We start from the raw sequence: 128,622 nt of genomic DNA on the forward strand, positions 1-128,622 counted from the left end.
ATTCTAGGAAAAGTGGTAAAATTTCAAAAAAAAATTAAAACAATGATTAAAAAAGTGAAATAATTCTAGTAAAAAGTGGAAAAATTTCAATAAAAAGTTGTGGACCCCCTTGAACCCTGTCAACCCTCCCACTTTGAGAACCATTGACATTTACTTTAGTTAGATAGTTTTGTTGTACTGGCTGTACTGAAGTATTTATGTATTTTCAGTGGGTATACTGAGTAAACCTGAGTATCACATAGTAGTAGTAGTAGTAGTTTATACATAGACTACACCACTGGTCATGCAGATTCACCGAGACGTCTCTGGAGACAGTTCCTGTCTCACCTTCAAAGTCCCGCTCATCGTAGACTCGGTGTTTCTCCGGCGGACTGCGAGCTGCAGGACAGAGGATCTGCTGGAAACACGGGACGTCGAAGACTTTGTTCAGGTCCTCCTCCTCTTCGTCGCCGGGGCAACGAGGGGTCGAAGAAGACAGGGACTGCAGGAGAGCAGCGACGACACAGTTCAAATGAAGTCAGTGTTACACAGCTGCAGTTCCTCTCCTGGCCACTAGAGGGAGTCTCCATGGACTCAACAGGTTCACAGCTGCTGGTCACTTCCTGTTTACACTATGGAGGACTGAGGGGGCGGGGCCGGTTTACTGGTAATCCCTCTATAGTGAACATTAATAACCACTAACACCAATACAAAATGGCGTCGTCGCTGTCTAGTGAGTAGCCATAGATATATATACTGACTAGGCGTTTCCATCAGCTCTATTAAGTGGAATACGTCAACGCGGCGGCCATCTTGGTCAGGGGGAAGCCGTGTCTACTTCTACATCAGTCAACAGAGGCAGACGTCTATCAACCATTAACATCACCACAACTCACTGAATATTCAACCCATTTTCAAGCCGTTTGGTTTATTAGAAATGTCAGACACATATTTATGATACAACAACAAAAAATGTTTTTTTGAAAAATCTTTATATATTTTTGTTTTTATGTATTAAACATACACTTAGATACTCAGACACACACACACATGCATAAATACAGTGAAATGTGTTCTACAGGGTCTGACTGGTCTGACTGCTGGTCAGACGTTTATATGTCTATGGTCAGTAACTCTGTACCAAGATGGCCGCCGTGTTGACGTACGCTGAGGAGCAGAAGGCATCTAGTCACTATGTATATCTATGGTGAGTAGCGAGTGGGTCACATGAGGTCAAACATCAGCTGACCAGTCTGAGCTCAGAGCATCTGTCTGTTACCATGGTAACAACATCATCTCACCTGACAGAAAAATAATGAGGCTCAGACTGATACAACCATGATTGATTGATTGATTGATTGATTGATTGATTGATCGACAGATAGATCGACCGACCGGTTGGTTGAGTGATTGATTGATTGATTGATTGATTGATCGATCGATCGACAGATAGATCGACCGACCGACCGACCGACCAACCAACCGACCGGTCGATTGATTGATTGATTGATTGATTGATTGATTGATTGATTGATTGATTAATTGATTGATCGACAGATAGATCGACCGACCGGTTGGTTGATCGGTCGGTCGGTAGGTTGGTTGGTTGGTTGGTTGGTTGGTTGGTTGATTGATTGATTGATTGATTGATTGATCGATCAATCGGTCGGTCGGTCGGTCGGTCGGTCGGTCGGTCGGTCGGTCGGTAGGTCGGTAGGTTGGCTGGTTGGTTGGTTGGTTGGTTGGTTGGTTGATTGATTGATCGACAGATAGATCGACAGATAGATCGACCGACTGGTTGGTTGGTTGGTTGGTTGGTTGATTGATTGATCGATCGATTGATTGATTGATCGATCGGTGGAGACTCACCACAGAGAGGCCCAGGCCCTCACCAGGTTCCACTGAGTCCGGGTGAGTTTGGCTCATGGTTCCTTCAGGGGTCAGAGGTCACAGGTCAGAGGGAACCAGAGGGAACCAGCCGGTTTCACTACAGAGAGAAGAGAACACATTCATAATGATGATACGTATGATGTCATCTGGCGCCAAGAGAGGGAACAGTGAGGGAACAGAGATAGGGAACAGTGAGGGAACAGAGATAGGGAACAGTTTGAGAATAGTGAGAGAACACAGAGAGCCGAGAGGAGAAACAGAGAACAGTGAGAGAACAGTGAGGGAACAGAGGAGGAAGAACAGGGAAGAGAGGAGGAACAGGGAACAGAGAGGGAACAGTGAGGGAACAGAGGAGGAAGAACAGGGAAGAGAGGAGGAACAGGGAACAGAGAGGGAACAGTGAGGGAACAGGGAACGGAGGAGGAATCCTCCCTGTGACGTGAGTGTGTGTCCTGCTGCAGGTGGAGACAAACATCACGTTGATGAGTCAGAGTCTGAAGAAACAAACACTGAACTGAGAGAGAGAGAGTACATTGTGTGTGTGTGTGTGTGTGTGTGTGTGTGTGTGTGTGTGTGTGTGTGTGTGTGTGTGTGTGTGTGTGTGTGTGTGTGTGTGTGTGAAACAGGAAGAGAGTTGGAGCCTACCTCAGCGTCCTCGCAGCACTGAAAGAGAGAAATTATAATGCAAAGACTGAAACCAACAGGGAGAACAGAGGGGGGGAAGAAGGAGGAGGGGGGGGTTAGAGGGGGAGAAAAGGAGGGAAGGGGGGAGGGGGGGGGCTTGAAGAAAGAAAGGATGAAAAGAGGAGAGGGGGAGAAAGAGGAAACAGGAGGTAGAGAAAGAAAAGGTCCAACAGGCTGAAGGTCACCACGGCAACCGAGGTTAGGGTTAGGTTAGGCCTGCTTCCTGCCTATCCATATATTGATCTATTGGGGCAACACTTTACTGGAATAGGTGTTCATCAGATTGACATAACACTGTCATAACCATCAATGAATACTTCTGACAGCTGTTGTTAAGTGTCATTCGGTAAGTTATGTCACTTTTGATGCAAAGTTGAAATTGTTTGTTCTGACAACTTGACATAATTTTTTAAAGTTTGGCAATTAGGTCTGCTATGACAGTTTAAAGTAATGGTGTCAAACATGCGGCCCGTGGGGAAAAACCGGCCCGCCAGAGGGTCCAATCTGGCCCGCGGGATGAATTTGCCAAGTATGAAAATCATATTAAAGACAGAAGAGGTATAATATCACTGAAACTGCACATGTTTTTCTCAGGAAATTTTTTTGTTCATAATATTTTTTATCAAAGGAATAAATAATATACTGTAAATATCTTAATAATGTACTTGTTTGCACTAGAACAAAAAGAAAAGTTTAGAGTTCTTGTTATTTATAGGTTATTATGCTCTTATTTTACCTGGTCTGGCCCACTTGAGATCAAATTGTGCTGAATGTGGCCCCTGAACTAAAATTAGTTTGACACCCCTGGTTTAAAAGGACAACGAGGAGTTTTGTAAAAGTGAAGTGTTTCCACACTACATTTATGAGCCTCCGCACCGTGAAATTCTTTGACCGGAGCAAGACAGACTCATGTTTTCATTCATCAAGAATTAAAGTCAGAGGTTGGAAGACGATCACATACCGTCGTAGTTCCCACCATAAACGGAGATTCGGCGGCGTTATTCTCATGACTCGCCACAAAACCGAAAGTAAAGAAACACTGGTCGGCTCGCCCAGCATTTCCACCACCACTAATAATAACAAAATAACCATAGAGACAAAACCATAGATTTATCTAAAATGGACCATTAACAAGTGGTAACGGAGATTCATCCACATTAATATCAGACTTTTTTATAACCAGATAGAAACTCCTCGTTGTCCCTTTAAATTGTCTTTTATGCAAAGTTGACATCTCAAACAATGTCAACTTTGCATCAAAAGTGACATAACTTACCGAATGACACTTAACCACAGCTGTCAGAAGTATTCATTGATGTTTATGACAGCTGTTATGTCAATCTGATGAATACCTATTCAAGTAAAGTGTTACGTGTCTATTGATACTAATCGATGATGTCACTGATGATGTCACTGATCCTCCAGCATCAGCACTGACACCTGACCCTGATTCATTACTGATTACTTATATTAATTCTTTCCTGTAAAATCTTTATACACAAACACAGATTTCTCAAAACTAAACCGAAGTTTAAGGTGTTTCTACTTGAATTCAACTTTCATCTTAAAGCAGAAGTAAGTGATATTTTTGTGTTAATCTAAGTCTTAAATAGTTGTATCTTCCGACAGCAATCACTTCTATAGAGTGTTTGGTCTGAAACACGGGTCTGTCAGTCACTCTGCTCTGCTCTGAGCCCAGGAGAAAACTTTCCTTGTATCCTACAACCTTTATCCAATGAGGAGAGAGAACGGCATAAAGGGGCAGTCCTCTCTGTGTGTGCAGCCAAGGGATGCGCCTGAATGTGGTGACGTAGGGACGAGGACCAATAGATCCATGACGAGGGCGGGGGCTGCTAACTCCATCTGCTGACAAGACGTTATGGTGCGTTCAAGGCAACTCGTAACTCGTGTTTTTCCGACCTGTGAAGTCGTACCAGTTCGATCTGGTACGAGTTCACGGGTCAGAAGTTACGAGTGGCCGTTATAGTGACTTTCACAGGTAAAACAGGTCGGAGAAACACGAGTGGGTTGCCTGGAACGCTACAAAGTCGTAAGTTGTGACTTGAAGCTGTAATTTACGGTTTCAAAAGCCTGCCTGGAACGCAGCATTAGCCAAAACCACCGGATCGCTTATTTCTGCTTTAAGTCTCTCAGAATTAAGGACCAAAAAAAAGATGTATTTCTGCAGTATTATTTACGACAGCCTGATGAATGTCTAATCTTAATGTTATTTCTAATGACTTTATGGATTTTTGTTAAATCAATGATTATAGTCTTTGTGTACTCTGTATTCTATGCGTGACCAATGTATGTACCCTTTTTCTTTTTTCTTTCTTTGTTTCTCTCCTATTTCAGATTTCAACCATTCAACTGTTAAACTATAAATATGCAGGATTTCTACATTTTCCTCAAACTTTTTATTAAGATGTTTTACTTTTACCCTTCAGATATGTTGTAGTTATTTTTAGTTATTCTGCCCTTTAACGGATTGTAACTACTTCTATATTATTCTACTTTTACACTTCAGATATTGTTTCATCTATATTAGTAATGGTTCAAAAAATGTTTTCAAACTGTTTTAAATAAATCTGGGTGCACTTTAACCTTTCAATTCATTCATACTATTCTTCACTAATTCAAGTAATTACCACCCATTTCATACATCCTCCATCTTTCATCTTCTACTTTTACTCTTCAGATATTGTTTAATCTACATTAGTAATGGTTCAAAAATGTTTTCAAACTGTCAGTTTTAAGTAAATCTGAGTAGACTTCAGACTTTAAATTTCTTCATACTGATCTTCAACAATTCAAGTCATTTCAAACCATTTCGTATTCTTCATATATTATTTCATCTCTTCAAGATTATTTCTTCAGTTTTCTTAACTTAATTCAGCATTGTTTCAACATTGTAATCAGCTCATTCAGCTTTTACAGCTTTCAGCATTCACCCGTATTTCCTTCAGGAAATGCATTTTCTAGTTGTTATTGGGGTTTTTTTTATTACCGTCTCGCCTGATTATTACCTTGTTTCATATCTATTTTTTGTCTAAAAACATTATTGTACACTACTTGCTTGTCAATACTGAAAAAAACAGAAAAAAAACAGAAAAAAAAACAGACAGAGAACAGACAGAACAGACAGAGAACAGACACCTGACCCTGATTCATTACTAATTACTTAATTATTTCCTGTAAATTCTTTATACACAAACACAGATTTCTACTTGAATTCAACTTTCATCTTAAGTCTCTCAGAATTATACAGTAAATGACAAAAAAAAAAGATCTATTTCTGCAGTATTATTTACGACAGCCTGATGAATGTCTAATCTTAATGTTATTTCTAATGACTTTATGGATTTTTGTTAAATCAGTGATTATAGTCTTTGTGTACTCTGTATTCTATGACCAATGTATGTACCCTTTTTCTTTTTTCTTTTTTTTTGTTAGTTTCTCTCCTCTTCTAACTGTTATTGGGTTTTTTTTATTACCGTCTCGTCTGATTATTACCTTGTTTCATACCTATTTTTTGTCTAAAAAACATTATTGTACTCTACTTGCTTGTCAATAAAGAAAAAAAAAAAGAACAAAAACAGACAGAGAACAGACAGAACAGACAGAGAGCTTCTGATTGGTCGCTGCCTCGTCAGCTGATCAGACCTGATATGACAACAGGAAGTGATCGGGTCAATCAGCCAATCAGATGCATCGATTCTTCCTACCTGGTCAGTTGTGTGGAGACGTCGTCCAGCACAGACACACACACACTGAGGCTGCTTTTATAACCACGGCAACCAGGGCTCTGTGTGTGTGTGTGTGTGTGTGTGTGTGTGTGTGTGAGATTGATTAACCTTCAGCACAACAATAATTACACTTAACCTGTGTGTGTGTGTTTACAAGTAAATATCACACATTCAGGTGTGTGTGTGTGTGTGTGTGTGTGTGTGTGTGTGTGTGTGTGTGTGTGTTGAACATGTTCTCCGTCGTCATGGAGTTTAGCTCCTGAAGCTCCTGCTGCTCATTATGGGATGGCTCGGTGTGTATCCAGCTGTTTCAGTTAAAAACATCATTACAGTTTTTCTCAATTGCTAAAACACTAAACCCAGTTGTCTGAACCCACTGATTGAACCAGTCTCTTTTCACCTGTTTAGACTTTAACAACTCACCAACACATTTTCATTGTGATGCACCTGTGTTGCATAATGCTGAGCACAGGAGGCAAAAGTCAAACACAAGTAAAGCACAAGTTTCACCGGTTGAACACAACAACTCAATCTGATCACACTTGTGGCCAATGATGTGAGGGCATACGTAAGTCAGTTCAGGATGAGAAATGATGCTGTGGCTGAGTTACTGTATATACTGTCTGTATATTTTTGTACTTTTTTCTATTTTTACGTAGGCTTACTGTATACAAGTGCTAAATGCACATAATTTCTGTTTTTTTACTTTTTTTTTTTTTACACAGTACTATGTACAAGTGCTAAATGCACAGGTTTTTTGTTTTGCAACATGCATTTATGGAGGAAGAGGAGGAGAGGAGGAGGAGGAGAAGATGAGAGACGACAGGGTGAAGGAAGAGAGGATGAGGGAAGGAGGGATGAACGGGGAAGAAAAAAGAAGGAAGGAAAAGAGATGTGGGGAGGGAGGGAGGAGGGTGAAAGAAAGGGAAGGAGAGAAGTGCTACAGTGTAAATGCACAGGTTTTTTGTTTTGCAACATGCATTTAGCTACAGTGAACGATAAACATTTATTTCTACAGCTTCATGTGCTGAGCGTTGTGTTTCTTATTTGTCTATGTAGTGGCTGCTCAGTAGTGGTTTTAATTTTGATTTGACAACAGAGTTCAGTTTTGAGAACAGATTGAACTGTTTTGAGGTGAAAGTTTGGTTTTGCTAGAAGAGTCTGAGGTTTTGTGAATGTAGCTTGAACAGTGGGGTTTGTGTTCACAGTTTAGAGAAAAGGTGAGAAGCTTTACAGAAATGTGTCTTAGCAATCGAGAAAAACTGTAACAGTAAAACACTGAATGAAGTCCAGATGTGTGTTTGACTTGGTGTGTCTGTGTGTGCGCGCTGTTTCCCAGGGTGTGTGTGTGTGTGTGGTTAATCTGCTGATTTGTGTTTGTGGTGTCTGGTCTTTGTTTACTGTCATCACTGGGCTTTTATTCTGACATGTTCAGTAAACAGGAAGTTCAACTGTGTCAGTCTGTGGGAACCTGCAGAGGAAAAACATGTGTGACATCACCAGAAGGCGTCTCTATGACGACAGCACCTCGTCTGTGTGTGTGTGTGTGTGTGGTTCTTCATGTTGTGTTTTAGAACAACAATTAGATCAATTTTTACAACTTTTATTTTGAAGTAGAACAGCAGTAACTTCTCACCATAGTTTACAGAGTGACAGAATTATTGCATTACTTAAACTGAGATGATGTGGGATGAAGTCAGATTTAACACGCATGTCCCAAATGAATGAATGAATGAATGAATGAATGAATGAATGACCTCATCATGAATATTCATGAGAGTGGGGGTCGGGGGGGGTAGAGGATAGATCTGAGGACCTGATTGAGGACAGTAGGGGGGTGGGGGGGGGGGGCAGTCACAGTCACAGTCAACATGAGCAGGTCCATCATATCTCAGTCCTGAGGGACAACGTGGACGTCCTGAAGGACAACGTGGACGTCCTGAAGGACAACGTGGACGTCCTGAAGGACAACGTGGACGTCCTGAGGGCAGGGCCGTTGTATAGGGGAGAAAGGTGATGATAATTCTAGGGGCCCAGCGCCCAGTGGGGCCCATAAATCATAGTACACTGTAAAAACTCAACATCTTTCCAAGAATATTTGTCTTATTTCTTGTCCAAATGTCTCATTTCTAGTCAAAACTTGTTTTTAGATCATTTTCACTTAAATTCACAATAAATGAAATAAATAAAATCCAGTGAAAGTAAGTTTTTTGTGCTTGTAATAAGGAAGAAAAACTTGCTCCACTATCAGATTTTTTCTACTTATTCCAAGTGAAAATATGCTTGAAAGAAGTAAAAAAGTGTCTAAAAACAAGCTGCTTTTAATATGATGTGTCTTATTTTAAGTAGAATGAGATTTGTTTTGACTAGAAATGACATTTTGACTAGAAATAAGACAAATATTCTTGCTAAGATACTTGAGTTTTTGCAGTGTATTGCTGCATTAGCATCAAAACAAAGAAGGCTAAATAAAAAACCATAATACATACGTAGTCTAAGAAAAAAAAAAGGAAAAGTTAGGGGGAGGGGCCCACTTTAGTATTCGTTAAGGGGGCCCAGAATTCCTAATAGCAACGGCCCTGCCTGAGGGACAACATGGACGTCCTGACACCCGTCACTCCTCTGAAGCTGCCTCCTCCTCCTTCCTCTCCTGGCTCCGCCTCCTCTTCAACTCCTTCAGTCCCTCCTGGATCTTGTCCACAGCCTCCTCGTCTCCGGCCTCCCGGGCCAGACTCAGAGCCTCGTGGTAGAACCGGACCGAGTCCTCCAGACGTCCTGATGGGGACAGAGTCAGAGGACAGAGTCAGAGGACAAGTTCAGAGGACAGAGACAAAGGACACAGTCAGAGTCTCACCTGTGTGCAGCAGGATGCCGGCCATGTTTCCCAGCAGGACGTGCTGGTCCGGGTGTCCCGCGGCTCGGCTCAGGTCCACGGCCTGTTGGACCAGTACCAGGGCGTCGTCATGGCGACCCTGAAGATCCAGGACGGTGGCGAGGTCGCTCATCAGCACCAGAGTCTGACAGGAGACGACACCACGACCTCATTCATACTCGGTGCCACAAATCAAACCAGTCTCTGATGAATTCATTGTGCAAGTAGTAGGTGTCAGTCTGTTGTGTGCATTGCTTCCATTCATATCCTTCACCAGTGTTGAAGTGATGAACGCATGACTTATTGTTATACGTTTTATACCTGAGCTACACAACTATCAACCTCTGAGGCACCAGAGCTGTGAGCTCAAAGAGTTACAGCAGAAGTAAGCAGAATGTTTGTGTGTTAATATAAGTCTTAAATAGTTGTATCTTCCGACAGCAATCACTTCTATAGAGTGTTTGGTCTGAAACACGGGTCTGTCAGTCACTCTGCTCTGCTGTAAGCCGAGGAGAAAACTTTCCTTGTCCCTACCTGTTGGTGTGTCCCTACTTGTTGGTGTGTCCCTACCTGTAGGTGTGTCCCTACCTGTAGGTGTGTCCCTACTTGTTGGTGTGTCCCTACCTGTTGGTGTGTCCCTACCTGTTGGTGTGTCCCTACCTGTTGGTGTGTCCCTACCTGTAGGTGTGTCCCTACCTGTTGGTGTGTCCCTACCTGTTGGTGTGTCCCTACTTGTTGGTGTGTCCCTACCTGTTGGTGTGTCCCTACCTGTTGGTGTGTCCCTACCTGTTGGTGTGTCCCTACTTGTTGGTGTGTCCCTACCTGTAGGTGTGTCCCTACCTGTTGGTGTGTCCCTACTTGTTGGTGTGTCCCTACCTGTTGGTGTGTCCCTACTTGTTGGTGTGTCCCTACTTGTTGGTGTGTCCCTACTTGTTGGTGTGTCCCTACTTGTTGGTGTGTCCCTACTTGTAGGTGTGTCCCTACCTGTTGGTGTGTCCCTACTTGTTGGTGTGTCCCTACCTGTAGGTGTGTCCCTACCTGTTGGTGTGTCCCTACCTGTTGGTGTGTCCCTACCTGTTGGTGTGTCCCTACTTGTTGGTGTGTCCCTACTTGTTGGTGTGTCCCTACCTGTTGGTGTGTCCCTACCTGTTGGTGTGTCCCTACCTGTTGGTGTGTCCCTACCTGTTGGTGTGTCCCTACCTGTGGGTGTGTCCCTACCTGTTGGTGTGTCCCTACTTGTTGGTGTGTCCCTACCTGTGGGTGTGTCCCTACTTGTTGGTGTGTCCCTACCTGTTGGTGTGTCCCTACCTGTGGGTGTGTCCCTACCTGTAGGTGTGTCTTACCTGTGGGTGTGTCTTATCTGTGGGTGTGTCTTATCTGTGAGTGTGTCTTACCTGTGGGTATGTCCCTACCTGTAGGTGTGTCTTACCTGTGGGTGTGTCACTACCTGTATGTGTGTCCTTACTTGTTGGTGTGTCCCTACCTGTGGGTATGTCCCTACCTGTGGGTGTGTCCCTACCCGTGGGTATGTCCCTACCTGTGGGTATGTCCCTACCCGTAGGTGTGTCTTACCTGTAGGTGTGTCCCTACCTGTTGGTGTGTCCCTATCTGTGGGTGTGTCCCTACCTGTTGGTGTGTCCCTACCTGTGGGTGTGTCCCTACTTGTAGGTGTGTCCCTACCTGTAGGTGTGTCCCTACTTGTTGGTGTGTCCCTACCTGTTGGTGTGTCCCTACTTGTTGGTGTGTCCCTACCTGTGGGTGTGTCCCTACCTGTAGGTGTGTCCCTTCTTATAGGTGTGTCCCTACCTGTAGGTGTGTCCCTACCCGTGGGTATGTCCCTACCTGTGGGTGTGTCTTACCTGTGGGTGTGTCCCTACCTGTAGGTGTGTCCCTACTTGTTGGTGTGTCCCTACTTGTTGGTGTGTCCCTACCTGTGGGTGTGTCCCTACCTGTAGGTGTGTCCCTACCTGTGGGTGTGTCCCTACCTGTGGGTATGTCTTACCTGTGGGTGTGTCTCCCCCTGCTCCTGGCGGCAGATGCTCAGGGCGCTCTGGTAGTCCTGTGTGGCCTGCTTGAGGCGGCGTGTTGATGCTCGGTATCGAGCCCGTGAGTCCAGACAGAGACCCAGGAGGAGGCGCGTCTCCTTCCTCAGAGCCTCCTGCTCCTTCCTCAGAGCCTCCTGCTCCTCTGAGGACGACAACAACCACAGAGCTCTGAGCCTGACCCGGGTCTGGACACGTGGAGGCTCACCTGGTCTGAGTCAGACCGCCTTGGTCTCTACCTGGGTCACAGCTGTGTTCTGCTGTAGAACCGGTGAGAGCTGCCTCACCCGTCGCCTCCTCTGACGACTCGTCCTGATGCTTCTGCAGCTTGGCCTCCAACGACTCGGTGCAGAACCTGAACCCATGTTCAGCCAGCTCCGCCCTGAGGAACAATCAATCAATCAAACAAACAAACAAACAAACAACCAAACAAACAAACAAACAGACAAACTGCTGTATGAACTTTACTTAAAGGGGAACTAAACCCCTCAGTTTTGGATGACGTGCTCTAAGCTTGAAATTCAAAAAATGCCTTGATTATGGGCGGGACTCCAGGATACTCTCCGACCCCCCCTCCCCCCTCCCCCCTGCGCCCCATTCACACCCGCGAAATCACACAAAAGAGAAAAAAAAGTAATAAACACACATCAACACTTCTGCTAGCGCTAACGAGCTACTAACGAGCTACTCTAACAGCACTAGTAGCGTGGACACTACTAGGAGAGGACGCCAGAGCCGTGACACAGCATCTACAGCCGATCCGCCGGCTCGTTAGCTTAGCTCGTTAACGGCTCGTTAGCGCCGGCCGCACTAACGATTCCCGTTCAGGCAGCTGTTAGCAGCCGTTAGCCGCAGCAGAGCAGCTAGAGCGCCTAGCAACCGTTAGCCGCAGCAGAGCAGCTAGAGTGCCTAGCAACCGTTAGCGGCAGGCAGCAGCCGGTGCTGATTGGTCGGGGAGCTAGTGGCCGGTGACGAAAGCTGCCTCCAAAACGTCATCTGCCTCCATCTCAGCCAATAGAAAAATTCGATTGTAATAGCCGTGTTTCAACCCATAGAGGGCAGTCACTCTACATTTTTACTACAAAATACACCAAATTGAAATATTTTGACTAAAATGTCAAAAGTTGGACCAGAATCAACTGACAACACTACCTTATACCCAAATACATTTGTTTTCAGCAGAAAAAAGTGGTTTAGGGGTTTAGTTCCTCTTTAACTAACCCTAACCCCCTAACCCTAACCCTAGATTTGTGCAATGAATCAACTTCCACTGCTCATCATTAAAGCAGAAGTAAGTGATCTGGTGGTTTTGGCTAACTTCCTGTCAGCCGATGGAGTTAGCAGTCCCCGCCCTCGTCATGGATCTATTGGTCCGTTCTCTCTCCTCATTGGATAAAGGTTGTAGGATACAAGGAAAGTTTTCTCCTCGGCTTACAGCAGAGCAGAGTGACTGACAGACCCGTGTTTCAGACCAAACACTCTATAGAAGTGATTGCTGTCGGAAGATATAACTATTTAAGACTTATAATATTAACACAAACATTCCGCTTACTTCTGCTTTAAGGCAAAGTGCACAACTGTTAATTTGTGAAAGGAACATGAGTTGTGATGATAGTTTTGGATTATCCAGTCAGTCTGCAGTTGCCTCATCGGTGAATCTGTGATCAGTCTCTGTGGTCTACTGACGAGAGCTCTCCTCAGCCCGGCTCGGCGTTCCAACAACCAGTTCAACCAGGACGGATTTATGGGACTTTGTCACTCACTTGTTCTGTTCAGCGTAGATGGTGGCGAGCTTCAGAGACATCTCAATGACAGCGTTGTCGTCCTGGAAACAGACAGGAAGTTAGTGAAGATGGACACACACACACACACACACACACTCACACACACTCACACACTCATACACTCACCTGTGGTGTTCCTCCTGACAACATGAAGCTCATCGCAGCTTTGAAGAGTTTCTCAGCCTGAGGAAGATGAGGAGGAAGATGATGAGTTCAAAGTTCAGCGGTCTCTACAGGCCCTTCAGGTTACGGGGTGTGCGGTCTCACTGCTGTTGCCATAGCAACGGCGCATGAGCTGACGGAAGAAGACCATAGCTGTGTTGTAAATTGCCCCCTATCACGGATGTAGTGCACTAACTATATAGTGTGTTCGCCATTTTGTAGTGTTGTTCGAATTCTCCGCGATTAATTTCATCCACTATGTAGTGGACGACAAAACACCCACAATGCACCACAACATTGAGTGAACAAGCGATGTACACTACTTTCTACTCCTGTATGTATCCCACAATGCAATGCGGTCGTGTTTTGCCAGAGAAGAAGAGCAAGCTAACTAGCATGTTAGCTACGATTTATTTAGGTTATTTAGCAGTAAACTCCTCAGACGTATTTGCCTTCGCTCCGTTTGCCTGAGGAGCAGGAGTTGGGCAGCAGCATCCCAACAATAACAGGCAGCATTAAATCAATCTAATAAAGAAACTGTAGTAGAATATGGAGGAAATACCAGCTAACCAGCTAAGCTAATATCCACAGCTAACGAGCTAAGCTAATAGCCACATAGCTGTTACACGGTCGGGACACACAACAGTAGTTTACCAAACCAAACTTCAAGAATCACATCCTCAATGTTCCCATAAGTGTCTGGTTTTTATTATTTTATTGTTATGTGTCTGGTTTGTTTACATGACTCTTGGTGCGTCTGCTTCCGTCACAGCAGTAGGCTAACACGCTAACACCTGGAGCATCTGCTACGCAACCACGTTCAGAAAATGACCGTCTAGTGTCCGAATTCTCCTCCCGTCGTTCCCTACATCGTCTACATGATGTAGTCACTATATCATATACATGATGTAGGGGATAGGGAGAGAGTGAATGAGTGGATGATTTACAACACAGCTCATGATGGAAAGAGGTGCACTATGAAGACAGGTATCTGTGCTGTGATTGGACGGTACTCACCTGGTCGAGGTGACCTTGGACATAGGCCAGGTTCGCCATCTGAGGGACAGAGAGGTGAGAGGACAGGTGAGTTCAGAGAAGGTACAGGTACACAGAGACATCAGACTGTCAGGTGGTGCTGCAGGTGGTCAGAGGACAGGTGTGTCCAGGTGTTTTTTTTTTTGATTGATTGAAAACTTTATTGAACAACATTAGACACGTGTTCAAAAGGCTTGTTTCCATGGTGGTCCTATTTACCAGGCTGTAGGTGTAGATGATGGCCTGGTTGTTGTGGGTCTGATGAGCCAGAACCACGGCCTGGTGGAGGAAACCTGAGGCTTCATGGAGCTGAGACCGGGACAGACTGAGCTGTAGAGAGACAGAGGGTTACTGACAGAGCTACTGACACAGCTACAGACTGAGCTGTAGAGAGACAGACCGGTTACTGACACAACTACTGACAGAACTACAGACTGAGCTGTAGAGAGACAGACCGGTTACTGACACAGCTACAGACAGAGCTACTGACTGAGCTGTAGAGAGACAGACCGGTTACTGACACAACTACTGACAGAACTACAGACTGAGCTGTAGAGAGACAGACCAGTTACTGACACAACTACTGACACAGCTACAGACTGAGCTGTAGAGAGACAGACCAGTTACTGACACAACTACTGACACAGCTACAGACTGAGCTGTAGAGAGACAGACCAGTTACTGACAGAGCTACTGACAGAACTACTGACTGAGCTGTAGAGAGACAGACCAGTTACTGACAGAGCTACTGACACAGCTACAGACTGAGCTGTAGAGAGACAGACCAGTTACTGACAGAGCTACTGACAGAACTACTGACTGAGCTGTAGAGAGACAGACCAGTTACTGACAGAGCTACTGACACAGCTACAGACTGAGCTGTAGAGAGACAGACCAGTTACTGACAGAGCTACTGACACAGCTACAGACTGAGCTGTAGAGAGACAGACCAGTTACTGACAGAGCTACTGACAGAACTACTGACTGAGCTGTAGAGAGACAGACCAGTTACTGACAGAGCTACTGACACAGCTACAGACTGAGCTGTAGAGAGACAGAGGGTTACTGACACAGCTACAGACAGAGCTACTGACTGAGCTGTAGAGAGACAGACCAGTTACTGACAGAACTACAGACTTAGCTGTAGAGAGACAGACCAGTTACTGACAGAGCTACTGACAGAACTACAGACTGAGCTGGTGGAGGAAACCTGAGGCTTCATGGAGCTGAGACCGGGACAGACTGAGCTGTAGAGAGACAGACCAGTTACTGACAGAGCTACTGACAGAACTACTGACTGAGCTGTAGAGAGACAGACCAGTTACTGACAGAGCTACTGACACAGCTACAGACTGAGCTGTAGAGAGACAGACCAGTTACTGACAGAGCTACTGACACAGCTACAGACTGAGCTGTAGAGAGACAGACCAGTTACTGACAGAGCTACTGACACAGCTACAGACTGAGCTGTAGAGAGACAGACCAGTTACTGACAGAGCTACTGACACAGCTACAGACTGAGCTGTAGAGAGACAGACCAGTTACTGACAGAGCTACTGACACAGCTACAGACTGAGCTGTAGAGAGACAGAGGGTTACTGACACAGCTACAGACAGAGCTACTGACTGAGCTGTAGAGAGACAGACCAGTTACTGACACAACTACTGACAGAACTACAGACTGAGCTGTAGAGAGACAGACCAGTTACTGACAGAGCTACTGACACAGCTACAGACTGAGCTGTAGAGAGACAGACCAGTTACTGACAGAGCTACTGACACAGCTACAGACTGAGCTGTAGAGAGACAGACCAGTTACTGACACAACTACTGACAGAACTACAGACTGAGCTGTAGAGAGACAGACCAGTTACTGACACAGCTCGAATCTCAACGTGGACATGGAGACGCATGTTAAATGATGGTCAAAAGTAGTAGTAGTAAACCTTTATTTTACCAGGCAAGAATTGCTAAGAATACATTCTTATTAAGGCAGTGGCCTGGTAGGAGGTGAAGACCTCCTAAGGGGAAGGGAGAGGGGGAGTAACATTAAAATATAGACAATAAAAGCACATACAACAACAGTGACACAAAAGAAGAAAGAATAGGGACAATAAACCAACATAACGCAATGACATACCACAAAATGACAGTTAGTTTGACGAACAGTGACATACAACAAGTTATGTAAGGACAGAGATATTAAATGTAAAAAGGAGACTACTTGTGACCACAGAACAATTTGAAAACTAGAAAAAGATAGCATTTCCTGCAGAAAATGCGTGTGAATGCTGAAAGCAGCTGAACTCTGTTGCTGAATGAGCTGAAGAAACTGTTGAAACAATGCTGAGTTAAGGTCTTTGCACACTGAGTCCGTCTTTTTCTCATGCGTTTTTCGTATCCGTCATCCGACAAAAAACATTACGCGCAGGCTCCTTGCACACTGAGTCTGTTGCGTTTTATTTTGTGTTCCAAATTTCGGAGGGAGAGAAAAATCGCCACGCAGTGATGCACAAGAAAGAAAGAAAGAAAGAAAGAAAGAAAGAAAAAGACACTGTGTCAGTAGATGTCAGTAGATGTCAGTAGTACCTTGGCCTTCTTCAGCAGCAGGATCATCTCGTCCTGTTTCCTCTCAGCTTCGTCTCGTTTGTCTTCAGGCCTGAACAGAGAGAAAGAGAAGGCTGCACACACACACACACACACACACACACACACACACACACACACACACACACACACACACACACGTATACATTCTGTGTATTGATTTTCGTATTTTATGTCTCAGTGTAAAGCTCTTTGGCCCCTGTGGTTTATCTAATGAGCTGCTGTATGAATAAAGTTGATTGATATTCCTGAATGAAGGATGAACTCACCGACTGCAGCCCACAGCACCGTTCTTCCTCCTCCTCCTCCTCCTCCTGCTCCTCCTCCTCCTCCTCCTCCTCCTCCTCCTCCTGCTCCTCCTCCTCCTCCTCCTCCTCTTCCTCCTCCTCCTCCTGCTCCTCCTGCTCCTCCTCCTGCTCCTCCTCCTCCTCCTCCTCCTCCTCCCTCACCGCTCCTCCAGACAGACTCAGGCCGACTCTCCTTTACCCAGCATGCCGAGCGAGTTCCCTTCACAGCCTGTCTGCTGCTTTAATCACATCAACAGAGGAGAGAAGCTTCAGTGGTGGACAGTAACGGAGTAAATCTACTTGAGTACTGTACTTAAGTACATATCCAGAGGATGTGTACTTTACTTGAGTATTAGATGTCTTTGGTACTTATTACTCTTAATGAATGAATGAATGAATGAATACATTTCCAAGACAAATATTAGTACTTTTACTGGAGTTAATTAGTAGGAAGGCTGAAAAGTACTGGTTACTTTCAGGTCTTTTTCTAAAATCCTATTGGACACAAGCTGTGTTTGTCTGTGAAGGAAACCCTAACCCCTAAAAGCAGCACATCAGTGCAGCTGAGCAGCAAAGAGTTCATTCTCACTAACAAGAGTTAAAAGCTCCTTACATTCATTTACAAACTATTAGAGTCATTCATTGATGTGGAAAATAAGACATTTACTCTGACTCTGACTTTGACTTAAAGTACATTTAAAAGCAAGTACTTTTTTACTCTTACTGGAGTAACATGTCGACTGAGCTACTTTTACTTGTAACGGAGTACATGTTGACCAGTAGTATTTGTACTCAAGTACTGGGGTCAAGTACTCTGTCCATCTCTGCAGGTCATCAACACCTGTATGAGTGTGTGTGTGTGTGTGTGTGTGTGTGTGTGTGTGTGTGTGTGTGTGTGTGTGTGTGTGTGTTGGATGTGGATGACGTCACTGAGTCAGTCTGTGTGTGAAGGACTCATCACTAACATCTGGATCTCCACACACTGATCCACAGCTGATACACACACACACACACACACACACACACACACACACACACACACACACACACACACACACACACACACACACACACACACACACACACACACACACACACACACACACACTCTATTTCCCGCTGTTAAATTAATGTGACGTCTTCATGACGCGGAGGTGTCGGTCCAGATGACGTCACACCGACCTGTTCCCGGCGCAGCTCCGGACCAGGTTCAGGGTCTGGCAGAGGACGGCAGCGCGGCGCACACTGGAGGCCGCCATCTTCTCTGTTTACATGGGGCCGGAAGTGACGCGTTGCTGCCTGCGCGCCTTCACAATAAAAGCACCAGTAATAAACTAACATACACCCATCTAAAATGTATATTTCAAGATTCCTTGACATCGATAACAAATGTACTTTTTGTTAAATTGACCTTGTAAATGTAACCCATCTGTTTTATGGTTGTTCATATAGCAGAACATTTTGGAAAGAAGTTGAGAATTAGGCTATATATTATGTAAAATAAAACACAAAATCAACATTGAGGGGAAGAACGTTATCACTTATTTTGATTTCAAAGAAAAGAAACTGTGTACTATAGTAAACCTTTATATTTTATTGGGGAAGTTTCATATTCATAAATGCAAATTTCAGAATTCTTCACCATCATTTAAGTTGTTTTAATTGAAGTTGATTATTATTTTAAGTCTCTTAATTTAATTACAAACAAGAAATGTATAACAATAATGAACATACATTCAGAGATGTTTAACGAATAATCTGTCACAATAACTATAATTGTAATTTTCATGGGATAGAAGGTCTGTCACCAAATGTATTTTCCTTTATTGTTAACTTGATTGTTTTATTTAACTTTTGTTATAGGCTACTGTCATAAAATTTGTGACTTTACTGTTGTAACGAATGTGAGCTGGAAAAACTGAAATGTTGTTATTGTTACAACTTTAAATAAAGTTGAAAGAAAAAAGAAAAGAAAAAAAGCACCAGTAATAAACAGGACGTTGTAAAAGCATTTTTGAGATTGAAAACAGGATGTAGAGTTGAACACAGACTCTGTTGTCATTTAAAGATTTGATTTCTGCAGATGAAATGAGACGTGAAGTGTTTTAACATCCCCTCAAGCTTTATTGATTTCTTATTGTTTTATTTATGTGTAGCCTATTACAGTTTTTCTCAGTTGCTAAAACACTAAACCCTGTTGTCTGAACTAGATGCTCAGTTGTCTGAACCCACTGATTGAACCAGTCACTTTTCACCTGTTTAGACTTTAACATCTTACCAACACATTTTCATTGTGATGCACCTGTGTTGCATAATGCTGAGCACAGGTGGCAAAAGTCAAACACAAGTAAAGCACAAGTTTCACCGGTTGAACACAACAACTCAATCTGATCACACTTGTGTCCAATGATGTGAGGGCACATCTACTGTAGCTAGTTCAGGATGAAGTCCTGTGGCCTGATCCAGTAGAGAAATGATGCTGCTGCTGAGTTACTGTATGCACTTCTCATTTCTATATTTTTGTACTTTAATTTTACGTAGGCTTACTGTATACAAGTACTAAATGCAGAGGTTTTTTGTTTTGCAACATGCATTTAGCTACAGTGAACAATAAACATTTATTTCTACAGCTTCATGTGCTGAGCGTTTGTTTCTATTTGTCTATGTAGTGTTTAGTGGCTGCTCAGTAGTGTTTTTAATTTTGATTTGACAACATAGTTCAGTTTTGAGCACCAGATTGAACTGTTTTGATGTGAAAGTTTGGTTTTGCAAGAAGAGTCTGAGGTTTTGTGAATGTAGCTTGAAAATTGGGGTTTGTGTTCACAGTTTAGAGAAAAGGAGAGAAGCTTTACAGAAATGTGTCTTAGCAATCGAGAAAAACTGTAAAGGAACTGGAATCCAAAGAGAACCTGAGTCCAACGTGTCATCAGGGTCTAACTCACCTGTAAAATATGTTAATAAAGTTTTGTCATTGAACTCCACCCTGTGGTTTTCTAGGCTGATCAATAAGCTCTGGTAAAGAGAGTAAGGACAGCATCGGTCCAATGGCAGCGCCTCCTGGTGGAGGAATATGGGTTTTACAAAAGAACTGACATCTCTGCATTGTTGGTGAATGAGCAGTGTGGTGTTTTCAATAATTTAAGGACATTTATAGATCACCCACGTTAATAGCATCATTGAGGATCCTTTACAGATAAACATTAACACATAGGCCAGTAAAAAAAAAAAACAGTTTTCTACATGAATGTTTCAATCTACATTTTGTAATAAACTAATTCTAAGTATAATCTGATATGACCAAGACACCTAAAAACAAAAACACGGCCGTTTTCATCAATTTACCAGCAAGTGGACAACACACATACATTGGAGTGAATGGGTTTTCTGGGCTCTAGTCAATATGAAGTCTAAACAGCCAATCAGAGAAGAAGGAAACACACACTAACAACATCTGTTCCTTTAAACACCTTTATTGTGTTGAAAAGTAAAATGTCACATGATTAGTGAAAATGTCACATGATTAGTGTGTCTGTGTGTGTGTGTGTTAGTGTGTGTGTTAGTGTTGCTGCAGGACGACACCTGTCACAGCATCTTTCAACAGTTCTTCATCATGACACAAAGAAAAAGTGAATGTCAGTGATTAAAAAGTGACCAGCTGTGTCCCACGACCGTCCAATCAGCTGTGTCCCACGACCGTCCAATCAGCTGTGTCCCACGACCGTCCAATCAGCTGTGTCCCACGACCGTCCAATCAGCTGTGTCCCACGACCGTCCAATCAGCTGTGTCCCACGACCGTCCAATCAGCTGGTCCATATGTTGACCCAAAAGAAAAACAGCAGCTTTGTCTCCAAACGAGTCTCTGAGTTTCAGTTTGTCTGGAGCTTTCTTTTATTTTGGAGGGACACAGAGTCAGGGAAGTTTCTTAGTGTTTTAAAGTGTCTTAATCCCTGACCTGTGTCTCCATAGTAACAACCCCCCCCCCCCCCATCATCCTGGGCCGGCCATAGATATATACACGTAGATGCCGGTGAATGGGATTTTGTTATGTTTTGTTTTACCTCGTACTGCATGACGTCATCTATCTATGGTTTTTAACATAGGAAGTTAGGAACTCCCCCCCAAGATGGCGGCCGCAACGACATGTATGTATATGCTGCGTTCAAGACAACTCGGAAGTCGGAAAAAAAACAAGCTCTGAGTTGTAAAAAGTTTTAATTGAACGGCATCGAACTCGGAAATTAAAGGTGTGAAACTCGGGGTATCATATCAGAGCTCCGACTTTCTGACTTGACGTCACGACAACATCAAAACATGGCGTCATGCCCTCGTCTTTAACGGTTAGAATTTAGACATTTTAAGTTATTTGTTGAGGTTTTACTGCATATTTTTGTGTATTATTGCAGTAGCCTATATGAAATACGTTTATATTAAGCTGTGATTGTTGTATGGTGTGAAACTGTGTTTCTTCGTATGTGATGAAATAAGGTTTAACTGTTATCAAGGCTGTAACATTATATGTTCACTCATCTGCAGCGTCTCCTCTCCTCCAGAATAAACATCATTTACTGCTGCATTGATTTTTCCTATTCAGCGATGAGGCACAATACAACAAACTTCCTTCAGGTATCCATGGTTTTTTCTCTTCAGAGTTCCTGCAGCGTGAACGCAATGATGTCAGAAGTCGGAGATTTCCGAGTTGGGAATTCTGACCTCCGAGTTGTTATGAACGCAACATGCATGATGTCATCTATGGTTTTTACTAGGGCTGGGACGATTAATATGCTTTTCTCCCGATTCGATTCTTCTACGATTCTTTTGGATGGCGATTAGATTTAAATTGCAATTCTACGATATTGCCGATTCTCTCTATGATTTTTTGGCACACAAATACTGTAGGAGCCTATAAATGAACATACTCCATTATAAAGTGAACTTAAACCCTTTTCAAAACCTGGACTCTCTGGATGTAAAAAAGGCTAAAAAATGCACATTGCACAATATTTTAAAAAATTTCAAAAAATTTTTTTTCAAAAAATATATATATAGGCTATATCGATTTTTGAAAGAAAAAAAAAATCGATTCGCAATATTTAATTAGGGCTGGGAGAAAAAAAATCGATTCACATATATATCGCGATATCTTTTTTTTGACGATTTTTAAATCGATTTTTTTTTCTTTCAAAAATCGATTTTTTTTTTTAATTTTTAATTTTTTTTTAAAAATATTGTGCAATGTGCATTTGTTGGCCTTTTTTTACATGCAGAGAGTCCAGGTTTTGAAAAGGGTTTAAGTTCACTTTATAATGGAGTATGTTAATTTCTAGGCTCCTACAGTATTTGTGTGCAGATAAATGTTAAAAATGCTAAAGACTAAAAATCATAGAGAGAATCAGCAATATCGTAGAATCACAATTTAAATCGAATCGCCATCCAAAAAAAATCGTAGAAGAATCGAATCGGGAGAAAAGCGTATCGTCCCAGCCCTAGTTTTATGTGAATCGATTTCTTCTTCCCACCCCTGGTTTTTACCATAGGAACCCCCCCCCCAAGATGGCGGCCGTGACGACGGTCCTGACCAGCCTGAATGCAGCATCCATCTAGGTGTATACAGTCTCTCTAGGGCTACGGTCACCATGGTGACATCAGGGCTGGGCCGGCTGGTGCTGCGTGAACCTCTTGAGGTGGTAGCGCAGCACTCCTTTGGTCTTGAAGGTCTTGCCGCAGCTGCAGGCGTGCGGCCGCTCCCCGGTGTGGTCCAGCTGGTGCACGCGCAGCAGCGAGCTGGTGAAGAAGAACTCCCCGCAGGTGATGCAGTAGTGGCTCTTCTCTCCCGTGTGTTTGGAGCGCTGGTGGCTCAGCAGGGAGCCCGACGTGATGAAGCTCTGGCCGCAGTCCCGGCAGCCGAAGGGCCGCTCGCCGGTGTGGATCCTCTCGTGGGCCCTCCAGGAGTTGTGGTAGGAGAAGGACTTCTCGCAGTACGAGCACTGGTACAGCTTCTCCTTTTGATTTAAAGGGATAGGAGCATTTTGTTTTTAAAGTGGGGTTGTATGATCTACAAATAGCCCCTAAGTAGTTCTTAGACTACGTATGTATTATGGTTTTTTATTTAGCCTTCTTTGTTTTGATGCTAATGCAGCATTACACTGTACACTGCAAAAACTCAAGTATCTTAGCTTTTACTTTTTATTTATCTACATGAACAAAGAACATGAGATCATCATGGGTGGTACAGTTAAAATCTAAATATTCTATTACACATACATCATAGTCAAATGTCACACTATTCAAGGTGCATATTCGATCCATTTTTCCCAGCGATCCATACACTTCTCCAACTGAAGTCTTAAAACTAAAGTAAGTCTCTCCATATAGTAAACTTCGTGAATGATCCCGTTGCTATGAATTCTGGGCCCCCTTAAAGAATACTAAAGTGGGCCCCTCCCCCTAACTTTTCCTTTTTTTTTCTTAGACTACGTATGTATTATCGTTTTTTATTTAACCTTCTTTGTTTTTTTTGTTGTTTTTTTAAAGTATATTTTTTCGGCTTTTTTTTTGCCTTTATTTGATAGTGATGACAGTAGAGATAGACAGGAAATGGGGAGGCAGAGAGAGGGGGAATGACATGCAGGAAAGGGCTGGAACCGGGGCCGCCTGCGGTGAGGACTGTAGCCTCTACATGGGGCGGCCGCTCTACCCACTGCGCCACGCACCGCCCCTAGCCTTCTTTGTTTTGATGCTAATGCAGCATTACACTGCAAAAACTCAAGTATCTTAGCAAGAATATTTGTCTTATTTCTAGTCAAAATGTCATTTCTAGTCAAAACAAATCTCATTCTACTTAAAATAAGACACATCATATTAAAAGTAGCTTGTTTTTAGACACTTTTTACTTCTTTCAAGCAGATTTTCACTTGGAATAAGTAGAAAAATCTGATAGTGGAGCAAGTTTTTCTTCCTTATTACAAGCACAAAAAACTTACTTTCACTGGCAGATTTTTCTATTTATTGTGAATTTAAGTGAAAATGATCTAAAAACAAGTTAATTTTTAGGTAATGAGTCTTATTTTAAGTGGAAAGAGATTAGTTTTGTAGACTAAAGACTTCAGTAAACTAACAACGGGCTCCACTGTGGGGTCATAATATATTTTATGTACAAGTTTATACACCTCTATCATGTCGCCTCTAACCCTCCTATAGACGAGAGTTGGCAGTTTGAAGTGCCTTAATCTTTCTTCATATGACATCACATTTGGTTACTCGTCTCTGAACTGCTTCATGTTTCCAGTATATTTGCCTTTACCTTGGTGTGGCTGAGCCGGTGCATCTTCAGGTAGTGGGCGATGGTGAAGCTCTTCCCGCAGTCGGCGCAGCTGAACGGCTTCTCGCCCACGTGGAACAGCGTGATGTGAGACCTCAGGTGGGACGACTGGGTGAACCTGAGAGGAGAAAGGAGGAGAGATATACAGGTGGACGGGGGAAATAACAAAAGAGTTAGTGAGAACTATACAATTATACAATTCAGATCACCTGCAACAGGTGGTACTAGAGGGGCGGCTAGAGGAGATTGCGAGATCCCATTTAGAAAAACTGTATCTGGTCAGTCAGTGTTTTCCTGTAGGGCAGGCAAAGAGTGGAATACAATACCACAATACATAAGAGAGTCCATTTCATACGGTGCATTTAAAGCCCATCTAAAGAAATGGTTAATAGAAAACCACATTTGTGAACATTAGTCCCTGAATCCCCTGTAGTACATGGCTTAATTAACTAAGTGTAATTTGACATGTACTTGTTGTTCTTGTTGTTGATATGAATATTCCCCTGTCTGAATGGAGGATGTATATATTACTCTGTGGTTGAGGGGTAAAGGGAGTAGGCTACTGGTTGTGGATTGGAGGGTGTTTGTGCATGTGTGCGTATGGGTGGGAGGGGTGGGGGTTAAAGTGTAATGTTGCTGTTGTAGATATTGTGCTATTTGTCTTAAAGGACAATTCCAGGCGAATTCAACTCAGGGGTGTATTTTCATATCATTTTAGGTCTAACAGAATGAATCTGAAGATTTTCAGTTTAATGTCTCCTGTTTTGCGGTAGTTGTGTCTGTCCCCGCGTCGCCACGGCAGCAATGAATGGGAGTGGATGTAAGTTCTGCTGTTTAGGCTGTTTCCATCCCTCAAAGCCACAGACAGCGTCAGATGGAGACTCAAACATGCAGCCAGAAGTTTATTTACTTCAACAAGCCGACATGTTTGTAAAACTAGATCTAATTCAAAGTCTCCCAGAGTCTCGCGCGAGACCCAGTTGCCGTGCTGGTGTGTTCAGGTGCAGTGGGAAAAGCTACCGTTTGTGTCATAAACACAGGAATATCAACTCTTTACTTGCTTGAAGTGTACATTTTTTTCCACAGACAGCGTCAGGTGGCTACTCAAACATGCGCCGAGAAGTTTTTTTTTACTTCATATGGTTTCTACTGCCCCTTTCTGTTGCCTCTTTCTGGAGTTCTAGCAGCCACAGGTCATTTGGCCAATCAGAAGAGAGAATGAGAACCTCTCCTCTGATTGGCTCACTGTTTTTGAGTGGCGTGTGGTCGGGCCAATCACAGGCAAGTAACTGAGACCTAAGCTGCATTCATAAAAACTGAAAAAAAAAAAAACAACTGGTCACGGTGGGCGGAGTTACCTTGTGTGTGACATCACAGAAAGGAGGAAGTGCTATCTGCTCGTCTTAAAGAGACAGTTCCTACAAATGGGCGGTGTGTGTTTCTCCGTTTATGACCAGTTTGATGCATGGGGCAGTATAAACAGATATATAGAGAATAGTAAACTTCGCCTCAAAAATCATAGGGACAAGACAGAAACAATGAAGTTGCATGTACGAGGAAGTGCTGAGGAAAAAAGCTGTCAACATAGCAAACGATCCGTCTCATCCACTCAATAGGGAGTTTGAACTTCTTCCCTCTGGTCGACGTTACAAAGAGCCACGGGCAAATCCTAATATTTTTTTAAAATTCCTTTATTCCTAACGCAATTGGGGCATTGAACACCATGTTGATGTGTTGTAATGTAACTGCCACTGCTGTCCTGCTTTTTGCCCTGAAGATGTCTGTGTGAAAGTGTTGTTATTGTCCTGCCTGTTGTTTTTATGGGACCAAAAACAAATTTCCACATCGTGGACAATAAATGAAACTAACTAACTAACTAACTAACTAACTAACTAACTAACATACGTGGCCCAGAGACCTCCCCAAGCACCAAAAAATAACCAAAATCACATTTTTCATGCCATGGGGCCTTTAAATAAACTAATAAAGTAAAGTGACCAACCTCTTGCCGCAGGTGATAGTGGAGCAAGTTTTTCTTTCTTATTACAAACACAGAGAACTTGCTTTCACTGGCAGATTGTTCTACTTATTTCAAGTGAAAATTAGTTTGAAACAAGTGAAAATGATCTAGAAATAAGTTCATTTTTAGGTGATGAGTCTTATTTAAAGTGGAAAGAGATTAGTTTTGACTAGAAATGAGACATTTTGACAAGAAATAAGACAAATATTCTTGGAAAGATGTGGAGTTTTTGCAGCGTCCCTGTTAAAGGGACAATGAGGAGTTTTGGAAAAGCGAAGTGTACCATAAACGGAGATTCGGCGGCGTTATTCTCATGACTCGCCACGAAACCGAAAGTAAAGAAACGCTGGTCGGCTCGCCCAGCATTTCCACCACCACTAATAATAACAAAATAACCATAGAGACAAAACCATAGATTTATCTAAAATGGACCATTAACAAGTGGTAACGGAGATTCATCCACATTAATATCAGACTTTTTTATTGTCGCGGAATTTTTCGTTCTGCCGACGAAGAAACTCCTGGTTGTCCCTTTAAATAAACTAATTAAATAAATAACCAACCTCTTGCCGCAGGTGGTGCAGAGGAATATTTATTGAGGATTTAAGTGAAAATGATCTAAAAACAAGTTAATTTTTAGGTGATGAGTCTTATTTTAAGTGGAGAGAGATTAGTTTTGACTAGAAATGAGACAAATATTCTTGAAAGATGTAGAGTTTTTGCAGCGTCCCTGTTAGATAAACTAAATAAAGTAAAGTGACCAACCTCTTGCCGCAGGTGGTGCAGAGGAAGGGGCGCTCCCCGGTGTGTGTGACCATGTGGGACTTGAGGTGGGGCGACTGCGTGAACCTCTTGCCACACTCGGTGCAGCGGTAGGGCTTGAGGCCGGTGTGCGTGCGGTTGTGCAGCTTGAGGCCCTGCAGGCTGGAGAAACACTTGCCGCACTCGGTGCAGTGGTAGTCCTTGACGTCGTCGTGCGTGCGCTGGTGGCAGTGCAGGCCGCTCTGCAGCTTGAAGCCCTTGCCGCAGGTGGGGCACTTGTGCGGCTTCCTGTTGGAGTGGGTGACCTGGTGCAGCTTCAGGCTCTGGGGGTTGCTGAAGGTCTTGGGGCACTTGGAGCACGGCAGCAGCTTCTGGTTCTTGTGAGACTTGCGGTGGAAGTTGAAGCCCTGGTACGACACGAACATCTTGTTGCAGACCTGGACAAAGAAAAAGTGTCACAGGGTTCCTTCCTACACATTTGAAATGTCCAAATTCCAGACTTCTTCCAGACCCTAATTAAAAAAAAATTCAAATAATTTGTGATATTTGAGTAAATAGTTGTGCAAAGGATGGTGATTCCATTTAAATTGCGATTCTACAATATTGCAGATTCTCTCTATGATTTTTAGTCTGTATCATTTTTAACATTTATCTGCACACAAATACTGTAGGAGCCTAGAAATGAACATACTCCATTATAAAGTGAACTTCAACCCTTTTCAAAACCTGGACTCTCTGGATGTAAAAAAGGCGAACAAATGCACATTGCACAATATTGAAATTTTTTTTTTTTAATAATTTTTTTCCAAAAAATATCGATTTTTGAAAATAAAAAAACGATTTAAAAATCGTCAAAAAAGATATCGCGATATTTATGTGAATCGATTTTTTTCTCCCACCCCTAGTACAGATATAAATACATACACATAGGCCCACATACTCACAGATGTTGATGATTTAGATTGTTGTTACTGTCTCATTTTATTTATTTTTTCAGGTTGATGAATTAGATTATTATTTCTGTTTCATTTTATTTCCACCTGATTTCACTTTATTGTTATCATATCTCTGATTATTGCTGCAACGGTTGTTATTATCATTAGTGTAAGCTCTTTTCTATTATTACTATTTGTATTTTTATTTTAACTTTTTTTTTTCTCATTTTATGTGATTTTATGGGTGAACCCAGGAAGATCAGTGGCTGCTGTGGAGCTGCTAATGGGGATCCAATTAAAACAGTGGTTCTCAACTGGTGGGTTGGGACCCAACAGTGGGTCTAGACCCGTTCTGGATGGGTCGTGGACAGCTGGTCAAAAAAGTAAATAATATTTAATGCACATCTGATGTTGGACAGGTCTTTTATTTTGAAAAATAACTTATTTTGAAAGGCAGGAGACACGTGAACACATGCAGTTGTAATGCTCCTCCTCACTTTCTGATTATTTGCTCCATTTGCTCTGAATGCAAAGATATCAGTTTCTGATTAATGTGGCCTGATGCAGAGATGCATTAGGCCGCGTTCAGACTGCAGGCATATCTGATTCAAATCTGATTCCTTCTCATATCCGATTTTTAGGGCTGACTGTCCACACTGTTTTTAGCAAGTGTCCAAATCGCATTTGGCTCTGTTCAGACTGGGCCACATTATTGACCCATCTGACAGGTTGCTGTAGCAACGACGTCGGAGCGGAGGCTCCGCCGTATGTGACAGGCGATGCCTCGCGGACGCAGCGGCTGCAGCACCGGGCAGATCAGCTGCTGCACAGTGATCTGCACGGTGCTGCAGCCGCACTACCCCGCTAGTTTCAACCTCAGCCCGCCTGGTGTGTGTGTACGTGTACCAGAGACTGGTGTGTGTGTGTGTGTGTGTGTGTGTGTGCGTGTGTGCGTGTGCGTGTGCAGCCACAGAGACGGGAAACTCCAGCACCCCGGAGCTGGGAGCGCGACGTCACCGTCACTCCTGTCGCCGACAACACAGTAGTTTGCATAAAATAAAAGTAATAAGAAGGAAATTGATATTTAACTGGAGCTCACGGGACCGTACGGGACCTGTAACACAGTGACGGCGCCGCGGAGAGTGACGTCACGGACAGTCAGAACCGATCTGAGTGTTTGGAGCTGTTCAGACTGAGACGCATCTGTCCAAATGCGATCTGAAACTACCTCCTGGAGGTGGTTTCCATCCGTTTTGCAAAAATCGGATTTCATGTGATTTGGGACTGTTCAGACTTAAAAAGAGCCATCCAGTTCCAATCTGGATGGGATAAAAATCGGATTTTGGCTGGCAGTCTGAACGCGGCCTTAGAAGTCAAATATATCGTTTTGTTGGTCTCCATTTTGTGCAGTTTGATATTATTTTATTCACTTCCGTACATGCAGTTGTCATGGTAACTCCTCAGTTTCATTCATGTGCTCTGAAATGCACTTTGCTCAATAAAGAGCTAAATGAGTTTTTAAAGGCTTAAAAACAAAAAAATTCTTGGTTTGAATTCTATAAAAGTGGGTCGTGACTTAATGACCCAGAGTGAGACTAGTTGAGAACCGCTGAGTTAAAATAAAGAAATAAAGAAATGAACCTTGCAGTGGTAGCACTTCTCCCCCTGGTGCTCCTCCAGATGCGTGGTGAGCTGGTCCTGCCGGTCGAAGCCGTCTCCACAGAACCAGCACTTGCAGGGCTTGGTGCCGGAGTGGGTCCGGTGGTGGGTCTTCCAGTCCCGCTTCAGGGCGAAGGTCTTGTGGCAGTAGGAGCAGCGGTAGGGCCGCTGCCGCTCGTGGATCTGCTGGTGCAGCACCAGGCTCATCAGGGTGGGGTAGGTCTTCCCGCAGGTCCAGCACTCGTTGGGCTTCAGGTCCTGGTTCTGGTGGGTCTTCAGGTGGGCCTCCAGGTGGGACCGCTTGTAGAAGCCCCGCTTGCACTCGCAGCAGTAGACCATCTTCCTGCCCGTGTTGGTGCAGCGGGGCCGAGCCGGGGGCTGGGCACACAGCTGGGGGTGCTCACCTGGGGGGGGGGGTCACAGGTAGGGAGGTCACAATTACTTGTTTTCACAATTAATCATGGTATTAAACACCACAATTAATTGATCGTAAAGATTCCTAAATACCGTCACTTCCCAAATAAGATGATGTTGGGGTATCGGCTGATGTGGCGCCAAAATAAAGGTGAATGCTCAGATACTGGTCCATTTAACTAACGTAACATTTAATTGGTAGGAATTTAAATGTTAGCGTGTCATTTGTATTAAAAAAAAACACAAAATAAAACAAAAAATGATTAAAATAAATGTAAACATTTGGTCTAGATGACAGTTTATGAGCTGAATATTTCAAACATTTCCCCTGGGGATTAATAATTAGTCATATATTAATAGATACTTGAAATATTTTGTGTAAACAATGAGTAATGTAATTATATTTTGACTATATTTGATTTTACACATTCATAGTGTTGTGAAATTAATTAATGCAGAATAATCGTGATAATCGTAACACTGTGGTTATTTCTCTGACAATAATCGTACCAAGAAAATGTATAATCGTGACATCCCTAGTCACAGGTCAGAGGTCAGAGGCAGTTTTATCTGTATAGTCCATTTTTACCAACACTTTGTCTCAAAGGGCTTTACATCCCATCATAAAAACGTCCTCTGCCCTTAGACCCTCACATGGAGATGGTTAAAGGGATAGTAGCATTTTTTTTAAAGTGTGGTTGTATGATCTCCAAATAGCCCCTAAGTACCGTATTGATCCGAATATAAGACGACCCTGAATATAAGACGACCCCCCTTTTTCAAGACCTGTCTTTGGAAAAATACCTTTTTCAGACAAAATCAAAGAAAAAATTAATCTTTTTAAAATCATGTTTTCAGTATGTGTGAAATAACGTTCTGGTAGATTGTAGCCCACTGATCTCTCTGAATGTGTGTAGGTGTGTGTCCATCTCTCTTGCGCTCTGTTTACACAAAAAGGCACACGCATCAATTGCGGTGTTTTATTTTGAAAATTGTTTTGATTTTGAAAGTTGAGCGGATTCTCTCGTGTTTCTTTGTTTGACCTGCCCGGCTTGACGCAATCGCTCGCAGCTCGCGCACAAAATAGACCAGACACCGAAACGATCGCTGCAGGACGTCTGGTGTGAACAACACAATCGTTTAACATGAGCCCCGAAAGGAAACTGGCTCAGCTTCTCGGCGCTTCGCAGCTATTCGGCGCCTCCGTGTCCGGTGTGTCCGGTGTGTCCCTGTCCCCAGCGACAACGCGGCCGTAGCCGCTGTGATATGACGACCCCGCCCCCGGAGGAACTGTGAAGGAGTCAGCTGTGATTAAAAGGACCTAAACCGAGTCGAGTTGAGCTGTAACTGTGTGGCAGCGCTCTGCTGTGTGGCGAAGGGGCAACACACACACACACACACACACACACACACACACACGCGCGATCGTCCTCTCAGATGCAGCTGCATCTCTGCAGGTCACTGGTGTGTGAGTGAGGAAGAAAAGTCCTGACTTGCTTGGACAGACGTTGTTTGATGTCACCCGCTGATTTGCATATAAATATCTAGACCCCGAATATAAGACGACCCGTCTTTTTCAGACTTTTTTTGACGGAAAAAATATCGTCTTATATTCGGGTCAATACGGTACTTTGATTGCAGTAGAAGACTCTCTGCACTCCTCCCGTTAGCAACGCCAGCCCATAATAGCCCTGCCTAGAGATTTACAACATACATTGTTGTGAACAGACCCAAAGAAACGGCCTATTTTCACGGCCTCAAAGAGGTTTTACCTGAAAAAAAAAAATACACAGTTCCATTGTTCACTATAATATAATTTTTTCCAGCCCTTCAAAGTGCAGGAAAAACACAGTTTTTATTTGGACCTAACCACCTCACGTATCCCTCCGCCCAGGGTTAGCGCCCGCCGATCAGCAGTTGGTTAGGTCCAAATAAAAAGTACTTAGGGGCTATTTGTAGATCATACAACCCCACAACAAAATGATACTATCCCTTTAAGGACTTTAAGAGACTTCACTCAGCTCAACAACAACATAGATCCAGACCAGGAATCTGATGAACAGAAGGACAACCAACCGGTGATGAGTTGTTGACATTATGGGATGTAAAGGTGGTGGTGTACCTAGAGACAGGAAGTCCCGCCCCTCCAGCCAGCCCCTGCAGTCGGTCAGTGTGACAGACAGCTTCCTGAGGACCGGATAGGACCGGATCTCCACCTCTCCATCTGGCTCCTCCTTCACCTGGACCGCTGCATCCTGAAGCACAACCACACCATCACATCACAGGTTGCCCCGGCAACAAGCCATCACATCACAGGTTGCCCCGGCAACGCAGGTGTAACCAACCACCAGACCAGGTGAACCTAGAGCACTGGAAAAGAGAGTAGCGACACCACCATAGACTCCCGTGGTCACTTTATTCTTCCCCTAGTGGCAGGATGTGGGTATTGCAAATCTGCCCAAGAAACCCATTCACTCCAATGTATGTGTGTTGCCAACTTGCTTGTAAATTGATGAAAACTGCTGTGTTTTTGCTTTTAGGTGCCTTGGTCATATTAAGTTATGCTTATAATTTATTTATTTCAAAATTTAAATTGTAACATTAATGTGAACAACTGTTTTTTTTAATAAACATAGATATAACACACAAAATAAAAGATGACAACACTTAAAAACCATTACAAAATGTGACAAAATCAAACCCAAAACGTATTATGTGAAGTTTTTCCTCCAATTTTGATTAAAAAAATGATAATTAATAAAAACACACGGAGCTGTTTACAGTACTACCGGTCACACAGCGGACAAACACAGAAGGGGACGAGCGAACGCTTTACCGTTGCTAAGCAACCACCAGCTGTCAAAATAAATAACATAAAAAACCTGGCATGGAAATAAAATAAAAGCCAGCAGCACAATAACTTGCTTGACCAAACAAACAAACTAAAGAAAACACAGGCTTAAGTGGCGAAAAGTTAGCTAACACAGTTGAATTTAGCGCGCAAACTTACAGTATGACCCTTTAGTGGACTTATCTTTATCATTTAAAACAGCAAGCATTCGTGACACAACAATTAATGGCCACTATATGTTAATATTTATCTGTAAAAGGGTCCACGATGATGCTATTAACGTGGGTGATCTAGAAATGTCCTTAAATTATTGAAAATACCACACTTACTCATTCACCAACACTGCAGAGATGCCAGCTCTTGGGCGCATTTGCAAAACCCATATCCACCACCAGGGGGCGTTTCCACTTGACCAATGCTGTCGCTACTCTCTTTTACAGGGGTCTAGGTGAACCCAGAGCGATAGATATAACTCTATATTTACTCTTTATATCTATCGCTCTGGTTGAACCCAGCTAGAGTACTACAGGCCCAGAGGAAGACTCCTCTTCACCTTCATCATCTCCTCACCTGTCTGTCTGTCTGTCTGTCTGTCTGTCTGTCTGTCTGTCTCCACCTGTCTGTCTCCACCTGTCTGTCTCCACCTGTCTGTCTCCACCTGTCTGTCTCCACCTGTCTGTCTCCACCTGTCTGTCTGTCTGTCTGTCTGTCTGTCTCTCTACCTGTCTGTCTGTCTGTCTGTCTGTCTGTCTGTCTCTCTACCTGTCTGTCTGTCTGTCTGTCTGTCTGTCTGTCTGTCTCTCTACCTGTCTGTCTGTCTGTCTGTCTGTCTGTCTGTCTGTCTGTCTCTCTACCTGTCTGTCTGTCTGTCTCTCTACCTGTCTGTCTGTCTGTCTGTCTGTCTGTCTCCACCTGTCTGTCTCCACCTGTCTGTCTGTCTGTCTGTCTGTCTACCTGTCTGTCTGTCTGTCTCTCTACCTGTCTGTCTGTCTGTCTGTCTCTCTACCTGTCTGTCTGTCTGTCTGTCTGTCTGTCTGTCTGTCTGTCTGTCTGTCTGTCTGTCTGTCTACCTGTCTGTCTGTCTCTCTACCTGTCTGTCTGTCTGTCTCTCTACCTGTCTGTCTGTCTCTCTACCTGTCTGTCTGTCTGTCTGTCTGTCTCTACCTGTCTGTCTGTCCTCACCTGTCTGTCTCTCTACCTGTCTGTCTGTCTGTCTCTCTACCTGTCTGTCTGTCCTCACCTGTCTGTCTCTCTACCTGTCTGTCTCTCTACCTGTCTGTCTGTCTGTCTCTCTACCTGTCTGTCTGTCTGTCTCTCTACCTGTCTGTCTGTCTCTCTACCTGTCTGTCTGTCTCTCTACCTGTCTGTCTCTCTACCTGTCTGTCTGTCTGTCTCTCTACCTGTCTGTCTCTCTACCTGTCTGTCTGTCTGTCTCTCTACCTGTCTGTCTGTCTGTCTGTCTCTCTCTCTACCTGTCTGTCTGTCTCTCTCTACCTGTCTGTCTGTCTCTCTCTACCTGTCTGTCTGTCTGTCTGTCTCTCTCTCTACCTGTCTGTCTGTCTGTCTCTACCTGTCTGTCTCTCTCTCTCTCTACCTGTCTGTCTGTCTGTCTGTCTCTCTACCTGTCTGTCTGTCTGTCTCTCTACCTGTCTGTCTGTCTGTCTGTACCTGTCTCTACCTGTCTGTCTGTCTGTCTCACCTGTCTGTCTGTCTCTCTACCTGTCTGTCTGTCTGTCTCTCTACCTGTCTGCCTGCCTGTCTGTCTACCTGTCTGTCTGTCTCTACCTGTCTGTCTGTCTCTCTACCTGTCTGTCTGTCTGTCTCTCTACCTGTCTGTCTGTCTCTCTACCTGTCTGTCTCTACCTGTCTGTCTGTCTCTCTACCTGTCTGTCTGTCTGTCTGTCTCTACCTGTCTGTCTGTCTCTCTGTCTGTCTCTCTGTCTGTCCTCACCTGTCTGTCTCTCTACCTGTCTGTCTGTCTGTCTCTCTACCTGTCTGTCTGTCCTCACCTGTCTGTCTCTCTACCTGTCTGTCTCTCTACCTGTCTGTCTGTCTGTCTCTCTACCTGTCTGCCTGTCTGTCTCTCTACCTGTCTGTCTCTCTACCTGTCTGTCTGTCTGTCTCTCTACCTGTCTGTCTCTCTACCTGTCTGTCTGTCTGTCTCTCTACCTGTCTGTCTGTCTGTCTGTCTCTCTCTCTACCTGTCTGTCTGTCTCTCTCTACCTGTCTGTCTGTCTCTCTCTACCTGTCTGTCTGTCTGTCTGTCTCTCTCTCTACCTGTCTGTCTGTCTGTCTCTACCTGTCTGTCTCTCTCTCTCTCTACCTGTCTGTCTGTCTGTCTGTCTCTCTACCTGTCTGTCTGTCTGTCTCTCTACCTGTCTGTCTGTCTGTCTGTACCTGTCTCTACCTGTCTGTCTGTCTGTCTCACCTGTCTGTCTGTCTCTCTACCTGTCTGTCTGTCTGTCTCTCTACCTGTCTGCCTGTCTGTCTCTCTACCTGTCTGTCTGTCTCTCTACCTGTCTGTCTGTCTGTCTGTACCTGTCTCTACCTGTCTGTCTGTCTGTCTCTACCTGTCTGTCTGTCTCTCTACCTGTCTGTCTGTCTGTCTCTCTACCTACCTGTCTGTCTGTCTCTCTACCTGTCTGTCTCTCTACCTGTCTGTCTGTCTGTCTCTCTACCTGTCTGTCTGTCTGTCTGTACCTGTCTCTACCTGTCTGTCTGTCTGTCTCACCTGTCTGTCTGTCTCTCTACCTGTCTGTCTGTCTGTCTCTCTACCTGTCTGCCTGTCTGTCTCTCTACCTGTCTGTCTGTCTGTCTCTCTACCTGTCTGTCTGTCTGTCTGTACCTGTCTCTACCTGTCTGTCTGTCTGTCTCTACCTGTCTGTCTGTCTCTCTACCTGTCTGTCTGTCTGTCTCTCTACCTACCTGTCTGTCTGTCTCTCTACCTGTCTGTCTCTACCTGTCTGTCTGTCTCTCTCTACCTGTCTGTCTGTCTGACTGTAGCGGTGACGTCACGGGTCTCGGGCCGTGACGTCACCGCCGCTGTTTGAATGGAGAGTTTCCTCCGCTAGCTGCTGTTAGCTCCGCGGTGCTAACAGCAGCTAGCAGCTCTCCGGTGTGTGTCTAACCCTACCAGCAGCCTTACCGGGGCCGGGGTGTCGCTGTCCATCCTCCCGGAGGCTCCGCCGCTGCAGCAAGGGGCCAGGTTCGAGTCCCCGTGTCCCGGTCCCGGTCCGGTTAAAGTTGAGACAGAACAGACAGAAGAGTCCGAGAGGAGGAGAGGAGAGGAGAGCAGCAACTAGTTCAGCTGCTAGGTGGACTTCCGGGGGAGAGGTCACACAACTATACACACACACACACAGAACTCACAACCACACACACACACACACACACACACACACACACACACACACACACACACACACACACACACACACACACACACACACACACACACACACACACACACACACACACACACACACACACACACCTCCTCCTCCTGCTGCAGTTTATAACAAGGAGAGCGGGAAGAACGGGAAACACACACTCTCTCTCACACATCTACATACACACACACACAACTACACAACCTCACACTCAGACTAGAGGCAGTGAGACACGTGGACATGTTATTGTCACTGCTCCTTTTCTTTCATACTGACTAATAAATCAGATCAAAGATTTAAAGCCCCGCCCCCCTCCTGCTCCCTGATTGGCTCCTCCACACCTCAGCTACCTGAGTCCAGAGGACAGGTGTGTGTGTGTGTGTGTCCCTCTAGACTCTAGAGGGACACACACACACACACACCTGTCCTCTGGAGGGACACACACACCTGTCCTCTAGAGGACAGGTGTGTGTGTTCTTCTAGAGGACAGGTGTGTGTGTTCTTCTAGAGGACAGGTGTGTGTGTCCCTCTAGAGGACAGGTGTGTGTGTCCCTCTAGAGGACAGGTGTGTGTGTCCCTCTCAGGCTCCCGTAGTTTCCTCACATCTTCATTCTCCTCAATGACATTTACATTTTAAACTGTATCTGTCATGTGTCTCGTGTGTCAGTGTGAAGCTCTTTGGCCCCTGTGGTGTTGTAAATGTGCTGCTGTATAAATAAAGTTGATTGATTGATTGATGTTGTAATCAGTCTGATTAAACGTTTTTTTTTGGTTTGTTTTTTAACAACTTTAAGTGTATACAACATGAATACACAACCAAACCATCATAAATACACCAGGGGATGACAGTCACAGCAAGACAGAAAAAACAAAGTTAAATCAATATGTAGTAAAGCTGACAGAGATCATAGCTACGTTTTAACAGCTTTTTTATTCTCACAATCACAGAGGGAGGAGATATATTATATTGACCAACATATGCAGACAGTTCACAGAAGTTTGGCTTCTTACCAGAACATTTAGACTCATGTGTATATAATATTTGGATAAAATAATTAACAAGTTAATCATATAAAACTGAGAATTTAGTTTTTTATCATATTCAGTGAAGCCAAACAAAACATTTTTCCAGCATAAATGAAACTGGGGATAAATATGATCAGTGATGAAGCTGCAGAGTGTCTGGTGTGTGGGCCAGACCATAATAAACAGAGACACAGTGGGTACAGCTCACATCAATGTCCTTCTGAAGCCTTTAACAGTATATAATAATTAGTCGTCTGATTAAACGTCATGTGACTTCAGGTCAGTTTGTCTCCTCGGCTGCAACAGCTTCTCATTCAGACTGAGGACAGACACAGTGATTGAACATGAACCTTTATTAGTCACATGACCGTTGACATGGATGGACACACCTGTGGCACCAGTGACAGCATCATAAAGGGCAGTTCCAGCTAAATCCAACCTGGGCTCTAGTTTCTAACTAGAAATTTTCCTCTGGGAAATGTTGATAGGACCACGGGGGGGGGGGGGGGGGGGGGGGGGGGGCTACTGCCGGGCATACCATCTGTCAACATGGGAATCAAACCCACGATCTTCAGGTCAAGACAGAGCTGATCAGACAGACACATGATCATCTTTCACTGAGCTCTGACATGAAGCTGTAACCACATTAGGTTACCTGTGTGTGTGTGTGTGTGTGTGTGTGTGTGTGTGTGTGTAGCCACATGAAGCTAGCTGTGTGCTTCGCTTCACAGACGTCAGACGTCTTCAGACAGACACGAGGGGTTTGTCAGTCTGTCCCTCAGGTGTCTACAGGTGAAGCTCAGGGACAGAAACATCAGTTCATTCTGTAAACACTAGAAACTAGAGCCCAGGTGGATTTACCTGCAACTGTCCTTTAACACCCCCCTCAACCCCCCCAATAACACATCTGGAAACATCTGGAATACGTTTGTTACGCCCCGGTCTAGGGGAACAGGGGCACAACATAAATGATACAGAGAACGACGTTTCTCCATCAGAAAAGCTGAAATGTATTGTCCACAGCTTTAACTGAACAGAGAGTATTGTACAACAGGGTGGACAGAAAACACAAGACAGAGAAAATGTCTTCTCAACCAGACCAACTTGCCCTGGGAGGAAAAAGGAAATAACAGATAAAATGTCACATAAAACTGTGTGAGATCTTTGTCCTCCAGCCTCGGTCCTGGTGGTCTTGCTGGTCCTGGTGGTCCTGGTGGTCCCAGACAGACCAGTTCAGGGGACGGGGACGTCCTCCAGCGTCTCACCTGAGGACAGAACAGGTGAGTTCAGGGTCAACGACATGAAACTGAATCAGACTAAACATCACCAACACTCTGAACCTGAGCTGGACTGGTTCTACTGGTCTCTACTGGTCCCTACTGGTCCCCATTGGTCTCTTACTGGTCCCTACTGGTCCCCACTGCTCTCTACTGGTCTCTACTGGTCCCTACTGGTCTCTACTGGTCCCCACTGGTCCCCTACTGGTCCCCACTGCTCTCTACTGGTCCCCACTGGTCTCTACTGGTCCCCTACTGGTCTCTACTGGTCTCTACTGGTCCCTACTGGTCCCAACTGGTCTCTACTGGTCTCTACTGGTCCCTTACTGGTCCCCACTGGTCTCTACTGGTCCCTACTGGTCCCTACTGGTCCCTACTGGTCCCCACTGGTCTCTACTGGTCTCTACTGGTCCCTACTGGTCCCCATTGGTCTCTTACTGGTCCCTACTGGTCCCCACTGCTCTCTACTGGTCCCTACTGGTCCCAACTGGTCTCTACTGGTCTCTACTGGTCCCCATTGGTCTCTACTGGTCCCTTACTGGTCCCAACTGGTCTCTACTGGTCCCTACTGGTCCCTACTGGTCTCTACTGGTCTCTAACTGGTCCCTACTGGTCTCTACTGGTCCCTACTGGTCTCTACTGGTCCCCATTGGTCTCTACTGGTCCCTTACTGGTCCCTACTGGTCCCTATCGGTCCCTACTGGTCCCTATCGGTCTCTATTGGTGCCTACTGGTCCCTACTGGTCTCTACTGGTCCCTACTGGTCTCTAACTGGTCTCTACTGGTCTCTACTGGTCTCTACTGGTCTCTTACTGGTCTCTACTGGTCTCTAACTGGTCTCTAACTGGTCTCTTACTGGTCTCTACTGGTCTCTAACTGGTCTCTACTGGTCCCTACTGGTCCCTACTGGTCCCTACTGGTCCCTACTGGTCTCTACTGGTCCCTACTGGTCCCTACTGGTCTCTACTGGTCCCTACTGGTCTCTACTGGTCCCTTACTGGTCTCTACTGGTCTCTACTGGTCCCTACTGGTCTCTACTGGTCCCTCCTGGTCTCTACTGGTCCCTTACTGGTCTCTACTGGTCTCTACTGGTCTCTAACTGGTCCCTACTGGTCTCTACTGGTCCAGTCAGGTGAGCTGGGCTGCTGTGGGATCAGATCAACGCTTCGGTCGGTCTTTGTCACGGCGCCCCCGCTCTGAGAACTCACTGCCTGAGGGGGGCGCTACAATTCGGCCTTTTGTTTACATCATGTCCCAGCAGACACTAGCCCCGCCCACTCTGTGACATCACCTAGCAGACACTAGCCCCGCCCACTCTGTGACATCATCACCCAGCAGACACTAGCCCCGCCCACTCTGTGACATCATCACCCAGCAGACACTAGCCCCGCCCACTCTGTGACATCATCATATAACTGGTCACTCACCGTCACCGTGACGCTCCCTCTGGTCTGGTCTCCTGTAGGTCACCGGGGGGGGGGGGGGGAGGGGTCGTTCTGTAGGAGCCAATCAGAGAGCAGCGTTAGTTAGTGAGGAGCAGGTGCAGCCTCACCTGGCGACAGGTGGACCGGTCCTGACTCAGAATACGCTTCGGTCCAGTTACGTCACGGCCCCGCCCCTCTGTGAACAGACTGCTGGGGGCGGGGCTTCAGTCGGCCTTTCATGTCATCACCTTCAGGCAGAAACAGCAGGGGAACGCAGCTACAGCAACAAGCCATTTAACATTTAAAAGCTAAGTTTGACTCTCCAGAATTAACATTGTAGATATCAACAACGTCTTTCTGACTGGTCCTAACTACATTTTGAATAGTTGGAGTTTTTATTCCAGATATCTGTAATTCAGTTTTGCCTCTTGTCAAAAAGAACATTTCAGATCCACAACTACGTTCTTCCTTCACTGTAACCATTCATGTGTATGGGGTTTGTCATTACAGATATCTACAGTTCAGTTGCAGATATCCACTATGTGAATTACAGATATCTGTAACTGAATTACCACTAGTACTAATTCCAGTTTGAGATATCTACAACGTCATTTTGACTAGTCAAAACTTAATTTCAGATATCTGAACAGGGACATGTAGATATCTGTAATTGAGGTGAATTAAAGATATCTAGAACTGGAATTATGACTAGTCAGAATGAAGTTGTAGATATCTCAAACTGGAATTAGTACTAGTGGTAATTCAGTTCCAGATATCTGTAATTCACATAGTGGATATCTGCAACTGAACTGTAGATATCTGTAATGACAAACCCCATACACATGAATGGTTACAGTGAAGGAAGAACGTAGTTGTGGATCTGAAATGTTCTTTTTGACAAGAGGTAAAACTGAATTACAGAGATCTACAACACACATCCAGTCTGGCTGTTAAATGTTAAAATGGCTTGTTGCCATACACAGCTGGAGGCGTTCAGCGGCTCTCACCTGTCGGTCCGGGGTCTGGGGGCGGGGCCACAGGTAGACCAGGTCCTGGGGGCGGGGCCACAGGTAGACCAGGTCCTGGTTTGGTCACATGACAGGAAGTTCAACTCTCCCTCCATCCCTCCAACCTGTTGGTCACAAACATCAACTGATCAATCCTTCAGCGGCTCTTTGGGCTGAAACTTCACAAGTTTATCACTCACATTAAGACAAATATTTTTTGTATTACAGGTTTTGTCAAATTTTATGTTTAAATATGTAAATGAGGCTGTCTAATTAAATATGCACTAATTTGCATATATTTCCAGAACAGAAATCTGAACAATGGATAAAGCTATTGGTCTCTACTGGTCTCTACTGGTCTCTACTGGTCCCTACTGGTCCCTACTGGTCCCTACTGGTCTCTATTGGTCTCTACTGGTCCCCACTGATCTCTACTGGTCCCCATTGGTCTCTACTGGTCTCTACTGGTCTCCACTGGTCCCCATTGGTCCCTACTGGTCCCTATCTGGTCCCTAACTGGTCCCTACTGGTCCCTAACTGGTCCCTATTGGTCTCTACTGGTCCCCATTGGTCTCTACTGGTCCCCACTGATCTCTATTGGTCCCTACTGGTCCCTACTGGTCTCTACTGGTCTCTACTGGTCCCTATTGGTCTCTACTGGTCTCTATTGGTCTCTACTGGTCCCCACTGATCTCTACTGGTCCCTACTGGTCCCTACTGGTCCCTACTGGTCCCCATTGGTCTCTACTGGTCCCCATTGGTCTCTACTGGTCCCCACTGATCTCTATTGGTCCCTAACTGGTCTCTACTGGTCCCTCCTGGTCTCTACTGGTCCCTTACTGGTCTCTATTGGTCCCTCCTGGTCTCTACTGGTCCCTACTGGTCCCTAACTGGTCCCTACTGGTCTCTACTGGTCCCTCCTGGTCTCTACTGGTCCCTTACTGGTCTCTATTGGTCCCTACTGGTCCCTACTGGTCTCTACTGGTCCCTCCTGGTCTCTTACTGGTCTCTACTGGTCTCTACTGGTCCCTACTGGTCCAGTCAGGTGAGCTGGGCTGCTGTGGGATCAGATCAACGCTTCGGTCGGTCTTTGTCACGGCGCCCCCGCTCTGAGAACTCACTGCCTGAGGGGGGCGCTACAATTCGGCCTTTTGTTTACATCATGTCCCAGCAGACACTAGCCCCGCCCACTCTGTGACATCATCACCCAGCAGACACTAGCCCCGCCCACTCTGTGACATCACCACCCAGCAGACACTAGCCCCGCCCACTCTGTGACATCATATAACTGGTCACTCACCGTCACCGTGACGCTCCCTCTGGTCTGGTCTCCTGCAGGTCACCGGGGGGGGGGGTCGTTCTGTAGGAGCCAATCAGAGAGCAGCGTTAGTTAGTGAGGAGCAGGTGCAGCCTCACCTGGCGACAGGTGGACCGGTCCTGACTCAGAATACGCTTCGGTCCAGTTACGTCACGGCCCCGCCCCTCTGTGAACAGACTGCTGGGGGCGGGGCTTCAGTCGGCCTTTCATGTCATCACCTTCAGGCAGAAACCATAGATATACACTGGCTAGATGCTGGTTCCCATGCAGCTCTATTGAGTGGAATGCGTCAACGCGGCGGCCATCTTGGTCAGGGGGAAGCCGTGTCTACTTCCTGCGTTAGACGTCTATCAACCATTAAAATCGCCATAACTCACCGAATATTCAACCGATTTTCAAGCAAAAAATAATTTCTAAATGTTTTTATAATTTTTGTTTTTATGTATTAAACATACACTTAGATACTCAGACACCCACCCACATGCATAAATACAGTGAAATGTGTTCTACAGGGTCTGACTGGTCTGACTGCTGGTCAGACTATATTATGTCTATGGTCAGAACCCCGGACCAAGATGGCGGCGCTATTGACGTACGCTGAGAAGCAGAACGCGGCATCTAGTCAGTATATACAGTATATCTATGGGCAGAAACAGCAGGGGAACACAGCTGGAGGCGTCAGCGGCTCTCACCTGTCGGTCCGGGGTCTGGGGGCGGGGCCACAGGTAGACCAGGTCCTGGTTTGGTCACATGACAGGAAGTTCAACTCGTCTTCCTCCGACCTGTGTGTCACAAACATCAACTGATCAATCCTTCCTCTTTGGGCTGAAACTTCACAAGTTTATCACTCACATTAAGACAAATAATTTTTGTATTACAGGTTTTGTCAAATTTTATGTTTAAATATGTAAATGAGGCTATAGCCTATCTAATTAAATATGCACTAATTTGCATATATTTCCAGAACAGAAATCTGAACAATGGATAAAGCTACTGGTCCCTACTGGTCCCCACTGGTCTCTACTGGTCTCTACTGGTCTCTACTGGTCTCTACTGGTCTCTAACTGGTCTCTACTGGTCTCTAACTGGTCCCTACTGGTCTCTACTGGTCCAGTCAGGTGAGCTGGGCTGCTGTGGGATCAGATCAACGCTTCGGTCGGTCTTTGTCACGGCGCCCCGCTCTGAGAACTCACTGCCTGAGGGGGGCGCTACAATTCGGCCTTTTGTTTACATCATGTCCCAGCAGACACTAGCCCCGCCCACTCTGTGACATCACCTAGCAGACACTAGCCCCGCCCACTCGGTGACATCATGTTTAAATATGTAAATGAAGCATTGTCTAATTAAATATGCACTAATAAGCATATATTTCCAGAACAGAAATCTGAACAATGGATAATTTGTTTTAAGTTACTTAGTTTATAGATTCAGATTCAGCTTTATTTGTCCTTTACAAGGAAACTTGTTTTCACCCCCGTACGCAACACACAACCTCAAGATACATGAATACACACATTACATCACCCACCCACCCACCCACATTAAACAGGAACACACATTAACGACCCAATCTATTTAGATTAGAGAGGAGGATGTCTTTTTTATCACTCTGTAAATGAGAAAATACTGCCCTAAAAAAGTCTGAACGTCTAATGTCTCATGTTTTTAGTAATAAAATGTTGTATAAATGAGGCTGTGAATGATATATCAACAATCCCCTCTGTAAAAACCTTCAGAATGTAGAAAGGGAACAAACTGGAAGGTTTGGTGTCTGGAAGTGCTGCTGAAGTGGAATAAAAACCTTAAAAAGTGGGACTCACCTGAGGCTGCAGCGCGGGAAACAGGAGCTCCCACTGTTAGCCTGTTAGCCTGTTAGCTCGGTGCTAACGCTCCGGAGGAGGAGAGACCCAGCGGCTCCGGCCTGGACTCACAGCCCGTCGGCCTGCAGCCACAGCCCGGCCGAGTCCGACACCTCTCCCCGGTACCGGTCCCGGTCCTTCTCCTCCTCTGAGCTGCAGCTGCTCCATGCTCGGGCTCCATCGTCAAACAGGACCGACTGGCCGCCGCCATGATGGCTACATACAGGACTGCTGGCCAATCACAGCGCGTCTTTACACAGTCTGCTGACCAATCACAGCGTGTCATCCTCTTCACAGCCCCTGGACCAATCACCGAGCGTCTTCTTTTTCTTTGTTGGTGTGGTTTAGAAAAGGCCGAAAAGGCCCTTGATGCTCTTGATTCAAACTGTCGAGACCATTGGTCGAGACTCCACCGAGTTTTGCGAAACATCGATAAATAAAACAAAATAAAATAAATGAACTGTGTGACTCGTTTCTAAGACTGTGCCCATGAAACATCGTAGGACTGATTTTATATCTGAATGACGAAGATGAAGTGTGAGACACTGGGAAAATGGAGACACACACAGGAAAAAACAACTCATTGTAACTCATATTGAGTTAAAACAAAATCTATACAACAAACTAATATTCTTGTTTTGTTTTGTTTGTATTAAATGATGGATATAAACACAAAAGAGGGAAAATATGTTTTACTAAACGTTAGACTGAAATTCAACACCTTAATTTATAAGTTTATTCAATCTAATTTATTTAAGTGAATACTAGACCAGTATCTGTAAACTGCACATTGTTCATGTATGAGTCTACACAATGAAACAGTATGAAACAAGAGAGACTTTCCACGTCACTACTAAACAAACAGGGGCCGTTAAAAACTCAAACTGAACAGTTAAAATTCAAACCCCCCCCCCCCCCCCCCCCCCCCCCCCCCCCCCCCCCCCCCCCCCCCCCCCTTAAATTAAATTAAATCAAATTAAATTTTTGGTATTTATTTATTTTTCACATTTATTTGTACTTTTTTATAATTATTTGTATTTCACCCTTTATTTGTTTTCTCATTTATTTATTCTATTTCTTTCTAAGCATGGTCGTTAGTCTTTTTATTTCTATTAGGCTACATCTATTTTCAAGTTTACTGTATGTCAGTGGCTGTATACCATAGTGTGTCCATGTTCGGATGTTTGGACAGGGGGTTGTGTTGTGTCATGGGTGGATGTTGTACAAACATTTTAAATGTTTTTTACCTGTACAATGATTGTCTTATACATACTCTGTCATCAATAAAAAGACCATTGAAAGAAAAATTCAAACTGAACCATTAAAAACTCAAACTGAACCGTTAAAAATTCAAACTGAACTGTTAAAAATTTAAACTGAACCTTTAAAAACTCAAACTGAACCGTTAAAATTCAAACTGGGCCGTTAGCAGAGCCGAGCCGTTGGATGTTTCGAGTGTAAACCGTTTTTATTGCGACAGTTTGTGGTCGTTATTATCGCTGAGGTTGTTGTTTATTCATTTATTTATTACAGAGGTAACATTAACTTTTAAAGATGGAGGCTAGAGACGAGCGGCTCGATCCTGTCGGCAGATTCACGACCCAAAGCCTGAGACTGAACCAGGACCAGGACCAGGAGGACCAGGGCCGGTGGCGGGAGTTCGCGGCGCAGGAAGACAACATGGCGGTGTTCAGCCGGTTCTTCTCCGGCCTGGAGGACAGCCAGCTGTTCCTGAGCCGGGACCGGGACGCGGAGCTCGGGCTGTCCGTCAGCCTGGACTTCCCCCACGGCTGCAGACACAAGGTGGTCTGCGTGTCCAAGGCCGGCGGCAGCAGAGAGGCCGTGACCAAGGAGAACTGCAGGGACTCGCTGGTGCTGCAGGAGGTCCGGGGACTGGACGTCCTGGACTCGGTGGTGCACGTCACCGAGCAGGTGAGCAGATACCTGTTACCTGTCCGCCCAGCATGACGTAGAAGAGGAGATGACGTTACTGTAATGTAACTTTTAATCACCAGTGTTGGGCACGTTACTTTTAAGAAGTGAGTAGTTATAGTTACTTCCCCCAAAAGTAACTGAGCTAGTAACTGATTTACTGCATTATAAAAGTAACAAATCACAAGGAAAAGTAATGGTGCGTTCCAGGCAGGCTTTTTAACCCGTAAGTCACGACTTCAAGTCACCAGTTACGAGTTTGTAGCGTTCCAGGCAAGTTACGAGTTACTAACTGGGAACTGGGAGTAGATCGATCTAGTACGAGTTCACAGGTGGGAAGTTACGAGTTTGACTGTACGTTCTAACGGGTAACCATAGGAACAGGTCGGAAAAATACGAGTTACGGGTTGCCTGGAACGCACCATAACTTTTGCGTTACTTAAAAAAAAAAAAAAAGTTCAAATATGTCCAATTATACTTGGACCCCACCCCCAACCTCCCATTTATCATGAACTAACCAACTCACTCTTGCTCCTTGTGCACATTAGGCTCTATGGAGACCAACCACAGCAGTTTATTTTATTTTATTTATTCATTTGATTAGGACATAATTGCATATTAAAGGTTGAATATGTAGAATATTTATTAAAAGCTATATTTTTTCAAAAATAATACATCCATGGGGCCTTTAGAGGGGTACAGAATGAAAGTATTGCTTTTCCATAAAAACATTTTTTTTAGTCTGAATTATTATTTTTAATTTTTTTGACGGGCTCGACAATGACTTTCTCTCAACGTTCTGTTTACATTCGTACCTGCCTGTAGCCGACACGTGGCTCAGTTCTCCGCTGTTTTCCTGCCTCCTCCCGGTCATGTTTTCAACCAAGCCTTTTTAATAATCAATCGGTGGATCAATGGATTATCATATACTTGTTAGGATGGGTGTATTTGTGTAGTCTTCTCTGTCATAAACACGTTTATCGTCGCGGACTTTCGGTGCCACGGAGCTCCGTTTTTTTTTTTTTTTCCAACTTGAGGAGAGCAGTGACAGCGGAGGCTCTGAGGCTCTGAGCAGCAGCGGTGTGGAAGCAGAGAGCCTCCACTGTCCCTGTAACAAGCTACAAGTCATTTATTATGCTGTTAATGACGGTAAAAATGAAACATAAGGTAAATATCCATTAGTTCTCCTCCTCTGCTGTCCTCTGATCAGAGCGGAGTCCCTAGCAACGGCCCGTTTTACCTAGCAACGGTCTGGCAATCGACTGCTGGAATTCTTTTTCTGTTGTTGTTCTTGTATTTCTACATAGTCAACCTTTAATCAACATGTCAGCCAGAGCATCAATGTAAATATGCTTTACAAACAATTGACCAGTATACAAATAGATAAAACACAGTTTTACACAAAAAATAGGTCCCAATTCACATTAAAGCAGAAGTAAGTGATATATTTGTGTTAAAGGACAATTCCAGGCGAATTCAACTCGGGGCTGTATTTTCATATCATTTTAGGTCTAAAAGAAGGAATCTGAAGATTTTCAGTTTAATCGCTCCTGTTTTGCGGTAGTTGCGTCTGTCCCCGCGTCGTCACGGCAGCAATTAATGGGAGCAGATGTAAGTTCTGCTGTTTAGGCTGTTTCCAGCCCTCAAAGCCGCAATTTTTTTCCACAGACAGCATCAGATGGAGACTCAAACATGCACCGAGAAGTTTATTTACTTCAAGCAAGCCGACATGTTTGTAAAACTAGATCTAATTCAAAGTCTCCCGGAGTCTCGCGCGAGACCCAGTTGCCGTGCTCGGTGTGTTCAGGTGCAGTGGGAAAAGCTACCGTTTGTGTCATAAACACAGGAATATCAACTCTTTACTTGCTTCAAGGAAAAAAAACTTCTCGGCGCATCTTTGAGTAGCCACCTGACGCTGTCTGTGGAAAAAAATGTACACTTGAAGCAAGTAAAGAGTTGATATAAGCAAGTAAAGAGTTGTGTTTATGACACAAGCGGTAGCTCCGACTGCGCCTGAACACACCAGCACTGCAACTTCGGGCTCGCGCGAGACTCTGGGAGACTTTGAATTAGATCTAGTTTTACAAACATGTCTGCTTGCTTGAAGTAAATAAACTTCTCGGTGCATGTTTGAGTGGCCATCTGATGCTGTCTGTGGAAAAAAATTGCGGCTTTGAGGGCTGTAAACAGCCTAAACAGCGGAACTTACATCCACTCCCATTCATTGCTGCCGTAGCGATGCGGGGACAGACGCAGCTACCGCAAAACAGGAGCGATTAAACTGAAAATCTTCAGATTCCTTCTTTTAGACCTAAAATGATATGAAAATACAGCCCTGAGTTGAATTCGCCTGGAGTGTTTGGACCGAAACACGGGTCTGTCAGTCCCTCTGCTCTGCTCTGAGCCGAGGAGAAAACATTTATCGTATCCTACAGTTTTTATCCAATGAGGAGAGAGAACGGCATGCAGGGCTGTGTGTGCAGACAAGGAACGCCGTGAATGTGGCGACGTAGGGACGAGGACTGTTATGGTGCGTTCAAGGAAACTCGTAACTGGTGTTTTTCCGACCTGTGAAGTGGTACCAGTTCGATCTGGTACGAGTTCACCGGTCAGAAGTTACGAGTGGCCGTTATAGTGACTTTCACAGGTAAAACAGGTCGGAGAAACACGAGTGGGTTGTCTGAAACGCTACAAAGTCGTAAGTTGTGACTTGAAGCTGTAATTTACGATTTCAAAAGCCTGCCTGGAACGCAGCATTAGCCAAAACCACCGGATCGCTTACTTCTGCTTTAATTCACATTAAGAGTCCATATAGAAAAATAGACAGAGAAAAAGTTACGTATGAGAGCAGGTCTGCCTTGAAGTTCTCTGGTTTAGAGCACGTAGCAGGTCCCATAAGGGGAGGAGACAGGTTCTTACACAGAGAGTCATCCTGAAAGCTACATAACACCCAGGCTTAAATGGTGAACTTGATTTCTCCCCTTTTCCTTGACCTACCTGTGATCCAGTTCCCTTGGCCCATATGTGTCTCCCTTCAGCTCTTGAATGTGTAGGGGAGGAAATATCTATCTAGAGACATTATAACAATATCTCTCCAAGACGTATCTTGTCTCTCGGACCGGTGTTGAGATGAGGTTTTCAAAATAAAGTAAAGTAAATATTAATTTAATCTGACTTAATCTGACATTTAAAAATAACTTTACTCTTAAATGTTGGTGGGAATTAAAAGTTAATCAATCATTTAAAATGTAAAATGTAAACCTCCTGCGTACTTAATCAAACGAACACGCAAGTTCAAGGACTGGAACTCTTCACCTTTAAGAATTAAATTCTATTGTTAAGAAATCTGGAATCAGACTTAGTTCAGGGATGGTATAGATTATTAAAACCACTCAGTGACCTTCTTAACATGGAAGAGTAGCCCTGACACCTGGGTTGAGATATTCAGAGGTCATAATGTATAACTCAGTGGTTAAAGGACATGATACTCAATCTTTTCTATTCAACTCAGAGGTTAAGGGTATGAATGTTACCAAATTAAACTTACCATATAGGCTAACCAAAGACCAAAATATCCAAATATCCAACATTCCAGTTTATTGTGATGCACAAAGTGAACAAACTATTATAGCCAATAGTACCAATACTCTGGTAAGCAGATCAACTCAAAGTGAGGTTCATGCTCTTTCCTTTAAGTATCCAACCAGAACAGAGACACTTCTAATTCACATATCAATGTCCCTGTCTGGGACCTTTTCACCATCAGGGGGTCTTTTCACATGACAATGAGCCATCTAGACCTTTTCACGTGTCGCCCTGAGGCCATCAGACCTACTACATTTCAGTCAGGTAGACAGAAGGTGTTACACTTTAGTCCCCTAATGGTGAGGTTCATTCATTGATTCATTTACAGATAATCAAAAGGCAGAATATACATAGAGTGGAGACATTCAGTCTGGGGAAAACCTCCTATTGTTTCAGAAATACAGGCTTTTTATCATTCTTCAACTCTGAGTGCCTCAGTTCCTGCAGCAAACAACTGAGTGACTCGGTTAGTTCCAGATAAACGGCCTTTCAGGGCTCTGCAACATTTTAAAGGCCAAGGACCCAAATCATGGCCTCCTACTGTATTGATAAAACTGTGTATTATATTAAACTGGGCCTAGTACCGTGTAAACAGGGTTTGAAATTAACTTTTTTGACCTACTAGCCAAGTGGCTAGTAGGTCAAAAAAGTTACTCGCCAGACAGATTTTTTACTAGCCAAAACCAACAAGTTGCTTCACTATTGTATTTCGATGTCAAGTTATATAGCAGTCATAGTTGTACCATATAACAGTCATCCTGTTCTTCTCAATCAATTGTGCTCTGTAGACGATGACCTTTCAACTTTTCTGGAATAACAGTAGTTTGTGTGGCGGCCTGCCACAGGCTCTCACAGAAGAAAAAAAAAAAAAATATATATATATATCTACAGTAGATATATATATATATATATATTTTTTTTTTTTTTGATGACTTTCTTTAATGGAAGCAATTTCACAGGTACAACGTGACAGAGACTTCCATTCTTTCCCCAGTTTTTTATCCCTCCCACAATCCCACCCCACTCAAAGAAGAACAGTATAATAATAATTTTTAAACAGCGCTTCACCAACTCTCATCTCTGCCAGTCAGTCCACCTGCCGTCTCTCTCACGCGCACGCACACACACACACACAGACACACGGGCGCGCGCACGCACATACACACACAGACACGGGGGCATGGACAGTTGGCACTTTGCCGCTCGTAAATGCGCTATATCGCGCTGATTGTACAGTGTTCAAATACCACCCCCCACCCCCCCGTCCGTCCGTCGGATAGTCCGACCACCGACTCCGGCGTGCTAACAGCTACCAGCTAACAGCTACCAGCTAACAGCTAACAGCCAACAGCTACCAGCTAACAGCTACCAGCTAACAGCTAACAGCCAACAGCTACCAGCTAACAGCTAACAGCTGTGCTACAGCAGCTGACTGAGCCTTTTGGAGCCGCGGCTCGGCTCACGTTAACCGGGCTCGGTGCGTTCCTCTCGGTCAGCTGTGAAGCAGCGGTCTGATAAGCATGATGTCCGTCACGTGTCCCGTTATGCGCGACTAAGTTGTGACGTTGTCAGGTGACTATAAGCTTATAATACACTGGGGGAAACCCTGGAAACAGATTGGGAGTCTCTTTTTTTCCAGCTCGCCAAGTGGCGAGACAGTTAAAAATCTGTCTCGCCACAGAGAAATCTGGGTCGCAAATGGCGAGTGGCGACCGCTAATTTCAAGCCCTGCATGTAAACATACCCTGAATTCAATACTAAGCTATTCAGACAATACACATGTTTTTATTTTAAAGGTACAGTGCGTAGGGCGGCCATGACACTGTCAGGTATAAACATACCTTGTTACCCCAACAACCAACAGATTCAACGTGACGTTTTTATTTTGAGCATAAATGAAAAGATCATCCAGCTGACTTCTCACCTGTAAAGGTGTGTCCTGTCTCCTCAGGTGACCTGCCCGTTGCTTAGCAACCTGGACAGCAGCAGCCAGTGGGTGGCCGGCGTGGCGGACAAAGCTCTGAGGGCCATGGAGCAGCAGAGGAACGAGGTGCTGGTGATGAAGGCTCAGATCGAAGGCCACACCTTCCTGCCCCAACCGGACCAGGCCGACGAAGGGTAAGGGATGAAGGCTGGGGAAGGCTGGGGAAGGCTGGTTCAACAGGTGAAGGCTGGTCCAACAGGTGAAGGCTGGTGAAGGCTGGTTCAACTGGTGAAGGCTGGTGAAGGCTGGTCCAACAGGTGAAGGCTGGTGAAGGCTGGTTCAACTGGTGAAGGCTGGTGAAGGCTGGTCCAACAGGTGAAGGCTGGTGAAGGCTGGTTCAACTGGTGAAGGCTGGTCCAACAGGTGAAGGCTGGTCACAGGTGAAGGCTGGTGAAGGCTGGTCACAGCCAGATGAAGGCTGGTCACAGGTGAAGGCTGGTGAAGGCTGGTCACAGCCAGGTGAACAGGTGACTGTGATTGGCTGACAGCAGGTGAACAGGTGACTGTGATTGGCTGACAGCAGGTAAACAGGTGAACAGGTGAAGACAGCTCCTCTCCTCCTCCAGGTCACCTGAGCCGGACCTGAAGCTGCTCCACGCCTGTGATTGGATGATCATCGAGTGGGCGGAGCTGGTGTCAGAGTTCCTGCAGCAGGACTCGTCTCAGGCGCTGGTGGACGGACTGAAGCCGCTTCCCGCCGAGGAGTTCCACTTCTGGAGGAACCGGCTGAAGAACCTGCTCTTCATCCAGAACCAGGTGGGTCGGCAGAACCAGGCACAACCAGACACCTGCACCATACGTGTTGCTATGGAGACACCAATGACAACATCAATGAGCTGATGAAACCTGTGTGTTGTTGTTGTGTCAGCTGATGAGCAGCAGGGGGCAGCAGGTGGCGTCCATCGTCCAGACGACGGAGAGCGTCTACTGGTCCACGCTGAGGGACATCTACCGGGACGTCCAGGAAGGTACAGCTCACTCTCACCTCTCACCTGTGAGCTGATTGTTAAAAAAAAAAAAAAAAAACAAGTGAGCGATATGCTTCACCTAACAAAACAAAAACAGAGTGAGTGTTTACATTTCTTAACTGTGCTTCATTCATTCTTCCTTATATTAATTGTTCACATACTAATCCTATTACCCACATTTCTACATATCATATATGTATAGAGAGCCTAAGCGGAAGCAGGAAGTAACGGCACCATGGGAACTCAACCCTGAAAAACTCGCCATTCAAATGAACGGGACTGAAAATTTTATTTCGTGATCCGATTGAATTGCGCCATGAGAAAAAACTCAGTCCTCTACCTGTTTAAAACATCACGTTTCATGAAGAGAAATCAGCCGTTTATCATAAAACGGCAACAGAAGAATGTATTTAGTGTAAAGACCGCTCTACGGATACAGATCTGTGTCCCACAAGAAATACGTCACCAACTGACACGGGAAAGGGCGGCATCTGGTCGCCATGGTGACGTCACCTACGTGACTTGTAGTCTTTCTGCTTACAGATTCTTCTGAATTTTATTCTACAATAGTTTTACAACAAACAGCTGATTTCTCTTCATGAAACGTGATGTTTTAAACAGGTAGAGGACAGAGTTTTTTCTCATGGCACAATTCAAACGGATCACGAAATAAAATTTTCCGTCCCGTTCATTTGAATGGCGAGTTCTTCAGAGTTGAGGTCCCATGGTGACCGTTACTTCCTGCTTCCGCTTAGGCTCTCTATACTGTACATCATTACACATCACACATCATACTTGTATATACATTCATTCTACAGAATATACATTATAATAACACATATCCTATATCCATCGAAATATACTCCATATATAAATATACCATGTTGTCTTACTTTGATAAATGCTGTTATATTAATATTTTGAATTTCTCTGTGTTCGTGGTGAGATATTTTTCGGCAGTGAATTCCATTCTTTCATACCTCTATACAACACAGTGCGCTTGATGGCGTTAGATCTGGCTTTAGGTGATGTAAAGTTTCCTACAGCTGCATGTCTGCTGATATATTTATGACTCTCTGCACTAAAAGTGAGGTTTTTAAACAAGATAACAGATGCTTTTAGGACAGACATATTTCTAATAACAACAAACACTGATGAGCTGCCGTGTGTGTGTGTGTGTGTGTGTGTGTGTGTGTGTGTGTGTGTGTGTGTGTGTGTGTGTGTGTGTGTGTGTGTGTTGCCAGGCGTGGAGGAGGCACGGGACGTGACTGAGAAGCTGAGCGGTCTGGAGCAGCAGCTGGAGGAGGTGCAGCAGCTGCAGTATGACCAGGTGCAGCTGTTCACTATGGGATGCACCGATAACCGACGCTCGTTAACCCATTATTAACCGTTAACTGATAAGATCAAGACGCTGGCGGCGCATAGAGCAGTGGAGAAGAGAGTAAGGACAGCATCGGTCCAATGTCAGCGCCTCCTGGTGGAGGAATATGGGTTTTACAAAAGAACTGACATCTCTGCATTGTTGGTGATGGTCTTTTTTTTTTCTTCAGCGCCGTTGTTACAGGTGATGCACATGTCTGTCTACACATGTCTGTGTAGCTACATTTATTGTCTGACCTTCCTTCACGGCGGCTGCTGCTCATACTATCAGTCCTCCCGTGTAACTTTCTGCTGTGAAATATGACTGAAGCAGTGTTAATTTCGTTGACGAAGACTATGACGAAATATATTCGTCAACGAACCTTTTTCACGGACGAAAACTAAATAAAAACTAAATAAAAAGTCAGCTGTGATGACGAAGACGATGATGAAATTAATAAACAATTTAGTCAACGAATAAAAACGAGACGAAAATGTTAGGGAGGGACGAATGGAGAAGAGGTCCAATCATGTTGATTTCTCCGGAAGCAGAGCCACAGCCGCGGCACATGAAAAGTTTCAAAATAAAACTGGCCTCGCTCTTTAGCGTCCTGCGGTGCACGCGCTCCGAGCGCGACAGCATGAGTTATGAACACAACACCACGGAAATATCAGCGCTGAGTTTAGGACGGAAACGAAGAAATGACATCTGGTCACACACTTCACATATGACAACAAGGACAATGCCCAGGACCCCCTGTAAACCGGAGCAGAAATCGCGGGGACCCACATCGATCCACACACCAGCAACGTGAAGCATCATCTACACAGAGCTCATCCAGAACACGCGACGGTAAGCACACACGCTAAAGTTATATTATCAGACAAACCACCGTGTTTATAGGACTAAACATGAAATGCAATAGAAGCTAAAGGAAACCACCTCTGAATTGTATTGATTAGAAGATTGATTCGTTGCGCGTGTGTGTGCGTGTGCAAGCGCGTGCATGTGTGCCTGCGTGTGTGTGTGTATAGTGTGACAGAGAGATCTGGGAGGACTGAGCGACAAAGATCACAACTTGATTCCCCCCTTATTCACCCTCACAGATACAGAAGACTCTGATGATGACACAGATGACCATGGACCAAGTGGAGATAGAAAAGCTAGTGCTGCAGCCCAGCAGCAGTTCATCTCTACAGCTTCCCTCAGTTCTTCTAGAACAACAGACCAAGGAGCAGGCCAGATGGACTGGACACACACATTTACCACTCACAACTGCAGCTGAGGACTTTGTGCTAATGATGGAGATAGTAGATGGGAGACTGACTAAACTGTTCCAAAGAAAACCAAAGCAATTTGATTGAAACTCAGTATTAACATGAAAGTTAAAAGAACATGAATAAAACAAAGTGCACCATATTACAACTGTTTCTGTGCTTGTATTGTAGACTCAAACCTTAATACCATTCCATAACAGATTGATGGATAATTCCAATGACTGGATATTCTGGAGAAACATTTTGTCGACTAAATCCACTGTAATTTTAGCTGACTAAAATTCTAAAGATATTTTGTCGACTAAAACTAGACTAAAACTAAAATATTTCAGATGACTAAAATATGACTACAACTAAATTGTATTTTAGTCAAAAGACTAAGACTAAAACTAAATTAGAATTTGTTGTCAAAATTAACACTGGACTGAAGGCAGTGAACTCTGCACGTGTCGACACGCCCCCATGAGTTGACCACATAAGGAGCTAAGTATGGGATAATGCCCTTCGAGGTGTCCGATTATCAGAAATTAATGGACGACGCAACCGTCCTCCTTGCTTCCGCGAAGTCCATTAATCTCTGATAATCGGACACATTATCCCGCTTATACCATGGTCACTTACGAGAAAAATACATATTAAATAATTCAGTCATGATTTAATGTTGTTTTTACGGTTAAAATCATACGTCGTCTCGTCTGTAACAATAAGCGGCTGAGCGGACTATTTAATAACTCTCGTCGGAGATAAAAGAGAAAAAAAGAGGGACCCGCTGTGACGGCAGCGTGTTGCCATGGTGACTCTGCCACAGCCTGGTAGTTGATGAGTGAAGGGAGGTGAGGTGACGGCTTAAATGTTACGGTGACACAAAGTATTATTTCAGACGTCCAGTGCTTCTTACCGCTGGTGTGTTTACAGACTCCAGTGCCGTGATGCGCTGAAAAAAAGTTGTTTTGGTCCGAGTGTCCGTTGCCGTGGTTACTAACAAGCGTTTGAGCCAGCGCAGTAATATTTAGAACGTAATCAGGCTATTTTACCGGAACATCTTTATGGGTGTCCATTATCACTTTTTAATGGACACCCAGCAGCCAATCAGAATCGAGGATTCACCAAGACCATGGTATAATAATAAATAAATAAAAAACCGACAGTGTTGGGCAAGCTACTTGGAAAATGTAGTGAGCTAAGCTACAAGTTCCTCTACATGAAATGAAGCTTCACTACACTGAAGCTTCCCACCAGAGAAATGTAGCAAGCTACGCTACAATAACATGACTAAAGTAGCTACATCAAAGCTTTTTTTTTATTTTTATTTTTTTACATCAAACCAACTTCATTCCAAGTCACTGATCTCTAGTGATCAAAAAAACTTTAAGACAAACCGATCGGCAAAAAATGTTCATTTTAATAGTTTAAAAAAACAGCAAAAATAATATTTGAGTAACAGCTTCTCTTGTCATTTGTCCTGCCTCTTCCTGCCTAAATGCCCTTCTACACACACACACATACGCACACACACACGTTTGATGTTTTCTGACTGAATTGTGAGCTTAGCTGGCGATTGTTGTGTTGTGTGCTTCGGGAAAATACCTTAAAGGACAATTCCAGGCGAATTCAACTCAAGGGTGTATTTTCATATCATTTTAGGTCTAAAAGAATGAATCTGAAGATTTTCAGTTTAATTCTCCTGTTTTGTGGTAGTTGTGTCTGTCCCCGCGTCGCCACGGCAGCAATGAATGGGAGTGGATGTAAGTTCTGCTGTTTAGGCTGTTTCCATCCCTCAAAGCCACAGACAGCGTCAGATGGAGACTCAAACATGCAGCCAGAAGTTTATCTACTTCAACAAGCCGACATGTTTGTAAAACTAGATCTAATTCAAAGTCTCCCGGAGTCTCGCGCGAGACCCAGTTGCCGTGCTGGTGTGTTCAGGTGCAGTGGGAAAAGCTCCCGTTTGTGTCATAAACACAGGAATATCAACTCTTGACTTGCTTCAAGGAAAAAAAACTTCTCGGCGCATGTTTGAGTCGCCATCTGACGCTGTCTGTGGAAAAAAATGTACACTTGAAGCAAGTAAAGAGTTGATATTCCTGTGTTTATGACACAAGCGGTAGCTCCTACTGCGCCTGAACACACCAGCACTGCAACTTGGGTCTCGCGCGAGACTCCGGGAGACTTTGAATTAGATCGACTTTTACAAACATGTCGGCTTGCTTGAAGTAAATAAACTTCTCGGTGCATGTTTGAGTCTCCATCTGACGCTGTCTGTGGCTTTGAGGGAGGAAACAGCCTAAACAGCAGAACTTACATCCACTCCCATTCATTGCTGCCGTGACGACGCGGGGACAGACGCAACTACCGCAAAACAGGAGCAATTAAACTGAAAATCTTCAGATTCATTCTTTTAGACCTAAAATGATAGGAAAATACACCCCCGAGTTGAATTCGCCTGGAATTGTCCTTTAATGTGAATGTGTCCTCAAACCGCTATCTGACGTGTTGGACGTTGAGCACAGCTTCATGTTTGTGTTGCAGAGGAAGCTGAGAACGTGTAACGTTAGGTTGTTCTCTGAGGACTCGACTAGAAACATAAAGTTGTCACCTGCTTCGTGCTGCCCCGCTGCAGCAGACGGGCGTCAGCAGGAGGATACGTAGCTACATGACGTCACATGGAAGCGGTGCGTTTAAGGTCTAGAGATGCCTGGGGAAATGTAGCTTCTGTGGACGCTACCGCGCTACTGATCAGTAAAATAGCTTAACTACTGAAAAGCTGTTTGATGTAGAAAACAGCGACGCTACGACCACGCTACTGAGAAATGTAGTTAAGTTACTAACAACGCTACTGCCCAACACTGAAAACCGATAGTATTAATGGGTCAAAGTTCTTGTTATGGGTTAACGGTTAAACGGTTAAACGGTTAATCATGTGCATCACTACTACTCACCTGTCTGGACCAGGTGCTGCTGTGACATCATCAGGCTGTAACTGACCTGTGTGTGTGTGTGTGTGTGTGTGTGTGTGTGTGTGCCAGCTGGGGGAGCAGATGGAGTGTGTGCTGGAGGAGGTCCGTCAGGTCTGGACCCGGTCTCAGTTCTACTGTAAACCCTCCAGGATGGTGGTTCTGCTGCAGGAGCTCTGCAACCTGCTCATACACCTGGTACTAGGGCTGTCTGTCTCTGTGTGTGTGTGTGTGTCAGTGTGTGTGTGTGTCTGTCCCTGTCTGTCTGTCTCTGTGTGTGTGTGTGTCAGTGTGTGTGTGTGTGTGTGTGTGTGTCTGTGTCTGTGTGTGATGACCAGAGTCTCCTCCTCCTCCTCCTCAGAGCCGTGAGTTCCTGCGGGGCCCGGCGGTCCTGTCCGGTCTGGGCTCAGACCCCGGTCCGGTGCTGGACGACGTGGGCCTGGTGCTGTGGAACCTGCAGAGCTTCAGGGAGGTTTACAGACGGACCCGGGCCGAGCTGGACCTCCAGAACCAGGTACCACAGCTGCTGCTACGCTGCTGCTACGCTGCCTCAAAACAACTACGAAGTGTCCAACCTCCGACATCGTTGCGTTCACGCTGCAGGAGCTGGGAAGAAGAGACACACCGATACCAGAGGGAAGTTTGGTGTAATGTGGCTCGTCACTAGTTGCGTTTCCATCCACCTTTTTTTATTCGCATTTTCAAAATATGCGAATAAATACTTGGATGGAAACGCCAGAAATTCGAAAAAAGGCAGTAAAAGTTTATACGCTTGGAGGGGGGGGATTTGTCAGCGTATCGATTAAAGGAAAATGCAACTTTTTGTGATGGAAACAGATGATGTGAATTGAGGCAGAGTTTGTGGGTGAAGCTGCTGGACTTCACCCAGCGACGCCCCGGTGTCCCAGCTCTCCTCTCTGCACCCCGCGACACAAACACAACGCGCTCCGTAACCCGTAATCTTTTGATGACGGTTAAGACGACACAAACACACGCCGTAACATCGTATATGTTATGTAACGTTATCCACCGCTCCATTTATTGATTTTTCACCGGCTTCATTGTCAACACATGCACATGGAGGAGAGGAGCGTAACCAGAACAGACTGTCACAGTTCTACTGTCTTTCTGTCACAACATGAAAACCTGACGCTTATATTCAAGTGCGGCCTATATGTACAGTATTTTCTTTAAAAATGTAGCTGGTGCGGCTTATACAGGTACGTCTATAGTCTGGAAAGTACGTAAACTGTCCATGATGTTGAGTGTCAGTTATGACATAATCTCACGGTGCACTCCTCCTAATCGCAAAACAATAATGAATGGAAACGGTCATAAATTCGCATTTGCTTTCTGCGCATTTTCACAAAATCCGCTCTTAAATTTGATACATTTGGATGGAAACCCAGCTGTTGAATACAAAGATATAAAGATGCAGCAGCAGCAGAAGGTTTGTTTAGGAGGCAGGAGAGAGTTACAGAGTTACAGCCTAGAGAAAACCCTCACACACCTGGACCATTACATTACACTAGTAAACAATGTTACACATGTAGTTGTGGTCTTCAGGTCAATCTATTTGTGTTTTAAAATCTGATCAATCAATCAATCAATCAATCAATCAATCAATCAGTCAATGCATAGGGAAAAATATGCATTAAAACCTCAACAAACAACTTAAATGTTTAAATTGTAACCGTTGAAGACGAAGGCATGGCGCCGTGTGTTGATGTTGTCGTGACGTCATGTCATAAAATCGGAGCTATGAAATGATTTCTGAGTTCTTCTTTGACAACTCGGAGTTTGTGTTTTTCCGACTTCGGAGCGGTTTTGAACGCAGCGTTGGTGTGGACACACACACACACACACACAGGAAGTCAGGGAGTCTTTTCAAAGTAAAACAGGAAGTGACGGAGCTTCGCTGTGTGTCTGCAGAGCTGGAACTTCCCGTCACACCTGGTCTTCATCCACCTGGACAAGTTCCAGCTGCGTCTGCAGGGTCTGCAGGTACACACACACACACACAGGGCTCAGTGTGAGGTGAGACTGAGGTGTTAAAGGGGTAGTTCACTCAAAATTTCGACGGGGCTCCATATGTCCGTATGACGGTTGAGAACGGAGCTCACTTTTAACAAAAAGACACACCAAAAAACATCCAGATACCTCCATGCTGCTCGTATGTAATGTCCGTCTTGTATTGAAGCCCCGACATGAGAAATTGTTCCAAAAAAAATTAAATAAGTCTATATTTTAAGGTTGTTTGTAGCGGAAGCTCAATCGCAATGACGCCGGTGCAAATCTTGCGAGATTTGGACAGATTTGGACGCTGCAAACAAGCTTGAAATATAGACTTATTAAATTTTTTTCGGGACAATTTTTCATTTCGGGGCTTCAATACCAGACGGACATTACATATGAGCAGCATGGAGGTATCTGGATGTTTTTTGGTGTGTCTTTTTGTTATGAAGACAGTTGGTATCCATTTGCAACCGTCATATGGACATGCACTGCTACGCCGAGACCCCCTGTAACTCAGAGAAGCCACGGAGGACTCTGAAACTTCTCCCAGCCCTTAGTCCACATGAGGGGGAGGAGATCATGAGTTTTGGGTGAACTATCCTTTTAAGCCCCCCCCCCCCCCCCCCCTGCAGGAGGCGCTGTCCGTCAGCCTGCAGCTGCGGCGGCTGGACGAGGCCGTGGTGTCCGGCGTCGGCAGCAGCAAGTGGACCGGTCTGGTCCAGGACCTGCACCAGGACTTCCTGCGCCACGTCGCCGTGCTGTCGGAGTGGAGCCGCGACCCCACCGACCCCGACGACCAGGTGAGCTCAGCTGACCGACCCCGGCAACCAGGTGAGCTCAGCTGACCGACCCCGACGACCAGGTGAGCTCAGCTGCTTCCTGTCTGACTGATGCCGGGTTCACACCGGACGGCGAAGCGCCACGGAGCTCGTCCCTCCTGTTCACACCAGACGCTGATTTCTCCGCGGCGGTCGCAAGCGCTTCAGCTGTTGTTTACTCACATTCAGAGCTGTGTGTTTTACATCATGGATAAGTAAATAACCTCATATAATTATAACACCGTGCTGTGGGTCAAACAACTCCCTGTACTTCACTTCCAAGATTCATTTCACGTCGTCCTTCACTTGACAACTCGTCTCCTCCTCTCTCGCTCTTTCCCTGCAGCCAGCCCACCCCGTGTCTCCCTATCCTGTGTGTGTGTGTGTTTTCATCTCTCTTGTTCTCTGTTGAGAGTCTGTTAAATATAAATATGGTCGCATTTGTCAATCGCTGTATTTTATTTTGAAAAGTGCTTTACTTTGAAAATTGACCGGATTCTCTCGTTGTTTCAAGTGTGACTTCCTGCCAAGATTGACGCGATCGCTCGCGGCTCACGCACAAAATAGAACAGACACTGATCTGGTCTGAACTACACCATCGGTTAACTTGGGCGCCGAAAGGAAGCGGTCTCCGTTCCGCAGCTATTCGCAGCGCTTCTGTGTCTGGTGTGAACCCGGTGTGACTGTCTGACCCCCCCCCCGTCCTCCCCCAGGACTTCCAGCTGCAGCTGGACCAGTTCCAGCTGCAGGTGCTGGACCTGGAGCGACGCCTGGTCTCCGTCCTGACGGCCGCCCTGGAGACCTGCAGCTCCTCGCTGTCTGCAGCCAAGGTACTGCACCTTTAACACACGATACCACAGCTCAAAGCTGCTTCAGTCTGTTGACTGCAGAGTTAAACACCTGGTGACCCCCCCTGTCCAAAACCAGGACGCTGTTTATTAAACTAATATCACTGATTACTGATTGTAATTTCTATTTAATTTGTGAACATTTTAGTCGTTAACATTAAAACTCTCTTTCTTTCTGGTGGTAAAATAAGAGGAAAAGGTTAAAGAAAAAGGAATTCCCTAAAAAGAAAACAGAGTGGGAGAAAATCAGATGTATGTATTGAGTGTGGAGTGTGCTGTGCTGTGTGTTTCAGCTGGTCAGCATGTTCATGTCGGTGCTGGAGCGGCCCCTGATCCAGGAGCAGCTGCGGCCCCAGCTGGCCCGGCTGGTGGACACGGTGCTGGCCGAGCTGGACCAGACGGAGCAGCTGTTCTGCAGCCACAGACACGGTCCAGAGTCGCTGAGCCGCTTCGGGCCGGCCGCCGCCGCCGGCCTCAGCTGGGCCCAGCAGCTGCAGCTCCGAGCCCAGGACTCCATGAGGAACTACCAGACCTTCCATCACCTGTGAGGACCGGACTCACCAATATGTTCTTAAAGGGATAGTAGCATTTTTTTAAAGTGGGGTTGTATGATCTACAAATAGCCCCTAAGTACTTTAATTGCAGTAAAAGACTCTCTGCACTCCTCCCGTTAGCAACGCCAGCCCATAATAGCCCTGCCCAGAGATTTACAACATACATTGTTGTGAACAGACCCAAAGAAACGGCCTATTTTCACGGCCTAAAAGAGGTTTTACCTGAAAAAAAAATACACAGTTCCATTGTCCACTATAATATAATTTTTTCCAGCCCTTCAAAGTGCAGGAAAAACACAGTTTTTATTTGGACCGAACCAACTGCTGATCGGGGGGCGCTAACCCTGGGCGGAGGGATACGTGAGTTGGTTAGGTCCAAATAAAAACTGTGAAAAAATTATATTATAGTGAACAATGGAACTGTATTTTTTTTCAGGTAAAACCTCTTTTAGGCCGTGAAAATAGGCCGTTTCTTTGGGTCTGTTCACAACACTGTGACTAAAAAAAATGATACTATCCCTTTAAAGAGCAACTAAATCCCTAAACCACTTTTTTCCGCTGAAAACAAATGTATTTGGGTATGAAGTAGTGTTGTCGATTGATTCTGGTCCAACTCTTGACATTTTAGTCAAAATATTTCAATTTGGTGTATTTTGTAGTAAAAATGTAGAGTTACTGCCCTCTATGGGTTGAAACACGGCTACTACAATCTAATGTTTCTATTGGCTGAGATGGAGGCAGATGACGGTTTGGAGGCAGCTTTCGTCACCGGCCACCAGCTCCCCGACCAATCAGCACGGGTTTAGTTGCTCTTTAAGAAAGATCTTAAGAAATGTCGGGGCCAGTCGGGTCCGGGTCCAATTTTCTCGGGTCCATTTGGGTTCAGGTCCGTCAAATTGGCCCCGTGAAGACCTCTAGTCCATCTACAGAACTGTGTCTGTGTCTGTGTCTGTGTGTCTGTGTGCAGCTGCCGGTCCGAGCTGGTCCGGTCCCGGTTCACGTCGGTGTCGGAGCGGCTGCAGGACTTCAGGGACTCGCTGAGGTCGGACTGGAGCTCCCAGCTGGACTCGGACTGTAGACTGATCCTGGACCAGCCGCTCATACACATCCAGCAGCAAGGCATGCTGGGAGTCGGCAGCTGCTCCCAGGTCAGTGAGGAGGAGGAGCCTCCTGCTCTCGGCCAATCAGCACGCAGCTTCACCCCGACTCACTCACTCAAGTTTTATCCAATCTGTTTTAACATTTTGCACTATTGCCTGGTTTGGAAACTTGACTGTAGCCAACAGAAACAGGCTGGTAGCCTCATCATTTTATGTGTATTTATTGGTATTGTATGTTTTTATGTATTTTGGACATCCTGGCTGCAAATCAATTTCCCAACTGGGACAATAAAGAGAACTTTGAACTTAACTTTGAACTTTGAACTGTGTGTGTGTGTGCAGCTGGAGGCCGTGCTGCAGCAGCTCAGGTGTGTGAGCAGGAACACACACATTCAGCTCCTCCCCCACGCAGACAGACTCTTCACCTGTCGAGACGACGTCACACACTCCTACCTGAGCCTCACACAGCTGGTGTCCCGCTACAACCAGGTGTGTGTGTGTGTGTGTGTGTGCAGTGACAGTGACAGAAAACAAAGGGAACATGAGCTATAATTTATTTGACCATTATGGTTTTGTTTGCACCATAAAGTGCTGGTTTTAATTTAGTGTTTTGAGATCTGCTTTCTGCACAATAAATACATTTTTAATCAATTTATCTTTGCTAAGGGACTTCAAAAAGCAATTCAGAAACACATTATCATCATCATATATCATTATCATTTTTACACTTAAATTTATACAGCGATATAAACCGTTACCGTGAAGGGATTGGATTTATACCGTGATATGAATTTCAGGTCATACGGCCCAGCCCTAGCGTGTTGTATAGTGTATATAGCGTTTTTTGATTCAATATATGTCGTGTTTTACCTAGTATGCCTATACTCCTTTGCCAGTTTCAACCTCACGTTATTTATTTGGGGTTTCCAACTTAGATTTTGGTCAATTATCACCCCATAAAGGTATTTTGATAGAGCCGATGCTCAGGGCCGTTGTATAGGGGAGAAAGGTGGTGATAACTCTAGGGGCCCAGCGCCCAGTGGGGCCCATAAAAAACCCCAGTAGTCTAATCTTTGTATGACTGATTTATTCTGCGTAAGACCCTGACTAATACTCATAGTACACTGTAAAAACTCTACATCTTTCCAAGAATATTTGTCTTATTTCTTGTCCAAATGTCTCATTTCTAGTCAAAACTAATCTCTTTCCACTTAAAATAAGACTCATCACCTAAAAATTAACTTGTTTTTAGATCATTTTCACTTAAATTCACAATAAATAGAAAAATCTGCCAGTGAAAGTAAGTTTTTTGTACTTGTAATAAGGAAGAAAAACTTGCTCCACTATCAGATTTTTTCTACTTATTCCAAGTGAAAATCAGCTTGAAAGAAGTAAAAAGTGTCTAAAAACAAGCTACTTTTAATATGATGAGTCTTATTTTAAGTAGAATGAGATTTGTTTTGACTAGAAATGACATTTTGACTAGAAATAAGACAAATATTCTTGCTAAGATACTTGAGTTTTTGCACTGTAATGCTGCATTAGCATCAAAACAAAGAAGGCTAAATAAAAAACCATAATACATATGTAGTCTAAGAAAAAAAAAGGAAAAGTTAGGGGGAGGGGCCCACTTTAGTATTCTTTAAGGGGGCCCAGAATTCATAGCAACGGCCCTGCTTCCACCTGTGTTCCAGGAGGAATGGCTCTCTGACCAAACAACATGAAATGACTTTTTTCCTAATAATCAAAGAACTGTGACGGACGACGTTCCTCCCTCAGGTGCTGAGCGAGGTCCAGCAGGTGGAGCTTCCTCTGATCCAGGACCAGCTGCAGCAGCTGAACCAGGACCTGTCTCAACTACAGAGGACCACCTGGGGCTCTGAGGGTCAGACACACACACACACACACACACACACACACACACTGTGTAGACCTGAGCTCGGCGTTCCACTGGATCCCTCTCCGCTCCGTTCCGACTCCGTTGTGAACACCGGAGCAATTTGGACTCATTAAAGTCAATTAAAGTTATTCCACCACGTGCGTTGCAGTAACTGCATTGCTGAGTGTGTGTTAGGGTTGTACGGTATACCGGTACTAGAGTGGTACCGGGGTACTGACGCATTTAAAACGGTACTATACTGCGCTTAGATGGGACCGGTACTTTCATTTTGCGCCGCCGGCAGCGGTGACGTCGCCGCATTGTAATTTGAGCCGAGGTGAGAGAGCGAGTCACAAACGAAGCAAGGTGCTTTTTTTTATTACCGTTACAGCGCCACCTGTCCATGTGCCTGTGTTTGTGTGTGTGTGTGTGTGTCTGTGTGTGTGTGCCAGCGTGAGAGAGAGACGGCCGCCACAGACTCATTAATTAAAGCAAACACTGGTTGATAAGTCTCGTTTTCACCGCGGATCACCACTAGCATGCATGGTCTCTCTCTCTCTCTCTCTCTCTCTCTCTGTGTGAGTGAACACAGCGAAGGAGCGCAATAAAATAAAAACAATAGTTGTGTGTTTGAATAAAATGAATGTTTGTGTTTCATTCTATAAACTAGTGATAACAATTTCTCCCAAAAATTACAACTGGTCAAAATAACAAAAAAAGATGCAGTGTTTTCAGACCTCAAATAATGAAAAGAAAACAAGTTGATATTCATTTTTAAACAGACCATAATGTTTTAATTTAGGAAGAGTTCAGATTAATATAGATGGAAATTTAATCCTGCAGCAGCAGTGACTGTTTACTGATTTACTGATTATTTACTGATGCATATGTTATAGTTCTAAGATTTTCTATTAAAATAAAGCCAATAATGACATTTTTTGTGTTCTCTTTTTATTTGAAAAAGTACCGAAAAGTATCGAAAAACATGTTGGTACCGTGACAACACTAGTGTGTGTGTGTGTGTGTGTGTGTGTGTGTGTGTGCAGGTGTGCAGCAGCTGGTGGAGCAGCACAGACACTCGGTGCAGATGTTTCACTCCTCGGTGCAGGAGGCCAGAGCCAACATGGAGGCCATGACACACATCATCCAGGTGAGTCAGCTGACCTCTGACCTCTGACCTCAGACCAGTGTTTCTGACTGCTCAGTGTGTCCCTGTGTGTGTGTGTGTGTGTGTGTGCAGGGCTGGGCGGAGCTCCAGCTGCTGCAGCGTTCAGCTGAGAGTCTGCTGCAGCCGGGAGCAGCTCAGAGCAGCGCCGCTCGCCTGAGGGAGGAGGGAGAGGAGCTGCTGCGCCTCACACAGGTAGTAACACCAGAGATATTTATACTGACTAGATGTATACCGCCTTCTGCTTCTCAGCGTACGTCAACACGGCGGCCATCTTGGTCCGGGGTTTCTGACCATAGACATATAAACGTCTGACCAGCAGTCAGACCAGTCAGACCCTGTACAACACATTTCACTGTATTTATTAGGCTGCCCCCAAATAGTCGACCAAGCACTGGTCGACCAAAAAATCATTAGCCGACCAAGATTTCATTGGTCGATTGGTCGCAGGAAAAAAAAAACATTTGGAGCCGTGTCTTGTCAAAATTAAGTCAAAATCAATGACTGAACTGTATATGAAAGGCTATAGGGCTTTTAATTTGAAGGGCCAGATACAGGAAGTCGTGACACTCACAATTAGTCGACTAATCGCTATAAATGACAACCACTGCTCGACCAAGAAAATCTTTGGTCGCCCTAGTATGTATGCATATGGGTGTGTGTCTGAGTATCTAAGTGTGTGTTTAATATTAAAAAAAAACATTATTAAATTAATTATAATTTTTGTTGTTGTTGTTGAACCATAAATATATATCTGTCTGACATTTATAATAAACCAAACGGCTTGAAAATAGTTTGAATATTCAGTGAGTTTCTGCCTCTGTTGACTAAAGCTTAGGACTTCGCCCTCACCAAGATGGCGGCCGCAGCGGCATCTATGTGTATATATATCTGGGTAACACAGGTAGATGGAGGGGGGGCCGGGGGGCCTGGGGGGCCAGGTGAGCTGACCCTCCTCCTCCTCCTCCTCTTCCTCCTCCTCCTCCTCCTCCTCCTCCTCCTCCTCCTCCTCCTCAGGTGAACAGGAACCTGTACGGAGCCGCTGAGTCCTCCGAGTCCTGGACGAGATACCTGGACCACATCGATGACCGAGTCCAGGACGGACTGAGACAGATGCTGCTCACGGCGCTGCACTTCCTGTCTGACAACACACACAAACAGGTACACACACACACACACACACACACACACACACACACACACCAGGGTATCTGCAGGGTCTTGAAAAGTATTAAAAGGTGATAAATCAATTTTGGGAAAATGAAGACCCTTAAAAAGTATTAAAAAGTCTTTTCACAACTTTATAAAGTCTTAAATTTTAAAGGTATTTTTCTGAATTGGCTGTCCAAGAGTTTGAGTCCTAAAACATTGTGTAAGTGTGTGAATTTATTCATTTCATTAAAGAACAAAAGAAATGAAGATTGTTGTTTTTGTTTTTTGAGAGTGGAGCAATGTTTTTGTTTGTTTTTTTATAAACTTTGCCTTTGATTTATTATCCCAGCCTATTGTGAATTCTGTTGTATCATAGTGGTCTAGAGTCTTTATCACAAACTAGAACTGTTCAGTTAAAAGTGTCACTGATGTAAATGGTTACAGCTTGAAGTGGCCGTGAGGTGTTGAAAAATATTGAAAAAGTCTTAAAAAGGTTTTAGAATTAACTTCAAGATTCCTGTTTAACCCTGCACACACACACACACACACTGCTGACAGAGCCCCTCAGTGTAACGCTGTGTGTGTGTGTGTGTGTGTGTGTGTGTGTGTGTGTGTGTGTGTGTGTGTGTGTGTGTGTGTGTACCTGTGTGTGTGTGTGTGTGTGTCTGTGTGTGTGTGTGTGTGTGTGTGTGTGTGTGCAGCGTTGCCGTGCTGCTCTCTTGTCCGTCTCTCTGCAGCTGCAGGAAACAGGAAGTGTGTTTGATCCGTCGGTGGGCGGCGGCCTCTCTGTTGTCATGACAACCATCATCGGCGACATTTACACGGCCGCCAGTTTGGTGCCGAGGATCTCGGAGGGTCGTCACGACAACTACCAGGTAACCTTACCGTGACGTCACGCCGACACCACAGAGTCAGCCACGTCTCTACCTGTCTGTCTCTGTCTCATTCTCTCTCTCTCTGTCTGTCAGTACGTTCACATGCAGCTTCATCCAGCTCGGCTCAAAATTAGATTTTGGTGTCAAGTCGGACTTCTGTCCTTGTCTCAATATACATGTAACTGAGAATATCTAATAACTGACGGGGTCCATCGCCCCCTCATGGTGTCACCTGTTGCTTCAGCGGGTTAATACGCCGCCTGTCCTGTTGACTTCTCTGTCACCTCCTAAAAAACTGAATATAAACAACTTAGTAGCTTAATAATAAATTCTCAACTGCAGTTCCTGACCAGACGCACCAGTCTGGGGCCTCATTTATCAAAGAGGGTGTAAAACTGCTACTAAAGTTTTACGTACGGCGAAAAGACGAAAATGGCGTACACCCGTAATATTTACACCTTTTTCAGATCAATCAAACTGTGCGTACGCACAACTCTCCGCATTTCCCTTTGATAAATCACACCGGACCCAAGAATGGTGCACACGTGAACACACCTCTTACTCCGCCCCCGGAACGCCTATATACAACTATATATGGTCAGCACGTGCATATTTAATTAGCCATGTGCTCTGTGGAGCAGCTACAAAGTGACAACAAAGTGACAATGGAGACAACATGCGGAGGGCGGGGGAAAGAAGCGGAACTTCTCCGCTTCTCCGAAAGCAGATACACGGGCAACAATAATGATCTTGCATTTTAATAAGCTACAATAAAAACAAAAACCTCCCAAATCTCAACAAACAGGAGCAGAAAGAAGAATAATCTTATGTAATCTGCCCCTTTATCCCAGAAAATCTTTTTTTTTTTTTTACACCTAGATGTTAAAACAATAAGCAGGATTTCCACGATAGTTACCATTACTTTGAACTGTTACGTTGTCTCAGTCTTTATTCTCTCGTCAGCTCCAAACACACGTGCACCTCGTTAACTCAGGTGACAGAATAATAACAGTCTCAGTAGCTGCAGATCAGTGTGCGCTGCTGCCGGTGTGTTTTTAAACTTGGATGGTTTGATCCTTGTCAGACGTCACATTAGTGTGTAAAAGCAAAAAAGCAAAATCCTCAATCCGCTCTGTTTATCAATTAACATAGAGCCTAGTGTTATTATAGAGCGGGTTGGATTGCCAGCATCAACGGTCCACCACTACCACAATTACTTCAAAAAATCCTACTGTGCTCTTCTAAATGTACTCCGCTCCTCTCTCCCTCTCACACTGCAGTTCTCTGACTCAGCAACGGTGTCGCCAATTCCTCCTGTTCCTCAAGTAAGGGATAATGCCCTTCGAGGTGTCCATTATCAGAAATTAATGGACGACGCGGAGGCGTGAACCGGTTGCTTCCGCGAAGTCTATTAATCTCTGATAATCTGACACCTCGAAGGGCATTATCCCGCTTATACCATGGTCACTTACGAGATAAATACATATTAAATAATTCAGTCATGATTTCATGTTGTTTTTACGGTTAAAATCATACGTCGTCTCGTCTGTAACAATAAGTGGCTGAGCGGACTATTTAATAACTCTCGTCGGCGATAAAAGAAAAAAAAGAGGGACCGGCTGTGACGGCAGCGTGTTGCCATGGTGACTCTGCCACAGCCTGGTAGTTGATCAGTGAAGGGAGGTGAGGTGACGGCTCAAATGTTACGTGACACAAAGTTTTCAGAGGTCCAGTGCTTCTTACCGCTGGTGTGTTTACAGACTCCAGTGCCGTGATGCGCTGAAAAAAAGTTGTTTTGGTCCGAGTGTCCGTTGCCGTGGTTACTAACAAGCGTTTGAGCCAGCGCAGTAATATTTAGAACGTAATCAGGCTATTTTACCGGAACATCTTTATGGGTGTCCATTATCACTTTTTAATGGACACCCAGCAGCCAATCAGAATCGAGGATTCACCCAGACCATGGTATAAAAAAGGTGTAAATCACGGTACGCCAGGGTCAAAATGGGTGTAAATGTCCGCACTTTTCCCCGTCAGGTTTTGGCTTGATAGATCCCAAATTTGGCGGAGAAAAAGTGCGTACGCACAAAACGGGGGAAAAAGGGTGTAAAAAAAGGTGTATCCACAATGATAAATGAGGCCCCAGGGCTGGATTCACGCTGAGAACAGGATACGGGTTTCCTTTCTCTCTCTCTCTCTCTCTCTCTCTTTAATAAACCCTCTTGCTGGTGGCGCTGTGTGAAATGCATTGAAACGGCGCTGACGTTGGGTTTTTTTCTTTACTTTTTTTTTTTTTTTTTCTCCAAGTCTTTTTATTTATATTTGTACATACAAAGATAATGTACAGAGTACATAAATTCAAAAGTATAAATAATCAGGAGTAATACAAATATAAACAACAACCCCCACCCCCCCACCCCCACCCGCTCCAACAGAGCCCCATCCCTGCAACAATATTACTGCACCATTTGACAATGTTGAGTTGGTATGCAATTACTTGTATTACATGCATCACATACATATCTATATTTATATAAATAAAAAAGTGAAGGGTTATTTTCTTTACTTTGCCGGGTTCAGGCGGCTTCTCTGCTCCACTTGGTGCCGTCTCTACTGTTGTGGAGCAGCGCACATGCGTTGTCCAGTTCTACTCCGACTAAGATGTTTACATGACGGAGAAAACCGAATTCCAATCCCATTATCTGGGTGTCTTAATCGGAGTTCTCAACTCCGATTTCAGTCGGACTAAGGTGTTTACCTGCACTTCAGTTGTCCAGTTCTAGTCGGATTAAGGCAATAATTCGGTTTTTTCAAGTGTCATGTAAACGTACTGAGTGTGTGTCAGGTGCTGCTGCAGCAGAACGTGGAGCTGTCTGTCTCTACCTGTCTCATTCTCTGTGTGTGTGTGTGTCTGTGTGTGTCTGTGTGTGTGTGTCAGGTGCTGCTGCAGCAGAACGTGGAGCTGTCTGTCTCTACCTGTCTCATTCTCTGTCTGTCTCATTCTCTGTGTGTGTGTGTGTGTCAGGTGTTGCTGCAGCAGAACGTGGAGCTGTCTGCGGTGGAGCAGGAAGTGAAGCAGCACCTGCAGCAGGTGGGGGAGGAGGCGGAGCTTCTGAGGACCGGTCTGGACCGGTTCTCTCACCTGTGGCAGAGCGACAGACCGTCTGTGATGCAGGAGTTCCTGACCTACAGCCGCCAGCTGGGAGCGGAGGAGCTGGAGGCCGAGGAGACCCCGCCCACCCTGAAGGACTTCCAGAGAGAGGTCAGACACACCGGAGTTTAGGTTAATAGGTTAAAGGGACAACCAGGAGTTCTGCTCTGAGCCCAGGAGAAAACTTTCCTTGTATCCTACAACCTTTATCCAATGAGGAGAGAGAACGGCATAAAGGGGCAGTCCTCTCTGTGTGTGCAGCCAAGGGATGCGCCTGAATGTGGTGACGTAGGGACGAGGGCGGGGACTGCTAACTCCATCTGCTGACAGGAAGTTAGACAAAACCACCAGATTACTTACTGCTGCTTTAATCATGAGCCTAAATTATCTTTAACCTTGGCAAAGTGTGAAGTATTTTAATAACTGTATGTTTCTTTCTGATATGAAATATGTCTGGAGTGTTTGTGATGAGTGAGGGGGTGAATTATGCACATCATGTGTATGGATGTTTACAGCAGAGCAGAGGGACTGACAGACCAAACACTCTATAGACCTTTTCAGAGAGTATAAACAAAGACAGGTGTGGCTCATTAGAAAACGCTCTGGTACACTAAATGGAATGGAGCCTTAATTAGTATCCTTGGTAACACCTGTATTTGTTTATACTCTCTGAAAAGGTCTATAAAAGTGATTGCTGTCGGAAGATACAACTATTTAAGACTTATATTAACACAAACATTCAGCTTACTTCTGCTTTAATGCTGACATGACTGGGTTTCTTCTTATCCATTTTTTGACTTCCCGGGAAAAAACATTGAAGTCTGTACAAAGTTTCAGATGAGTTGGAAGATTGTTCCATGATTTGACAGATGTAAAAGAAAAGGCAGATGGAGCTGCAGGTGGACAGCTGGTGCTGCTGCTGGTCCAGTATCAGCTGAGTCGTGGTCTGTGTTTCAGATCGAGCTGCTGGGCTCTCTGGGCCGCGAGGTGTCTCAGCTGGAGGAGGTGACGGTGCTGCACGGCTGGCTGCAGGTGGAGCTGCAGCCCTTCAGAGACTCACTGCTGTCCCTCATCAGCAGCTGGAAGGACATGTACACAGACTACCTGCTGAGCTCCGTCTGCCTCAGGTAAATCACATTTCATTATCATCATCTCCTCCCCCTCATGTGGACTAAGGGCTGGGAGAAGTTTCAGAGTCCTCCGTGGCTTCTCTGAGTTACAGGGGGTCTCCGTGCAGCACTGCATGTCCATATGTCGCTTGAGAACGGAGCTCACTTTTCATAACAAAAAGACACACCAAAAAACATCCAGATACCTCCATGCTGCTCGTCTGTAATGTCCCTCTGGTATTGAAGCCCCGACATGAGAAACTGTGCCGAAGAAGACTAAGTAAGTCTATGTTTTAAGCTTGTTTTGATTTGGACGGACCAGGAAGAGCAGTGCAGGGAGCTTCCGCTACAAACAAGCTTAAAATATAGACTTATTTAATTTTTTCCGGAACAATTTCTCATGTCGGGGCTTCAATACAAGACGGACATTACAGACGAGCAGCATGGAGGTATCTGGATGTTTTTTGGTGTGTCTTTTTGGACGAAGAAAAGTGAGCTCCGTTCTCAACCGTCATATGGACATGCACTGCTGCATCTAAACTCAGAGAAGCCACGGAGGACTCTGAAAGTTGACTTAACGCGTGTGTGTGTGTGTGTGTGTGTGTGTGTGTGTGTGTGTGTGTGTGTGTGTGTGTGCAGTCTGCAGCAGGTGAGCCGTGCTGCTGATGACTCCTCCTCCCAGGGCTCTAGTTTCCCTCTGACAGAGAGCATCCTGCTGCTGGAAGCTGCAGGGGTGGAGCTTCCTGAACACCTGGCGGAGCAGCTGCAGGTGAGTCAGCAACCGGCTGTCTGTCTGTCTGTCCACCAATCAGATGAGCGGCTGTCTGTCTGTCCACCAATCAGATGAGCTGCTGTCTGTCTGTCCACCAATCAGATGAGCTGCTGTCTGTCTGTCCACCAATCAGATGAGCGGCTGTCTGTCTGTCGCCTCGCGTCACCAGGCTCTTCAGAGAGGAGAAGAGCCTGGTGTCTGTTAACTCCCAATTTCGTCTGCATTCTGGTTCCCGTCTGTAGCGGATACTGAAATCACCAAATTCACCAAAATCAAAGTATTCACCAACATAAAACTAAACTAAAAATAAACATTAACTTGTAATACAATAAAAGCAAAAAGTTCACTGAAAGGGACAATGAGGAGTTTCTCCGTCGGCAGAACGAAAAATTCCGCGACAATAAAAAAGTCTGATATTAATGTGGATGAATCTACGTTACCACTTGTTAATGGTCCATTTTAGATAAATCTATGGTTTTGTCTCTATGGTTATTTTGTTATTATTAGTGGTGGTGGAAATGCTGGGCGAGCCGACCAGCGTTTCTTTACTTTCGGTTTGGTGGCGAGTCATGAGAATAACGCCGCTGTATGAATCTCCGTTTATGGTGGGAACTACGACGGTATGTGATCGTCTTCCAACCTCTGACTTTAATTCTTGATGAATGAAAACATGAGTCTGTCTTGCACCGGTCAAAGAATTTCACGGTGCGGAGGCTCATAAATGTAGTGTGGAAACACTTCGCTTTAACAAAACTCCTGGTTGTCCCTTTAATGGCTTGAGACTTTCTTGTAAATTATATTCCTTAAATTAAAGAGTTTCACCGCATTTTATTAGCTTGGTGCTTTTATTTTGACGGAAAGGCCTGTGTCTCTTGCCCTGGTTCCGTTTCCTACCAAAACAGCGAGTCAACGGCCCCAGGCTACGAGGAAGCTGCTGTCTGTCTGTGTTTCACTGTCGACCAATCAGGTGACCTGCTGTCTGTCTGTGTTTCACTGTCGACCAATCAGGTGACCTGCTGTCTGTCTGTGTTTCACTGTCGACCAATCAGGTGACCTGCTGTCTGTCTGTGTTTCACTGTCGACCAATCAGGTGACCTGCTGTCTGTCTGTGTTTCAGTGTTGACCGTCTCCAGGAAGTGACATCATCACCTAATGATCCAGATGTGTTAACGAGCTGAGAACGTGTCTCCATGACTCTGACAATAAAGACTGAAAGTCTAAAGTCAGCTGATGTGAGGTCAGGATGTTCTGTCTGTCTCCACCTGTCCTCTTCACATAAAGGTGCAGCCCTCATCAAAGGGACAAAATGAATGAAATGAACATTTTATTCTTTTAAAGGGCAACTTCGGTTTTTTTCAACCTGGGCCCTGTTTTCCTATGTTTTTCTGTATATGTGAGTGATGGATAACACTTTTATTGAGGTGGCTGCAGTATTGAGCCCGGCAGGCAGCCTGCAGCCCAGCTAACGCTCTTACATGGGGCAAGTGGCTCCCGTCAAAGTTCGCGGTATAAACAGGCATTTTTTTCAAATTGACAGGCTCAGATAGTTACAATGAGTGTCCGACAACATACCAGACCCTGTGGTCGGCACGGCCTCGCTGAAATTGTCTGCCGCTGCGCTGGAATCTTGATTGAAACTCAATGTAGGCTACGGTATGGAAGCTCAGCGGCGCTGTTTTCAACTGGTTCAACTCGACCGCAGCAGGAGGGGTGTGTTTGATTTCAGCTCCGGGCCAGACCGCAAGATGCCGTTGATGCGCGGCTTGCTTGTGTACCTGCGGGGGCGGGGCTCATTGGGGCTCATAGACTCCGCTCCGTTCAAACCTGGTGCTGAGTGTAAACACACCCCACCGGCACAGAGCGTGAAGAGAGAGAGGAGGAGACGGAGACGGAGAGCTGCAGCTACAAAGGTGGCTGTTTAACCCGGATAGATCTCCATGGTAATTTATTATTTATGTTCAGAGTTTCATCCTAAAATCAGCTGTAAAAACGCGGATGTTACACTATTACAGCTGGCGGCACCTTTACCTTGCAGTGGATGTGGATCAGGACGGGGCGTTTGACCGGAGGGAGAGATACGTATCCCTGCGGCCGCCTCAACCCAAATTTTGGCCAGAAAAAACCCTGAATACGTTAATTTCTCCTTTCTAGTATGTTGTCGGACATTCATTGTAACTATCTGAGCCTGTCAGTTTGAAAAAAAATGCTCGTTTACGGCGAACTTTGACGGGAGCCACTTGCCCCATGCAAGAGCATCAGCTGGGCTGCAGGCTGCCTGCCCGGCTCAATACTGGAGCCACCTCAAAAAAAATATTATCCATCACTCACATCTACAGAAAAACATATGAAAACAGGGCCCAGGTTGAAAAAAACCGAAGTTGCCCTTTAATAGACCTAAATAAATTCAGAATAAGTGACGTTTACCACATTTACCAACTGTTGATCAGCTACATTGACCTGAGGACTGAATGAAGCAGGAGACACTGAACCAACCAATCTGTAGTTTAACACCTCACTTTCATTTGATTGATTTTGTATTAACTTAATGTTTTTATGGATGATATATTATTTTATGTCTAGTGGAGGTTTTCTGAACATTAATGAAGTTAATCTTCACCTTAATCCTGCTCCAGACCATGATTGGCCGGCAGCATCAGTCACCATGGTTACAACAAGGCGGCTGGCATTCATGCTAAAACCACTTTGATGGGACGGAAGTCTGGGTTTAGCCGTTTCCATGGTTACCGAGGTGGAGCCAACAGCTCTCACCAGCGCCAGTGAGACACAAAGGACAACGACACGTTAAATAAACAATTTAATAGAATTTCTCTTTTGTCAAAAGATCTAATTTACACTGACGACTTCCTGTTCTCACACTCACACTCTCACACACACACTCGCGCACACGCACACACACACACACACACACTCACACACTCTCTCTCTCAGGTGACAGACAGGCAGGTGAGGTGTTACAGTCTGGCAGTCGACAGAGACCAGAAAGTAAAAGAGGCACGATAAAGAAGATGAAGATGTTCAAACTACAGAAAGAAACCAGATCTAAAAAAAAAAAATTAAAAAAAATCAAAGTCATTGAGTCCTCGTTCACACTCTACGTCTCCATGGCAACAGAAATAAAAACAAACATCAAGTCTCTCGGCGGCCGGCCGGCTCCGATACCACAGACAGACAGAGAGCCCCGCCCCCCAGCTGCTGACGTCACCGCAGCAGCCAATCAGAGAGCAGCTAGCTAGCGGCGGTAGACCCCGAACATAGATACAGATACTGACTAGATGTATACCGCCTTCTGCTCCTCAGCGTACGTCAACACGGCGGCCATCTTGGTACAGAGTTACTGACCATAGACATATAAACGTCTGACCAGCAGTCAGACCAGTCAGACCCTGTAGAACACATTTCACTGTATTTATGCATGTGGGTGTGTGTCTGAGTATCTAAGTGTATGTTTAATACATTAAAAATGTTGTTGTTGTTGTATCATAAATATCTGTCTGACATTTATAATAAACCAAACGGCTTGAAAATCGGTTGAATATTCAGTGAGTTATGGTGATGTTAATGGTTGATAGACCTCTAATGCAGGAAGTAGACACGGCTTCCCCCTGACCAAGATGGCCGCCGCATTGACGCATTCCACTCAATAGAGCTGCCTGGGAACGCGGCATCTAGTCAGTATATATATCTATGAACCCCGAAGGCCACCAGGCTGAGGAAGATGGTGACTCAGCCAATCAGAGAGCAGCTAGCTAGCGGCGGTAGACCCCGAAGGCAGCCAATCAGAGAGCAGCTAGCTAGCTAGCTAGCGGCGGTAGACCCCGAAGGCAGCCAATCAGAGAGCAGCTAGCTAGCTAGCTAGCGGCGGTAGACCCCGAAGGCAGCCAATCAGAGAGCAGCTAGCTAGCTAGCTAGCGGCGGTAGACCCCGAAGGCCACCAGGCTGAGGAAGATGGTGACTCCGACCAGCGAGGCGGTGGCCGGCGCCGTGAAGAACTGGCGGTACTGGATCTGACAGTACCAGAGCACGGACAGCATGAGCACCAGCAGCGGCACCATGAGGCTGCCCACGTTCAGCGCCACGGCAACCTGGTCGGCCGGCCGCGGCCCGGCCCCCCGGCCCCCCTGCTGGGAGATGTGGCAGTGCAGAACGCAGTTGTGGGCCAGGTTCAAGGACGCCAGCGTCTGGGCGTCGTCCTGCAGCAGCTGGCCCTGGTAGATGAGCCGCACCTGCTGCTCCTGGCCCGCAAAGTAGGTCCTGGGGGGGCAGAGGTCAGAGGTCAACACAGAGGTCAGAGGTCAATACACAGAGGTCAGAGGTCAACACAGAGGGGTCAGAGGTCAATACACAGAGGTCAGAGGTCAATACACAGAGGTCAGAGGTCAACACAGAGAGGTCAGAGGTCAACACACAGAAGTCAGCACAGAGAGGTCAGAGGTCAACACACAGGTCAGCATAAGTGGTCACATATCACTACTGATTATGAAATTAAAATCATTTTAACTTCTCTCTTTAAGGGGCTGTGTCCACCAGACGCGTTTTTAGCGCTGACAGCCTCTCAGCGCTGCTTTCCCAGCGCTTAGCGCTCTCTCTCTCCCTCGTCAGAATGCCGCTGTTGCTAGGTTACAAAACAAGTCCGTGTTCCTGCCTTGTTTAATGTAAACACTTGCTGCGAGTACTTGTACTTATGTGTGGTTGTAGGAATGTGTATTATTATTGTGTTGGGTATGGCTGTGGTATGTATGTGTGGATCGTTGTTTTGGGTTAGGGTTGATGTCCTTCCGCAACGAAGTTCCTAACAGAATAATAAAGTACTTTTGAGTTTGAGTACAACGAGTGTCAGAAATACACAACAGCATTAGCAGCAGCTTTTGACATGGACCCTGAGGTCGGCCTACCTTCAACACAAGTGTTCAACACGTCTCCGGTTGTGTTGCTGTGGTAACGTATGTCCCGCCCCTTCTTGATTCTGATTGGTCGGTGCGGGGAAAAGTGACATTGACAAGCGCGCCGCTGTTCTAAAAGTTGAACAGATTTCAACTGGAAGCGCTCTGAGCGCCGCGACAAAAAGAAGCTAGCGCCGAGGGCGTTTTACCGCCGAGGGCGCTGAGCGCTGTGAGCGCTGTGAGCGCCGACTCAACAGGGTTTGAATGGAAAGTAGACGCCCAGAGGCTGAAAACACGTCTGGTGGACACGGCCCCTAAAGGGACATTGTGTAGGAATTCCTCCCATCTAGCATTGTGGTTGTATATAGCAAGCAACTCAATGGTATTTTTCATGCTGCATTCACCTGAAATTGGGCAGACAGCAGACTAGTGTTATCACGATACCAACATTTTGGTACCGGTACTGTATTACAGTAGTATAGGACGAATCTCCTTGTTGTTTACAACTACTTCCGGGTAGAAAACCAGCATGAGAACAATAGTGACGGACGAGAGTTTCTCTATATTTATCTACTTTTTCATGTCACTATATCACCGTTTAGACTAATCTGATGTTTGTAAAGTTTATAAAACCAATGATTGGACAAACATTACTATTTACGTGTGCACGTTTTTGTAATTAGTCATGGTTATCATAGATTAGCCGGGCTAACGGTTAGCTAGCTAGCTGTTTAACTTTAATAACTCAGTGACTCAATAAACGCTCCATGAAAAAATATTTTCTCCAGCGGATATCTGAGTTCCAACATGACTGAGCTAACTGGAGTAGTTTCATGTCGTGTCCCACAACGGGAGGGTTTTAACAGCTGACGTCCTGCTGGTAGCTTAGCTACCGTTAGCTTAGCTACCACCGTTATCTGTCCCTGTCAGCTGCAGCCACTGATGCTTTCTAGACACCGTGATTCCCCCAAACTGAATAAATACAACACATAGCAACACTAAACACACACACAGAAATAGTAATGTTTCTTCAATCATTTCAGATTTGTCTAAACGGTGATAGGGCGTGAAAAATATGATATATAGCTAAACTCTCGTTCGTTACTATTGATCTCATTCAAATCACAGCTGGTTTTCTACCAGGAAGTAGAATGTAAACAACAAGAAGATTCGGTCTATTACTGCAGTATTTCGTACCGTTTGATGTATCCGATGGTGTCCTGTGGTTTATACCAGTAGTACTACAGTATTACAGTAGTATTACTGCAGTATTTCGTACCGTTTGATGTATCCGATGGTGTCCTGTGGTTGGACCTGAGCCGTTCTCTCTGTGTCGTTGAGGAACTTCAGTCTGACCACCATGTTCCTCTGGGACGATGAAGCTTCTCCTCCTCCTCCTCCTCTGCTCCTCAGCCCGTCTCCTCCTCCTCCTCCTGGCTCCTCCCCCTGCCCCCCCTCCCCCTCTCCCCCCTCCTCCTCCTTCTCCTCGGGGGAGGAGGCGAGGGGGGGTTCTGTGATGGAGTCATCGCTGACGGAGCTGGGGGGTGAGGAGGAGGAGGAGGAGGAGGTGTTGGAGGAGGCGAGGGGCGTGTCCTCCTGGTGGGCGGGGCCTGTTCTGTCGGAGTGGGCGGGGCCTGTCCTGGCGTTGTGGGCGGGGCCTGTGGTGGCGGCGGGGGAGGTGAACAGGTGCTCCGAGGGCTCCGAGGTGCGCGTGGAGATCCAGGCGAGCAGCAGCACGGCGAGCAGCAGCAGCGAGCCGAACAGCAGCGTCACCTCGTCGCCCACGCCTTCGATCAGAGCCATCGCCCCGGCAACAACGCCCGCTGTGATGTCAACACAGGTCACACACACACCTGCACAAAAAAAAGGGGGCGGGGCTTAGCGTCAACAACACCTGACACGGTTACTCACATCCTATTAGACATTAACCAATAAGAACCAATCAGCTCGTTTCAAACAAAAGTTGTACCTCCTTTACCTGACCTGTACCTCCTTTACCCCACACCTGTACCTCCTTTACCCCACACCTGTACCTCCTTTATCTCCTTTACCCCACACCTGTACCTCCTTTACCTCACACCTGTACCTCCTTTACCTCCTTTACCCCACACCTGTACCTCCTTTACCTCCTTTACCCCACACCTGTACCTCCTTTATCTCCTTTACCTCACACCTGTACCTCCTTTACCCCACACCTGTACCTCCTTTATCTCCTTTACCCCACACCTTTACCTCCTTTACCCCACACCTGTACCTCCTTTATCTCCTTTACCTCACACCTTTACCTCCTTTACCCCACACCTGTACCTCCTTTATCTCCTTTACCTCACACCTTTACCTCCTTTACCCCACACCTGTACCTCCTTTATCTCCTTTACCCCACACCTGTACCTCCTTTACCTCACACCTTTACCTCACACCTGTACCTCCTTTATCTCCTCTACCCCACACCTGTACCTCCTTTATCTCCTTTACCCCCACACCTTTACCTCCTTTACCTCACACCTGTACCTCCTTTATCTCCTTTACCTCACACCTGTACCTCCTTTACCCCACACCTTTACCTCACACCTGTACCTCCTTTATCTCCTCTACCCCACACCTGTACCTCCTTTATCTCCTTTACCCCCACACCTGTACCTCCTTTACCTCACACCTGTACCTAATTTACCTCACACCTGTACCTCCTTTACCCCCACACCTGTACCTCCTTTACCTCCTTTACCTCACACCTGTACCTAATTTACCTCACACCTGTACCTCCTTTACCTCCTTTACCCCACACCTTTACCTCCTTTACCCCACACCTGTACCTCCTTTACCTCACACCTGTACCTCCTTTACCCCACACCTGTACCTCCTTTACCTCACACCTGTACCTCCTTTACCCCACACCTTTACCTCCTTTACCTCACACCTTTACCTCCTTTACCTCACACCTGTACCTCCTTTATCTCCTTTACCTCACACCTTTACCTCCTTTACCTCACACCTGTACCTCCTTTATCTCCTTTACCTCACACCTGTACCTCCTTTACCCCACACCTTTACCTCACACCTGTACCTCCTTTATCTCCTTTACCTCACACCTGTACCTCCTTTACCCCACACCTTTACCTCACACCTGTACCTCCTTTATGTCCTTTACCTCACACCTGTACCTCCTTTACCCCACACCTTTACCTCATACCTGTACCTTTACCCCACACCTGTACCTCCTTTACCTCCTTTACCCAACACCTGTACCTCCTTTACCTCACACCTGTACCTCCTTTACCTCTTTTACCCCACACCTTTACCTCCTTTACGTCACACCTGTACCTCCTTTACCCCACACCTGTACCTCCTTTATCTCCTTTACCTCACACCTTTACCTCCTTTACCTCACACCTGTACCTCCTTTATCTCCTTTACCTCACACCTTTACCTCCTTTACCTCACACCTTTACCTCCTTTACCTCACACCTGTACCTCCTTTATCTCCTTTACCTCACACCTATACCTCCTTTACCTCACACCTTTACCTCCTTTACCTCACACCTGTACCTCCTTTATCTCCTTTACCCCACACCTTTACCTCCTTTATCTCCTTTACCTCACACCTGTACCTCCTTTACCTCCTTTACCCCACACCTTTACCTCCTTTACCTCACACCTGTACCTCCTTTACCTCACACCTTTACCTCCTTTACCCCACACCTGTACCTCCTTTACCTCCTTTACCCCACACCTGTACCTCCTTTACCCCACACCTGTACCTCCTTTATCTCCTTTACCTCACACCTGTACCTCCTTTACCTCCTTTACCCCACACCTTTACCTCACACCTGTACTTCACACCTGGTTAAAGTTCAGTTATAGATTGACTGATTAGAACTTATTCACTAATTCTAACTATCGATGACCTGGTTCTGGTTCTGGTAGCTGGTTAACTATCAATGACCTGGTTCTGGTTCTGGTAGCTGGTTAACTATCTGGTAGCTGGTTAACTATTTGGTAGCTGGTTAACTATTTGGTAGCTGGTTAACTATCTGGTAGCTGGTTAACTATCTGGTAGCTGGTTAACTATCAATGACCTGGTTCTGGTAGCTGGTTAACTATTTGGTAGCTGGTTAACTATCTGGTAGCTGGTTAACTATCTGGTAGCTGGTTAACTATCAATGACCTGGTTCTGGTAGCTGGTTAACTATTTGGTAGCTGGTTAACTATTTGGTAGCTGGTTAACTATCTGGTAGCTGGTTAACTATCGATGACCTGGTTCTGGTAGCTGGTTAACTATCTGGTAGCTGGTTAACTATCTGGTAGCTGGTTAACTATCAATGACCTGGTTCTGGTTCTGGTAGCTGGTTAACTATCAATGACCTGGTTCTGGTTCTGGTAGCTGGTTAACTATCTGGTAGCTGGTTAACTATCAATGACCTGGTTCTGGTTCTGGTAGCTGGTTAACTATCAATGACCTGGTTCTGGTTCTGGTAGCTGGTTAACTATCTGGTAGCTGGTTAACTATTTGGTAGCTGGTTAACTATCCGGTAGCTGGTTAACTATCCGGTAGCTGGTTAACTATTTGGTAGCTGGTTAAAGGGATAGTTCACCCTAGAATGATATTTCGCTCATTATCTACTCACCCTCATGTTGACTAAGGGCTGGAAGAAGTTTCAGAGTCCTCCGTGGCTTCTCTGAGTTACAGGGGGTCTCGGCATAGCAGTGCATGTCCATATAACGGTTGCAAAGGGACACCAGAGCTCTTCGTAAAAAAACACTCACAAAAAAACATCCAAATACCTCCATGATGCTCGTATGTAATGTCCGTCTTGTGCTGAAGCCCCAAATTGCGTAATTGTCCCGAAAAAAATTAAATAAGTCTATATTTTAAGCTTGTTTGTAGCGGAAGCTTCTCGAAGCTCCTCTTCCTGGTCCGTCCAAATCTCGCGTGATTTGCGCCGGCGTCAGTGCGGTTACTGCGAATCACGCGAGATTTGGACTGACCAGGAAGAGGAGCTTCGAGAAGCTTCCGCTACAAACAAGCTTAAAATATAGACTTATTTAATTTTTTTCGGGACAATTACGCAATTTGGGGCTTCAGCACAAGACGGACATTACATACGAGCATCATGGAGGTATTTGGATGTTTTTTTGTGTGTGTTTTTTTACGAAGAGCTCTGGTGTCCCTTTGCAACCGTTATATGGACATGCACTGCTACGCCAAGACCCCCTGTAACTCAGAGAAGGGACGGTGGACTCTGAAACTTCTTCCAGCCCTTAGTCCACATGAGGGGGAGGAGATCATGAGCGAAATATCATTCTAGGGTGAACTATCCCTTTAACTATCCGGTAGCTGGTTAACTATTCGGTAGCTGGTTAACTATTTGGTAGCTGGTTAACTATCAATGACCTGGTTCTGGTTCTGGTAGCTGGTTAACTATCACACCTGTACCTCCTTTATGTCCTTTACCTCACACCTGTACCTCCTTTACCCCACACCTTTACCTCATACCTGTACCTTTACCCCACACCTGTACCTCCTTTACCTCCTTTACCCCACACCTGTACCTCCTTTACCTCCTTTACCTCACACCTGTACCTCCTTTACCTCTTTTACCCCACACCTTTACCTCCTTTACGTCACACCTGTACCTCCTAGCTGGTTAACTATTCGGTAGCTGGTTAACTATTTGGTAGCTGGTTAACTATCAATGACCTGGTTCTGGTTCTGGTAGCTGGTTAACTATCGATGACCTGGTTCTGGTTCTGGTTCTAGTAGCTGGTTAACTATTTGGTAGCTGGTTAACTATCTGGTAGCTGGTTAACTATCAATGACCTGGTTCTGGTTCTGGTAACTAGCTGGTTAACTATCGATGACCTGGTTCTGGTAACTAGCTGGTTAACTATCAATGACCTGGTTCTGGTTCTGGTAACTAGCTGGTTAACTATCAATGACCTGGTTCTGGTTCTGGTAACTAGCTGGTTAACTATCGATGACCTGGTTCTGGTAGCTGGTTAACTATCTGGTAGCTGGTTATCTATCAATGACCTGGTTCTGGTGGCTGATTAACTATTTGGTAGCTGGTTAACTATCAATGACCTGGTTCTGGTAGCTGGTTAACTATCTGGTAGCTGGTTAACTATCAATGACCTGGTTCTGGTAGCTGGTTAACTATCAATGACCTGGTTCTGGTAGCTGGTTAACTATCTGGTAGCTGGTTATCTATCAATGACCTGGTTCTGGTGGCTGATTAACTATTTGGTAGCTGGTTAACTATCAATGACCTGGTTCTGGTAGCTGGTTAACTATCTGGTAGCTGGTTAACTATCAATGACCTGGTTCTGGTAACTAGCTGGTTAACTATCAATGACCTGGTTCTGGTAGCTGGTTAACTATCTGGTAGCTGGTTAACTATCAATGACCTGGTTCTGGTAGCTGGTTAACTATCAATGACCTGGTTCTGGTAGCTGGTTAACTATTTGGTAGCTGGTTAACTATCAATGATCTGGTTCTGGTAGCTGGTTAACTATTTGGTAGCTGGTTAACTATCAATGATCTGGTTAACCATCGATGATCTGGTTCTGGTAGCTGGTTAACTATTTGGTAGCTGGTTAACTATCAATGACCTGGTTCTGGTAGCTGGTTAACTATTTGGTAGCTGGTTAACTATCAATGACCTGGTTCTGGTAGCTGGTTAACTATTTGGTAGCTGGTTAACTATCAATGATCTGGTTCTGGTAGCTGGTTAACTATTTGGTAGCTGGTTAACTATCAATGACCTGGTTCTGGTAGCTGGTTAACTATCAATGACCTGGTTCTGGTAGCTGGTTAACTATTTGGTAGCTGGTTAACTATCAATGACCTGGTTCTGGTAGCTGGTTAACTATCAATGACCTGGTTCTGGTAGCTGGTTAACTATTTGGTAGCTGGTTAACTATCGATGACCTGGTTCTGGTAGCTGGTTAACTATTTGGTAGCTGGTTAACTATCAATGATCTGGTTAACCATCGATGATCTGGTTCTGGTAGCTGGTTAACTATTTGGTAGCTGGTTAACTATCGATGACCTGGTTCTGGTAGCTGGTTAACTATTTGGTAGCTGGTTAACTATCAATGACCTGGTTCTGGTAGCTGGTTAACTATTTGGTAGCTGGTTAACTATCAATGACCTGGTTCTGGTAGCTGGTTAACTATTTGGTAGCTGGTTAACTATCAATGACCTGGTTCTGGTAGCTGGTTAACTATTTGGTAGCTGGTTAACTATCAATGACCTGGTTCTGGTAGCTGGTTAACTATTTGGTAGCTGGTTAACTATCAATGATCTGGTTCTGGTAGCTGGTTAACTATCAATGACCTGGTTCTGGTAGCTGGTTAACTATCAATGATCTGGTTCTGGTAGCTGGTTAACTATCAATGACCTGGTTCTGGTAGCTGGTTAACTATCAATGACCTGGTTCTGGTAGCTGGTTAACTATTTGGTAGCTGGTTAACTATCAATGATCTGGTTCTGGTAGCTGGTTAACTATCAATGACCTGGTTCTGGTAGCTGGTTAACTATTTGGTAGCTGGTTAACTATCAATGATCTGGTTAACCATCGATGATCTGGTTCTGGTAGCTGGTTAACTATTTGGTAGCTGGTTAACTATCGATGACCTGGTTCTGGTAGCTGGTTAACTATTTGGTAGCTGGTTAACTATCAATGACCTGGTTCTGGTAGCTGGTTAACTATTTGGTAGCTGGTTAACTATCAATGACCTGGTTCTGGTAGCTGGTTAACTATTTGGTAGCTGGTTAACTATCAATGACCTGGTTCTGGTAGCTGGTTAACTATTTGGTAGCTGGTTAACTATCAATGACCTGGTTCTGGTAGCTGGTTAACTATTTGGTAGCTGGTTAACTATCAATGATCTGGTTCTGGTAGCTGGTTAACTATCAATGACCTGGTTCTGGTAGCTGGTTAACTATCAATGATCTGGTTCTGGTAGCTGGTTAACTATCAATGATCTGGTTCTGGTAGCTGGTTAACTATCAATGACCTGGTTCTGGTAGCTGGTTAACTATTTGGTAGCTGGTTAACTATCAATGATCTGGTTCTGGTAGCTGGTTAACTATCAATGACCTGGTTCTGGTAGCTGGTTAACTATCAATGACCTGGTTCTGGTAGCTGGTTAACTATCAATGACCTGGTTCTGGTAGCTGGTTAACTATTTGGTAGCTGGTTAACTATCGATGACCAGTCCTCATTGATGAATCACAGATGTCAGACATCACACTCAGCTCACCTGACACACACGGTTAGCACCGGTTTATCCCGTTTTAAACCCGGTTTTATCCCGGGTTATCCCGGGTTTATCCCGGGTTATCTCCGGCTGTGTGGTGCTGATCAGCCGGGTATCGATCCCAGCTTCACTCCAACAGCCTGGAGAGTCTGTGGGGATCGATGCTAACCTCTGAGCTAACGGCTAACGGCGCTAGCCTCGGCTAGCAGCGGAGCTAAGCTACATGCTACATGATGCTACCGCAGACCGGTCGGTACCGGTCTGAGCCGGGTCACGGAGAGTCCGAGTTCACGCGGATTAAAGATCAATAAAGTTTAAACTCACAGTTCAGCTGATGGACGTCACATCCCCGCGCTAGCCCGAAGCTAATCAGGCTAATCTGCTCCGCTGCTGCACTTCCTGTTTCCTCTTCTTCTGCGGCGTCGCCGGGCAGACGCACCGTGACGTCATGCTGCCCCCTGCTGGCGCTGTGGAAGCAGTGGAAGTTGATACATTGCACAAATCTCTTGCCATCTAAAGTAAAGTTCATACAGCACAAATACAAGTGACCAAAAGTGCAATGGGTGAAAATTAATTGAATATAAGAACATTCTGCAGTCTGATGCTTCAATAAATTGCAGATAACAATGTTCAAATGAGGTGTATAAATTATTTGGAAGGTGCCTGCTCATACAATTTTATTCTTGTTTTCTTCCCTCAACCAATATTTAGGCCAATATACTGTATTTTGTAACATATTTTATAAAAAATAAAAATAAATCTATTGCTATTTTTGCTCCATTTGCTTTTTATGAGAAGCCAGTGATGTTACTAGTGGTCATAGAAAATTTCATAGATGAGACACAGATAGTGAAAATAGTGAGTTGTCTGAAGAACAGTGTGCACAATTCTGTGCTAATGTGTTTTACAGATTTCACAAACCATCAGACATCTGAATGTATTTAGTTAGTTTAGAAATCAGGCCAATATGTACATAAGAACATGGAATAACTGTATAAAACATTGATTTCTGATCAGAGTGACTGCTGACTTCAACAGAATCAACTAAGCCTGGCTGTTATTATGGTCTGGAGCAGGCTAGCTGCAGAGAATAAATCACCATAGTAACTTGACCAACCGACTTGAGGCTAAATTCAGCAGGATAACCTACATATACCGGTTTAATCCCTTATCTAGGTTTACAACAACAGGCCGGTCTTATTGGATTATCCTCATGTAATGAACATAAACAGTTTAATGGGCTCTTTGCACAGCTCCACTACTTCCTGAACTTAATGCTGCTCCTTTGTTTCCTGTCTTACATTATTGGACAAACTGATTAATCCAGGTGTGTCTGACCATTGTGATTCCTCAGACACACCTGGATTAATCAGGTTGTCCAATAATGTAAGACAGGAAACAAAGGAGCAGCATTAAGTTCAGGAAGTAGTGGAGTTGTGCATATTAGAGCCCACTTGATAAATGAAATGAATATCCAGTGTTTTTACATCCGTCCATCTCTGCTTCACGTGTTTAAGAACAATTCAGACAACGGCACAACAAGGCAACATGTTCAAATGTATTCTGTCGTTCTTACTTCTAATGATGCAATTAAAACCAGAAACCTCTTGGAAAAAAAGAGGAAAGTATCTTCATTCTACTCATTTCACTCAGCGTTAACAGGGCCGTTGCTATGAATTCTGGGCCCCCTTAAGGAATACTAAAGTGGGCCCCTCCCCCTAACTTTTCCTTTTTTTTTCTTAGACTACGTATGTATTATGGTTTTTTATTTAGCCTTCTTTGGTTTGATGCTGCAGCATTACACTGCAAAAACTCAAGTATCTTAGCAAGAATATTTGTCTTATTTCTAGTCAAAATGTCATTTCTAGTCAAAACAAATCTCATTCTACTTAAAATAAGACACATCATATTAAAAGTAGCTTGTTTTTAGACACTTTTTACTTCTTTCAAGCAGATTTTCACTTGGAATAAGTAGAAAAAATCTGATAGTGGAGCAAGTTTTTCTTCCTTATTACAAGCACAAAAAACTTACTTTCACTGGCAGATTTTTCTATTTATTGTGAATTTAAGTGAAAATGATCTAAAAACAAGTTAATTTTTAGGTGATGAGTCTTATTTTAAGTGGAAAGAGATTAGTTTTGACTAGAAATGAGACATTTGGACAAGAAATAAGACAAATATTCTAGGAAAGATGTAGAGTTTTTACAGTGTACTATGAGTATTAGTCAGGGTCTTACGCAGAATAAATCAGTCATACAAAGATTAGACTACTGGGGTTTTTTATGGGCCCCACTGGGCGCTGGGCCCCTAGAGTTATCATCACCTTTCTTCCCTAGACAACGGCCCTGGGAACCGGGTCTGAGATGGACCAGCAGCGGCATCAGAGGACTGAGACTCAGCTGTGACGGACGTCATGACAACAGCAACGTGATGTCATCGATCACCTGACACGATGTTGTCACTCTTGTTGTGACATCACAGAGGAGCTGATTGATAATCAATAAAACAAGTCATCTATTTATTATTATTATTGAACTGAACTGAACCCACTCTGACGTAAACAGGAAACATCCCAGGCCTTTTCAAATTAAGGGCTTTTTTTGAATGGTCTTGGCTTTTCAAAATAAAAGACGGATGAGGATCTCTGACTTTGCTCTGGGTGATTCACTTCATCCATAAACACACACACACACACACACACACACACACTCTCTCTCTCTCTTTATGTGTTCAACATCCGGGGCAGCAGGTGGCGACACACACACGCACGCGTGCACGTCGATGGAGGGAGGACAGTCTTTAATGAACCTTATTAATACACACATCCACTGTGGAGTAGCACACACACACACACACTCTGAGGGCCTTTTATTTATTCATTCTGTTTATTTTGGGACAAAGTTGATGAAGATGTAACAGTCTGTATTTAATAGAAAATATATTTCATTTATAGAAGAACACTTTGTCTCACACACACACACACACACACACACACACACACACACACACACACACACACACACACACACACACACACACACACCTATAGACACTTTCCACAGAAGACAGGTGTATGGATAGGTTTGATGTATGGATTGATCGGCTGTGTGTGGGAGGGGACCGGGGGACCGGGGGGTCGGTGAGTTCCCAGCCGGAGAAGGTGTGTGCTCAGCGGGCAGGATGCCATGTGGATGCCGCTGCTGTGCTCCAGGAACCAGGGGACTGAAGAGCCGCTGATGAGCCGCTGAAGAGCCGCTGATGAGCCGCCACAGGCCGGGGAAGCAGCGCGGAGCAGCGGCCGGAGGACCAGGACTCTCCCCCCCTCTCTCCTCCCTCTCTCCGCCCGCTCTCCGCACCGAACCTCCGGCCAAAGTCCTGTCGGCGGCTGGCCTAACCTAACCCCGGTCCACATCTGGACCAGGACCAGGACCAAGACCGGGACCAGGACAAGTGGTTCTGGTCTGAAGGCAGGATGCACTGAGGTGAACTGGAACTAAAAGACTCATTAAGAATAAGAAGAATTCAATTAATTATTATTATTATTAGTGTAAATCAGGCAGTTTTATGCGGCTGTGGCTGGTGTCTTAGCCGCTGTCTCTAGTTTCATCCTCCGCCTTTGTCCTCATGTTTTCCCCCGGAGTTCCTCCCCCTGCGGCGCTGGGCGGAGTTTCATACCGGACTAGACGCTCCTTTTGTCGGATTCGTTTCGACCTGACTCCCCGGGGTTTACGGCTGAAAAAAACACACTTTGAAAGTCCAGAAATCCTCCGGACCAGCACGGTGCTGTGCGGAACCAACCCGGGTTTCTGTCGGACTCAAAAGGTGAGCGTTAAGTCGTGATTTTAGAACAGATTTCTGCGGTTTTCTGCTCGTTTGTCCCCGAGTCTCCAGAACCTTCATGGCGGCTTCGCAGTGGAGGCTTCTGGGGCAGCGGCGCCGCATCCAGCCCGCTCTGCGACCCAAACCCCCGGCCTGGACCTCCGCCGCTGCACCGCTCGGTACCGGACCAACACGTCGTCGTTTTAACGTCGTTATTTTTATTTTTTATTTTATTTTTTACAACCGATGTCGACACATTTTATCATTTTAACGGTTTTTTCTCAAAATAATGAGATAATCCGCTGCACGTGTCGCTCGGAGCTTTATAAAGGTCTTTATTTTAAACATCTACATTTATTCGTGTTTTTATTTTCCGGGTTTATTTGGTGATTTTTCTAGTATTTAACCCAAAAGGTGAACGTTAGCTCCTCGTCTTTAGCTCTCGTCGTGCCAGCGGAAGCTACGTGGTGACTCCTGCCGGAGGACGGAGGGCTCCTCTCGGCCTCAGCGCGGCCTCGGACAGGGCCGTAGCTAGGAGTTCTGGGCCCCCTTAAAGAATACTAAAGTGGGCCCCTCCCCCTAACTTTTCCTTTTTTTTTCTTAGACTACGTGTGTATTATCGTTTTTTATTTAGCCTTCTTTGTTTTGATGCTAATGCAGCATTACACTGCAAAAACTCAAGTATCTTAGCAAGAATATTTGTCTTATTTCTAGTCAAAATGTCATTTCTAGTCAATACAAATCTCATTCTACTTAAAATAAGACTCATCATATTAAAAGCAGCTTGTTTTTAGACACTTTTACTTCTTTCAAGCAGATTTTCACTTGGAATAAGCAGAACAAATCTGATAGTGGAGCAAGTTTTTCTTCCTTATTACAAGCACAAAAAACTTACTTTCACTGGCAGATTTTTCTATTTGTTGTGAATTTAAGTGAAAATGATCTAAAAACAAGTTAATTTTTAAGGTAATGAGTCTTATTTTAAGTGGAAAGAGATTAGTTTTGACTAGAAATGAGACATTTGGACAAGAAATAAGACAAATATTCTTGGAAAGATGTAGAGTTTTTACAGTGTACTATGAGTATTAGTCAGGGTCTTACGCAGAATAAATCAGTCATACAAAGATTAGACTACTGGGGTTTTTTATGGGCCCCACTGGGCGCTGGGCCCCTAGAGTTATCACCACCTTTCTCCTCTAGACAACGGCCCTGGCTGCAGCTCCGTGGCCGGGGGGGAGGCGGACTGTTCCCGCGGTGAGAGGCGGTAGAGAGCAGCCTGGGACCCGACCAGACTCAACTCTGGGTAAATTAACTTCGGTCCGTCGACTCGACACAGTTCTGGTTCCGAGGCACCTGAACGCCTCACGGGCCCTAGACAAGAAATAAGACAAATATTCTTGGAAAGAACACACTACTACCGTCCCAACCATAGACTGTAAAAAGAATGGACGTAGCGTCCGTGACGTCACCCATTGGTTTTGGGGAGTCGTTTTTGTGACTCAAATATGGCGGCCTGAACAGCGCCATGTTGGATTGGCCGGCCGAGAACCCGCCCACTGGCCTCGAAGCAGCTGTCCACGGAGCTGCTCGGACCTGTCACTCAACGTTTCCGCGCCCTGATTGGCCAGAATTTTAACCTTTTAACAGTAAAACGGCAGAGTAAAAAAAAAATTCACCCCCCTCAGAGTGTGTGCGGGGGTAGAAACTATCGATTGAGACGAAAAAACGTTCTGACACCAGGCTTTTAACATGGGGGTCTATGGGGAATGCTGCTTTCTGACACCAGCCCCCAGAGGAAGAAGAGGGGATTGCAGTTTGTTGAACGCGGAAGTGAGCTTCACTTCTCAGACCGACAACTGCCCCCTTGGTCCCAACACACCGAGACAGACCACCGCTGGCCCGGGCCCGTGAGGCGTTCAGGTGCCTCGGAACCAGAACTGTGTTGTCGACGGACCGAAGTTAATTTACCCAGAGTTGAGTGTCGGGTCCCGGGCTGCTCTCTACCGCCTCTCACCGCGGGAACAGTCCGCCTCCCCCCCGGCCACGGAGCTGCAGCCAGGGCCATTGTATAAGTTAGGGGAGAAAGGTGATGAGATTTGTTTTGACTAGAAATGACATCTTGACTAGAAATAAGACAAATATTCTTGCTAAGATACTTGAGTTTTTGCAGTGTAAATGCTGCAATAGCATCAAAACAAAGAAGGCAAAATAAAAAACCATAATACATACGTAGTCTAAGAAAAAAAAAGGAAAAGTTAGGGGAAGGGGCCCCCTTTAGTATTCTTTAAGGGGGCCCAGAATTCCTAGCAACGGCCCTGGTTATTCCCATGACCCGCTGGGCAGCGTGAAAGTAGGAAATGCTGGGCGAGTCGACCACTAATAATAATATCAAAATAACTATAAAGACAAAACGATATATTTATCTAATTGGACCCATTAACAAGTGGTAACGTAACCAGATACAAACTCCTCCTTGTTGCTTTAAATACTTTTTAAAAGTAACTTTTGTTGTTGACCCTTCATTATTCTTCATTAGTTATCAACTGTTACTGTCTTTGAGAAATGATTACCGGTAGTTCAGAAGCCCCTGCCCCCAGTATAAATAAATGGTCATGTGTTGCCATGGCAACGACTCAGTTGTTGGAAAAAACATTTTATTAATCAACAAACAGAAAAACAGAGTTATGTTATAAACTACAGTGGGAGGTTTAGATTGTTTTGGGTAAATTACAGTGACGCAGGAGTTTTACAGTTAACATGAAGCTAATATGAAGCTAACATGGAGCTAACATGAAGGTATCATGATGCTAACATGAAGGTATCATGACGCTAATACGAAGCTAACATGACGCTAATATGAAGCTAACATGAAGGTATCATGACGCTAACATGAAGATATCATGACGCTAATAAGAAGTTAAAGGACAATTCCGGTCGAATTCAACACGGGGGTGTATTTTCATATCATTTTAGGTCTAAAAGAATGAATCTGAAGATTTTCAGTTTAATGTCTCCTGTTTTGCGGTAGCTGCGTCTGTCCCTGCATCGCCACGGCAGCAATGAATGGGAGTGGATGTAAGTTCCGCTGTTTAGGCTGTTTACATCCCTCAAAGCCGCAATTTTTTTCCACAGACAGCGTCAGATGGCTACTCAAACATGCACCGAGAAGTTTATTTACTTCAAGCAAGTCGACATGTTTGTAAAAGTCGATCTAATTCAAAGTCTCCCGGAGTCTCGCGCGAGACCCAGTTGCCGTGCTCGGTGTGTTCAGGTGCAGTAGGAGCTACCGCTTGTGTCATAAACACAGTAATATCAACTCTTTACTTGCTTGAAGTGTACATTTTTTTCCACAGACAGCGTCAGGTGGCTAATCAAACATGCGCCGAGAAGTTTTTTTTACTTGAAGCAAGTCAAGAGTTGATATTCCTGTGTTTATGACACAACGGTAGCTTTTCCTACTGCTCCTGAACACACCGCGCACGGCAACTGGGTCTCGCGCGAGACTCCGGGAGACTTTGAATTAGATCGACTTTTACAAACATGTCGGCTTGCTTGAAGTAAATAAACTTCTCGGTGCATGTTTGAGTCTCCATCTGACGCTGTCTGTGGAAAAAAATTGCGGCTTTGAGGGCTGGAAACAGCCTAAACAGCGGAACTTACATCCACTCCCATTCATTGCTGCCGTGGCGATGCAGGGACAGACGCAGCTACCGCAAAACAGGAGCGATTAAACTGAAAATCTTCAGATTCATTCTTTTAGACCTAAAATGATATGAAAATACACCCCCGTGTTGAATTCGACCGGAATTGTCCTTTAACATGAAGATATCATAACGCTAATACGAAGCTAACATGAGGCTAATATGAAGCTTTTTTCTTTTTTTCCCCCCTTTTTTTTCTCAATAAATCTTTATTGACAGAAATATAGTCAATACAAAGGCAGTTATTATTAATGTACCTTCAAACAAACACTTGAACAACAGCCAGGGGATAGGCTATTAAATAAATACAGAGAATAAAGAGCACAAATCATACGTTTTCATAGCTTTCTCTAATATGAAGCTAACATGGAGCTAATATGAAGGTATCAATCATAGTGCGAATTACAGGGGGGGTTGGGGGGGTTTGACCATCCCAATTACGACTTCGACCCCCCTAAAAGAGGTACAAATAACAGATAGGGGGGGTTGAAACATTTATCTTTCTTATTAGTAATCATAAATACTACAATATACAGTATTTTCCATAGTCATGCCAGGAAGATGCTTGTAGTAAAAGTTCAGACCCCCCTATAGTGGACTAAACCATTTCATTGCCTGAGCCTGCGTGTCACTGACTGGCTCACATCCAAGTCGGAGAAAAAAATAAAAAAGACTTCACGCCGTCTCATGGAGCGCTATAAATTAGTGTAAGTAGCTACCAAGCTATTTAATACACGTACTTACTAACTTTAAGAGTTTCAGAATTATATCATGCCAGGTGTCTGTATTCCTCCTACCTTTAGTTTTTTGTTGCTAGGAACACCTGGCCTTTACCTGCTCGTCCCTCTCTGGCGTCTTCATGTTGGTTTTCATAGCTGCTTCCTCTGACTCTTTAACGTCACTATTCCTTACCGTCCGTTTGGTTTTACTTATTAAATCGATCTATTTTGTGCCCTGTGCAGTCAGTCACTCTGGTTAGCGGAGCTGTAACATGCTAGCTGCACTGTGCTAGGTTGTAAACAAAGCCGCATGCTGCGTTGCCAGGTTTGACATTTCCCCCCTTTTGGAAACAACATAATTGAAGTGAATGAGTTCAGTTCAGTTCAATTTTATTTATATAGCACGTTTAAAAACAACCATTGTTGACCAAAGTGCTGTAGAAGTCATATCAGACACATTATATCAGACACATTCAGCACAAATAGACAGTTCCACAGTATACATAGTAAACATAGAGTTGAGTTGATGTGGATGTTAGCATGTTTGTAGTGCAGTGTTGGGCTACTTGTGTAGCCTATATGAAGCACAGAGAAAAAAAAAAGTTTTATAATTTCATTTTAAAGCTGTACACACAAAAGAAAATTGAATTTGAGCCCACTCTGGGTCATAAAATTAGTGTATAACTCATCTTTCAGACGTTGGAGGCCAAACTTTGTGCAAAATTCTATTTTTGAGTAAATCCGGGATGAAAGTGTGTTGTTATTTTTTGCATTGGATAATGCAGGCGCACGGATTATACGTCAGCCGGTACATGATTCACCAGCCACTGATATTGGATTGATTTCACGATGCACCCACTTTATTCACACACACACAACAAAAATCATAGTTGGCTTGATAGTCACAAGGTGTGTGAACTGGTCTCCTGGGAAAGCTAACTGAAGCTTGTGGTAGGAGCCATTTACATACATTAGACACACATTGTAAACACATTTACATGCACATGACACTTACATACATTTAACATACATACAACACAACATACACTTAACATACAGTTTGTGATCCCGGGATGTACATTATATATATATATATGAGTTTAGCAATTGTTCCTTTAGATGACGTTAAAAAGGGAGAAAGATCGTGATGTTTTGAGGCTGTCACTCAGTTCATTCCATATCCGTCATCCGTCAATCAAACGTCTGACACACACACACACACACACACACGGAGCTCGGTCTCGCCCCAAGCTTTGAATATCCCGCCCGCTCAAATTTGTTTTCCTCACTCGGGTAAACTCGTGTTGCAGCTCGTGACAACTCGGTGCAACAAACAGGACAAATGGCCGTTTCTGAACACCTTTAATAGTCTTTGAGTGGTGGTTTAGTTGGGCTTTTATCTTTTTAATACTGAAAACATTGGTGACCTCAAAATCAAACTTTGTGAGCTGTTTTCTTAAAATAGTCTGATATGTTTCTCACTTCTGAATCAATGGTAAAGATGAGATTCACCATAGCTCAGGCTTTTGGGCCTATAGACTATAAAGTCCTATCTTATCCATTAGTTCCAATAGTGGGACCAGTACAGGATGTAAATCTGTCTGGATTAGAGCATGTAACTATGGTAACACATCTGCCATCATCTTTGCTATGTAGACAGTGTGTTTGGTTCTGGTTCAGCATTTTGTGGCTCTGTGTTTGAGCAGAAATGAGGGTGTGTGTGTGTGGGGGGGGGGGTCTGACTTGCTGGCAGTTTAGATCTAGAATATTTTGTTGGTGACTGCAAAAGTTGTGTGTGTGGTAGCTACATTATGTGCCACATGAACTGTAAAAATGTGTAAAATGTGGTTTATCGTCATCTACAGACTGTAGACGTTTCATTGAACAAGCAAGATACTGTCAGACGTCTGTTAACTCAAGCACGCGCCTGCGCTGTGTAAAATGTTGACCCCCCCGATTGTCATTGTATAATTCGCACTCTGGTTACAGCTAACATGACGCTAACATGGAGCTAACATGACGCTAACATGGAGCTAATATGACGCTAACATGGAGCTAATATGAGGCTAACATGAAGCTAATATGAAGCTAACATGGAGCTAATATGACGCTAATATGAAGCTAACATGAAGGTATCATGACGCTAATATGAAGCTAACATGGAGCTAACATGAAGGTATCATGACGCTAACATGAAGGTATCATGACGCTAATACGAAGCTAACATGAAGGTATCATGACGCTAACATGGAGCTGATATGACGCTAACATGAAGCAAATATGAAGCTAACATGGAGCTAACATGAAGGTATCATGGAGCTAACATGGAGCTGATATGACGCTAACATGAAGCTAACATGGAGCTAATATGACGCTAACATGAAGCTAACATGGAGCTAATATGACGCTAACATGAAGCTAACATGGAGCTGATATGACGCTAACATGGAGCTAATATGACGCTAACATGAAGCAAATATGAAGCTAACATGAAGGTATCATGACGCTAATACGAAGCTAACATGAAGGTATCATGATGCTAATATGAAGCTAACATGAAGCTAACATGGAGCTGATATGACGCTAACATGAAGCTAATACGAAGCTAACATGAAGGTATCATGACGCTAATACGAAGCTAGGTATCAAATATGATGCTAACATGAAGCTAACCTCACCTATTTTCCACTTCTGTGACCAGGATAGATCACGTACTCGTCGTCGTGTGACATCACTAACGACTGTAGACATGATACACACAACATACAACATTGAATTAACTGTGTGTGTGTGTGTGTGTGTGTGTGTGTGTGTGTGTGTGTGTGTGTGTGTGTGTGTGTGTCCAGAGGAGGGCAGGGCGGAGTCTTCTCCGTCAGGTTCTGCATGATGAACGGCAGCAGCAGCGTCTCCACAGCTCAGAGCTCGAGGGGCAAGGGTGAACCAGGTAACAGACTGCCTTCATCATCATCACCATCATCACCATCCCAGGCTGCTCCAGCTCCGCTGTCGAAGGGACAGATACAATAAATCTTTCCTCCCACCTGCCATCACACTGTATAATAACGCACTTTATTTTCTACACACAGTTACACACATCGCACAGTTTCTACTTTGCACTAAAGTCAACGCTGCCAATTTGTTGTTGTATATACTTTTGTACATCACAATTTATTTTATTTGCTATTGCTATTTTATTATGTATAGTTTGTTCTTTATAATCTTATTCTTTATATTCTTATAGCCTACTATATGTTGTTATCGTCACTGTGTGTCTGTGTAATGCTGCTGCTGCACTGTCATTTCCCAGCTTGGGGTCAATAAAGTCTATCTATCTATCTATCTATCTATCTATCTATCTATCTATCTATCTATCTATCTATCTATCTATCTATCTATCTATCTATCTATCTATCTATCTATCTATCTATCTATCTATCTATCTATCTATCTATCTATCTATCTATCTATCTATCTATCTATCTATCTATCTATCCTCATGACGCCTGTGTGTGTGTGTGTGTGTCAGATGACTGGACTAAGGAGGACTGTCTGACTCTGCTGGAGAGGATTCGCAGTCTGCTCCCGGACTTGGACGGCATGAAGTATAAAACCACCGAGTCGCACTTCGACTGGGAGAAAGTCTGCTTCGGAAGCTTCACCGGAGACATGTGTCGCCAGAAGTGGCAGAAAGTCTCAACAGAGGTACCTGAGTCACACCTGGTCCCTATGGTCCATACACCTGTCTACACCTGGTCCCTATGGTCCATACACCTGTCTACAGTCAGGGCCGTTGTGTAGGGGAGAAAGGTGATGATAACTCTAGGGGCCCAGCGCCCAGTGGGGCCCATAAAAAACCCCAGTAGTCTAATCTTTGTATGACTGATTTATTCTGCGTAAGACCCTGACTAATACTCATAGTACACTGTAAAAACTCTACATCTTTCCAAGAATATTTGTCTTATTTCTTGTCAAAATGTCTCATTTCTAGTCAAAACTAATCTCTTTCCACTTAAAATAAGACTCATTACCGAAAAACTAACTTGAAAGTAAGTTTTTTGTGCTTGTAATAAGGAAGAAAAACTTGCTCCACTATCAGATTTTTTCTACTTATTCCAAGTGAAAATCAGCTTGAAAGAAGTAAAAAGTGTCTAAAAACAAGCTGCTTTTAATATGATGAGTCTTATTTTAAGTAGAATGAGATTTGTTTTGACTAGAAATGACATTTTGACTAGAAATAAGACAAATATTCTTGCTAAGATACTTGAGTTTTTGCAGTGTAATGCTGCATTAGCATCAAAACAAAGAAGGCTAAATAAAAAACCATAATACATACGTAGTCTAAGAAAAAAAAAAAGGAAAAGTTAGGGGGAGGGGCCCACTTTAGTATTCTTTAAGGGGGCCCAGAATTCATAGCAACGGCCCTGGTTACACCTGGTCCCATGTAAACCAGACTCACCCTGTTTGTGCTGCAGGTGCGTAAGTACCGGACGATGACAGAACTGATCGTGGATGCCATCGAGTTTGTGAAGAACCCGTACAAAGGAAAGAAACTGAAGGTGAGTCCAGACCAGACTCTGAACCTGGATCTTAAAGGGATAGTTCACCCAAAATTGAAATTTCATTCACTCATTATCTCCTCCCCCTCATGTGGACTAAGGGCTGGGAGAAGTTTCAGAGTCCTCCGTGGCTTCTCTGAGTTACAGGGGGTCTCGGCGTAGCAGTGCATGTCCATATGACGGTTGCAAATCGAACCAGGGTCCGTCCTCTTCCCAGATCGTCCAAATTTGACGAATCGGGAAGAGGAGCTTCGAGAAGCTTCCGCTACAAAACAAGCTTGAAATATAGACTTATTTAATTTTTTTCGGGACAATTTCGCATTTCGGAGCTTCAATACAAGACGGACATTACATACGAGCAGCATGGAGGTATTTGGATGTTTTTTGGTGTGTCTTTTTGTTACGAAGACAGTTGGTATCCATTAGCAACCGTCATATGGACATGCACTTCTACGCCGAGACCCCCTGTAACTCAGAGTCAAATTTCAATTTTGGGTGAACTATCCCTTTAAAGCCCCAGTGTGTAACTTATTTGTCTTTTTCTGATCAAAAATCAAACCTGTCTTTCATAAATCCGTATTTGACTGAGGCCTAGTCCACACGAGCCCGGGTATTTTTGAAACCGTGAACATATGTTCCCGGTTGTATGTCCTGTCCACATGCAACCATGCTTTTGGAACCCTGAAACCGTGGTTTTTTGAAACCGGAGTCCAGGGTGGGGTTTTCAGCCGGGGTTGGTTTCACCGGGTGCGTGTGGACACTGCAACCGTGATTGTTTTTCTCGTATACGTCATAGCTGCACACGTGCTGATGTAAACACTGCCAGCTGCAGAGGTTGTTTGCAGCGGTTTGCAGGTGAGCTCGCAAAAATGGAGGTGACAAAGTGGATTTTTATCACTTTTTTTTAATTTATTTTTTTATATCATCTAAATGCTAGGCTATTTGTATAGTTTTTCGATGAGAAAAATATAACGAAACGGTCGTCAGGGCGATCCTCTTGTCAGCTCCAAACTCACCCTCAGTCACAGACAGCTGGTTTTCCACACAGCATCATTTACAGTAAAGTGACGCTACAGATCAGCTGTTTTTAAAATGACAGAACTACTACAGTAGCGCCACAGTTTCTTATTCCCCACCTTGTTTGATTGAGAGTTTTTCGGGATGATTTTCATGAATGAACAGGCAATAGCCTATGTCACTGTCAGACCGGGTACGACGGGAGGGGGGGCGGGGGGGGTCACTGCTGTCATGCAGTGATATAAAGAGCCTATGCGGAGATGAGGAACGAGCCAAAAGCCGAAAATGTATCCGTGACGTCCGCGGTCGATATAAAGTGGATATGATGTTTCATTCATCCATGTTTTGACAGACAACACAACAGCCAGTGATAAAGAGTTGCTCCGCACCGACAGTCATGTGGCTCAGCAGCCAGGTGACGCACACAGCACAACAACACAGCACACAACAACACAGCACAAGAGTCAAGACACAGCGCAGCAACATGTGCAGGCTGCTGCAGCAGTGCACGTCAAAGGGACACCGCCGAAAATAAAATAAATAGGCTACACATTTTTATTAAATTAATTAATATTTAATTGTTGGACTTGGAGTCTGTGAAATAAAGCTATAATAACACGTAGTTTTGAAATGGTTTTTGCGCATGTTTACATCCATAAAATGACCAAAAATGAACACTATAAGCGGATTTCTTGATAACGAATTATTTAAACAGCATTTGTATAGAAATGATTCCTCCCAAGCCTTTTGATCCAAGCGGTTTCCACTGTATTTTGATTGGTTAAAACAGCCTTCCACACGTGCATTGCGTCACTTGGTAGCGGATTTCACGGTTGCGTGTGTACGGAGTGTTTTTATTACACCACTGGTGTGGACGCGGAGCAAAACTCCGGTTTCAAAAATACCCGGGCTCGTGTGGACTAGGCCTGAAGGTGAATCACAGCTGCATCCAAAGTAAATCTTTCTGGTTCCTTAGAATGAGTTGTTACAAGTCGTTACAAAGACATAAGTGGGCGACGCACCGAACCGAGGCGGCCATGTTGCATCGTGACCGTAGGTAACCACGGAAACGGCCTGTTAAAACCGTCACCACTGTGTAGTGTGAGAAAGGACGGAGGCACCGGTGTTGCATTCAGGTGCAGTCAGGCAGACGGCCGTCGGCAAACCAACCGGATGTCATTTTACTAAAACAATACCACGTCACCATGACAACATGTTGTCACGCACACCACTTGTTTACATAGAGGCTTGTTTATCCTGTTACATGCAGCGTCTGTTGTCTGTCTGACGTCTGCCCGGTTTCACCTGAATGCAACATCAAGAATACGTTCAGATATGCAACCGCGTATGAGTGTTAATCTATATGTAAAAGCTGCACTGTGCTGTTTTTATCTGTGTTGTTTTTTAGATGAAATGTCAAGAGTGTGATCTGCTACAACTCAATTTCCCTACGGGGACAAATAAAATTACTACTACTACTACTACTATATTATACCTTTTAAAGGATAGTTCAACATTTAGTCAAATTGGCCCATTGCCATAATCCCTATAGTCATAGCAGTAGGTTTGTTACCTTTAATTGTCGGTGCAAGCTGTTTTTAGAACGGCGGAGCAGAGCCGTGAGCTGCTCAGAGCTACGCTACGGAGGCTCATTATGGGATTTCTTGGTTTCCCTCATCAAACTCATCAAATACACAATCCAACAACTCCACAACGCTCTGGTGGACAAGTTGTGAGCTGCACATTCACCACGCTATGAGATAATAACACAACGTTACCACACAGAGTTGTTTTAGAGGGAAATACAGAGACTGTTGATGAAAAACTGTCCCTGAAGGCAACACGCATCAGTGGTTTTGCATGAATTTCCCTCTACAACAACTCTGTGTGGTAACGTTGTGTTATTATCTCATAGCGTGGTGAATGTGCAGCTCACAACTTGTCCACCAGAGCGTTGTGGAGTTGTTGGATTGTGTATTTGATGAGTTTGATGATGAGGGAAACCAAGAACACACACTCATCCCGTGACCTCGTTGACCTCGTTGACCTCGTTGACCTCTCTCTCTCTCTCCCATTCAGACTCACCCAGACTTCCCCAAGAAACCTCTGACGCCGTACTTCCGCTTCTTCATGGAGAAACGAGCCAAATACGCCAAAATCCACCCGGAGATGAGCAACCTGGACCTGACCAAGATCCTGTCCAAGAAGTACAAGGAGCTGCCCGACAAGAAGAAGGTGAAGCCTCAGCTTTTTAACAACTTTATTGACAACAAGAGTATACACAGGACTGAATACAGTTAGATGAAATAAGTGTATACAACATTAATACACAACCAAACCATCATAAATACACCAGGGGTTGACAGCAAGACAGAACAAACATAAAGTTAAATAAATATGTAGTAAAGCTTACAGAGATCAGATGTTTTAACAGCTTTTTTATTCTCACAATCACAGAGGGAGGAGATATACTGACCAACATATGCAGACAGTTCCAAGAAGTTTGGCTTCTTACCAGAAAATTTAGACTCATGTATATACAATTTGGATAAAATAATTAACAAATGAATCATATAAAACTGAGAATTTAGTTTTTTATCATATTCAGTGAAGCCAAACAAAACATTTTTCCAGCATAAATTAAACTGGGGATAAATATGATCAGTGATAAAGCGTGCTGGTCTTACATGTTCTTCTTTATTCTCCCGCAGCAAAAATACATCACAGAGTTCCAACGAGAGAAGGAGGAGTTTGAGAAGAACATGGCTCGATTCAAGTCAGTTCCCTTCATCTGTCTTCACCTTCCTGACTTCCTGCTGCTGCTTTAGAGGAGCTTGTAACTGCATTGTAACTGGATTTGTACTTTACTAGAGTATTAGATTTCTTTGGTACTCATTACTCTTACTTGAATACATTTCCAAGACGAATACTTTTACTTTTACTGGAGTTAATTTGTAGGAAGGCTGAAAAGTACTGGTTACTTTCAGGTCTTTTTCTAAAATCCTATTGCACTGCAAAAACTCCAAATCTTTCCAAGAATATTTGTCTTATTTCTTGTGAAAATGTCTCATTTCTAGTCAAAACTAATCTCTTTCCACTTAAAATAAGACTCATCACCTAAAAATTTACTTGTTTTTAGATCATTTTCACTTGTTTCAAACTAATTTTCAATTAAAATAAGTAGAAAAATCTGCCAGTGAAAGCAAGTTTTTTGTGTTTGTAATAAGAAAGAAAAACTTGCTCCACTGACAGATTTTTCTACTTATTTAAAGTGGAAAATTAGCTTGAAAAAAGTAAAAAAGTGTCTAAAAACAAGCTACTTTTTATGTGATGAGTCTTATTTTAAGTATAATTAGATTTATTTTGACTAGAAATAAGACAAATATTCTTGGTAAGATTTTGAATTTTTGCAGTGTGGACACAAGCTGTGTTTGTCTGTGAAGGAAACCCTAACCCCTAAAAGCAGCACATCAGTGCAGCTGCTTTCAAAGAGTTCATTCTCACTAACAAGAGTTAAAAGCTCCTTACATTCATTTACAAACTATTAGAGTCATTCACTGATGTGAAGAATAAGACATTTACTCTGAGTCTTACTCTTACTTAAAGGGACAACGAGGAGTTTAGTTAAAGCAAAGTGTTTTCTCTCTACATTTATGAGCCTCCGCACCGTGAAATTCTTTGACCGGTGCAAGACAGACTCATGTTTTCATTCATCAAGAATTAAAGTCAGAGGTTGGAAGACGATCACATACCGTCGTAGTTCCCACCATAAACGGAGATTCGGCGGCGTTATTCTCATGACTCGCCACGAAACCGAAAGTAAAGAAACGCTGGTCGGCTCGCCCAGCATTTCCACCACCACTAATAATAACAAAATAACCATAGAGACAAAACCATAGATTTATAGAAAATGGACCATTAACAAGTGGTAACGGAGATTCATCCACATTAATATCAGACTTTTTTATAACCAAATAGAAACTCTGCGTTGTCCCTTTAAAGTAAATTTAAAAGCATGTACTTTTAGATACTTAAGTACCTTTAAAAGCAAGTACTTTTTTACTCTTACTGCAGTAACATGTCGACTGAGCTACTTTTACTTGTAACGGAGTAAATTTTGACCAGCAGTATTTCTACTCTGTCCATCTCTGCTGCAGTCTGATCTGTTTCCTTGTTAGTCTGATCATATAAAACGATAAAAGGCCAAAGTGAATGACTCCGCTGACGGTGTGAAAGAGGAAGTGTAGCATCATGGTGGCTAACGCTAGCTGTCTGCAGGGAGGACCACCCCGAGCTCATCGAGGAGAGGAAGAAGTCCGACCTGCCGGAGAAACCCAAGACCCCCCAACAGCTGTGGTACAACCACGAGAAGAAGACCTACATGAAGCTGCACCCGGACGTACGTACGCTCACCCCACCTCACTACCCTTTTTATTTTATTTTATTTTATTTATTTAAGGAGGACAGTGCACATTAATGAACATAATAAAATGTAAAGGTAAAATTCGTGGGGCAGATACTCTCTCTATTTTCAAAAATCGACTTAAAACATTCCTTTTTAATAGAGCATATAATTAGGGATCTGACTATGGTATCTTTTATCTTTTTTTTTTTTCCTCAAATTGATTTGTTTTTAACTTGGCCTAATTTTATTTGTATGATTGTTTTTGTTTTATCACTGCTACTGTTTTATTGTCACTGTGTATTTTTACTGCCTGATTGATTGATTAATATTGTTTTTAATTGTTTGATGATTTGTTTAAAGCACCTTGAGATGCATTTCATGTATGAAAGGTGCTATATAAATAAAATTATTATTATTATTATTATTATTATTATTAAAGGTGCAAGTTTTAGCTAACGGCTAGTTTCCGACTGTACACTGCAAAAACTCAAAATCTTTCCAAGAATATTTGTCTTATTTCTTGTATAAATGTCTCATTTCTAGTCAAAACTAAACTCTTTAAGACTCATCACCTAAAAATGAACTGGTTTTCAGATAATTTTCATTTGTTTCAAACTAATTTTCACTTAAAATAAGTAGAAAAATCTGCCAGTGAAAGTAAGTTTTTTGTGTTTGTAATAAGAAAGAAAAACTTGCTCCACTGTCAGATTTTTCTACTTATTTCAAGTGAAAATCTGATTGAAAGAAGTAAAAAGTGTCGAAAAACAAGCTGCTTTTAATGTGATGAGTCTGATTTTAAGTAGAATGAGATTGTTTTGACTAGAAATAAGACAAATATTCTTGGAAAGATTTTGAGTTTTTGCAGTGTAGTCCTCCTGGCAAGGTGTTAAAAGCCATTAAAATGAACAACAAGGACATAACAACATAATTCATAAAACAGGAAAAAACACATGCATCCAACAGAAACCAACAGACATAAAAACTACAAAGAGAGACAATTAACATGACACTGTTATAAAACAAAAACAGGAGCCGGTTGCTATGGAAACCTGAGTGAGCCTGAGTCTGGTCTGTGTTTGTTCCAGGTGAGCCAGAAGGAGCTGAAGGAGGCGCTGAGGAGGCAGTGGTCCCAGCTGTCGGACAAGAGGAGACTCAAGTGGATCAGCAAGGCCCTGGAGCTGCAGAAGGACTACGAGGTACCAGACTCACTGAGCCTGAGACCAGGGTTGTGTCCGAAACCATGGATACAACCATGGTAACGGCCGGTGTAGCATAGACCTACGGGTGTATAGGTACCAACATAAAAAGAGGAGTAAAGTAATATATTAAGCGGTAATATATATATTTAAGAATCAAATATGTTAAAACAAACCCACATAGTTTGAAAAAACGTTCAAAACACACACAGCCACTGTCACAACTAAGCATAAAGTCCGCTAGCTTAATGCTAACGTATAATGTAAAACACCATAGACGGGCTAACAGAAATTAGCCTCGCTATCCAGAGTCTGTGGTCAGTTTATAACGCTTGTTAGCAAATTTGCTCCGACGTTTGTTGTGGGAGTCTGTGGAAGCCGCGACACATTTATTTGGTAGCTACACCGGTCACTACTTCATTTATTTGGTAGCTACACCGGTCACTACTTCATTTATTTGGTAGCTACACCGGTCACTACTGCATTTATTTGGTAGCTACACCGGTCACTACTTCATTTATTTGGTAGCTACACCGGTCACTACTTCATTTATTTGGTAGCTACACCGGTCACTACTTCATTTATTGGGAGCTACACCGGTCACTACTTCATTTATTCGGTAGCTACACCGGTCACTACTTCATTTATTTGGTAGCTACACCGGTCACTACTTCATTTATTTGGTAGCTACACCGGTCACTACTTCATTTATTTGGTAGCTACACCGGTCGCTCTGGGCCACTGTGGTAACGGTGATCCGTGACCGCAATGCATGATGGGATATCTTGCTCCGGTTAGTGACCACTGGATGTTCACTACATTTGGCGGTGAATTGTGGGATAGATTCAGTCACTATAGTGAACATTAATAATCACTAAACATTCAGACACCACTACAAAATGGCGTGGTCACTATACAGCCCAGGTCTCTGTGGAATCACCTGGTCAGGTCCATGTTACACCAATTCTGTGTGTGTGTGTGTGTGTGTGTGTGTGTGTGTGTGTGTGTGTGTGTGTGTGTGTGTGTGTGTGTGTGTGTGTGTGTGTGTGTGTGTGTGTGTGTGTGTGTGTGTGTGTGTGTGTGTGTGTGTGTGTGTGTGTGTGTGTGTGTGTGTGTGTGTGTGTGTGTGTAGGACAGCATGAGGGTGTATCACGAGGCTCATCCAGATGCGAACTCAGACGAACACGTCCGGTCCGTCCTCACCAAAGCTGAGCGACAGCTGAAGGACAAGTTTGACGGACGGCCGACTAAACCCCCACCGTGAGTCCACAACTGATGATAACGAGGCTAACAGAGGAGCTAACAGACACACAGAGGCTAACAGAGAGGAGCTAACAGACACACAGAGGCTAACAGAGAGGAGCTAACAGACACACAGAGGCTAACAGAGAGGAGCTAACAGACACACAGAGGCTAACAGAGGAGCTAACAGAGGAGCTAACAGACACACAGAGGCTATCAGAGAGGAGCTAACAGACACACAGAGGCTAACAGACAGGCTAATAGACACACAGAGGCTAACAGAGGAGCTAACAGACACACAGAGGCTAACAGAGAGGAGCTAACAGACACACAGAGGCTAACAGACAGGCTAATAGACACACAGAGGCTAACAGAGGAGCTAACAGAGGAGCTAACAGACACACAGAGGCTAACAGAGGAGCTAACAGACACACAGAGGCTAACAGAGAGGAGCTAACAGACACACAGAGGCTAACAGAGAGGAGCTAACAGACGTGCACAGAAGCTAACAGAGGAGCTAACAGACACACAGAGGCTAACAGAGGAGTTAACAGACACACAGAAGAGCTAACAGAGGAGCTAACAGACACACAGAGGCTAACAGAGGAGCCAACAGGCGCTAACAGAGGAGCTAACAGACACACAGAGGCTAACAGAGGAGCTAACAGACACACAGAGGCTAACAGAGGAGCTAACAGACACACAGAGGCTAACAGAGGAGCTAACAGACACACAGAAGAGCTAACAGAGGAGCTAACAGACACACAGAGGCTAACAGACAGGCTAACAGACACACAGAGGCTAACAGATGAGCTAACAGACACACAGAAGAGCTAACAGAGGAGCTAACAGACACACAGAGGGTAACAGACAGGCTAACAGACACACAGAGGCTAACAGACACACAGAGGCTAACAGAGAGGAGCTAACAGACACAGACACACAGAGGCTAACAGAGAGGAGCTAACAGACACACAGAGGAGCTAACAGATACACAGAGGCTAACAGAGAGGAGCTAACAGACACACAGAGGAGCTAACAGACACACAGAGGCTAACAGAGAGGAGCTAACAGACACACAGAGGCTAACAGAGAGGAGCTAACAGACACACAGAGGCTAACAGACAGGCTAATAGACACACAGAGGCTAACTGACAGGCTAATAGACACACAGAGGCTAACAGAGAGGAGCTAATAGACACACAGAGGCTAACAGAGAGGAGCTAATAGACACACAGAGGCTAACAGAGAGGAGCTAACAGACACACAGAGGCTAACAGACAGGCTAATAGACACACAGAGGCTAACTGACAGGCTAATAGACACACAGAGGCTAACAGAGAGGAGCTAATAGGGGGTCATGCCTATGTTCCCACAGCCCTATGTTCCCTCATTTCTAACTTTTGTTGTCACTGAAAATTAGGCCCTATGTTCCCTCAGCCCTTTGGTCCCACCAATGGTTGGGTTTAGGCAATGAAGAAAGGAGTTGGTTAAGTTTAGTAAAAAGACCAGGTAGAGGCTAGACAGGCCAGATAGGTAGAGAGAGTCCAGAGGGAACATAGGGCTGAGGGAACATAGGGCTGTGGGAACATAGGCACGCTCCCGCTAATAGACACACAGAGGCTAACAGAGAGGAGCTAATAGACACACAGAGGCTAACAGAGAGGAGCTAACAGCTGTGTGTTACAGGAACGGCTACTCTCTGTACTGTGCTGAGCTGATGGTCAACATGAAGGACGTCCCGAGCACGGAGCGCATGGTGCTGTGCAGCAAGCAGTGGAAGATGATGACGCAGAAGGAGAAAGACATGTTTCAGAAACGCTGTGAGCAGGTGAGTGTTAGTTAGTTAGCGTGATGAAGAACACGCTAACAGGCAGCATGAAGTCATACCTGTCTCACCTGTCTCACCTGTCTCACCTGTCTGTCTGTCTGTCTGAGCAGAGGAAGAAGCAGTATGACATCGACCTGCAGAGGTTCCTGGAGGTACCACACTCACACTCTCACACACACACACACACACACACACACACACACACACTGAGGTCAAAGGTCACAGAGTGAATAAGTGATGTCATTCTTCAGAGTCTTCCAGACGAGGAACGAGACCGAGTCATGTCTGAGGAAAAGATGGGCGGAGTTAAACTGGGAGGGGGCGTGGCCGCCAGCCCACACAGAGCCAAGTCTCCGTCTGTTAAGGTCTGAAACTCCTGTCACTTTAAAGGGATAGTAGCATTTTTTTAAAGTGGGGTTGTATGATCTCCAAATAGCCCCTAAGTACTTTAATTGCAGTAGAAGACTCTCTGCACTCCTCCGTTAGCAACGCCAGCCCATAATAGCCCTGCCCAGAGATTTACAACATACAGTGTTGTGAACAGACCCAAAGAAACGGCCTATTTTCACGGCCTAAAAGAGGTTTTACCTAGAAAAAAATACACAGTCCCATTGTTCACTATAATATAATTTTTTCCAGCCCTTCAAAGTGCAGGAAAAACACAGTTTTTATTTGGACCTAACCAACTGCTGATCGGCGGGCGCTAACCCTGGGCGGAGGGATACGTGAGGTGGTTAGGTCCAAATAAAAACTGTGTTTTTCCTGCACTTTGAAGGGCTGGAAAAAATTATATTATAGTGAACAATGGAACTGTGTATTTTTTTTCACGTAAAACCTCTTTTAGGCCGTGAAAATAGGCCGTTTCTTTGGGTCCATTCACAACAATGTATGTTGTAAATCTCTGGGCAGGGCTATTATGGGCTGGCGTTGCTAACGGGAGGAGTGCAGAGAGTCTTCTACTGCAATTAAAGTACTTAGGGGCTATTTGGAGATCATACAACCCCACTTTAAAAAAAAATGCTACTATCCCTTTAAGAACGTTTCTGACATCCCGTGTGACTGTGAGCTCACCTGGGGGGGCGGGGTTTACCTGGTTTACACCTCAGGAGCGGTGTCGGGAGGCGGAGGCAGAGCCGTGGCCCGCTGCCGGAGGGGCCAAAGACAGACGGGACGGGAAGAAAACAGCGAAGCTTCCAGAGACGCCAAAAACCGCCGAGGAGATGTGGCAGCACAGCGTGATCGGAGACTACCTGGCTAAGTACAGGGTGAGTATTCAGCGGGTAGTCAGTCAGGTGTTCAGCAGGTATTCAGTCAGGTGTTCAGTCAAGTATTCAGCAGGTGTTCAGTCAAGTGTTCAGTCAGGTGTTCAGCAGGTATTCAGCAGATGTTCAGTCAGGTATTCAGCAGGTGTTCAGCAGGTATTCAGTCAGGTGTTCAGTCAAGTATTCAGCAGGTGTTCAGTCAAGTGTTCAGTCAGGTGTTCAGCAGGTATTCAGCAGATGTTCAGTCAGGTATTCAGCAGGTGTTCAGCAGGTGTTCAGTCAGGTGTTCAGCAGATATTCAGCAGGTGTTCAGCAGGTATTCAGCAGGTGTTCAGCAGGTGTTCAGTCAGGTGTTCAGCAGGTGTTCAGTCAGGTGTTCAGCAGGTATTCAGTCAGGTGTTCAGCAGGTGTTCAGCAGGTGTTCAGTCAGGTGTTCAGCAGGTATTCAGTCAGGTGTTCAGCAGGTGTTCAGTCAGGTGTTCAGCAGGTGTTCAGTCAGGTGTTCAGCAGGTATTCAGTCAGGTGTTCAGTCAGGTGTTAAGCAGGTGTTCAGCAGATGTTCAGCTAGTGTTCAGCAGGTGTTCAGCAGATGTTCAGCAGGTGTTCAGCAGGTATTCAGTCAAGTGTTCAGCAGATGTTCAGCTAGTGTTCAGCAGATGTTCAGCAGGTGTTCAGTCAGGTGTTCAGCGGGTGTTCAGCAGGTGTTCAGCAGATGTTCAGCAGGTGTTCAGTCAGGTGTTCAGCAGGTGTTCAGCAGGTATTCAGTCAAGTGTTCAGCAGATGTTCAGCTAGTGTTCAGCAGATGTTCAGCAGGTATTCAGTCAAGTGTTCAGCAGATGTTCAGCTAGTGTTCAGCAGGTGTTCAGCAGATGTTCAGCAGATGTTCAGCTAGTGTTCAGCAGGTGTTCAGCAGGTATTCAGTCAAGTGTTCAGCAGGTGTTCAGCAGATGTTCAGCAGGTGTTCAGTCAGGTGTTCAGCAGGTGTTCAGCAGGTATTCAGTCAGGTGTTCAGCAGGTATTCAGTCAGGTGTTCAGCAGGTGTTCAGTCAGGTGTTCAGCAGGTATTCAGTCAGGTGTTCAGTCAGGTGTTAAGCAGGTGTTCAGCAGATGTTCAGCTAGTGTTCAGCAGGTGTTCAGCAGATGTTCAGCAGGTGTTCAGCAGATGTTCAGCTAGTGTTCAGCAGATGTTCAGCAGGTGTTCAGCAGATGTTCAGCAGGTGTTCAGTCAGGTGTTCAGCAGGTGTTCAGCAGGTATTCAGTCAAGTGTTCAGCAGATGTTCAGCTAGTGTTCAGCAGATGTTCAGCAGGTGTTCAGCAGATGTTCAGCAGGTGTTCAGCAGGTGTTCAGTCAGGTGTTCAGCAGGTGTTCAGTCAGGTGTTCAGCAGGTGTTCAGTCAGGTATTCAGTCAGGTGTTCAGCAGGTGTTCAGCAGGTATTCAGTCAGGTGTTCAGCAGGTATTCAGTCAGGTGTTCAGCAGGTGTTCAGTCAGGTGTTCAGTCAGGTGTTCAGCAGATGTTCAGCAGGTGTTCAGCAGGTGTTCAGCAGGTGTTCAGCAGGTATTCAGTCAGGTGTTCAGCAGGTATTCAGTCAGGTGTTCAGCAGGTGTTCAGCAGGTGTTCAGCAGATGTTCAGCAGGTGTTCAGTCAGGTGTTCAGCAGGTGTTCAGTCAGGTGTTCAGCAGGTGTTCAGTCAGGTATTCAGTCAGGTGTTCAGCAGGTGTTCAGCAGGTATTCAGTCAGGTGTTCAGCAGGTATTCAGTCAGGTGTTCAGCAGGTGTTCAGTCAGGTGTTCAGTCAGGTGTTCAGCAGATGTTCAGCAGGTGTTCAGCAGGTGTTCAGCAGGTATTCAGTCAGGTGTTCAGCAGGTGTTCAGCAGGTGTTCAGCAGATGTTCAGCAGGTGTTCAGCAGGTATTCAGTCAGGTTTATCTGTAGGTATTCAGCTAGTTTTCAGCAGGCATTCAGCAGGTATTCAGTCAGGTGTTCAGCAGGTGTTCAGCAGGTGTTCAGCAGATGTTCAGCTAGTGTTCAGCAGGTATTCAGTCAGGTGTTCAGCAGGTATTCAGTCAGGTGTTCAGCAGGTGTTCAGTCAGGTATTCAGCTAGTTTTCAGCAGGCATTCAGCAGGTATTCAGTCAGGTGTTCAGCAGGTATTCAGTCAGGTGTTCAGCAGGTATTCAGTCAGGTGTTCAGCAGGTATTCAGTCAGGTGTTCAGTCAGGTGTTCAGCAGGTGTTCAGCAGATGTTCAGCAGGTATTCAGTCAGGTGTTCAGCAGGTATTCAGCAGGTATTCAGCAGGTGTTCAGCAGGTATTCAGTCAGGTTTATCTGTAGGTATTCAGCTAGTTTTCAGCAGGTGTTCAGCAGGTATTCAGCTAGTGTTCAGCAGGTATTCAGTCAGGTGTTCAGCAGGTATTCAGCAGGTATTCAGTCAGGTGTTCAGCAGGTATTCAGCAGGTATTCAGTCAGGTGTTCAGCAGGTGTTCAGTCAGGTATTCAGCAGGTATTCAGTCAGGTGTTCAGCAGGCATTCAGCAGGTATTCAGTCAGGTGTTCAGCAGGTGTTCAGTCAGGTATTCAGCTAGTTTTCAGCAGGCATTCAGCAGGTATTCAGTCAGGTGTTCAGCAGGTATTCAGTCCAGTATTCAGCAGATGTTCAGTCAGGTGTTCAGCAGGTATTCAGCAGGTATTCAGTCAGGTTTATCTGTAGGTATTCAGCTAGTTTTCAGCAGCTGTTCTCCTCCACAGAGCGACCGCAGGAAGGCTCAGGCGGCCATGGAGGCAGCCTGGAAGTCCATGGAGAAGAAGGAAAAGATTCCTTGGATCAAGAAGGCGGCGGAGGACCAGAAGCGTTACGAGGTTCAGTACAGACCTGTGGTCAGTGAGCCACGCCCCCTCCCACTCTGACCACGCCCCCATGTGCCCCCACCCTCCATAGACCAGAGCGCCATCTTTATGCAAATGAGAATGACTGATGCATCCTGGGTAATTTAGGGGCAGCGCCCGGCATCCCTCCATTGAAAAGTTCAGCCTAACTGTCTTGACAAACTAACTAACAAAAAGTTGGCTATTATCAGGCTATTTACAGACAACACTTAGCCAAAACCCAGGGCCGTTGCTATGAATTCTGGGCCCCCTTAAAGAATACTAAAGTGGGCCCCTCCCCCTAACTTTTCCTTTTTTTTTCTTAGACTACGTATGTATTATGGTTTTTTATTTAGCCTTCTTTGTTTTGATGCTAATGCAGCATTACACTGCAAAAACTCAAGTATCTTAGCAAGAATATTTGTCTTATTTCTAGTCAAAATGTCATTTATAGTCAAAACAAATCTCATTCTACTTAAAATAAGACTCATCATATTAAAAATAGCTTGTTTTTAGACACTTTTTACTTCTTTCAAGCAGATTTTCACTTGGAATAAGTAGAAAAAATCTGATAGTGGAGCAAGTTTTTCTTCCTTATTACAAACACAAAAAACTTACTTTCACTGGCAGATTTTTCTATTAATTGTGAATTTAAGTGAAAATGATCTAAAAACAAGTTCATTTTTAGGTAATGAGTCTTATTTTAAGTGGAAAGAGATTAGTTTTGACTAGAAATGAGACATTTGGACAAGAAATAAGACAAATATTCTTGGAAAGATGTAGAGTTTTTACAGTGTACTATGAGTATTAGTCAGGGTCTTACGCAGAATAAATCAGTCATACAAAGATTAGACTACTGGGGTTTTTTATGGGCCCCACTGGGCGCTGGGCCCCTAGAGTTATCATCACCTTTCTCCCCTATACAACGGCCCTGCCAAAACCTCCCCAGTGATTCCACCAAATACGTGTAGATGTCTGGGTCATTGATCATTGTGGGAGGCTAAAGGAGCATACCGCTAGATTCATTCATTGTAATTTTTCAAGATAGCGTGAACGGTGGGTTTCAAAGAGGGTGTCAAAATAATTATGAGACATAGTGCTACAAAAGAAACACAAAATAAAACATTCAAATTGATTGTTAGTTAGTCTACGCTCCATCAAAACACAAAAAGCCACTGAGTGCAATTTAAAAATGCCGGTCGGTGCCCCTAAATTACCCAGGATGCATCAGTCATTCTCATTTGCATAGAGATGCCGCTCTGGTCTATGTTGTGGCTGTGTGTGTGTGTTGTACTGACTGTCGCTGTCCTGCAGAGGGAGCTGTTGGAGATGAGAGCTCCGCCCACAGCGCCGCCTCAGAGGAAACCCAAGTTTGAGGGAGAACCAAAGAAACCTCCAGTGTGAGTGGGACAGATGTTGTCCAGCTGCAGACAGCTGCTCATCACTAGAGCGCTGGAATAAGAGAGTAACACGACAGCATCGGTCCAATGGCAGCGCCTCCTGGTGGAGGAATATGGGTTTTGCAAAAGCGCCCAAGAACTGACATCTCTGCATTGTTGGTGAATGAGCAAGTGTGGTGTTTTAGATTAGATTAGATTAGATTATACTTTATTTCATCCCCAGGGGAAATTCGTTCGTGACAGCAGCATTTAACAAAGGAAATAAAACAGGACAAATAATAAAATACACAATTCATAAAAATACTTTAAGAAGAAGAAGACAAAAGAAGATGATGCTACGGTGCTCTCTACCTGCTGGGCAAAGTAACAGATTAAAAATGTGCTTGCTGGTAGACAACTATGGATAAAAAACAATTTAAGGTGCACGGGAGATTTCAAAAAGAAGTGTGACAGACATTACAATTTTCAATAATTTAAGGACATTTATAGATCACCCATGTTAATAGCATCATTGAGGATCCTTTACAGATAAACATTAACACATAGAAGAGTAAAAAACAAATAGTTATCTACATTAAAGCAGAAGTCAGGTGAATGTTTGTGTTAATCTAAGTCTTAAATAGTTGTATCTTCCGACAGCAATCACTTCTATAGAGTGTTTGGTCTGAAACACGGGTCTGTCAGTCACTCTGCTCTGCTCTGAGCCCAGGAGAAAACTTTCCTTGTATCCTACAACCTTTATCCAATGAGGAGAGAGAACGGCATAAAGGGGCAGTCCTCTCTGTGTGTGCAGCCAAGGGATGCGCCTGAATGTGGTGACGTAGGGACGAGGGCGGGACTGCTAACTCCATCTGCTGACAGGAAGTTAGACAAAACCACCGGATCGCTTACTTCTGCTTTAATGTTTCAATCTACATTTTGTAATAAACAAATTCTAAGTATAATCTGATATGACCAAGACACCTAAAAACAAAAACACGGCCGTTTTCATCAATTTACCAGCAAGTGGGCAACACACATACATTGGAGTGAATGGGTTTTCTGGGCGCTTTTGCAACACCCATATCCTGCCACTAGGGGGCAAAACCCTTAAACCCTTAAACCCTTAAACCCTTAAACCCTTACCACGGGAGTCAATGGAGGTGTCGTTAGTTACTCTCTTATTCCCGTGCTCTATACTCATCACCGTCATCTACTCATCTATTCATTCACCACGTGTTACCGTCTCAGTAAGCCCCGCCTCCCTCCCTCCCCTCTGTGTGGTCCAATAGGAGCGGCTACCAGATGTTCTCCCAGGAGCTGCTGACCAATGGGGAGCTGAACCACTTCAGCCTGAAGGAGCGCATGGTGGAGATCGGCAAGAGGTGGCACAAGCTGAGCCAGACCCAGAAGGACAAGTACAAGAAGATGGTGGAGGAGCAGCAGACGGAGTACAAGGCCGAGCTGGAGGCCTGGATCAAGGTGAGGAGGAGCTGCTACCATGGCAACAACATCCACCACACAGTTAAAGGACAGTTCCAGCTAAATCCAACCTGGGCTCTAGTTTCTAATATGTGACCCGATCCATCAAAATGAGTCACAGTGACCCCAAATTTCAAGGTTGAGATTTTGGTATCAATGGAAAGATTAGAAAATAAGCATTAAAATGAAACCCTAGTCAAAGTCAAAGTCGTACATTTGATGGTTTTCGAGATGTGGCCATTTGAATTACAATCTTTCACTCTCTTATTCCGTTCTAAAACCTGAGAAAATTGCATTTACCAGTTTTTGCCAGTGACTCTGGCATCTGTTCCTGTACCACATGCAGGGCCGTTGCTATGAATTCTGGGCCCCCTTAAAGAATACTAAAGTGGGCCCCTCCCCCTAACTTTTCCTTTTTTTTTTCTTAGACTACGTATGTATTATGGTTTTTTATTTAGCCTTCTTTGTTTTGATGCTAATGCAGCATTACACTGCAAAAACTCAAGTATCTTACCAAGAATATTTGTCTTATTTCTAGTCAAAATGTAATTTCTAGTCAAAACAAATCTCATTCTACTTAAAATAAGACTCATCACATTAAAAGCAGCTTGTTTTTAGACACTTTTTACTTCTTTCAAGCAGATTTTCACTTGGAATAAGTAGAAAAAATCTGATAGTGGAGCAAGTTTTTCTTCCTTATTACAAGCACAAAAAACTTACTTTCACTGGCAGATTTTTCTATTTATTGTGAATTTAAGTGAAAATGATCTAAAAACAAGTTAATTTTTAGGTAATGAGTCTTATTTTAAGTGGAAAGAGATTAGTTTTGACTAGAAATGAGACATTTGGACAAGAAATAAGACAAATATCCCCTATACAACGGCCCTGGGTGGTGACATCACCTGTTTATATGTCATCTGTCTGTTTATACATGATGATGATGATGATGATGATGATGATGATGATGATGATGTCGTCTCCTTCCTCCCTCTCCTCTCCCAGTCTCTGTCTCCTCAGGATCGAGCCGTCTACAAAGAGTTCTCCACCACAGTAAGTTTCCTCCAGCTAACAGCTAAATGCTAAGCTAACTGAGCTAATGGAGCTAATGTGGCTAACACTGTGGTGAATATACAGTAAGTAACCTAGCTAAGCTAACTGGCTAAGTCAGTGAATGTAAAGTTGAGCCAAAGATGAAAACAGCCGGTAGCAATTTAGTTTAATGCTAAGCTATTAGCGTATTAGCAGCACACAAGCTAACATAACATTAGCAGGGTCTTAGCAGTACTTGGATTAGCATCATAGTGTCGTCATCATTGTCTCTGAGATGGTTATTGTTCCATGCAGCTGTATTAAAGGGATAGTTCAACATTTTGGTACATTTGCCAAATAATATAACGTATAATTATGTAACATTACGACACATGAAGCAAATACTCTGAACTACTTGTGCTTTTGAAATCCCTCCGCCCAGCAGCCGTGTCTGGAATGTAGTTCCGGCTAGTGTGGTTGTTGTCGTCCTGTTTTAGTTTTAGTCTTTAGTCTTTGTGTCAAACTGTCATTTTAGTATATTATTATTATTCTAATAGTCTAGTGTTAGTCTGTGGTTTTAATCTCTTTCTAGTGTTGTCATTCTGTTTAACCCAGTCAGTATAGTAGTCCAGGCAATATAGCGTTTTCCGACAGACTAATAGTAACAGAATGTTTTTCACCAGACATCATTTCTATGAGGTGTCCAGAACAACATACTAAAAGTCCTAAGAAATCCTAGTTGGAGAAATATGTTTAATTCTCATCATTATTTACTGTATAAAGTCTATGGTGCTGACAACAATACACCCCAATGGGGCTATTTTTTCCCTTTACTCCTATCACAATGAAACTTTACACAATGAAAGTATCCATGAAATGTAACATTTTTTGTATTACAAGTTTCTTTTAAAATGAATTTGAATATGCAAACGAGCCTTACACTAATCAAATATGCCCAAAATACACCCGAATAGGCTTTTTTTTTTCCTTTACTCCTCCTCCTCATTGGCAAATTAAAATTAATTTTTCCAAGAAACTTGTAATACAAAAAATGTTACCTTTCATGTCTACTTTCATTGTGTAAAGTTTCATTGTGGTAGGAGTAAAGGGAAAAAAAGAAGCCCCATTGGGGTGTATTGTTGTCAGCACCATAGACTTTATACAGTAAATAATTATGCGAATTTCCCCAACTAGGATTTCTTAGGACTTTTAGTATGTTGTTCTAGACACCTCATAGAAATGATGTATGGTGAAAAACATTCTGTTACAATTAGTTCTATTTTTGGGTCCAAAATGAGCCAGATTGCCTGGACTACAGTAGAACCACCTAGCCTAGTAGCTACAGACCAAACCACGTGTTTCTTTGAGTCAAACCCTTTAATGGTTATCTTGTTATTATATTACTGTTGCCTCCAAGTAAACATCCGCTCCAGACTGGAAGATTGTGTAGTGTGTCAACTGTTTGTGTGTTTGTCTGTGTGTCTGTGTGTGTGTTTGTTGATCAGAAACGTCGCAGCACGGCTAAAGCTCGCAGCAGCCCCGGAGCTAAGGTGCGCGTGACGGCGAAGGGGAAGGCGGTAGGTTCCAGAGCCGCGGCACCGGGGGTCGGGGTGGGGAAGAGGGCCATGGCGTACCGAGCCAAGGTAACACAACACACTACACACACACTCTAACACACAACACACACACTCTAACTCACTGACGAGCTGCTGTGATAGAGAGCCGAAGCGGAAGCAGGAAGTAACGTCACCATGGGTCCTCGATTCGAAAAAAGTCTCCATACGAATGAACGGGAGTCAAAGTTTTATTTCGTGATCCGATTGAATTGTGCCATGAGAAACAAATATGTCCTCTACCTGTTTAAAACATCACGTTTCATACCTGGAACCCATCTCAATGAAGTACATTCAATCACTCATTTTATGTCATTTCATCCAGTTATCTAGAAGATATAAGTGCAAGTCCATTTAGATAATATGTTACAAAATACCTTTAATCACAAAATATTAAAAAATATATTGTTTTTACCTTTAAATATAAGAAAAGGTAGTAAACATGGTCTCAGGGTAGGTTCATGCTATTTAAGTCAATGGGACTCCATTGCGTTGAATGCACCAGGAATTTTCCATATTTGCATACTGTTGCCATATGGCAACAAATGTATTTTAGCATATTACAAAAATACTATTACATCAAAACTGAATTAAATGTTAAAAAAATAAAGTTTACTTTCCCCAGATAGTGATTTCAATTTTTTATTTGATGAAAATTTTCCAAAATTCTGAATAAAAGACTCTTCGGGAGCCCCGCACAGTGATGTTCACATGGCAGATGTCCATGAGCAAAAGGGACTGGCAAACAGGATATCCTGCTCATTTGACCTCATGAATTCTATGTCCTTCAAAGTAAAACCCCCTTTTCACACCTAACTGTAAAAACAACAAAAATATCATAGCTTTTTAGAAAAATGAAGATAAGTAATTGTTGCCATATGGTAACACTATGCAATAGAGGGTTAAACAGGTAGAGGACATATTTATTTCTCATGGCACAACTCAAACGGATCACGAAATAAAACTTTGACTCCCGTTCATTCACATGGAGACTTTTTTCGAGTTGAGGTCCCATGGGGCCGTTACTTCCTGCTTCTGCTTCGGCTCTCTATTGGTCGGTAGAGGAGGAGGAGGAGGAGGCGTGGGCCCTCAGCGCGGTCTGACAGGCTCCGCCCCCTCAGCGCGGTCTGACAGGCTCCGCCCCCTCAGCGCGGTCTGACAGGCTCCGCCCCCTCTGACCCTGACCGTCGTCTTCCAGCAGGACATGTCGGACACGGACGAGGACGAGGAGAAGAGCAGCGACTCCGACTCGGACGAGGACGACGAGACGTCAGGAAGCAGCGACAGCGACGAGGACGAAGACGAGGACGAGGTGATGATGAGTTCAGGGACTGTTGGACAAAGTTTATCTGTCAGCTGCTTTTAAGCAAAGAGAAGTGGAGAGAAACGGTTTTTATTTCTCTTTATTTCATCAGTAGATTTCTCCTAATAAACTCACCAGGAGTTCAGGGCCGTTGTCTAGGGGAGAAAGGTGGTGATAATTCTAGGTTTTTTAGGGCTGGTGACAGTATTTTCTCATTTACAGAGTGATAAAAAGAGATATCCATAATCCTCCTCTGTTTTATTTTGTTGACATATTAGAGTCTTTAGTTTTTACAAAGCAGCTTTATCCATTGTTCAGATTTTTGTTCTGGAAATATGTGCAAATTGGTACATATTTAATTAGATATTACCTCATTTACATATTTAAACATAGAATATATTACATATAGGGTTGCAAAGGGGTGGGAAATTTCCAGTAAATTTCCAGAAACTTTCCATGGGAAGTTAAAATGGGGAATTTTGGAAATATTCCAAATTGGAAACTTCCTATGGGAAGTTATGGGAATTATTGGGAATTTATAGGATTTAACTGGAAATTGGGGGTAATTTAAACAAACTGTATCATATCTAGGGTTGCAAAGGGGCGGAAAATTTCAAGTAAATTTCCAGAAACTTTACATGGGAATTTATGGGAATTAACTGGAAATTGGGGGTAATTTAAACAAACTGTATCATATCTAAACATAAATGTAAATATTTTGTTTTGTCATAAGCAGACATCCCTTATTTCCGTTTATTCCCATTAATTCCCAAGGTATATTTCCAACTTTGAAAATTCCCAGAATTTTGCAACCCTAATTATATATAATATAATATTTGTCTTAATGTGATAAACTTGTAAAGTTTCATGGTGGGATCTGTAGCGTCTCAGCTAAATGACTATGGTATTATGGTATATTGGTTTGTAGGGCTGGGACGATACGCTTTTCTCCTGATTCGATTCTTCTATGATTTTTTGGATGGCGATTAAATTTAAATTGTGATTCTACGATATTGCCGATTCTCTTGATTTTTAGTCTTTAGCATTTTTAACATTTATCTGCACACAAATACTGTAGGAGCCTATAAATTAACATACTCCATTATAAAGTGAACTTAAACCCTTTTCAAAACCTGGACTCTCTGGATGTAAAAAAGGCGAACAAATGCACATTGCACAATATTAAAAAAATTCAAAAAAAAAAAAAAAAAATCGATTAAAAAATCGCCATAAAAGATAACGCGATATTTATGTGAATCGATTTTTTTTCTCCCACCCCTAATGGTATTATGGTATATTGGTTTGTGTCTTTAATGAGAGTCGCCATGGCAACAGTGTGAGTTAACTTAACTGTCCTGAACTTTGAAGGGCTGGAAAAAATTATATTATAGCGAACAATGGAACTGTGTATTTTTTTTTCAGGTAAAACCTCTTTTAGGCCGTGAAAATAGGCCGTTTCTTTGGGTCTGTTCACAACACTGTATGTTGTAAATCTCTGGGCAGGGCTATTATGGGCTGGCGTTGCTAATGGGAGGAGTGCAGAGAGTCTTCTACTGCAATTAAAGTACTTAGGGGCTATTTGGAGATCATACAACCACACTGTAAAAAAATGATACTATCCCTTTAATGAGTCGCCATGGCAACAGTGTGAGTTAATAACTTAACTTTGTCCCATGGTGGTTTTGGTTTCCCCTCTAGAACGACGACGAGGACGACGAGGACGACGAAGACCAGTCGTCCTCCGAGGACTCCAGTGACTCTGACTCGGACTGAGCTCCGCCCCTTCGCCCTCATTGGAGAGGACCGGCTGTGCAGGCCACGCCTCCTCACATGCCAAGCATCCTGGCGGACTAATGAGAAACGGTGACGTCACCCCCCCCCCCAGTCAGAGGGGGAGGAGCCTGTTGGAGCATTTTGTTACTTTTTGTTTCTGTTTTTTATTGAGTGTTTGTTGGTTTTTATCTGACGGACGTTTTAACCGGGCAGAAGAGAAGAGGCGGCGCCGGGTTCGTTCCTGTTGAGGCGCCGGTGTGGGTGGGCGGGCGGAGTTTGTACAGTTTTACAGGCAGAGGCCAGGCGAGGCGAGGGGGCGGAGCCTATGGTTGTCGTTAGCTACCGCTGATGGGAGGAGTCACAGTGTTCATCCTCCAATCAGCTGCCTGCCTGCCTGACAGAATGATTAACAAATAAATGCACTTTTTTCTCACGTGTGTGTGGCTCATTGTGACCTCATTGAGACCTCTGGTTGACCACCGGTTGTCACGGCAACCTGTAACACCACGACGCTGTTCTCACCTGGCTCAGGTTTATGCAGGGCCGTTGTCTAGGGGAGAAAGGTGGTGATAACTCTAGGGGCCCAGCGCCCAGTGGGGCCCATAAAAAACCCCAGTAGTCTAATCTTTGTATGACTGATTTATTCTGCGTAAGACCCTGACTAATACTCATAGTACACTGTAAAAACTCTACATCTTTCCAAGAATATTTGTCTTATTTCTTGTCCAAATGTCTCATTTCTAGTCAAAACTAATCTCTTTCCACTTAAAATAAGACTCATTGCCTAAAAATTAACTTGTTTTTAGATCATTTTCACTTAAATTCACAATAAATAGAAAAATCTGCCAGTGAAAGTAAGTTTTTTGTGCTTGTAATAAGGAAGAAAAACTTGCTTCACTATCAGATTTTTTCTACTTATTCCAAGTGAAAATCTGCTTGAAAGAAGTAAAAAGTGTCTAAAAACAAGCTACTTTTAATATGATGAGTCTTATTTTAAGTAGAATGAGATTTGTTTTGACTAGAAATGACATTTTGACTAGAAATAAGACAAATATTCTTGCTAAGATACTTGAGTTTTTGCAGTGTAATGCTGCATTAGCATCAAAACAAAGAAGGCTAAATAAAAAACCATAATACATACGTAGTCTAAGAAAAAAAAAGGAAAAGTTAGGGGGAGGGGCCCACTTTAGTATTCTTTAAGGGGGCCCAGAATTCATAGCAACGGCCCTGCTCTGTGTCGAGCCATTTTAACATCTAACAGCCAGACTGGATGTGTGTTGTAGATCTCTGTAATTCAGTTTTACCTCTTGTCAAAAAGAACATTTCAGATCCACAACTACGTTCTTCCTTCACTGTAACCATTCATGTGTATGGGGTTTGTCATTACAGATATCTACAGTTCAGTTGCAGATATCCACTATGTGAATTACAGATATCTGTAACTGAATTACCACTAGTACTAATTCCAGTTACAGATATCTACAACTTGATTCTGACTAGTCATAATTCCAGTTCTAGATATCTTTAATTCACCTCAATTACAGATATCTACATGTCCCTGTTCAGATATCTGTAATTAAGTTTTGACTAGTCAGAATCAAATTGTAGATATCTGTAATGACAAACCCCATACACATGAATGGTTACAGTGAAGGAAGAACGTAGTTGTGGATCTGAAATGTTCTTTTTGACAAGAGGTAAAACTGAATTACAGAGATCTTGAATAAAAACTCCAACTATTCAAAATGTAGTTAGGACCAGTCAGAAAGACGTTGTTGATATCTACAATGTTAATTCTGGAGAGTCAAACTTAGCTTTTAGATGTTAAATCCTTTAGAACTGAAGCTGTGATGCATCGTCAGTCAGATCAGACTCATCAATTCCTTGGAAAATTATTTCCCACATGGCGACGTCGGAGCTCAGTCTGACGCCAGGTGACAGCGCTCATCAGAGGAAACGCCGCCGCTGTCGTAAAGCTCAGAGATCAGAGAGAGCAGCGTGGTGGACGACTGCAGACTGACTGAATAATACAAAACCACAATCACAACAGAAGTTCCTTTCACAGATGAACAGTTGTGCAGCACTTTGCCTGAATGATGCACAAATCTAAAGTAAAGTTCATACAGCACAAATACACTGCAAAAACTCAAATATCTTACCAAGAATATTTGTCTTATTTCTAGTCAAAATGTCATTTCTAGTCAAAACAAATCTCATTCTACTTAAAATAAGACACATCATATTAAAAGTAGCTTGTTTTTAGACACTTTTTACTTCTTTCAAGCAGATTTTCACTTAAAATAATCTGATAGTGGAGCAAGTTTTTCTTTCTTATTACAAGCACAAAAAACTTACTTTCACTGGCAGATTTTTCTACTTATTTCAAGTGAAAATTAGTTTGAAACAAGTGAAAATGATCTAAAAACGAGTTGATTTTTAGGTGATGAGTCTTATTTTAAGTGGAAAGAGTTTAGTTTTGACTAGAAATGAGACATTTTGACAAGAAATAAGACAAATATTCTTGGAAAGATGTTGAGTTTTTGCAGTGTACAAGTGGCAGAAAGAGCAACAGGTGAACATGTATTAAATATAAGAACATTATGCAGTCTGGTGCTTCAGTAAACTGCTGATAACAATGTTCAGATGAGGTGTATAGATTATATGGAAGGAACCTGCTCACACATTGAACTTTATTCTTATTTAGCCTATTTAATATATAACATATTATATATATACTGTATATAGGGACATATATGACATCTTGCTGAGAGCTGGATATGAAGACCATTATTATAACAAAGAGAAAGTGGAGATTAACGTATTAAAATAAATTATTTTCCAACAAAGTAAAGATAGATGGGCATTAGATATTTGGGGTAAACCAAAACTGCTACTTACTGTGAAATAAAACAGGTATTTGGCCCAGAAAACTATGTTTTGTATCATTTGTCTAAAAAGAAAAGATCCCTGTGTGCTCTATGAGAGCTGGTGTTCTTGGTCTTCATATGGAGACAGGCTGATATGTTGGCACAGCAGAACGATAGAGTTTGTAATTTATGTGACGTCCAAGAGGTGGAGAATGAAAGTCATTTAGTGTTCTATTGTCCTTTCTATGACTCTATAAGACAAAAACTGTTTAGTAAAGTAGATCCAAATAATGAATGTGTGTGGTTAGACGATGCTGAGAAGATAAAACATCTTTTTCATTTGAATATTTTTGCATTTTCTTTATTTCTTGAAAAGGCTTGGGCAACGAGACGAAGAGTGATGTGTAGTTGAGTACTGAAAGTAATCTGAAACTGTTTATTTGTCACACCTGTGTGGCAGGTAACACCAACAGGAAGGACTGACTAGTCTTTTTTCTTGTGTTTGTCATTAAATGTGTCTTGTAATCCCATATGGGATGCACCACAGTGGTGACATGACACAAAAATTAAAAAATCATGAAGTCTATAATGAAATCTGTTGCTCTTTCTGCTCCACTGCTCTTCATGAGAAGCCGGTGGTGAAGTCGTCTACTAGTGGTCACAGGAAATATCACCTGGAACAGACAGACACAGAGTAGTGAGGATGGTCTGTGGTTCAGGAGGTAGAGGTCGGTGGTTCGATTCCCGGCTCCTCCTGTCCGAAGTGTCCTTGTGCAAGACACTGAACCCACACCTGCCCCGTGTGAATGTGTGTGAAAGGGTGAATGCAACAAAAAACCAGCGTAAAGCGCTTTGAGTGACTAGAACAGCTCTAGATAAGTGTTGTTGTCTGAAGAACATCCACATAGAGATTCACAAACCTTCAGACGTCTGTAGCTCTGCAGCTGAAGCAGATGAAGCAGCTGAAGCAGCTGAAGCAGCTGAAGCAGATGAAGCAGATGAAGCAGCTGAAGCAGATGAAGCAGCTGAAGCAGATGAAGCAGCTGAAGCAGCTGAAGCAGATGAAGCAGATGAAGCAGCTGAAGCAGCTGAAGCAGATGAAGCAGATGAAGCAGCTGAAGCAGCTGAAGCAGCTGAAGCAGCTGAAGCAGCTGAAGCAGATGAAGCAGATGAAGCAGCTGAAGCAGATGAAGCAGCTGAAGCAGATGAAGCAGCTGAAGCAGCTGAAGCAGATGAAGCAGCTGAAGCAGATGAAGCAGATGAAGCAGCTGAAGCAGATGAAGCAGCTGAAGCAGATGAAGCAGATGAAGCAGATGAAGCAGCTGAAGCAGCTGAAGCAGCTGAAGCAGCTGAAGCAGCTGAAGCAGATGAAGCAGCTGAAGCAGATGAAGCAGCTGAAGCAGCTGAAGCAGATGAAGCAGATGAAGCAGCTGAAGCAGCGCTGGCACATGAACATTCAGTGGGAGAAGAACATGAATACGAAAAGAGTAAAAAAGTACTTGCTTTTAAAGGTACTTAAGTATCCAAAAGTACATGCTTTTAAGTAAGTCAAAGTCAGAGTAAATGTCTTATTGTTCACATCAATGAATGACTCTAATAGTTTGTAAATGAATGTAAGGAGCTTTTAACTCTGGTTGTATGTATTCAAGTAGAGTAATAAGTACCAAAGAAATCTAATACTCAAGTAAAGTAGAAATCCTACATTTACTCTGTTGTCCACCACTGAGAACATGGAAGAACTGTATGAAACACGTTGATTTCTGATCAGAGCGAGTCGACTGCTGACTTCACAGATAGAGAGTCTGGCTGTTATTATGGTCTGGAGCAGGCTGTAGCTGCAGAGAATAAATCACCATAGTAACTTGACCAGGATAACCAACATATCCCAGATTATTTACAGGTTTACCACAGGTAGTAAGGGCAACATATGAAACTCTGGGAACTAAATCCTTACCAAGAAATTTCTTCACAGTTGTCTTTAGGAACATGCGTAGTATGACGTCTTAAAATGTTGGAATTCAACTCCCGTGGGAAACCCCCTAAAAAACTACTCAAAGTTGGGGTACCCGTAACTGGATTATTGAACATTCTGTGATGTTAAATTTGGCCTTAAGTAACTTGTGAGGGGTCAAACTAGAGGTTTTTCATGATTCTGAGTTGATCGCAAACATTAGTTTTACACCCAAAACACTCCTTGGTGGAGAAAAAAACAGCCACACCCACTTTTCCTGTTCATCGGAACCCCCATCACCATCACCAATAGAATGTATTACAGAGAAGCCATTCCTTAGCATGGCAGAGGTTGTGTTACATAATACTACTAAATACTCAATATAATATAACTTTTATCCCACCCTTTTTTCTACAGGACATTATACAGACCCTCCAGGATTTTATGATGTCACGATTGCAACTATTAATGCAAATTCAATCATGAATTCTTTGGCCTTGACACTGCAACTTTTCAGAAAATTTGCTGTCATAGACCGCTGTGGCTACTAGCTGTGGCTACCAGCTGTGGCTACTAGCTGTGGCTACCAGCTGTGGCTACTAGCTGTGGCCACAGTGTTTCCATTACCTTTTTTTTTTTTTTTTTTTTTACATGTCTGTGTTTTTATTACTAGTTATTGTTATTGATAACATGCATAAGAAACTTAAAAATTGTGATAACACTTTATTTGATGCCTATCTCTATAATGCATTATCATACTTATAATGAGTCATAGACTGTAAAAAGAATGGACGTAGCGTCCGTGACGTCACCCATTGGTTTTGGGGAGTCGTTTTTGTGACTCAAATATGGCGGCCTGAACAGCGCCATGTTGGATTGGCCGGCCGAGTTCCCGCCCACTGGCCTCGAAGCAGCTGTCCACGGAGCTGCTCGGACCTGTCACTCAACGTTTCTGCGCCCTAATTGGTCAGAGTTTTAACCTTATAACAGTAAAACGGCAGAGTTAAAAAAAAATTCACCCCTCTCAGAGTGTGTGCGGGGGTAGAAACTATCGATTGAGACGAAAAAACGTTCTGACACCAGGCTTTTAACATGTTTACTGAGGATGTAAAGTGGGTGATTTTAACATGGGGGTCTATGGAGAATGCTGCTTTCTGACACCAGCCCCCAGAGGAAGAAGAGGGGATTGCAGTTTGTTGAACGCGGAAGTGAGCTTCACTTCTCAGACCGACAACTGCCCCCTTGGTTATAATGCAGTTTTATACAACAGTTAGTTCCGACCGGTCCCAACCGAGTAATTTGATTGGACAAGAGACGTTCCATGAGTGCTGATATACAGTATAACAGCACTGGGACTTTTTACGGATGTTATCACTCCGCTGTTCAGCTGGACAGGAGCTAAGTCAGAGCCAGGCTCCCCATACAGGAGCTGCCCCATCTCTCTGCTGCTGCTACAGTTAGAAACGGACCTGAACATTAAAACCTGGACCTGACCTGGTCCGTCTAATTGGAGATAAATCTCTACTAAAATCGCCGCGGGGCAACTACGTTTTGACGGCGATGTGTTTTGATATTAGTGTTAGCTGTTGTTAGCCACGTAGCTCAGCTAC

General features: G+C 44.2%; 6 protein-coding genes across 13 annotated transcripts in view; 2 read left to right on the top strand and 4 right to left on the bottom strand.

Moving 5' to 3' along the window:
* Positions 1-1,905, bottom strand: part of slc4a2a (solute carrier family 4 member 2a) — a 48,840-nt gene extending 46,935 nt beyond the window's left edge. The window contains exons 1-2 of the mRNA XM_085804505.1: positions 1,849-1,905; positions 328-481 (exon numbers count right to left, since the gene is read on the bottom strand). Of these exons, the coding sequence (XP_085660631.1) occupies positions 328-481; positions 1,849-1,905 (211 nt within the window). The remainder of the gene's footprint in view (positions 1-327; positions 482-1,848) is intronic.
* Positions 1,906-8,790: 6,885 nt separating this feature from the next.
* On the bottom strand, positions 8,791-17,154 carry ttc19 (tetratricopeptide repeat domain 19). The gene is made up of 10 exons (XM_085804674.1): positions 17,071-17,154; positions 16,784-16,875; positions 14,414-14,524; positions 14,177-14,215; positions 13,124-13,180; positions 12,977-13,038; positions 11,453-11,595; positions 11,174-11,358; positions 9,154-9,316; positions 8,791-9,074 (listed from the first exon to the last, which is right to left on the bottom strand). Exons 2-10 carry the CDS (start codon positions 16,808-16,810, stop codon positions 8,914-8,916), a joined length of 948 nt encoding a protein of 315 aa, XP_085660800.1. The 5' UTR covers positions 16,811-16,875; positions 17,071-17,154; the 3' UTR covers positions 8,791-8,913.
* A 5,577-nt stretch (positions 17,155-22,731) lies between these two features.
* On the bottom strand, positions 22,732-36,232 carry LOC146969695 (uncharacterized). Its single transcript, XM_085804787.1, has 6 exons — positions 36,194-36,232; positions 32,320-32,452; positions 29,766-30,187; positions 27,193-27,626; positions 24,390-24,525; positions 22,732-23,088 (listed from the first exon to the last, which is right to left on the bottom strand). Exons 1-6 carry the CDS (start codon positions 36,215-36,217, stop codon positions 22,732-22,734), a joined length of 1,506 nt encoding a protein of 501 aa, XP_085660913.1. The 5' UTR covers positions 36,218-36,232.
* A 9,670-nt stretch (positions 36,233-45,902) lies between these two features.
* On the top strand, positions 45,903-75,056 carry LOC146969696 (dynein axonemal heavy chain 17-like). Its single transcript, XM_085804638.1, has 22 exons — positions 45,903-46,280; positions 51,817-51,983; positions 52,416-52,605; positions 52,718-52,817; positions 54,062-54,147; positions 58,481-58,606; positions 58,770-58,922; positions 60,341-60,412; positions 61,057-61,224; positions 61,956-62,072; positions 62,384-62,637; positions 63,603-63,792; positions 64,087-64,233; positions 65,524-65,629; positions 66,670-66,773; positions 66,864-66,983; positions 67,806-67,949; positions 68,642-68,815; positions 71,838-72,074; positions 72,921-73,090; positions 73,712-73,841; positions 74,962-75,056. The coding sequence occupies exons 1-22, from the start codon at positions 45,903-45,905 to the stop codon at positions 74,965-74,967; spliced, it is 3,339 nt and encodes a 1,112-aa protein (XP_085660764.1). The 3' UTR covers positions 74,968-75,056.
* A 2,691-nt stretch (positions 75,057-77,747) lies between these two features.
* On the bottom strand, positions 77,748-87,439 carry tmub1 (transmembrane and ubiquitin-like domain containing 1). Its single transcript, XM_085804637.1, has 3 exons — positions 87,332-87,439; positions 80,025-80,598; positions 77,748-78,116 (listed from the first exon to the last, which is right to left on the bottom strand). The coding sequence occupies exons 2-3, from the start codon at positions 80,546-80,548 to the stop codon at positions 77,771-77,773; spliced, it is 870 nt and encodes a 289-aa protein (XP_085660763.1). The 5' UTR covers positions 80,549-80,598; positions 87,332-87,439; the 3' UTR covers positions 77,748-77,770.
* A 3,239-nt stretch (positions 87,440-90,678) lies between these two features.
* ubtfl (upstream binding transcription factor, like) lies at positions 90,679-122,627 on the top strand. Of its 8 annotated transcripts, none has more exons than XM_085804629.1 (20): positions 90,679-90,843; positions 98,110-98,190; positions 98,773-98,948; positions 99,719-99,802; positions 102,899-103,054; positions 103,531-103,595; positions 105,098-105,218; positions 106,310-106,420; positions 107,553-107,680; positions 109,352-109,493; positions 109,604-109,645; positions 109,745-109,858; positions 110,600-110,758; positions 113,499-113,627; positions 114,930-115,015; positions 116,287-116,476; positions 117,479-117,526; positions 119,011-119,148; positions 120,317-120,430; positions 122,120-122,627. In XM_085804629.1, the coding sequence occupies exons 2-20, from the start codon at positions 98,130-98,132 to the stop codon at positions 122,192-122,194; spliced, it is 2,139 nt and encodes a 712-aa protein (XP_085660755.1). In that variant the 5' UTR covers positions 90,679-90,843; positions 98,110-98,129; the 3' UTR covers positions 122,195-122,627. The 8 variants fall into 8 exon arrangements, with proteins under 8 accessions (XP_085660755.1, XP_085660751.1, XP_085660753.1 ...); XM_085804625.1 differs by having other exon boundaries at positions 90,679-90,835; positions 98,098-98,190; XM_085804627.1 differs by having other exon boundaries at positions 90,679-90,829; positions 98,093-98,190.
* Positions 122,628-128,622: the final 5,995 nt, after the last annotated feature.

This window comes from Trachurus japonicus, chromosome 17, assembly GCF_045865225.1.
Source record: "Trachurus japonicus isolate A0001 chromosome 17, Traja_1.0".
NCBI lineage: Eukaryota > Metazoa > Chordata > Actinopteri > Carangiformes > Carangidae > Trachurus > Trachurus japonicus.

Coding starts and splice junctions, on each gene's coding strand:
- LOC146969696 (XM_085804638.1), top strand. CDS start 45,903: ATGGAGGCTAGAGACGAGCGGCTCGATCCTGTCGGCAGATTCACGACC. Junction 67,950..68,641: donor CTGACAACACACACAAACAG/GTACACACACAC, acceptor GTGTGTGTGCAG/CGTTGCCGTGCTGCTCTCTT. Junction 68,816..71,837: donor GTCGTCACGACAACTACCAG/GTAACCTTACCG, acceptor TGTGTGTGTCAG/GTGTTGCTGCAGCAGAACGT.
- ubtfl (XM_085804629.1), top strand. CDS start 98,130: ATGATGAACGGCAGCAGCAGCGTCTCCACAGCTCAGAGCTCGAGGGGC. Junction 106,421..107,552: donor AGCTGCAGAAGGACTACGAG/GTACCAGACTCA, acceptor GTGTGTGTGTAG/GACAGCATGAGGGTGTATCA. Junction 109,494..109,603: donor TTCAGAAACGCTGTGAGCAG/GTGAGTGTTAGT, acceptor CTGTCTGAGCAG/AGGAAGAAGCAGTATGACAT.
- tmub1 (XM_085804637.1), bottom strand. CDS start 80,548: ATGGCTCTGATCGAAGGCGTGGGCGACGAGGTGACGCTGCTGTTCGGC. Junction 78,117..80,024: donor ACCATCGGATACATCAAACG/GTACGAAATACT, acceptor CTGCCCCCCCAG/GACCTACTTTGCGGGCCAGG.
- LOC146969695 (XM_085804787.1), bottom strand. CDS start 36,217: ATGGACAGCGACACCCCGGCCCCG. Junction 30,188..32,319: donor GCGGGACTTCCTGTCTCTAG/GTACACCACCAC, acceptor CCCCCCCCCCAG/GTGAGCACCCCCAGCTGTGT. Junction 23,089..24,389: donor ACCGGCTCAGCCACACCAAG/GTAAAGGCAAAT, acceptor TTAAATCAAAAG/GAGAAGCTGTACCAGTGCTC.
- ttc19 (XM_085804674.1), bottom strand. CDS start 16,810: ATGATCCTGCTGCTGAAGAAGGCCAAG. Junction 14,525..16,783: donor TGCTGCTGAAGAAGGCCAAG/GTACTACTGACA, acceptor GTCTCTCTACAG/CTCAGTCTGTCCCGGTCTCA. Junction 13,181..14,176: donor TCCAAGGTCACCTCGACCAG/GTGAGTACCGTC, acceptor CATCTTCCTCAG/GCTGAGAAACTCTTCAAAGC.